Source organism: Saimiri boliviensis, chromosome 19 (genome assembly GCF_048565385.1).
Source record: "Saimiri boliviensis isolate mSaiBol1 chromosome 19, mSaiBol1.pri, whole genome shotgun sequence".
NCBI classification, from domain to species: Eukaryota; Metazoa; Chordata; class Mammalia; order Primates; family Cebidae; genus Saimiri; species Saimiri boliviensis.
This window is the reverse complement of record NC_133467.1, coordinates 33,097,279-33,225,723: the sequence shown is the minus strand read 5'-3', so window position 1 is coordinate 33,225,723 and position 128,445 is coordinate 33,097,279. Positions and strand designations below refer to the sequence as shown.

Sequence of the window (128,445 nt, the reverse complement as noted above, 5' to 3'; positions counted from 1 at the left end):
TTGAACAACAGAAGATAAACTTTTATGCCACTTCTGCTCATCTTCTCCCAGCTCCTTGGAAGGATGATTTCCTGGACTTATCAAACTCCTGCTTAGCTGGGAATAGCCTCCTGCCGTTCAGCTGCTAGCCCCTTGGCTTTGTACTCTGTAAAATGGCGCTCAGCCTCCTCTCCACTCCAGGAAATCCTCTGTGGAACTCAGAATCAGAAACATCTCCCTTTTTGCCAGGCACGCTGATAACAACAGTCAATACCACCAGTACCTGCTCTACCTGCACAGGGCTTATGACCTGGCATGGGAAACAGAAACTGATTACTTAATTAGAAGCGTGTTGAATGTTACCAGTGGAAATAGAGGGTGCTTGAAGGCAGTAACAAGGTGATCTAACTTGTCTGAGAAATTAGAAAGGCTTCTATGGAGAAGTGGTGTTTAGTGTGAGGTCTGAGGGATGAGTAGGACTTAGCTTAGGGGGCGAGGTTGGGGTAGAGCCCCAGGTAGAAAAGAATACTTCAGGCAAGGGACCACATGTGCTGAGACCCTAAACAATGAGAGAAATATGGCCAGTCCCCAGAACTTAGAGAAGCCTGGTGGCGTTGGAGTATAAAGGACAAGAAAGGGAGTGGAGGGCAGCGGGGTTGGGAGGGAAGGCAAACGTTCCCCAGGCAGGCTCTGGGAACCAACGGGAAGGTGCCATATCAGATCCTAAGGGAAATGGGAGCCCCAGTGAGTTGTGTTGTTGTTGTTGTTGTTGTTGTTGTTTGAGACGGAGTTTCGCTCTTGTTACCCAGGCTGGAGTGCAATGGCGCGATCTCGGCTCACCGCAACCTCCGCCTCCTGGGTTCAGGCGATTCTCCTGCCTCAGCCTCCTGAGTAGCTGGGATTACAGGCATGCGCCACCATGCCCAGCTAATTTTTTTGTATTTTTAGTAGAGACGGGGTTTCACCATGTTGACCAGGATGGTCTCGATCTCTCAACCTCATGATCCACCCGCCTCAGCCTCCCAAAGTGCTGGGATTACAGGCTTGAGCCACCACGCCCGGCCCCAGTGAGTTTTAAGCAGAGGAACAATGTGGTGAGATTTGAGCTTGAGGAAAATTACTGGGCCTGGGCTTATGCAGAGGCCTTGCTGGTGTCGAGGCAGGAGAGAATGGAGCAGGGTAGTGACAGTGGCGATGGAAGGAAACAGGCCACTGACCGAATATGAATGGGGATGGAGAGAGTACGTTCTCACAGATGTCTGGTCTCAGCAGGAGGATGGAGGTTGATGCCATTCTCGAAAGAGGATTGCTGAAGGAGTAGCCAGGGTCTGTTGTTCTGTTTTCTGCTTGGAGGACAACATATTCCTCTGAACTTGCTTTTCTCTGGATCTGTTCGCCAAGCCTAGACTAGGGCTTTGCATGAGTAGGACCTGCAGATGGGGACGCATTGAGGCCCAGGGTTAAAGGCTGCTAGGAGAGGGGAACGGCCAGTGCCTGGAAGAAAGGACTTGGTACCAGGAGCTGTTTGCTGGCTGTGTCTTGGAGGCTGGAGTAAGAAGCACTGGGGAGATAGTAAACCAGCATTCTCCATCTGTCCATTTAGGAAATGCCACCTGAGCCAGCAGCCAGACCCTGCCTGGCAGGTACCACGAGGCCTGTTCCCTGGCACAGAAGCCGGAAAGCCAGTGCAAGTAGACAGGACTTCCACTGTCCTGGAGCGTGGTGGTCACAGGTAGGAAGGCACCAAATCAGGTGAAAGGAGTGGGAGTCAGAACATTGGTCCCCAGGCCGGGCATGGTGGCTCACGCCTGTAATCCAAGCACTTTGGAGGCCAAGGTGGGCGGATCACCTGAGGTTGGGAGTTCAAGACCAGCCTGACCAACATGGTGAAACCCCGTCTTTAAAAAAACAAAAAACAAACATTAGTCCACATCCCTGGGCCTGGGGAAGGATCTTAGCTCTGGTTTGTTGAGGGGAAATGGGCCAAGAGTTTCCAGAAGCAGTTCTCAGACACAGAGAATTTACAGAATACCCTATGGGCCCTGATGGAACCCCTTAAAAGGCATCCCCTGAAAATATCGTACTTCAGTATTACAGACAAAGAGTATGACAGTATCATGGGGGCATCAGAGTCAGCAGGAAACTGAGCCCAGAGAGGGAAGCTATCTAACGCCACACTCAGACTCTGACCGAAGATCCTGAGTCTCCATTTCCAGGACACTTTTCTTGATGCCTGCAAGCTGAGTGACTCCTGTTTGGCACTCAAAACATAGGCATTTTTCTGTCTTCCCAACTCTGCTGTCATTATCTGCCTGTCTTTCCCACTGGACGATGAGCTCTTGGACAAGGGGGTGTGCTTTATTCTTCTTTATATCCCAAGTGCTTTGCCCAGTGCCTGGCCTACAGTGAGCTTTTAATACATGTTTGTGGGATGAATAGATGAATGAATGGGTGAACGGACTAATTAATTAATCTCAACCAAAACCCTTCACAAGCCTCTGTTCGGGAGTTACAAGAGTTGGAGTGACATTGTTAAGAGTTGTGCTTTAAGTTAATGGCCTCTCTTAGAGTCAGGGTTAAGTAAGCTTAGCCCTTATATTTCCACTGCTATGAACCTTATTTAACGTCACTCTTCAACTGCTATGATGTTCAGTGGCCTTAATACAACTTCAGGCCATAATCCTAGCTGCAAATTCAGTCTTATCCCTAGCTTGGATGAAAACATAAACCATAACCCTATAAACCAGTTCTGATACGAAATGGATCTAATGATTGGGTGGTTATAGGTCTTCAAGGAAACACTGGCGGAGGTTAAAGATCAAGAGACTCTGGGCTTGGGGGTAGAGTCCTAGAAAACTAAAATCAAGGGTCAAAAGAAGATGAGAGACTTCTCCCTTCTCCTCGGTATCCCTTGCTTCCTGTTCACTTGATTCTCTGATTTCCAGACCCCTACAGAAGTCTAGAGTCACATCGCGGTCAGAGCCGTTTAAGCATCAGGAGTGTCTTTGCCAATAAAAGCCTTTGGAATAAGACTGGGGTGCAGGGGTGGGGAAGATAGAGTTAGTAAGACACGTAGGTGAATCTTGGCCTGAGAGGCCTGAGTTCTAGTCCCTCTGACAGACCATTTTACCACCTCTAAGGAGAATGAACTTCATGCTGTCTCCAGCTCTGCAGCTCCCTGTTTGAGTTATTAATTCATTATTACTTTCTCCATTTTTTCCAAAACGTCCATTTCCCACTGCCCTACCCCCGACACGCAAACCCACTCCCCATCTTAAGGCCTCTGCCCAGAGTCGCTGAACGCTAACGCTGTTCTCCGTTTTTCTAAGCAGGTCTCAACCAGGCTACTCACTGGAAGCAGGGATCTTCCAATTCCCGTGACTCAGGCAATGAGAGATTCATGAAACCTACTAAGAGATAACTGGTGGCCGGGCGCAGTGGCTCACACCTGTAATCCCAGCACTTTGGGAGGCTGAGGCGGGTGGATCACGAGGTCAGGAGATCGAGACCATCCTGGTTAACATGGTGAAACCCCGTCTCTACTAAAAATTAAAAAAAAAAAAAAAAAGTAGCCAGGCATGGTGGTGCATGCCTGTAATCCGAGCTACTCAGGAAGCTGAGGCAGGAGAATTGCCTGAACCCAGGAAGCGGAGGTTGCGGTGAGCCGAGATCGCGCCATTGCACTCCAGCCTGGGTAACAAGAGCGAAACTCTGTCTCAAAAAAAAAAAAAAGAGAGATAACTGGTTCATTTAGCATAAATTGCCCTCCCCTACGCACACACTTCCCTTGCCACACTGGAGCTGGAATATGAAGTAATGGAAAGGAAAGGGCTGCAAATGGTGGCGTGGAATGGAGCCCAGGCACTCGCAGGCAATGCTGACACATGGTAGATACACACACTGCCAGCCTGTCTTTGCCAAGGTCATTCTTTCTAAGCCCCTGCCTCCAAGCAGCTTCAACCCATCCAAAGCATTTCTCCCTAAATATTTTGGATACTTCTCAGTAGACAGTCCTTTATGGTGGCTAGCCCCTAGTCTTTCTCCTTCAACAGCAGCACTGCTACCTTAAGTGTCCTCTGACACCCACGCCCCATCCATGGAGCTTGACCTCCTTGGTCTCCCGGTTTCCCTTCCGTAGGAGGCCTACAATGACCACTTAACCCACTGCTGCCCAGGGTGCCTCATTTCGGTTGCGCTTCTTTTTTTTTTTGAGACGGAGTTTCGCTCTTGTTACCCAGGCTGGAGGGCAATGGCGCGATCTCGGCTCACCGCAACCTCTGCCTCCTGGGTTCAGGCAATTCTCCTGCCTCAGCCTCCTGAGTAGCTGGGATTACAGGCACGCGCCACCATGCCCAGCTAATTTTTGTATTTTTAGTAGAGACAGGGTTTCACCATGTTGACCAGGATGGTCTCGATCTCTTTTTTTTTTTTTTTTTTTTTTTGAGATGGAGTTTCGCTCTTGTTACCCAGGTTGGAGTGCAATGGCGCGATCTCGGCTCACCGCAACCTCCGCCTCCTGGGTTCAGGCAATTCTCCTGCCTCAGCCTCCTGAGTAGCGGGGATTACAGGCACGTGCCACCATGCCCAGCTAGTTTTTTGTATTTTTAGTAGAGACGGGGTTTCACCATGTTGACCAGGATGGTCTCGATCTCTCGACCTCGTGATCCACCCACCTCGGCCTCCCAAAGTGCTGGGATTACAGGCTTGAGCCACCGCGCCCGGACCCAAAAGCTGGGCATCTTAAGAAAAAAGAGCACAAGAGTAATAAACTGGTATAACAGCAGGAAACCTCAAGGCTGACTATCTGGAAGGACTCATGCAGTTACCTGGGCTATGAGATACAAGAGTGGAAAAGGGGTGAAGAGCCCCCTTTGCTGGGAGGAGTTCTGAAGAAGGGGTACATCTCTCACTCACTGCTCTGGGCTATAGTCTGCAGCAGAAGAAGAGACAAGGTGACCTCTGGTGAACCCTTACCCTTGGGGACTCAAGGGTCCTTTCAGGATCAGGATTATTTTCCAGGCTGAGAATAAGGATCTTGGCCTTTCTCTCCTCTGTCTCTGGTAAGCAGCAGGGACACAATCCTCCACCTCTCTAGGGGGAAAAAGGACAATTTATAGAATTGTTCTGCCGTTCTTAGCCCTCATTGAGACAAAGAATTCACTTCTGTCTCTCAAGGTGGCTTCTCCTGCTGATGGTCATAAATTGCCTTCCTGCTCACTCCCTGACCTCTTGATCTTTTTGCTTTTGTGCTCAAAAAATTATTAATATTTCTCTTAACTCCATATATAACCTTTGGCTGTTTCTCTCCTTTTTTCTAGGTGAAGTAGCATCCTCAGGGATTACTTCCTCCGCCTCTGCGCCTGCCTGCTTCTGTCGGGGCAGGCTGTGTGCATGAGGATGAAGACAAATCCACAGGAGGAGGATTCAAAAGATCTCTGTTTGGGGAAGCTCCAAAACTGAAAAATAATCACAGCTAGCATTTACTGAGCATACACTGTATGCCTAGTATTATTCTAAGAGCTGTGTGGATATGAACTCAATCCTCACAACTACCCATAATGTAAGTACTGCTATTATCCCAGTTTTCATAGGAAAAAAACAGGAACTACAGATGTTAACTACATAAAATGTCTAAGGTCACACAGAAAGGAAGGGGCAGAACGTAGATTTAGATCCCTGTCTAGTTTCAGGGCCCATGTGCTTTGCTATCAACTACTCTGTCAGGTACCTCTCTGACAGGGAGGGGCTTACCCAGCTTTTGCTCTGCCCTCAGGGAGCTCCAGACTGGGGAGACATGCATATTCCTTGCCCCTCAAGAATCCCCAAGTTTGACAGGGGAGGCAGGTATCCTGTCCTAGGAAGGTATGTCCAGTCTGATAGAAAAGACAGAAGCTTTATCTTTGGATCATCTGACCGATACTAAGGACTCAGCCCCAGGATGTCTGCAGTTTGATGAGTTATGTTATTAGATTCCAGGAGACTCAGTTAATTTGACTAGACCAAATTGTCAGCGTTAGTGCTAGAGAGATGAGGATGGAGCAAAGTTGGGGCAGCTTAATTGGGGTTGCCCCCAGGAGGGGAGGGTGATATAAGCTTGGCAATAAGCAGAAGAAATGCTAGAAGAGAGAAGCGGGCAGGACTCTTGGTGGTGTGCAGGCTTGCCAAAGACAGTATCTGGAAAGCAGGGATTTGCTTAGCTGAGTAGTTCTCCAGCCTGGCTGTCTACTAGAATCACCTGGGGCTATGTCTGAAAATACTGATGCTTGGACTTCACCCTAGAACAATTCATCTTTAGGGATGAGGGCATGGTACTGGTGTTTTTTTTAAAGCCCTCAGGGCCAGGCACGGTGGCTCACACCTATAATCCCAGCACTTTGGAAAGCCGAGGAGGGTGGATCGCCTGAGGTCAGGAGTTCGAGACCAGCCTGGCCAACATGGTGAAACACTGTCTGTACTAAAAATACAAAAACTAGCCAGGTATGGTGGCATGCGCCTGTAATCCCACCTACTTGGGAGGCTGAGGCAGGAGAATGGCTTGAACCCAGAAGACAGAGGTTACAGTAGGCTGAGATCATGCCACTGCACTCTAGCCTGGGAACAGATCAAAACTCCATCTCAAAAATAAAATAAAATAAGGCCCTCAGGAGATGCTACGCACAGCTGGTGCTGAGGACCAGTTGCTGGGGATGACGTCTATGGGGTCTTAAGCTCTGGGATCTGGGATGCTGGATGGCTTATATGGAAGAGATTCTAATGATGTGAGTTTCCAGTGGATTGAGCTGGTGAGGATTTGAAATTAAAGGAAAGGAAGAAAGAAGACAGCTAAAGGACCAGAGGAGACAGGCCAGATTGTTGCTTTGGCCACTAGTTGAACTAGAGAGACTTGGCTCCTCTGTTTCTAGGGTTTCCAGGTAAAATGGAAGGCCCACAAAACTCCAAAAGCTTTAATAACCCAGTCTTTTCTCATAAAAAAAAATATATATATATAGCTATCAAGCCTGATACCAGACGTGGAGATTAGGCAGGAAGCACTGAGCTGAGAATATTCCCTTCCTTTGATTAAAGACTTTTTAAAAATTGATACTTTCCTAGGCCAAGTGTGGTGGCTTATGCCTGTAATCCCAGAACTCTGGGAGGCCACGAAGGCACACCACTTGAGGTTAGGAGTTGAAGACCAGCCTGGCCAACACGGCAAAAACCCGTCTCTACTGATAATACAAATATTAGCTGGATGTGGTGGCGCATGCCTGTAATGCCAGCTACTGGGGAGGCTGAGTCACGAGAATCACTTGAACCCAGGAGATGGAGGTTGCAGTGAGCCAAGATTGTGCCACTGCACTCCAGTCTGGGTGACAGAATGAGACTCCATCTCAAAAACGAACGAACCCCCCCCCCACACACACACAGACACACACACACACACACACACACACACTACTTTCCTAAGTCAGGGTCAGCCTGGACCTCTTCTCCATGTCCCATCCCGTGGAGTGGAAAGGAGAAAAGCCTGTCTTGCTGACGTGTCCAGAGCACCGGCCTCAGGGCCTTTGCATTTGCTGTTACCATCTGCCTGCTGCATTCTTCCCTCAGATGCCGGAGTAGCTGAACCCTCAATTCCTTCGGGTCTGTGCCCAAATGTGGCTTTAGCAAAACAGCTTTCTCTGACTACCTGTAAGAACAGTAATTCCTTCTCCCTCTCCCTAATCCATATCCTGCTTTATTTGTCTCCCATAGCATTTACCATGACCTAGTGTATTTTATCTTTTTTCTGCCGCCTCTCACTTTCTTCCAGAACATTAAAGGGAAGGACTTTGTCCATTTTTTTTTTCATTATTGTCTCCCCAAAGCCTAGAATGGTGGCTGGAAAATAGCAGCCTGGAGCTGAAGAACTATCTGTGGCATGTATGATTAATGAATGAACAACTGAAAAGCCCTGTTTGTCTGTGAGTTGGTGTCTGCCTGTGTATGTGTGAGATTGCAGTCCTGTTTCTCTGGGCGAGGTATGGCTCTATTCTTAAACCATGTGTTTGCCTGTGCTTTGGAACATGTGAGGAATTCTCTGGGTCTGTGCATCTGGGGCTTCTGCATGTGAGCTTGGATGTTTTCCTGCCTTTCTCTGTCCTCTAGTTGCGTGTGGACCGCAGGCTGGTGTTAGGATCTGTGGAGGAAAAAGGAGCTGTGGCCGCTACACATCAGCAGAGGGCACCAGAGAGCTATGCACCTACTTTCAGGGGGGCAGAAATTAAGAAATCTTCGCGGGGAGTGTTAGAGACCCAGGAATTCTGGTATCTGGGAGGAGGGAGGTGGAGACCTCTTTAGACCAGCACATTACTGTCAACTTGTGCAATTCCTGCAACTCCTCTGTTCATTCCCTAAGGTCCAGACCCTCCGGTATTCCCAGCGCCCTGTGAACAGAAGCATCTGGTTAGGGGTGAGAAGAGGAACTGGTTGCCAAACTGGGCCCTTAAGAAAGTGGAGATCCTTCCTGAATGCTCTTCCTTCCTAGTTCCTCCGTCCCTACCCCAAAAGATCTCAAACTCCAGCGTGCTTAGAGACCCTCTGGTGGCTGTCCTCTCCTCTGGCTTGCATTCAGGGAAGTGAGGCCAGGCCTTGGCCCTTCAAAGCCATCCAGTTGGCTAGCTGCTTCTCCATCGGGATGGGTGGAAGGCTAAGATGAACAAAGGACGGAGTCAAGTGTGTCTCTTCCAGGCTGCTGAGTCCTCCAACGCCTAGCTGTGCTCCACCTTGTCTGGGTGAAGCCAGGGCAGGGTCTCAAGGTAGCTCCAAGGGGCAGCTCCGATTCTCCAGCTCTGGGTTTTGTGGGTAGGGAGAGAGGCAGGTATGCCCCTCCCCTCTCCAAGGTTTCATTAGTCAACTGAGAAATCTTAATTTGGGGAATTTAGGGATTAGACTTTGCGTGTGGGATTTAAAAAGAAAGGTCTTTATGTTTATTTAACTCCCTGCCCCCCCACCCCACCGCTTCTAGACACACACACGGAAACACACACACACACACACACACACACTCCCCATCCTCTGAGCTAGAGGCTGATGTCCCTCAGCCGTGTTCCTCCTCCACTGCTTAGTTCCATCGCCCGCGACCAAGACTGCGTCTATAAATGGGAGGGGGTGGGGTGGACAGGGGTCCCGTTGTGCCTGCTCCAGAGCCCACGACGGTCACGTTGTTCACCCGCTTTGCCTTTGCCCTCAATTCCTTTCTGTCTTTGCTCTCCTTCCATCTCAGTTCCAGCGAGGGGTGTGCGTGTGTGCGCGCGCTTTGGGGGGGAGGGCAGGGGGAGGGCCCGTGAAGGGAGGCGCCGTCGGAGGGAGAGTAGACGTCAGGCGGAGGGAGGGAGGCAGGGAGGCAGGCAGGCAGGGAGGCAGGGGGAGAGAGGGAAGGAAGAGAAGGGGAGAGAAGGGGGTTGCAAAAACCGAAAGAGACCCAGAGAGTTAAAGCTTGAAAGGAGAAATAATTAAAGGGGGAGGGCGACCGGGACGAGAAAAAGGACTGGGAGGAAAGAGAGATAAAGAGAATCGGAGGGCAGGGAAGTGAGTTTGTGCGCGTGAGTGTGCGCGCGCGCGCGTGTGTGTGCAGGGGCGGGCGCGGGCGGGCGGGGGGCGGGCTCCCGGGCTCCCCTCCTCCCCAGCCCGCTCCTCTCGCTCGCTCGCCAACTCCGGGCCCCAGCCGCGGGCGGGCGCACGGCGGGCGGACAGCATGCTGAGCCTCCTCGTCTGGATCCTCACTCTCTCCGATACTTTCTCCCAAGGTAAGGGCCCCCAGCCCGCCCGCGGACGCTTGGCTCCCCGCCGGGGCCCGGGCACTGCGCCCCCGCTGGGGGAGTGCGGGGGTGCCCGGCGGCCCGCGGCCAGCCTCCGGGTCCGGACGCCACGAGGCGGGGGCTCGGTCTGGGCGCAGAGCCCCGGGGGCGGGGGCGCGGAGTAACGGGGGCCTGGGGAGAATGAGTTTTCCGTTGATTTGCCCAAGTTGTTTCCTCTGGCTGCGCGGGAGAACCGAGCCTTGGGGCCGCCTGGGCTGGAGGTCCGAGTGAAGCGGGGAACCGAACGCTTTCTCCCGAGCTTCTGGCAGCCCTGCCGACCCTCGTCCTCTGAGGCCGGGGTTCCGGACGCCCGAGTCCAGGCTAAGGGGAAGGCTGGGAAGAGGGTGGGATTTCGGATTTCGGGCGCGGGGGTGAGCGGAAAGCTGGGTCCCACCTCTCGAAGATGTTGCTGAGGGGATCCCTCTACTCCAGCCCACCCCCTCGGGGGACTGAGTCTGAACCGCGGCTCCAGGCTGCCTGGGGCTGCCCCCTCTAGAGGATGGGAGGGGTGTCTCGGGCCCCTCCTTCTAGAGGAAGGGATTTGGAACCCCTGCCCGCGGAGGCTTTGAGTGGAGAGTGGAGTTCCAAATACAGCTTCAGGCCCGCTTGATACGGAGGGGGGAACTCACCGGGGCGGGGGCGGGGGCGGCGGAGGGAGGGGGCTGACACTCTACTTGGGCTCAGGAAAAGTGTTGATGTCTGGGGTTATTTGGAACTGGCAGGGGAGAGGCTGGGAGGTGAGGGAGGTGGTTGAGAGAGGTGAGGATGTCAGTGTATCCTGGGCAGGGCTGGGGTTGGGGGAGGGAAGAGGGCTGAGGGAACCAAGGGTCCAGAATGCAGCAGGGACTGGGGTCTGTGGGAGTTGGTTCTTGCCTCCCAGGTCTGGTTCTAAGGCAGACTGAATCCTGCTGAACTCCTTCCCTCCCCAAAAATGGAGCTGACACACAGAAATTGACACACAAACACCGTAAAACATTCGCAGACACTGAGACAGACTACTCACCTACTGAGACAGAGACATTCCCGCAAACATCCCCCACACTGAGACAGACACATATACACAAAGACACTGAGACATCTGAGGAAGACAGATTCCTCCCCCAGATCCGTGCACACATTCATCCACCCAAACGTTACAACTACACACAGTACATGTATGCAGGCGTTTACAAGGACAGGCCACACGCTCGCTCAGAAACCAACCCTCCAGCAAACAAAGAAACTTGAACAGACATTCATAAGGGCAGACACCTATGGAGATGTGCAGACTGCAGATGGTGGAGGTGGTCTCTTTTAGGGGGTGTCTGGGAATGGATCTGGGTAGAGCAGCCTCAGGCATTATTGCCCTGCTTTCAGTCCCTTCCTGCGTTTGTAGGTGCGGTGTTATGCTGGACCTTTCCTCTCCTTGCCAAAGGAGCTCCAAAGGCAAAGCTTGGCTGAGTTGGTGGGGGCAGGTCTTGATTCGTCTCTCCCCATAGGGCACCCATGCCAGCCCCCCCAACACACATATGGGAAGGGCACACATCTGTGGTGTGAGCCAAGAGTGGGAGGTGGTGCTGGAGGAAAGGAGGAGGCCTGGCCCTGGGGTTGGCAGGCCAGGCCAGCCACTTGGCAGAAAGTTGGGAAGATGACTGAAGTTCTGACTTTGTTCAGCCAAGCTGCTGGTGACGGGGAGGAAGGGGGGCGGGCCGTGGTGGCGGTGGTAGAGGGGGCCCCGGGGTCGGTATTGGTTTATGTTGGGGGCAAGCTTGTATCTGCCCCTTTCTTGCAGTCCTTGCAGGTCAGCAGCATGGATACAAAGCAGCAGTTAGCAAACAGGAGAGACATGTGGATTGAATCGGGGATAGAAAGAAGTGTGTGCTGTGTGCCTTTCCCTCTGGAGAGGAGTGAGAGGCTAGGGAATGCTGAGCTCCCACCTCCCTGCTCCAACAGGGATGAAAGCAGGACCTGGCGAAAGTATCTAGGGTGGGGGGAGAGGATACCAAAGAAAAGGGTTAGACTAGACAGGAGGGGAGAGAAAGCACTCGTGAGTGTTCGGGGGAAGCTTGGCAAGGGACTGGGGAGGAGGCCAGGAGGGAAGGAGTGGGGGTCTGGGGAGACTGGGACACACACGGGGGTGGAGGGCTTGGCAGGCCCCCTTTCCTCAGCCTCCATCCTCAGAAAGGAGTTCCAGGTCAGGGACTGGGGCAGTGGGAGAGGGAACGGAGAGGGGCGCTACATCAGGGAGGAGGGATGGGGGCTGGGAAGTGGGGATGGGGGAAGTAGGTGTCAGGAAGAGGCCATAGAATTGGGGGGGGGCGAGCAGAGAGGCGAGGGGAAGGGGAGACTCAGCCTAGGCTGAGAAATAAAAATTGCATTTTAAAGAATTTCAATGGGCTTCATCAATCTTCATTTTTCACTAAATAATTTTCTGTATCTTATCTAAATGAAAACCATTATCCTTCCCCCCGTTTCCATCATGTGCCGGCTCCACAGACTGATTGCGCCGAAAATTGAAATATTTATTCATTTTCTGGGAGATTTTCTCGCTCCCTAGTCTCGGGGAGGAGAAATTGAAAAAGAAAGATTATAGCTAATCAGAGCAATGTGGGATGACAGGCCGGCTCGGGGCGGGAGCTGCCTCCAGAGGGGGGATGGATGTGGGGGCAGGAGAAAAATAAGCCCAGCCAGTCCCCAAAGCTACCCCCGCCGACCCCCCCCGCCCCCACTTTCCTGTCATAGCTTTTGAGGGGGGTAAAGGGTAAAGGGAAGAGGCCCAAGGGCCTCCTAAATTCCCAGGATTCAACTCCCGGAGTGCAGCTGAATCCCGGCAGAGAACAGCGGAACAGTGGGTCTGGAGAGTGGCTGGGCACCCCCCTCCGGGGGCAACACACAGACACATACGTACGCTTCAGATGTCCCACTTCTGCCCAGAGCAGGGCACTGAGATGGGGGAAGAAGCAGGGGAGACACGGCAGAAACCAGGACACTGGGTTCCTCTCCTTGACCTTGACTGGACTCCGCTTTCTGACTTGTACTCACTTAGACCCAACGGGAGGGTGTGAACCTAGGACCCGGAGCCTCAGCCCTGGGCCCCAGAGCACCCGGAGGAGGCGTCCAGGCCTTCTGGCCCCTGCGCCTTCCCACAGCTGAGTGGTTGGTTGTTCTGGCTCTGCCTTGGGTGCCCCAGGGAGATGAGAGTAAGCCCCACCTCTTCCCCAGCCCTACTCCTCTAGGACCTCTTTACGTCCTTGCAGGGACTAAGTCTTAATTTCTGGTCTGGCACAGTGCTAAGCATGTGGTAAGTGCCCCTTAAAAACCTTATCAATTGATTGTGCTGCGGTGCTGGAAAGAGGCAGCATTCAGTGGCGATTAAATCACAGACTCGCATCCAGCCCTCACCTCCAGCACTTGGTAGTCATAAGCTTGAGCAAGTCATGTGTCTTCTCTGTGCCTTGGCATGCTCTTCCAGAAGTGAGAATAGAAGTCATACCTCCTCAGGTTGTGGTGGCACTTGAATATGTTAATCCACGTAAGGTGCATGGAACAGCATCAGGCACAGCGAGAAGTGCTCAGTTGCAATCTTGACTTTGAGGTGAGACAGACAGGCATTCGAGTTGTCTGTGTTTTTTCTTCTCTTTATGATTCGGCTGTGTGTGTGTGTGTGTGTGTGTGTGTGTGTGTGTGTGTGTGTGTGTATGTGTGTATGCGCGCGCGCTTGGTCCTGGGCTTCAATAACCCTCTTCTTTGTATCTCTCCTGGAAAGAACTGGGTTGTAGCCGACCCTGAAGGAGAAACTGATCCCCTCCTTGAAGATCTCAGAAAAGATCTGGGGAAGGGATCTGAGGAGAGAGAACAACAGTGGAGGAGGTTGGCATTCGAATGAGAAGCAACCAGAGCTCTTGTGTGAAACACGGAGGGACCCTAGCCCCGAGGTAGCAGCATTTCGGAGTCTGAAAATAATATGGATCATTTATTGAGCCCTGTGTTAATTACTTCATATGCATTATTTAATTTAATCCGTGCTACAACCCCCTGAGATTGGCTCTGTAATTAACCCCATTTCATGGATGAGAAACTGAGATTTATTTATTTATTTATTTATTTTTGGATAGGGTCTTGCTCTGCCGCCCAGGCTAGAGTGCACTGGTGTGATTGTGGCTCACTGCAACCTCCTTCTTGGCGCAAGCCATCCTCCTACCTCAGCCTCCTAAATAGCTGGGACCACACACACCTAGCTGATTTTTTTTTTTTTCTTTTGGAGAGATGGGTCTTGGTATGTTGCACAGGCTAGTCTCAAACTCCAGGACTCAAGTGCTCCTTCCACCTCGGCCTCCCAAAGTGCTGGGATTAAAGGTGTGAGCTACTGTAGCTCGCCAAGAAACTGAGCTGTAGATACATTAAGTATCTCTTTAGGATACCCAGCTGATCCCAAAGCCTGTACCCTTCTCCTTTGCCAGATCCTACACGCTAGCAGAGACTGATGCTGGGCTGGGACCGGAATTTCCCTGGTCCATAGCAGAATGAGAACTAGGAAGAAAAGGGAGTATTAAATAAAGGTAAACTCGCTCACTTTTTTTTTTTTTTTTTTTTTGAGACGGAGTTTCGCTCTTGTTACCCAGGCTGGAGTGCAATGGCATGATCTCGGCTCACCGCAACCTCCACCTTCTAGGTTCAGGCGATTCTCCTGTCTCAGCCTCCTGAGTAGCTGGGATTACAAGCACGCACCACCATGCCCAGCTAATTTTTTGTATTTTTAGTAGAGACGGGGTTTCACCTTGTTGACCAAGATGGTCTCGATCTCTTGACCTTGTGATCCACCCGCCTCAGCCTCCCAAAGTGCTGGGATTACAGGCTTGAGCCACTGCGCCTGGCTACTCGCTCACATTTTAAAAGCAATCTTTTATTCTGAGATTCTGTCCTACATCTGTTGGTGTTGAATTGTTTTTCTTTGATATGATAAATCTAGCAAATGACTTTTTTCAAGGACTTGGCAAATAAAAAGGTTTATTTCTTTTTATTTTTATTTTTTAAAGATGGGGTTTCACCATGATGGCCAGGCTGGTCTTGAACTCCTGCACTGAGGTGATCCACCCACCTCGGCCTCCCAAAGTGCTAGGATTATAGGTGTGAGCCACCGCGCCCGGCCAAAAAGTTTTATTTCTAATATTAAACACAAATTTAATCTAATATTAAACTAAGAAATTGGGGAATTACTCTTTTTCCATGCAAGACTGACTCCTGAAGAGGCCCAGAGCCATACAGAGGCAAGAGAAGCACTGAGAGGGGGTCTGGGGGAAGAATCCTGGGGCCAGGGTTTCCCCAAGTGTCAGCTTCCAAATTTGTCTGGTCCCTAGGTAGGCTGATAGAATTGGAGCCTAGGGCCTTTGCTGGCTCCTTCCAACTTGCCTGGGGAAGTTTTTAACCCTCCTTCTCAGCCTGTGCTCTGGGGAACTGCCTGACCTAGGGTGGTGAAAGTGATTGTAGGAGGTCAACTCCATACCAAAGCATCAAAATAACCTTTTATTGAATTCCTACTGTGTGCTTTTCAGGCTAATGTTACTCCCATTTTATAGATAAAGAAACCACAGTTGGGAGTTTTAAGTAATTTGCTTTAGGGCACACCTGGGGCGTTAGATTCCAGATTCAAACTCTCTTTTGTCTCACTACAAAGCCCCTTGAGTGTCCTTCAACCTGCCCAGAAGAGCCACACCCTCTCTCTCTTAGAGTTAAGGCAGCTGTGGAAGGACAGGAGGAGAGGCTGGGCCTTTTTTCCTTTCCTGGTGCCTCACTCAGCTCAGCCCTCTCCCCCAGTTCTCAGCCCAGAAATGCCAAGGCCATATCTATCTCCCTGCCTTGCTTTGATGATCATTTGTGAAGCACAAATTAGATGTCAGGATGCATGTTTTAATCAGTTGGGCTGGGAGCAGTAAATACTGCCTCTTGTCAGAAGGAGGTATGGAAAGCCTCAATCCCACTGGCCGCAGTGGCTCTTACCTGTAATCCCAGTACTTTGGGAGGCTGAAGCAGGCGGATCACCTGAGGTCCACAGTTCGAGACCAGCCTGGCCAACATGGTGAAACCCTGACCGTACTAGTAATACAAAGAAATAGCTGGATGTGGTGGCGCATGCCTGTAATCCCAGCTTCTCGGAGGCTGAAGCAGGAGAATGGCTTGAGCCTGAGAGGCGGAGGTTGCAGCAACCTGAGATCACGCCATTGCACTCCAGCCTGGGAGACAGACACCATCTCAAAAAAAAAAAAAAAAAAAGAGAGAGAGAGAAAAAAGCCTCAATCCTTTTCCTCCCACCATTAGAGTCTTTTATCTTTGTATCTGTATGGGGCTTGGCAATTTTAGCAACTTTTTACAACATTTGATAGAGAGATACAATCATCTTACCATGTAGGCAGGATAGTTATTTCTCTGTTTAATAGATGAGAAAACAGAGACCTAAAGAAATTAAATAAATTGCAAAGGGGTGGCAGTTGTTCTGGAGGGAGGGGATGGGGACAAATTCCTTAATCTCCACAATTTCTGGGAGATGTTTCCATCTGAGGCTAGAGAATTATCTCTTCATTCGTCCAGAGGTGAGAAAGCTGTGCCCCTTCCCGACCTACCAGTTCCTGTCTGGTTCCTTCCCAGGGCCTCTGGGCCGGTGTACTTGGCAGTCTCCTGGAGGGTGCTTTGACCTGGAAAAGGATGGGGTGTAGGGGTGGCTAGTCAGCGGTAGAGGAGAAAGAGGCTGTCATGTCCTTGATCCTCAAATGTGAAACCAGGGAGCAGGAAGAGGCAGTTTCAGAAATCAGGAAGAATAATGGGCTCTCTCAGTGCGAGGGAGAAAGCCATTCACTTCTGTGATGGGCTATTTTGTATTTTGCATATATTAGTAACTAATGTAATACTGACAGTAATTGTCGAAGTTAGGTGTTATCCCCATTTTACAGATGGGCAAACAGGGATCCAAAGAAGTTAAGCAGATGGTCCAAGATGATCCAGCTAGTAAGAGACAGAGCCAGGACTAGAACCCAAACAGGAAGGTTGGGGTGGGGGCTGAGGATAATTCCCAGAAGGAAGACTGCACATCTACCTAGTCCACATTACTGCGGCATGCAAGCGTGTAAATGCGATCTCACTGTATGCATAGGCATATATATTCACACATGCCTTCACTTGCAGCTATCCATGCAACCACTTCTTCTTCCCATACACATCAGGACAGCTGTCTCTCACCTTTACGCCAGTCCTTTCGGTCACCGGAGCACGAGTGTGCAACAGAACTCCATTCTTGTGGGTCAGTTTTCTTCTAGCAATAGCAGCCCTCTGAGTCTTCAAAGGCACTGCTTTTCGCCTTGCCTCGCATGCTCCTCTCTGATAGGTGCCACGCACTGTGAGTTTTGAAAGTTGAGAAAGAAGCTTGGGGTTCCTCATTCTGTAACACTGATCCCTCTCCATTCTGTAGCTCCACCTCTTACACCTTCCCACCCCTGATTGTGACAATGCAAACCTGATTAAGCTCTTGGAGCATCCAGGATAAAAGCTGCTCCGGCTCCCAGACACCACTGAAGATGACATTTTCCTTTCGTCTTCCTGTCCCTCTCGTTCTTCCTCTATCAGCTGACTCCAAGCTCCCAGCTTGTCCTTCTCTCATTGTTTAATTTATTCAGCCACTTTTATTAACCTCTGTTGTCTCCAGGGGCCGCAGTCCTCATCCTTCTCTGCCCTCCTTGAGCCCATTGAACAAACTAGGGATCGTATTTAAATAAATGAGCCTTGCAGCCAGCCAACCTCCTCAGGATTAAGGGTCTTAAATCCAGGGGTAGAAATCTCCAGAACTCTCTAGCAAATTCCATTAGTTTCCCAGGAGAGAATGCTGCTGCTACATCATTCCTTTTGCGGTCTGGCTCTGGAAGGTGATGGGAGACTCACCCAGAATGCTGTGGGGCTTGGGTTTTGAGGCAGGGAATGGATAACAGGAACCCAAGTGTCTGCAGGTGTACTCGGCGCCCAGCAGAATTATCCCAGGAGGCTGTCCCATTCTAGGCCGGCTTCGAAATCTACTAGGTATTGGATGCCTTTTCTCTCTGCCCCCTCTGAGGCAGTCTGAGGCATATATCCTCACTGGAAGATGTGTGAGAAGAGGAAGGACTTTTGGTTCCTTCCTTTAGTGAAAGAGAATTGTGTGCTTACTGTGTGCAAGGCTCCAGTGTTGCAAAGTGAATAATGTACTATTTCCCTGCCCTTGAGGATCTCACTTTGTGATTTGGGTGCAAATTACTTAATCTCAGTAGGCCTCACTTTCCTCTTTCACCAGATGGGGAGAATTATTATTATTATTATTATTTTTTTTTTTTTTTTTTGAGACGGAGTTTGGCTCTTGTTACCCAGGCTGGAGTGCAATGGCGCGATCTCGGCTCACTGCAACCTCCGCCTCCTGGGTTCGGGCAATTCTCCTGCCTCAGCCTCCTGAGTAGCTGGGATTACAGGCACGCGCCACCATGCCCAGCTAATGTTTTGTATTTTTAGTAGAGACGGGGTTTCACCATGTTGACCAGGATGGTCTTGATCTCTTGACCTCGTGATCCACCCACCTCGGCCTCCCAAAGTGCTGGGATTACAGGCTTGAGCCCCCACGCCCGGCCGAGAATTATTATTTTTTAATCATCAACCGTACATTACTATATGCAAAACACACTGGTAGGCATTGTATGGACTAAAAAATATGACAGCACGTAGCACATGGTCTTTCCCTTCTAAGAAACTAAGATATACGTACAAGAAGACTGCTGGTGGTGCAAGGCGTGGAGTCATTGGTGCTGAGGTAGCAGTGTGCAGGTCAGAGCTGGAGAGTCCAGAGAAGGGAGTTTGCTGGTGGGCAGAAGTGACCAGGAAGGGCTCCATGGAGGAGGTGGGCCCAAGGGAGGACAGGACATGGATGTGGCAGGAAGAGGGAGAGCATTACCAGACCTGCTGGACTTCCTACACCAAGATGTTGCTGCTGGGATGTGTGGGGGACACTGAGGCCATTTGGACTGAGGATTTGGGTTGGTTGGGAAGAAATAGATGAGATGATCCGGAACGGTAGATTGGGGACAGACCGGAGGAGGCGTGCTAGAGCCAGGCCAAAGGCTTCTTACAAAGTAGGCCCCGTAACAACTAGGGAGCCATGGATTTCTGTTTTTTATTTTATTTATTTATTTATTTTTGAGACGGAGTCTCGCTGTGTCGCCCAGGCTGGAGTGCAGAGGTGCGATCTCAGCTCACTGCAACCTCCGCTTCCTGGGTTCAAGCGATTCTCCTGCCTCAGCCTCCCTAGTAGATGGAACTACAGGCACCCGCCACCACACCCAGCTAATTTTTGTATTTTTAGTAGAGATGGGTTTCCCCATATTGGCCAGGCTGCTCTCGAACTTCTGACCTTGTGATCCACCTGCCTCGGCCTCCCAAAGGGCTGGGATTACAGGGGTGGGCCACTGCACTTGGCCAGGATTTCTGTTATTTATTTATTTATTTATTTATTTATTTATTTAGAGACGGAGTTTCGCTCTTGTTACCCAGGCTGGAGTGCAATGGCACGATCTCGGCTCACCGCAACCTCTGCCTCCTGGGTTCAGGCAATTCTCCTGCCTCAGCCTCTTAAGTAGCTGGGATTACAGGCACGTGCCACCATGCCCAGCTAATTTTTTGTATTTTTTTTTAGTAGAGACAGGGTTTCACCATGTTGACCAGGATGGTCTCGATCTTTTGACCTTGTGATCCACCCTCCTCGGCCTCCCAAAGTGCTGGGATTACAGGCTTGAGCCACCGCGCCCGGCATTATTTATTTATTTATTTACTTTTAAAGACAGGGTTTCACCATGTTGGTTAGGCTGCTTTTGAACTTCCAACCTCAGGTGATCCACCCGCCTTGGCCTCCGAAGTGCTTGGATTACAGGCGTGAGCCACCACGCCCGGCCTAGGATTTCTGTTTTTTTAAGCAGGCAAAGGATGTGTTTAAAACATATGTACTCCCCATTTCATTTCTCACCAAAGCCTCCCCTCTTCTTAAACACCACGTCTACTGGAGATGCTATAGAAATTTGTAACCTCTCCAATTAAAAACATGAAAAAAACCCCAGATAACCAAGGTTTGGCCAGGCAGAAGTGAACAGAAAATCTTAGAGAAATATCAGTTCTGCCTTGGGATGTCTCAGATCTGTGGCTTAAGCTCCAGAGACTTTGGGAGAATGAGGAAATCTTTTTCTCTGAGAATCCTTCAGTGTAAGATAAAGATGCCTGGAGGCAGAGTTCAATGGCTCTGCAGCCTGACTCTGAGACCAGCTCTCTGTTACCTGTCCCCACCAGGCTTGGGCCATGTCTACACTGCCCAGAGTCAAGGGGAGCCCTCTGCTTCCATCAGAGGGCCGGCCCATCCGGTTCGGCTCCCTTCAGGGTCAGTTCTGGGCCATTTCCATTGGTCGGTGTGGCTTTAGATACATGTGCATTTAGAAGCGGAGCCTAAAGATTGTTAAAGCTTCTGCTAGGAAGCGAGCTTTGGTTTTTCATATGGAATCCTTGGAAGAGGGTCCCACCAGGGGGGTGAGAGGATGTGTTCAACTTTCAAATGTGTTGTTTTTTTAAATGCCTGTGCTGGGCCAAGGCCTGGGGTTGGAAAGGTAGCTGAGCTTTTAGTCCCTGTTCTTGAAGCACTCTCAGTATGGTGTGGGAGATGGATGTATAAACACATATTGACAATTTTATAAGATAAAGGTTGAGAGAGAGGTATGTGAAACATGCTGAAGCCTAACTGTCCAGTGAGGGGGAGCGGAACAGGGAGCCGGGAGGGGGAGGGGGCCACAGATGTGAGTCTCGGGGGCTGCGGAGCCTCTGGAATGCGGTGCCTCGAGATATCCAGGCTCTGGACAATCCCCGATTGTACCCCCTGCTCCGGATGGAAGGAGCCGAGGAATCCAAAGGAGTGAGCCCTGGTCCCTCCCAAGGATTATGATTTCCAGGAACAAAGGCAGTTTATATAAAGCACACTTCCCCCAAATCAAATCTCCCAGCCTCTTGGAGAGTCCAGTTCTGTACTCTCCACCCCCCACTCCCACCCAATAAGGCTGTTTCTAAATTAACTTTGTCCTTGTAATCAGCTTAGCTGAGTTTTTATTATTATTATTATTATTTTTCCTCCTCCTTCCTGAATTCTCCCAGGAACAGCCCGGGGCCCTGCTCGCTCCATTACCCAGCATCGTCAGGCCATGAGGTGCTTTTAACTGCTTCTTCCCATTCCATTCGCTTAACTGGGAGGTTATTAAAAGGAAAGGAGCAGAGGTGGGCAGACAGGGCAGAGAAAGAGAGAACACAGCAGAGAGTGAAGGCGTTTCAAAGGAGCAGAAACCCAGGGCTAGGCAGGCTGGCAGAATGCAGCCTCTGAGAGAAGTCGAAGTTTTCATCCTGACTCCCGAGTCATCCAGAAGGACATTTCATCTAGACAGTGGGTCTCCTGGGTTTGAATCCAAAACCCTGGGCAATTGACTTGCTCCTCTTTGTCTCAGTCCTCCCTACCGCTCCCCTCTCTCCCTGGAAATCTATCAGCTTGACCTCACTGTGAGGGATGGGGGACTCCCAGAGGTCCCACACTCGCCTCATTGCGCGACCCTCCCCACACACACTCTGGCTGCGCTGCCAGCACCAGAACCCTCCAGCATTCACCCCCGGGGCAGCTACATTCTGGATGACGTTGTATCTCAGACTGCCGTGCCTATCACACCGCACACATCTGGGAAGTCTCCCTTCATCAGGCAGTGGGTGAAGTGAGAATGCAAACTCACTTCAATGTCAGTTTGAGCCAAATATAATTAGAAAGGAAAATCTCTGACTTTGCAGGAAAAAAAAAAATCAAATGCATTGCAAAGCCAAGTTGAAATGACTTCTGGATTATCTGCACCGCTGCCGCTCTCCATTTATGCAGAAAATCGAGAGGGGAACCTGTAAAGCCTGTGCCTAGGGGATTTAGTTCCTGCACATTGCCTTCGGTTTCATGCCAGGGTCGTGTTTTAAGACTGACCTCTTTCTTTTCTTTTTTTTTTCTTTCTTTTTTTTTTTTTTTTTTTTTGAGACGGAGTTTGGCTCTTGTTACCCAGGCTGGAGTGCAATGGCGCGATCTCGGCTCACCGCAACCTCCGCCTCCCGGGTTCAGGCAATTCTCCTGCCTCAGCCTCCTCAGTAGCTGGGATTACAGGCACGCGCCACCATGCCCAGCTAATGTTTTGTATTTTTAGTAGAGACGGGGTTTCACCGTGTTGACCAGGATGGTCTCGATCTCTTGACCTCGTGATCCACCCGCCTTGGCCTCCCAAAGTGCTGGGATTACAGGCTTGAGCCACCGCGCCCGGCCAAGACTGGCCTCTTTCAACACAACCTGGTTCCTGTAATTGGGATGTACCTAGAGTGCCCTGGGACCTCCTGACCAGGGGGCCTATGGCAGAGTCAGCCTCTTTGCCAGAGGGGCTTCTCCTTTGTGATCATGACAGAGTCATTTACCTGGAGCCTCAGTTTTCTCATCTATAAAATGTAAATGATTATATCTACCTCCTCGGATTCTTGTGAGGATTGAATGAGAGAATCAATATTGAGGAACAGTATCTGGAATACAATAGGTACTCAATAAATTAAAGTTTTTATTAATATGGCACAGTCCTTGCTTTTTACAGTTCAGTCCAAGGCAGATCTGGAGAAAACAGGCAATAGAAATGAGACATGAACAAAGAGGCCAAATACAGATCAGTCTGTTCACAGGGCCAAGGAGGGTGACCAGTGAGGTAGCTAACCCCTGAGCTCTGTTCTCTGGGGTTCTGTGCAGTGGGAGCTTTGGGAGGAGGCAGCACAGTATAATGGAAAGCACCCTGGTTTAGAATGAGGTCTGTGTCTTGGGTCTGGAAATTAAATGGCCTTTTTCCCTTTGTGAGTCTCAGTTTCCTCATCTGTAAAACGGAGTGATAGCACCCACTTTACCCTTTGTAAGTCCTGGAAAAGCACTATCAGGACAGTGTACAGTGAGCTCAACTATCATTTTCAACCCTGTCTTTCAGCCAGGTGTGGTGGCTCACTCCTGTAATCCCAGCACTTTGGGAGGCTGAGGCAGGCGGATCACTTTACATCAGGTGTTTGAGACCAGCCTGGCCAACATGGTGAAACCCCATCTTAACTAAAAATACAAAAATTCGCTGGACATGGTGATGTGTGCCTATAGTCCCAGCTACTCTGGAGGCTGAGGTGGGAGGATCACTTAAACCCAGGAGCAGAGGTTGCAGTGAGCGGAGATCACACCACTGCACTCCAGCCTGGGCCACAGAGCAAGACTCTGTCTCAAAAATAAATGAATAAATAAATGCTTTCTTTCCAGATTTCAACCCAGTATGTTAGAGCAATGATTCTCAAACTTTAACCTGCTTACGAAACATCTGGGGATCTTGTTAAAATGCAGATTCTGATTCACAAATCTGGGGTCAGATGGAAGTTCTTTCTATATTTGCACCAAGCTTTTGGGTGATGCTGATGCTTCCTGTCCTAAGACCCCACCTGGAGGTGTTAGAGGATGCTTTCCTTGGGGAAGTAGATCTTCAATGTTCGAATGAGAATCAAGAGGAAATAGAATTCATTTACCTGCATTCACTTTTCAGCCAGCTTAGTTGTATAACAGCCCTGATGGATCATTGATTCAGGAACATTGATATGTTCTTTTTCGGGAAGCAGGTTGGGGGACAGGAGAGTGCACAGGGTTGCCAGTGTGCCCATCCTGAGCTCCAAGATCGACCTGTCCAAGCTCCTCCTCCCTGCCACCTCACAAGCTCCCTGCTTCCCCACCCCACCTTGCCAAGTCTTCATTCAGGCTGCCAGCTGCGGAGTTGAAAAGCAACCTGCTGGTGCCCTGGTGGAAGCTCATCCGTGCTGGAACCGGTCATTTCCACCTTTTTTTTTTTTTTTAATGAAAAAAGTCCTCGTAATTCATCTCTCAATGGGAGATGCCAGGGAAAGCATTTTGACAGAGCTTCTGGCTGGGGCCTTGACCCTGTTGGCTTTGGCTTAAAAACTGGGTCATGAGCAAGTTGTGTGATTTGGGAAGGAAGGAAGGTCATAGACTTAACTGGGTACATGATTTGGGGGAGCCATGGGGAACCGTCTCTGGGCAGGTCAGCACCTCACACCCACACAGACCTTGTGATCGTTCAGCCCTCATGGTGAGCAAACGCACTCTCCCTCCTTTCTCTGTGTGCAGAACCCCAGGCTGTGAAAGGAGATTCACAGGCCAGAGGAGAGACTGCCTGCCTTCAGGATTCCCTTGGTTCTGTGGGAGAAGCCTGGTCCTTGCATGCAGGGAATCCTGTCTACTGGGGCAAACAGGAACTCCCATTAATTTTCCTTCACCTTCTCCTCTCCCCCGGAACATCAACACACATTCAGCCATCAGCAAGTGTGAATGAGAACACAGGCAAAGTAGGGATGGGGTGGGACCAATGTTCTTGGAATGCAGAACCTGAGGTCAGGAAGTTCCTTAAGAACCTCAAAGTGGACTCTCAAACTGTCTCTCTTTAGGTTGGACTGATTTGAACCAACCCAGAGACATCAGTGTTTGTCCGTTTTCTGAAGAGAAAGGAATTTCATTAGTACTCTCTGCTCACTCACTTTCATTTCAAATACTCCCTGGCAAGCAGGCAGTTCTTCTTTGTGTCTAACCTGAACCTTTACTTCTCCTGCATGGAAATTGTCTAATTAGGTGTTGTGACTGAATACATCTCCAGTCTTCTCTGTGTCTGGGTAAATAACATTTTCCCCAATAGGTTTATTTTCTTGTACTTCAGGGCAAAGCTCCTTGTAATAGAGAAGCAAGCCCAGAGAGGTCGTAGGCAAGACTGCCTCCTGGGCCCCATGTGAGCCCAAGCAGCTTATCTTGTTAGGGGTCAGATTTGCTTTCCAGCAAACCACCAAGGCTGTCCTCCCACAGTACCCCCAGCCAGGGCCAGGAGAACAGTGTTCACGAGAACCTGGCTGAGTCACCATGCCCTTACCTGTCTGGTTCCCCTTCTCAGCTGCTCAGAGCAGGAGGGGCTAGAGGGCTCTGGTGTCCTTCCCATCATTTCTAGCTGATGGCCTGAGGGCCCCTCCTCCTCTCTCAATGGGAGCCAGGCTGAGAGCTGGCATCTGCTGCTGAAGCCAGCATGTAGGAAAGTGGGCCTGCCCCACAGCCAGGGCCAGTTTTAGCTTAGGAGCAGGAATATTTTCCTCTTGGAATCACTCAGAAGTGTCCTTAGCCCCGCCTTGCCAGAATGGATCCCAAGAGATAGCAGTGTACGCAGAGAGAGGAGGGGATGAGTTTGTGTGATGGGGTGCCTGCCTTTGGGGATCTCCTAATCTGATGAGGGAGTGTGGGCATTGTCCTGGCATACTGGATCGTATAAGTGCAAACTCAGCTGTAAACTTGAACTTGAGGCTGGAGACTTGGTTTCTCTTACCAGCTGGCTAATTATAATGGGGGGACATGAGTTCCCATATCCCCCAGTGTATAAACACCTATAAAGATCATTTAAATAAGGGAAGCTTTTGGACCCTGTTATGCATCTGCACAGGAGAGGATAGAAAGAGACACTGCAGCTGGGTCAGCAGCAAGGGACAGTTCCTCAGAAGGGGTGGGGGGAAGAGGCAAGGGGGAACGTGGAACCAGGTGGAAGGAGGACTCCGGCTGGAGCCCATGAGAGAGGTGAAGACGATTCTTGTAGGAGGTCTCATAGAAAGGGTTAGGGGGGCAGAAGGAGGTCACCCAGCAAGGACTATGTGGGCCGGAGGGGCCGGAGGCTGAGACCTGCGGTATAGCCTTGTCAAGGGTGGTTCCTGCAGCTTTCACACATGCACAGGCAGGAGAGGACTGGGGTGCAATGTAAGTCCTCTGAAGAGGAGCCCGTGTGTCTGCAGGGAGAGTGCAGCGTGGGCAGCCTGTCCTGGAGTTACACCGGGCTCCAGCTTGAAGCCTGTCTGTGGGGCAGCCCGGGTTTGCTCGAGGGTAGTGCACCCTTCAAGGATAGGAGGCTGGGACAGCCGTGGCCGGAGTCCTGGCAGTGCAGCTCACCCGAGGCTGGCCGTCCACCGGCTGTCCCTGTGCCCTGGCTTCTCCCCACCCTGGCCGGATGCTCCCTGCTCCTTCCCTGTCTGTTGGTCTGTCACTCGGCAGGAGTGAAGTGCGCCCTGCTCCTGAAGCATTTGGAGCTTGATAATTTGTGGATTATAGCTAACTCTCGATAAAGATTCCCCTAATTGCTTGGCTCACCTCAGGTTCTATCATCAAAGCAAAGCCGGGAGGCCCCCCTCTCGCCCTCCTTTTCTTTTTATTATCTCTTAATTAATCATTCTGGCTTTCACACTTAGCAGATAATTACAGTCTCCTGGGCACGCAGCTCATTTTCATAACCTCCTGCTCCAAGCCGGCAGCTAGGGGGTGGGGAGGAAAAGGGAGAGAAGGGGAGAGTGGGAAGAGATACGCTGGAGGGAGAAAGGGACACTTGGGGTGGTGAGGCAGCACGGGAGCCAGGACCCCTGGGCTGCCCAGGGGACTCTGCCAGAGGGCAGGAGGCTGTGTCCCCTGGGAGGCCTCACCTGGTCTGCAACGCTGGCTGCCGGCACAGCCTTTATCCCCTGAGCTCCCTTGGCCTGCCCCAGGGGTACAGCAGGAGGTGTGTATAGGTTGGTGTCCAGAAAGCTTAGTGAAGGGCAGGAGATGGTCCCCAGTGAAGTTCAGTCGAGAAGGGCTGTGATGAGGAAAGGATGGGCAGAGCTGCCATCAAAACAGGCCCCGGAGACTGGCCGGGGGACTTTTCTGTTTTGGGCGAGCAGGACGCTTATCCTGAGCGGGTGGAAATGACCAGGGAGTGATCACTCAGTAGGATGATCAGACGAAGAGGGGAAGGCCTCACCTTTACTCAGTACCACGTGGGAGCCGTGCCAAGCGTCTCACAGTGTGCTCGTCACGCCCGTTTTAGAGATGAAGAAAACTGGAGAGCCAGTCATTTGTCCAAGTCACAACAAAGTCAGTCCAGGTCTGTCTGGTTAGTGGTAAAGGTCATGTTCTTTCCACCCAGTGGCCCGGTCTCCATGGGGTCAAGCACAGGACAGGACGTAATGGAAAAAGGGAGGGAGGAGACACCATTCCTGCTGGGCCTTCCCCTCTGGACCCAGTGGACGGTCAGCTCTGCTGTCACCTCTAGGCTTTCCTTGGGCTTTCACCCCAGAGATAAACAGAAAGGACACCTGTCCACAGGATGAATGGAGAGGCCCAAGAGACAGAAACCTTTGTCTGTGAGTTAGACACAGAGTTGGAACCGGGGACCCTAAGCTCTAGTGTGCCTCATGTCTGTCCCTCATTCCTGTTCCTCAGCAGTTCTTTGTGGCCCGAGCTTCTTCAGGTCCCCGAGAAGGGGATGAGGGATGTGGAAAAGTCCTTTCCCTGGGCGCACTGAATTTTCATTTATGACCCTAGTCCAGTGTGCTTGGATTTTAGAATTAAATGAAGTGGATCCTACTTCTTTGCCATTAACTAGCAGTTAGACCCTAGAATATAAACTCTGAGTTTCAATTTCTTCATTGGTAAATGGAAATCTTGAAAAGATTGGTGACAATATATGCAAAACAGAGCCTTTGACCCATGATGGGTGCTTCACAAATGGTGGCTGTTATTACTGCTACCATTATTACCGCCATACGTGAAAGCATCTAGCTTAGGAGAGAGCACATAAAGCAAATAAGTTTCTTAAAAAGTTGGTGAGGGCCGGGCATGGTGGCTCACACCTAATTTAATCCCAGCACTTTGGGAGGCCAAGGCGGGCAGATCACGAGATCAGGAGATCAAGACCATTCTGGCTAACACGGTCAAACTCTGTCTCTACTGAAAATACAAAAATTAGCTGGGCATGGTGGCTTGTGCCTGTAAACCCAACTACTTAGGAGGCTGAGGCAGGAGAATTGCTTGAATCAGGGAGTCAGAGGTTGCAGTGAGTGAAGATCAACTGCATTCCAGCCTGGCAACAGAGTGAGACTCCATCTCAAACAAACAAACAAACAAAAAAGGTGAGGGAGGGAGGGTCCTTTTGTTCTACTTCCTTGAAAAGTGGGGGAGGGCACAAAATTTCTACCTTGTGCTGCTTCTGGGGTGTGCTATTGAGAAAAGTCATGACAGCCTGTGCCGGTACAATTCTTTCCACAAATAATTGTCAGTTCAAGCTGGGGCTGCCTCTGGCTCCAAGCTCATTGGCACCAAGCTCCAAGAAAAGCCAATCTTGCCTCTGCGGCCTTCCAGACCTTGGACTGCCCACCTCAAGCCTGTGTGCCAATGGGTTAAACATATCGAGTGTCACATGGCTTGCAACTTCTGACTCAGCTTCTGGTTTCCTGGGCGTTACAATAGGAACATCTATATTCAGGAGGCAGTATGGAAAGAGCACTGGGTTGTATTTTAGGTCTGGATGTGGATTTTAGCCCCAGTTGTGCCTCTACTGGAGTGACCTTACTCAGTGACCTGGGCCTGTTTGCTTATAAAATGAGGTTAATCTCCAAGATTCTTTCTGGCTGCACAGTTTCCAACTCTTTGCTATTCAATGGGAGTTCATGAAAAGGACTGGCTCTTCCCAAGTGAGGTTCTGGATCTCTCTGATTTGGTTTGTGAGCCAAGGCCAGTGGTACTGATTTCAGAGGGCCAGAGCACAGGTATCCCAGGAGCAGCGTTTGCTCAGGAACTAGGGTGGAAGCAAACATATCCAAGGAGAGCAGGAGTCACCAACACACACACACACACACACACACACACACACACACACACACACTATCTCTCTCTCTCTCTCTCTCTCTCTCTGTCCTGAGAAAGTCCTAGCCTGCCCTGGAAGGTGGGAACCTGGACCAAGGGTCTGGCTGCTTGTGTGTGCATGTTGATAAGAGTTTCTCCCTGAAGAAACATGCTCTGGCTTTGCCCTGGACTTTAGCTTTGGTCTATGAAAAGGTTTTGCAGAATCTTGTGGGAACATAAACATTCGGCAGACTTCTTTCCCTGAAAGCTATTTCTTCTCTTTTTCTGGGAACTTTTGCCAGCAAGATCAAGGGCCCTCCACCCTTCCCTCCTCCCTCCCCTTTGCCTGAGACACCCAACCCCCTTTCTCCTCCTCTCCAAAATGAAAACAAAGTTAACTGGTGTGTACTGGGAATCATTTCAGAACAAACTGGGCCAGAAGAAAGGAGTAAAGCAAACAGATAGCTCTCCCAAGATGAGAAATTATAAGAAGTGAAAGGGAGAGAGAGAGAGAGAGAGAGAAAAAAAATAAGCCAATGGCATCAGTGGTGAAAAGTGAATTCCAGACATTTAAAATTCTTTTGGTTTTAATCATCTCAGAGGCTGACCAGAGCTGAGCTGTGGGGGAAGGGAAAAAATGAAAACCAGGGCCTTCTACGCGGAGCGGGCTGGAATCTCAGACTGTCTGCAAAGACATCCAGCCTTCCTGTGCAAGCTGCTCACTCTTCACAGCTCAGGCCTCATGACCTCCTGTGTGTGACCTCAGAAGGGTCACATCCCCCAGAGAGCCCATCCTGACTAAGCCTCTCTTTTTATCTCACTTTACTCTCAGTTTTCAAGCACTGACCTTTCGGTTTTCCAAGCGGATCGCCAGGCTCTGGATTCTGTTTTGTTAAAAGCAAAACGAACAGATGACAAACCACAGCCTGTTTCATAATCATGCCTCGGTCCCCTGCCTGAGGGTTGGACCCTCAGAGAAGCCCCAAGACCTTTTCCTCATCTATAAAATGGGCTGAAGAGCTGTGCCCAGCCTTAAAGAGCCTCCAGAAGGAACGGGGATCTGGGAGGAGCCTGGCGCTGGTCCCCTCCCACCCTGTGCCATCTCTACTGGTCACTTCAGGAGTCTCTCAAGGCTGCCCTTGTAGGAGGGGGTGGACGTATTTCACTGAGGTCTAGGGAACATATGGGGCCTTCTTGTCCGCTTTCTCAGGGGTAGGGCTGGTTGGCAGTGGGTGAAGCTCCTGGACACAGGTGGCTGGGAGATGGGATGAGGGATTCCAAGCTCTTTCCTTCCCTGGGCCGGGGTGGGTTTTAAGGTGAATGAGGGAACCAGTAGAGACAGGGTTTCACCATGTTGGCCAGGCTGCTCTCGAACTCCTGACCTCGAGATCCACCTGCCTCGGCCTCCCAAAGTGTTGGGATTACGGGCGTGAGCCACCGCACCTGGCGCCCACTTCACCTGTTTGTAGAAGATCAGTGGCTTTTGCTTCATGGAATGATGATAAAGATTGCATTAAATAACGTCCGTAGAATGTGTGGCTTGGTACCCAAGACGCTGTGAGCCAGTGGTATATGTTAGCTCTTACTGTTAAATCCTAATCTCGTTTTGGAGTGGTGTAATAAAAACAGTCCTGGATTTGTTATCAGAGACCTGAGTTCACATTCCATCTTCCTTTACCACTTTCTGCATGACCCTGTGCAAGTCTGTTTCCCTAACACTTTATAACATGGAATTCATGAGTCCTGGGATTCATAAGGCTGGGATTCTTGGGGTCTTCCTCAGAAGGGGAGGTGCGTTCTCCTCCTTCTGGTGCTTTGCCCCTCACCGGGAGTTGTGAATATAAGTTAATGTAAAGTCTATGGGGGCCAAGGCCTTTGTCTCAGCCTCCATTATCCCCCTGGTGCATGGGCACTCAGGAAATGTGAGATAAATCATGGTTATTGTAAGATACTAATCTATGAACAAAGAAGCCGAGGCCCAGAATGGGGAAATGACTTGCTTCGGCTGGACACAGCTGACCCTTTGCTGTGGGGGCTGCTCTGTGCATTGGAGGGGGCTTAGCTGCATTTCGTTCTCCACTCACTGGAAGCCACTAGCACCCCAGTTTCCGGGTGTGACAATTTAAAATGTCTTCAGACACTTCCAGATGTCACCTGGGAAGTAAAATTGCCTCAAGTGAGAACCGGCGAGCTAACCAGAGGAAAAGCTAGAACCGGAAATCAAGTCTTCTGACTCCCCTCCCGTAGCTTTTCCTAAAATGCCACAGGGTTGTCCACTTCTCCCGTTGTCCCCTACCCCATAACAGTAAGAGAGAGAGAGAGGTGTGTGTTGTCGAGGACAGAGTATTTTGTCCTCTAGCCCATTTCAGACATAACTAATTTCCACATAACCTGTCTGTCCAGGGTTGGGGACTAAGGAAGGAGGCAGGTGGCAAAGAGAGTCACCTGGGCAGTCCACTAAGCGAGTGGACGGAGGCCCTGACTTCCCCCAGAAGCATCTCATGTTCGTGGTGAGGACTGCTGGATGACCTGCCACTTCATCACCCTGAGCAGATAAAAGCAGACTCCTCGCGATGCCAGACAGAACTGTTGGAGGTGCCTGCGGCTGGCTCCCCATTTCTCCTCACCTTTCATACTCCCATCCCCCACAGTAGCTCTGAGAGGACCTAGGGCACCGTGGAGTACAGTTTGAAAATTACAGATTTAGCCGGGCGCGGTGGCTCAAGCCTGTAATCCCAGCACTTTGGGAGGCCGAGGCGGGTGGATCACGAGGTCAAGAGATCGAGACCAGCCTGGTCAACATGGTGAAACCCCGTCTCTACTAAAAATACAAAAAACTAGCTGGGCATGGTGGCGTGTGCCTGTAATCCCAGCTACTCAGGAGGCTGAGGCAGGAGAATTGCCTGAACCCAGGAGGCAGAGGTTGCGGTGAGCCGAGATCGTGCCATTGCACTCCAGCCTGGGTTAACAAGAGCGAAACTCCGTCTCAAAAAAAAAAAAAAAAGAAAGAAAATTACAGATTTATTCCAACCCTTGAACATTACAAATGAAAACCCAGACTCAGAGGGGAAGTGACCGGCTGTCCCATAGCGCTGACCAGAACTGCGAGCTCCACGTTAGCCTCTGCCCTTGCTCCTCAACCAGCACGCACACCTCCCCTCCGGCGACTGGAGAACGACCACTTCACCTAGGCTGTCTCCGCAGACCTCCCTGCCTCCCCCTCCCATTCCCCACTGCACAGATCAAAAAGTCCTTTCTGGGCTGGGGGTGGGGGTGGTGACTTAAGGAGCTTACTGTCCATTAATTGCTGGAGGAAGGTGGTGGTCCCTGGAGGATTTCAGGTGACACTGCTCCTGGGACTGTCAGCAGACCCCCCCCCCCATCTTCCCCAGAGATACCCTTATTTTTCAACCTCTGCCCCTATCCCTCCTAAGGGGCCTATTCTTGCTGTCATGGCAACCAGGGGATTAGGACCAGCTTGGAAGCCCAAAGATACGGGAGAGGGCTTAGTAAGAAGGCAGGTGGAAGGAGGAAATGAGAGAATGAGGTGACGATAAAAAAGCAGAGCTGGGTGGGGGAAGTGGAGGGCAATGAAGAAGGTGAAGGGAAGGGGGAGATGAGAGGGAGACCTCATCGAGAGTAAGAGAGAAAAAGGAGGGAGGAGGGGGAGGGAGGAGAGAGAGAGAGAAACCTCAACTTTTATTTAAAATCAGAGAGCAGTTGTAAGCCTGGAGTTGTTGCCATGGCAACAGCAAAGAAAAGGAGATAGAGAGCTTGTGAAGCCGTGAAAACCCAATAGGGGTAAATGTTTAAAGCCAGGAACAAAAACCATTCAGAGATAATTAAGTAACCGGCTGCAGGTTCCACACTCCTGCCCATTGTCCAGGACTCGGCCTGAGATTCCAGCCTCCTTCCCCCTCTCGCCTTCTCCCACCCTTTACTCCCTTCCCCTCACTCACAAGGATTTCAGAGCAGCAGTCAGGGAACACGCGACCCTCCCTGTGATCTTTCCTTTAGCGAGGGACTGACCTGCTTACTCTGGTCCCAGCTCCTCCGACCAACGCTGGGCGAGTTCTCTCTCCTTCACTCTTAAGAAAAATAGAGTCTTTATGGAGGGGTCGGGGGAAGGAGGCTTTGGTCAGATACATGGAAGAACTTCTTGACGCTGAGTTACTAGATGGATAACTAAGTTGTGGACTTCTTCCTTCCTTGGATGCGACAGGCAAGGCCCACCTCTGTGTGAACTGCGGCCCTCCAAGTCTCTGAATTGCTGAGATTCTTGGGGTCTTCCTCAGAAGGGGAGGTGCGTTCTCCTCCTTCCAGTGCTTTCCTGGGGCTACTTAACTATCTTTAATGCTACCACTAATTCCTTTTTGAATGCTTCTTAGGATTTTTCCAGCAGGCTTAATCTTCCCAAGCCTCAGGATGGCCAAAAGCTAAGCTGATATTTGGGAGGGTTAGGTGTACTCTCAAGAACTTTTTGTTATGCCAGAGTCCTTTTTTTCTTTTTGAAACGAGTTTCATAAAGTCATCTTACTCCTACCCCAGACATCACAACAGCTGGCTGGCCCCTCACCTCATCTCCTTAGGGAAATAATCTGTTGAGTCCTGCCATACCTTCAGTGTCTCCTAAGAAACTGTGAATATCAGAGGGGGCTGTGATGTCCTTTTCTTCCTCTCATCTCCCGTGCAGTTCTGAGCTGGGGGCCAAAATAGCTCAGTAAGAAGAGTCCTGGTTTGCACCTGCGGTACTCACACACTTCTGCCCACTGTTATCACCCACCTCCAGTCTGTTCCCGCATTTACTCTCAATTTTATCCTCCGACTAAGCCAGACCACTGGAGAGTTGCGAACCAAGACGGAAAGGTTTTGGCCCCTTGAAGAATTGCTTGTACTGAACTGAGCATTTGGTGCTGTGCCACCAGCCTGCACTGAGGAATGCTTTAAGAACAGCCCGGGGAGACTCCTTATTGCATTTATGGTAGGAATGTTCTCCAGGACATGGTTCAACACATCGCAGTGTCCTTTTATGAGGATCCATGGGAGAAAGTTTCACAGCGACTTTACCTAAGCCTCTCGTTCATTTTATTTTACGGATACTGTAAATTGTGTCATGAATTTCGAATTTTTCCTCTTTGCAATGGTTGCATGGAAGCTCAGGGCTAAACCTTGTACTTCATCTGATGAAACGCTTAGGATCTTTTTTTTTTTTTTTCTGAGACAAAGTCTCACTCTGTCACCAGGCTGGAGTACAGTGGTATGATCTGGGCTCACTGCAACCTCCGCCTCCCAGGTTCAAGCGATTCTCCTGCTTCAGCCTCTAGATGGGACTGCAGGCGCGCACCACCATGCCCAGCTAATTTTTGTATTTTTAGTAGAGACGGTTTCACCATGTTGGCCAGGATGGTCTCGATCTCTGTACCTCATGATCCACCCGCCTTGGCCTCCCAAAGTGCTGGGATTACAGGCGTGAGCCACCGCGCCAGGCCTGAGACGCTTAGGATCTTATGGCATATGTTTAGTATATTAGTTTTATCCCAACCTCAATTTATTTCTCTCCTGTTTTTAGTCTCTTTCCCTGCTTTCCTAATCACCACCATTCCCATCCCATTGTCCAGTTTCTTGTCTTATTTTTAGTCTCATTGACTGAACCTATGTATGCTGCTTCAGATTTTCTGCGGAACAAGTAAACTAATTGAGTTAAGATCTATAAAACATACAGCACAGTGCCTGACAAAAGCAAGCAAAGAAAATGTCAACTACTATTTTAAGTAAATAAATAATACAAATTGTTTCTAATCTTTATTTTAGAGATGTTGTAAATACAGACCAGAGACTGCAGAAAGCTAGCCAGATCAAAGGCCGCCAATTAAAGGCAATAAATATAGTTAACTCCCAGTTGACCCAAAAGAAGGAAGAGCCTTGACATGAGTAACACCCAGCCACTGATTTTTTTTAATCTTTTTTTTTTTTTAACTTTGGAATACATCTTGGTGATAATAATGATGATAAATAATCAGATTTGCCTCGCTTGTTAGAGTTGACTTGGTCTGCTATTTAAATGAGTTTCTAATTCCCTGCTCACACCAGACTGACAACCGAAACATTCTGGGTGGCAAAGGGAATCAGCTTGCCTGGGATTAAGATTTTTCCATGGATAATCTCCAAAGTGAGGAACCTATGTGTGAGTAATTGAGAGCTGACAGCATTTCGTCGGATCAGTTTTGCCTAGTCAGACAGGGAGAGAACTAAGCCCAGGAAAGACAATAGGCTAAGCCTAGAGGAGGCTGACAGAGTGTGACTTCTTTCTATTTCTCAGCCTCGCTTGCACAGTCAGCCCTAGCTCAGGTGAGGCTGGCCTGAGTTCTTTGTCTCTTTCTTATTTGCTCATTTCCACCAACCTTTCATTTGGTCCAAGGGTAAAAAGAAAAAGAGGAAAAAATCATCATTTGCCCATTTCCAGCCAACCTTTTATTTGGTCCAAGGGTAAAAAGAAAAAGAAGGCCGGGTGCGGTGGTGGTTCAAACCTATAATCCCAGCACTTTGGGAGGCTGAGGCGGGTGGATCATGAGGTCAAGAGATCGAGACCATCCTGGTCAACATGGTGAAACCCCGTCTCAACTAAAAAATACAAAAATTAGCTGAGTATGCCGGCGCGCGCCTGTAGTCCCAGCTACTCGGGAAGCTGAGGCAGGAGAATTGCTTGAACCCAGGAGGTGGAGGTTGTGGTGGGCCGAGATCGAGCCATTGCACTCCAGCCTGGGCAACAAGAACAAAACTCCGTCTGAAAAAAAAAAAGAAAAGAAAAGAAAAAAATCGCAATGACATCTCTGTTTTGCTCAACCCCGCCTTCACTGAGCATTTACTATACGCTAGGCACTGTCAGGTCCCTGCGAGCTCCCTTTCCTGCTGAGGATGGGTTCCAGCTGAGACGCTGCTCAGCGCAAGCAGCCCAGGAAATGGGCACCCCCCACCCCGCCCCGCAAGTGCCCCTCACTTTCCTCCTTCCTGCTTCCTCCTGTGTTTCTCAAGGACCCTCTTCCTCTCACTCTTCTCTGTTGTTCCTTCAAAGTCTTTCCAGCCCTTCTTCGTTTTCTCTCCTACCCTCTTTACTGCTCTCTCCTTTTTAAGGTCCTTCTTTTCCTTTTACATTTTCAAGACCTTTCTCTTTCTTTCTATTAAAAGAAATGTTTGCCGGTGCGGTGGCTCACGCCTGTAATCCCAGCACTTTGGGAGACCGAGGCGGGGTGGATCACCTGAGGTCAGGAGTTTGAGACCAGCCTGGCCAATATGGTAAACCTGTCTCTACTCAAAATACACAGATTAGCTGGGCATGGTGGTGTGTGTCTGTAGTCCCAGCTACTTGGGAACCTGAGGCAGGAGAATTGCTTGAACCCAGGAGGAGGAGGTTGCAGTGAGCCGAGATCGCACCACTACACTCCAGCCTGGGCAGCAGAGTGAGACTCCATCTCAGAAAACAAAAAATAATAAAAAATAAATTTCTGAGAAAGAAAATAGTTTTTTTTTTTCCTATTTTTGTTTTTGTTCTTTAAAAAAAAAAAAAAAAAAAAAAAAAAAACTTCTTTCCTAATTACTTACAAGGAAAAAAAAGAAGGCAGCCTCCCATTCAATCTTTCAGTTCTTTTGCCTAGAAGACAAAAGATCCTTCAGAATTAGAGAGGAAGAGGGGAAAAGAAAAAAAAAAAGATTCCAGTTAAAAATCTTAAAAATCTTCATCAGGGTCAAAAACCTGACAGAAAAGCTTTGTTTGAAGGGAATGTGAAGGGGGAGGAGGCGGGGACTGGCAACCAGCAACTCTCAACCTCAAAAGGCAAATATCTTGAGAGTTGAAGGAAATCTGGAGATAGTGAACACTCCCATTGAAGTAGTGGAATAGCTTTGATTTCCTTTTTAACGGGAGAGTCTTGTCCTTTTGAGGCCAGTGGAATATGCTGAGAGGAAGAATTGGTGGGGGGTGGAAAGCATGGGGAAGCAGGAAACTGCCATTTAAATTTCCCCCTGGGTCAGAATTGTCAGGAGTTAGGATGACTGCAAAGAAGGCTTAGGCCTGGCCAGGCGCAGTGGCTCAAGCCTGTAATCCCAGCACTTTGGGAGGTTGAGGCAGGTGGATCACGAGGTCAAGAGATCGAGACCATCCTGGTCAACATGGTGAAACCCCGTCTCTACTAAAAATACAAAAAAAAAAAAAAAAAAAATTAGCTGGGCATGGTGGCACGTGCCTGTAATCCCAGCTACTCAGGAAGCTGAGGCAGGAGAATTGCCTGAACCCAGGAGGCGGAGGTTGCCGTGAGCCGAGATCGCGCCATTGCACTCCAGCCTAGGTAACAAGAGCAAAACTCCGTCTCAAAAAAAACAAAAAACAACAACAACAACAAAAAGAAGGCCTAGGCCTGAAGCCTCAGGCCGGGTGCACCACAGGTCCCTGCCTAGTACTTGCCAGAAAGGGAGCCAAGCAGAGAGTAGGCAGAGTCAGGATGCAGGGGGAGGGCCGTGATACAGAGAGCTGGTGATGGGGAAGATGGTGAAGCCCCAGGAGAGACCCGTGGGCAGGTAGGAGGCAGCTGGCAGCATGGCCCTGGAGCCAGGAGGCATCAGAGGGTGAGATGGTGCCAACCTGGGAATGCAGTGTGGTGTGTAGGGAAGCAAGGTTCCAACTGGTCAGCTCCTCTAAGGACTTTAAGCAGAAAAGACTCAGATATGTCCCTTGATTGGAGGAAGGGTGAAAGCAAAAAGTATCATGGGCCATTATTGAAAGGGTGTCAAGAACGAAACTGCTAGAATGAGGAAGCAAACATAAAGCTGGTCATCCAGACAAGGGGCAACCCTGGAAAAAGAAGGGAAGGGTGAGGAGGGGCAGGACCCACCACTCATTAGGCCTCCTTCCCCGGGGGTCCTCTGACAGAGGGTCACTGGGCCAGTGCGAGAACTATCTGTGGCAAGTGTTTAAATCCCAGGCTGCTTTTTGACCCAGCACCTGCTATCCAGCCATCGACTGATGTGCCACGAGAGAAGATGAACCAATTTTATCATTAGCCTGAACAAAACATAATTAGGAGGAGAAATTTGCTTCTGCTGTTGTGTTTGCTGCAGCAAAAAAGTTACATAACGCTTATTCGGATGACTTGGGAACACTGTCCCTATTTCTGTTCCCATGTCCCGGACTTGAACCAAGTAAATAGAGGCCCAGAGCCTCTACTCTGCTTTCTAGAAGTTCCCAAGACAGACATGCGCTCAAGGAGCAGATCTAAGACCGTCAGCCTACAGCAGAGAGGGACCAAGCGCACACATCGAATAAGCTGGTGAATTGTCATGATGGACAAGTAGACAAAGGGGAGCAAAGGGAGAAGGGGCGAGAGAGAGGAGCAGACTGGAGGGGAGGGCATAAAGAGCCGAGGCAGAGCTCGACTGACTCCTGTGATGTTAGAGGAAGGGAAGGTGGGAAAAAAAAAGGCATTGAATTAGTCTCAGACAATTTCAGAAGGACAAGATGGATTCTGGAAGGAATCAACTCTGTTACGTCCTGTACTAGTATTACTAAACTTGGGCAGGGGAACGGATTTGGAGCATTTTGGCAGACACTCTGGGTGATTCAGAGGGGGAGGTGGGAGGGCGTGGCTGTTGGGGTGACTCTATGGGGGTTGCATTTGGGCTGAATGTTAAGGCCACAGACACATCCCAGGCTGAGCTCCATGCTGGACCCCTTAGACTGAGGCTTTCACTCAGGGCACTTAACTTGGGTGGAGGGAGGCAGGAGTGGAAACTCCAGGCCTAATTGCTAGGTCTCTCTCAGCTCTTCCAGGGAGCATGGGGCAGGAAATTCCTCAAATTCCAGGCTTGTAGGATCATTGCTGAGCTTAACCGCAGAGCGAAAGAAAGGCAGGCGAGGCAGAGAGCTGCCTTCTCTCCATCTTTTTTTCCCTTGCAATTTTAAAGCTGCAGCAAATTAGAAGGGTTTGGAGGGGCTGGTGGCTATGAGAAAGGCCCCAAACATAGCACCTTCCCCCAACCCTGATAAAGAAAGTCCCAAGTCTGGGAATCCCAGAGAAATTAACTCTGAATTGAGCAAGTTTGAAGTCAAAAATAGACTGCTGTGGCCTGGGATAAGCATCTTTCCCAGGGTGAATTTTTTTTTAGCTCTTCTGAGTAGCTAGTGGAAAGGAGCTTGGTTTAGGAGAACCTGAGAAAGAATCGACTGTCTTGCTGAAATAAATGATGGCTGTGCAGAGAGCACATCAGAAGGGGTCTTGGGAAGCATTTCCTTTAGCTCTGAGGGTGAAACCAGTCAGGTCTCTCCCTTTCTGAGCTCCCCTCCCAGAGCAACTGGTCAGGATATCCCGGTCATCACCTCCGGGAAGATGGTGCTCCCTGGACAGCCCATACATTTTGTCACTTCCATACTGCTCCATCAGTCACAACAACCCCACTTCCCACCCTCTACTCTCTGACATCTGGAATTGCCTTCAAGATGCACCCCATGCCACTCTCTTAAGGTAGTCTTCTCAACTCCCCCCAAAGAATGAACTGTCCTTTCTTTGGGGCTTCCAAAGGAAATTGCTTTGAAATTCCAAAAGATTATCTATTCTGTTTTAATCCTAGTGGGTTATTTAGCTCCTGCACTAGACTATAATGCTACTTGTGGATAGGGACTGTGACCTGTTTATATCTGTAACTTCCATCTCTTACCTCTTTTCCCCAGCATATAGCAGAGTGACTGCCACACAGTAAATCCATCCCCCCACCAAAAAAAAAAAAAAAAAAAAAAAAAAAAAGCTGTTGAGTGAATATCCCAGTTATTTGAGTGTGGATTATCCACTTGGTAGATCCCTATAATTAATGTTTAATTCAAAGTCTAATATCTCTTCCAGCTCAGCTCCTCGTACTATCACTTAATATGTGCTCAGAGAATGCAAACACTTTTTTAAATATTATCTTCAGTACAACTTAATTAGGTGCTGCTAAAAATTCATTATTATGCTTTCCAAAGCCAAAAAGAAATGACTTTTGCATCATCCACTCCACTGCTCTTCCTCAATGGTGTGGATAACTGAGACATAAACATTTTCATCGTAATCGGTGACGGGACCACCTTAAAGGGCAGCGGGATTTATTGGGTCCCAGGAGGAAGAGGTAGTGGCCCACATCCTGCGTAATTCTTTCTTCAGTTGCTAAGCTCCTTGGATTTGCACAGAGCACTTAGAGCTGATGGTCCCACCCTCAGCAGCGACCTAACACTGGCCAGTGCGGGCTGGCATTAAGGAAGTATCTCCACCAAAACCTCAAAAATTCACAGTCAAAAATGCTGTATCTGTATCCTAGGGCTCTTAAGTTTTTTCTTGATGAAATTCTAAAATCCTTTTAGTTGTTCTTCAGACCTATTTGTGCCTCTTTGGTTATCAGGATTCTTTTCTGGTGACCAGGAGAGATTCTTTCACTGCGCTATCCTGCAGATTCTCCACCAAAAAAAAGCAGAACTCAGCTGGCTGCATGATGCCAAAACGACTCCTTGCTTTGGCTAATTCAGCCAAGTGGTGAAAGTATTATGGTGTTATGGAAGGAGCCCTGTTCGAGGCATCACCCTCATCTTAGTTTCATTCCTGATCCTGCTACGAATGAGCTGTGTGGCTTTGAACAGGTTGCTTAACCTCTCTGGGTTTTGGTAATCATAACCCCTAATGTGGAAGTTGGGCTAGGGAAAAGCAGAGGCTCTTTTTAGTTATAACTCCGTGTACATCTGTAATTGAGGTTAAGAAGAAATGTGCATACACATGACTTTTGACTGAGTACTGTTTACTTTCTATAACAGTTTACAGGATATATATAAAGTCATATTTTCAGCCTCCCTCCCTTTCCTGGGGAAGACTGAATGGGCCCTAGAGGCTCTGTGGGTGTGGCAGCTGTGGTGGGTTTTACAAAAGGGGTTTTTCTTGGTCCCTTCTGTGCACTGGTAAGATTTCAGAAGAAAATCGTGCCTGTACTTATCAGGAGAAACCTAAGCAGCTGCAGAGAAATGTAAGGTAACCTGAGGTGTTAAGTACTGAAGGGACAGGAAATAATACTGGGTGCGGTTATGGATGGTGCTAGTTTGGCCAGGCTTCCTTAAAGAGGTAAATCTGGAGCAGGGCTCAGCAGGAGGAGACAGGGCATGGATTGCACTGGGGAGAAAGAAATCCATTCCAGGTGTGTGGGTGGGTGCGGTTGGGGTGGGGCTTGGTGGGTAGTTATTAAAGCCTTATGCACCTGGATTCTTAGTAGGCAGCTATTGTGGCTTCTGGAGAAGTGGGTCAACATAAGGAAGTTTGAGAGGCTGCATTCTGATTTCTGGGCACATAAAAGTGGGGGAGGCATGAAGCAAGGAGGATGCTCAAAGGGCCATTATCATCCAGATGAGACCAGAGGGATGTAAAGGATAAGAGCATGAAAAATATCCCGAGAAAGAGAATGTCAGAATTATTTCTACTGGGGCGTTTAACTGGTGCGAGACACCTACTATGTTCTGGGATGCCAGTTCCGGAAAGGACCTTAGAGGTGCTCTGTTCAATGAATTATGAAACCGAAGATCAGAGAAGGGATGCGAACTGCCCAGGACCACCCAGCGGATTCGGACAGAGGCTGGTCTAGAAGCCCTGATTCCTGACTCCCACTCCACTGTTCTTTCCGCTACGGCTAAAAACCACCCATATTCTTTGACTTCACTTTCCCTATTGAATTTATATCTAGTGCCAAAGGGGCACCACTGGGTACACCCAGGACCCTTGCTATAGATGTGCTTCCCATCGTGGTTAACAGGAATTGCCCCAGATCCTTTGCCAGCCGCCGAAATCCAGGCCCTGAGATTTAAACTCCCCAAACAGCCTCCAGAACAGATTGCATAATAACTTAATCGGAAGGGCGGGAGAGAGAGGGTCCAAGTGTTCAGGCAAGTTCCGCTCTGCCAGCTCCTCGCCACGTCTGCCTCTGCAGACCTCCTGCGAGAGTGCCAGGCCCTAGCCCGTTTCCATCCGCCTCCTCCCGCACTCTCCTACCTGCGGATACTCAGCGTTAGTGCAAATGAAGAGAGACTGGGATTAGGTCCAGGAGCAACCAGTGGCCCCCCCACCCCGATGATGTTAGGGTCCACGGGTGTCTTCTGAAGTTCTTTTTGGAGCCCTATGTGGCCCCTTTTCTCTCCTCTGCACAGGTTTCGCCTGCAGCCATGAAGCCGGCCAAACGAATGTGAAGGCCATGGCTTGGAAGGTCACGTCTTTTACTCTGGGCCTTAGAAAGGGCAAAAAGTGCCAGTTGTGTTCCTAGGCATCATTCCAGGTCCCCTTTTCCTTTGGGAGTGGTGGAGAATGGCAGGTAGAGAGCTGCCCCCACCCCCATCCCCCCGTGGACTGGGCCATGCCTTATCATCCTTGTCTACGAAAAACCTCCTTCACCCTCTTATTGATGCTGAGGGCTCTGTAGTTTTAGACAGTCAATAGCATGTTTTCATTTCAGCTAGTTTCAATTCAGCAAGCATTTACTGAGTGCCAGGCACTGTTCGGTGCTGAGGAAACAGAGAAGAATACAAGATGGTTACTTGCCTTCCAGTTAAGAAAATTTTCACTTAAGAACAATAATACCAGTCTCAAATATAGCACGCAGACGGACTACAAGGGAAAGTATTTTGAAGTAGCGAATAAGAGGCATAATTACAGGAGTCCCTCCGTCAGACGGGACCATCAATTCTCCATTCTCTCTTTAAAAGACAGCCTGGTACCAGGGAAAGAGCACAAGAAGAGGGATCAGGAGATTTGCGTGTCTTCTCCCAGCCTTGCCATTAATACTCTAGGTGCACTGGGTAAATCATTTCACTGCTCTAACATTCAGTGTCCTAACTCTAAATTGAGATGGGATTAAATAATTTCTTCGATCTCTTCCAGCTTTAAGATGGAGTGAATCCAGGGCAGCTTCCTGAAAGAAGTGCAATTTCAGGAACCGTTTGGAAAGTGGGAAGGAAACATTAAATCATTGTGTTGCAAAAGGTGTCGTGTTGTCAGATATCTTAGTAAAATGAAGAATTGAAGATAGGACTGTGCGGCAGTGGAAGGGGATGGAAGAGACACAGGGTTTTGTGTTTTCTTTCTTTTTTTTTTTTTTTTAAAACGGAGTCTTGGTCTGTTGCCCAGGCTGTAGTGCAGTGGTGCGATCTCTGCTCACTGCAACCTCCGCTTCCCGGATTCCCGAGATTTTTCTGCCTCCCTAGTAGCTGGGACTATAGGTGTGTGCCACCACACCTGGCTAATTTTTGCATCTTTAGTAGAGAGGGGTTTTCACCATGTTGACCAGGATGGTCTCCAACTCTTGACCTCAGGTGATGCATCTGCCTCAGCCTCCCAAAGTGGCTGGGATTGCAGGCGTGAGCCACCATCCCTGGCCGAGACACAGGATTTTGAACAGGCATTGTGAACAGATAGTGTAGGAAGTGGCAGACCGGGAGGATGAGGGTGGGAAGGTCCTTGGACCCAGCTGTAGAAGGTCATACCTGAAAACGTAATGGCTTATAGAGGAGAACTTGAAACAGACCTGGCAAAGGGGATCCTGGTGTTTTCCCTCTGTCCCTTCCCCAACCCAGTTCCCCAGGATCCACCCTGACCTCAAAATTGAAGGCAGCTCAGCCCAGAGGCATTTTTAGAAGAACGGGTTAGGGTGTGACAAAACCAAATTAAGTAACTCCTCAGAAGTCGGGACTTCTTACCCTAAACTGAGGAAAACAGACCAAAAAAAGGGATCCTCCCTTCCGATTTCCTCAGCCACGGCTGTGGGCAGCCCAGGTGTGTGGCCAGCAAACACCCTGTCACCGAGGGACCCATAGACACTCCTACACAAAGCCTGTCCCTTTGTAGCTGCCTCCTCTGGGTGGAGAAAGCCTCTTCGCTTTTCTTCTGACTCTGCAAACTGACCTGTCACCGGGTGTCACCTTCTGGACTAACGCGCCGATTGAAGGCAGGGGAGCACTTGGGATGAGAAAAGTCAGATGTGTCCTCCCCATGGTCCCCCGTTCTCTCTTCCCACCAGGAAAGGGAAAGAATGCATGCCCAGATTTCTTTCTGGGTGGCAAAGACACGGAGTGGGAGAACCACAGGCCCTGGTAGGCAAAGGAATGAAGAGGAACGGAGTAGGAAAAGGGGACAGAGAGGCCAGGCGTGGTGGCTCACGCCTGTAATCCAAGCACTTTGGAGGCCAAGGTGGGCGGATCACCTGAGGTCAGGAGTTCAAGACCAGCCTGACCCAACACGGTGAAACCCCGTCTTAAAAAAAAAGAAAAGAAAAGAAAAAAAGAAAAGGGAACAGAGAAAACTTGGGGACATGACAGAGAAAAGAGAGCTGGAACACACAGCAGAGGCCAGAGTGAAGTGAAGGAGCAGGACTGAGGAGGGACAAAGGCTCAGGGTGCCCCAGGGAGAAGGCCGGCCAGAGGCAGGATCTGAGAAAGGAAATGAAGGAGAGAGGTGGTGGGGGCGGGGACTGCCGAAAAGTGGTCTAGAGAGGGAGGAGGAAGGAAAGTCCAGAAGGAAGCACAGCCAGAAAGAGAAGAGGGGACAAACAGCAAGACCAGGCCAGGCGGGAAGAGATGCAGCTGAGAGCAGCACCGAAGAGGAGAAGCAGAGGCCAGAGGGTGAGACGATGGGAGAGGGAATGGGAGCAAAGGCGATGGAGAGGAGAGGGCAAGCAGAAGAGGCAGAACCCGGGGAGGGAGCTGCAGAAGAGGCAGCGTGGCTGGTTTAATGAGCCGCTCGCTCTTCTCTCCCACTGCCCAGGAGAGGCGGAGGCTAATTATGCCTTCATCCTCCCCAGGCAGGAGGAGGTCAGGAGGTCTGAAGAAATGCCCTCCCGCAGCAGAAGGGCTGGGGGAAGGAGGGTGGAGGGAGTGGGGGCTGGGGCAGGAGTAAGTAGGAGTGCTGAGCTGGCTGGGCACCAGATGGGGCCCCTGTCCTGGTTCCTGCGGGCCTCTCTTACTGCCAGCCCTGGTGGGGTGGCGGGAGGGGGCACACCTATTTGACTTGGCACTCTGGCACTGCCTTCCTCTTAGCTAAGTCATAAGAAGGCCAAAGGCTGAGTGAGAAGCAGAGAAGGAGCTGCAGGCTGGGGTTTCTCCTCCCTGGCACCTCCATGGGGCCTTTTTCTCTGCCCCGTATTTCTGTCTGGTACTGACGCTTTCCCTCTGAACTTCAGAGGCACAGAAAGCAAACCAGGGGAAGATGAAACTCCAGCCTCTGGTCGACCTGGCTTCTTCTCTGTTCCTGTCCTGCTGGGTAATGTGGGGAAGCTAGGTCTAGTGTATCTTCACTGTAGACCTCTTGTCTGGGCTCATTGACTGAGCATCCTCTAGGCCCGGTGGAGAACACCCCACTGTGAACCTCATGGGAACATGCAGGAGATGGGGACGGTGTACTTAGAGAAATACAGGGGAATGGGACGCTATGTGGAAAAGTGGAAACAGCATGGGTTTGGAAGGAGACACACTTGGTTACCGTCCCAGCTCTGTCACTTACTAGGTCTTGGGCAAATGTCCAATCACCAGTTGCAATATTAACTAACCAACGGCCAGACACCCTTGTGGGTGATAGTTCTTCATTTGATCTTCACAATGATCCTATGAGGCAGGAATTTTATCATCCCTATTTTACAGAACAGGAGTCAGAGTTACAGAGAAGTAACTTGTGCAATCTCACAGCTAAGATGCGACAGAGCCGCTGGGGTTGGAGTCAGACAGTCGGTCCTGAAGACCATGCTCCAAAATCTCCATGCTCCAAAGCGGAAGGAAAGAAAGCAAGCCCTTTTTCCTCTGCTCTGCAGCCCCCACACCCCACAATAGTAAACACAGAAGACTTCTGTGTCCAAATGTGTGAGGTTTTCCCTGTACTTGAAGCAAGCAGTCAGTCCTCTAGCGGACATGGGCTGGGCGTCCTTCAATTTGACCCTGACACTGTCTACCTAGAGGTAGCCTCAGATCCCCCAGGTGGAGAGCTCAGTCCCGCAGGATCGTCACCCACTTCCAATGTCAGTCGCAAGCTCCCCGCGATTTTACCTGTGCTTCTGACTGACTGGCTATAAATGGGTGTTCCCAAGACCTCATCCTGGGGTTTTATTACTTTTCTCTAGTGGCTCACAGAGGTAGGAAACATGTTTACTAGTTTATTATCAAAGGATAGTAGAAAGGATATGGATTTTTTTCTCTTATTTATTTTATTTTATTTCTTTATTTAAGATGGGGTTTCACCATATTGGTCAGGCTGGTCTCAATCTCCTGACCTCAGGTGATCCGCCCGCCTCAGCCTGCCAAAGAGCTGGGATTACAGGCGTGAGCCACCGCGCTCGGCTGAAAGGATATGGAGAAAGACATGCACAGAGCAAGGCACATGGGAAGGATCATGGAGCTTCCATGCCTTCTGCAGACATGCTACCCTCCAGGAACCTCCATGTATTCAGCTACCTGGAAGATCTCAGAATCTTGTCCTTTTGGGGCTTATGAAGGCTTCATTACATAGGCATGATTGATTAAACCATTGCTTATTGGTGATCAGTTTAGCCTTCAGCCCCTCTTCTCTCCCTAGAGGCTGGATTATGGAGCTGAAGGTCCCAACCCTCTAATCCTGCCTTGGTTTGTCTGGTGAAAGCCTCCCATCCTGAAGCTACCCAGGGGCTGCCAGCCACCAATCAGTTCATTAGCATACAAAAAGACACTTATCGCTTGGGAGATTCCAAGGACTTTAGGAGTGCCTGCCAAGAGCCAGGACCAAATGTCTATTTCGCCAAGGCTTTCTCAGAAAGACACAGGTGTGTGGGGAAAATCAGATCAGCTGAAAGCACTGGGTGCATAGCAGGTCCTACATGTTTGTGTTCTCTCAAAGTAAAGCAGTAGATGTTAAATTACCTTGTGAGTAGCATAGCCAGTAAGCTCCCAGCAAGGACAAATAACTTCTTATTAGGGTGCCTGGAGAAGGATTGACGTCAACTTCAGGAAGAATTAGTAGGATTTCAGTCTTAGGGATAGTGCAGGGGCAGCCCCGGGGAAGGAATGATAATCTAGAGACCGCTTCAAAAAAGACCCACACACCTATTTCCCCATTACACTTCCCTGCAGGTTTTAATAGTGTTGTTTCTCATCACAGCCCCACCCCCACCCCATACAACTCCTCCCTCACTCTCCCACCCTACCATGTCCCTGAGGTAGGGCCTGCTCATGCCTGCCCCCAGGCTTGGAACATGCTACTATCTCTGCCTGAATGTCCTTTCTCTCTCCACAACTAACCCTGACCTTCACCTCCTGCAAAAGCAGCTGCAGTGGTCTGCAGGAACTGTGACTTTATTAGCCTTGTCTGCCTGCTCAGGGCCTGATGGACACCTGGGTTCTCAGGGTGTACCGTTGCATAGTAATTTGCACTAGTTGGTCCGTCACTTGAACAAGACCTCCCTAATGTTGGGGAGTGTTTAGCTGTGTGATGTGTCCCATCCGGAATGACTAGAGAAGGGTTAATGCAACTTAAATGAAATTTAGGGAGAATTTGGGCTGCTGCTTTCTTCTTCTGTTGTTCCCAAAGCTGGATGCAAATTCTGCTTTTTTTTTTTTTTTTTTTTTTGAGACGGAGTTTTGCTCTTGTTACCCAGGCTGGAGTGCAATGGCGCGATCTCAGCTCACCGCAACCTCCGCCTCCTGGGTTCAAGCAATTCTCCTGCCACAGCCTCCTGAGTAGCTAGGATTACAGGCACGTGCCACCATGCCCAGCTAATTTTTTGTATTTTTAGTAGAGACGGGGTTTCACCATGTTGACCAGGATGGTCTCGATCTGTCGACCTCGTGATCCACCCGCCTCGGCCTCCCAAAGTGCTGGGATTACAGGCTTGAGCCACCGCGCCCGGCTGCAAATTCTGCTTTTAATTGTAGCAACTAGCTTTTGCAAGGATCTCTGGAGTATTCATTCCATTTTCGATACTGTACTAGGCCTTATGCGAGGCATAGGGGCTATAGTTTCCACTGAGGATGGAAAGCCCAGGAGACATTTTCCTGGTGATAAGCCCTGGGATGCTTCCACATCTTAAGGGTTTGCTCAGTTGTTATTTTTGCATTTATTTTTTTCTACCTCTTAACTCATGTAACTGAAAATTACACAGTACTTTTCAGTTTACTAGGGATTCACAGTCTTTTTATTTAATTTTCACTACAGTCTTGTGAAGTAGGTATTATGATGCCCATTTTATAGGTGCACAAGCTAATAACTGAGAAGCTAATTCTCTTGCTCTGAATCTAGGTAGTACCAGATACAGTCAGGATGCAGAACTTGACCTTTCTTCAGATATTAATGTATATTCCACTGCACAACACTGTCTGGTGAAAATTACCCTACCTAGAGGGCTCATAGCCCTTTAAGTTAGAATAAATGACCTTTATCTTTGTGGTCATCTGCTCAAACCTTTATTAAACACATAATTGCTTCTGGCTCAGTGTGGATGTAGTATAAAGAGATACGTGTGGTCCAGCCCCTGCCCTCTGGGGCCTGCAGTCTGAGCCAGAGGCACTGACATGGATAAACCTGTACAGGGCATGTACAGCAGAATGAAAACAATAACCCGTCGTGAATCAACGGCGAAGTATTTACAAGACTGTGCAAGGCAAGGGTAGGCGCATTTCCAGAGGAGGACAGAAGGAACAACTCTTGCCAAGGTGCCAGGGCAGATCTCCACAGTGCCAGACCACAGAGTGCATCTTCAATGGCTGCCCTAATTCTCCCTGTTGCTATAACAAAAACGTGTGTGTGTGTGCATGCACACGTGCACCTGTGTGTGCGGACATGAACGTATGTGCATATATGCACATATGTATAATTTTTAAACACTATTCTTCAGGCTGCCAGTGCACAATTGGATTGGTTAGAAGGTGAACAGTTATGGTAGTCTTATATTTAGATAATGATGGAGACACTTGTAGCCCTCCTGCAGCAGTATAGTGAAATTTATTCTCCTCCAGTGTACATCAAGTTTATCTCTGAACACTGAGCTTTTATGAGATGGAATGAGCACATGTAATATAGGAGAGAGAGAGAGAAGCAAATAGCAACTCCGAAATCAGAGAGATACGAACTTTAATCCTCAACCTGCTAATGTTCAGTCACAATTGTGACATTGCACAATTTCTCTGAGCTTGCTGAGCCTCAGTGGCCTCTCATTCAATTGGGAAAATTATCTGTACCTTGCAGGGCAGTTCAGAGAATTAAATGAGGTGGTATAAGTGAAGCACTCGATAACCGATGGCTTAATGTATTTTTGTTAAATTTTTAATTTTGTATTTTTAGTAGGTAATGTACATAGTACAAAATATAAAAACTACAAAAGAATGAATAGTGACAATAACTCTCTCTCCCATCGTTCTCTTCAAGTCACCATTTCTCTTAACCTTAAGTATTTTAGTCCTTACAAAATCCCTATGTATAAAGCAGGGCAGGTTTGTGTTTTTTTTTTTTTTTTTTTTTTTTCCTTTTTTCTTTTTGAGATGGAGTTTCGCTCTTGTTACCCAGGCTGGAGTGCAATGGCGCAATCTCGGCTCATCGCAACCTCCGCCTCCTAGGTTCAGGCAATTCTCCTGCCTCAGCCTCCTGAGTTGCTGGGACTACAGGCACGCGCCACCATGCCCAGCTAATTTTTTTGTATTTTTAGTAGAGACGGGGTTTCACCATGTTGACCAGGATGGTCTTGATCTCTTGACTTCGTGATCCACCTGCCTCGGCCTCCCAAAGTGCTGGGATTACAGGCTTGAGCCACCGCACCCGGCTCCAGGGCAGGGTTTTTGATTTTTATTTCTTAGGTATGGAAATTGAAGCCCAGAGAGATTAAATGGTTACCTAAAGTTACCCACATGAGAGTGGTGGGCCTAGAGCCCACGTCTTCCCATTAGTACCCCAGCTTGTTGTATTTCCTGTTTCACACTAGAAGATATGGTCAGAGATGGATTCCAGGCTGCTGAATCTTGTGACTTTGGGACCATAGGCTCTTTTGAGAATCTTAGGAAAGTTAGGGATGCTTTCTTTCTCACCCTAACATACACACACCATTCAGACTTGCATGTGTTTTAGATGGTTTCTCAACCACTAGAAGTTCGAAAGTCTAAACCATCCTAATGCCTTTGTGTCTTCACCAGGGTTTTAGCTCTGTGGGACTTCTCTGGAGAGCAGTGGCGTGTGCCCAGTGACCTGTCAACCACATCTGCTCCCCAGGGTTCTGGAGTCAGGGGACCCTGGAGTTGTGGGCTGGAAAACACGTATCTCTTTATACTACATCCACACTGAGCGAGATGCAATTATGTGTTTGATAAAGGTTTGAGCAGATGACCATGAAGATAAAGGTCATTTATTGTAACTTAAAGGGGCCTTGAGCCCTCTAGATAGGATAATAGCCCACGGTTCTGGAGTCAGAAGATGTGGGTTCTACTCAGGCCATGGCATGTCTTAGTTTTGTGACCTTGAGTGCGTCCCTCAATTTCTCTGAGCTTCGTTTGCTTTGTCTGTTAAATGGGGTTGGTATTCTCTGTCCTCAGGAGCTGTGGACTAACATTTATAAAGTCATTTTGCAAACCGTGAAATTACAAATAAATCTAAGATATTATTTTCCCCTGCAAGACCTGGAGCGGGTGAAAAAAACCAGAAAGAAGTCTCGTACGTGGAATTTCATCCAGTAGCTGGAGTACCTGCCCTACATGGTAGAGGCTGTCCAGCCATGCACCCCCTTTCTGGATTTGGTACCCAGAGTCAAGCTCCCCAGGACTAGGCATGAGTGCTGATTCATGTTGCATTGAGCATCCCATCATCCAACCTCAGCTCCATCTGCTTGTCCTGGTCTAAAGTGGGTGATAATCCCATTGTTAAGACATGTCTCATTAAGAATTCTCTAAGATGGGGCCAACAAACAGCCCAGTAGCATCAAGGCTGCTGCTTGGGAAAGAGCCCCCCGCCCCCATTCATTAATGATTATGGGAGGTTTTATTCCCCCCAACAAAAGTGTTAATTAGACATCGTTCGGAACAGGGATATTACACAAATGAATTAAACTCAAACCAATCAACAAACCAGCTCTGTGCTTCAGGTCCCCTGAACGAGAAGGGAACTGAAGGCTGTAATGGGAAACAAATGGTAGGATGTCTTCCCTAATATCAAATAATAAGTAGGAAGGCGGCCTGCGCTTCTAGCCCTCCTCTGTCTTCTTATTCCTTTCTTTCTTCCCTCCCCTCCCCTCCCCTCCACACACACACACACACACACACACACCACACACGTGCAGACACACATACGCACTACCATGAGGCTTGGAGAGTTAGGGTTCCATTCTTGTGACTGAAACTGGCTGGGACTGCCCTGTGGTACTTCTCAGGTGTCCTCTAGGCTCAGAGACCGAGTGGGATGGAAGGTAGTCAGTTCCAATCCCTCTCCATCACTCACCACCCTCCTCATCAGAGAATAGTGTGTGTAATGCTGAGGAGTTCACAGGGATGCAGTCGGTACTCAAGTGTTGAGTCTCAATGGCTGGGCGACTTTTGGAAGCATTCTGTGCTCTGGCAGCAAATTCCTGAGGCTGACTGTCCCCTGTGGGGAGAGTGGGAAGAACCGGAGGGAAAAGAGTTTTAGTGCTCGTCTTTGGAGGCATCCCAGTTGCTCAGGGATAGATCATAAACGATGGAAAAGTCTTCTGAACATGGACAAATGAAGCCAGTGCAGTGGCTCACACCTATAATCCCAGAACTTTGGGAGGCAGGAGAAGTGCTTGAACCCACAAATTGGAGACTAGCCTGGGCCACGTGACGGGAAACCATCTCTACAAAACAGAAGAAAAATTAGCCAGGTGTGGTGGTGCACACCCTTAGCCCCGGCTACTTGGGAGGCTAAGGTGGAGGGATTGCTTGAGCCTAGGTGACTGAGGCTACAGCTACGATCGCACAACTGCACTCCAGCCTGGGCAACAGAGCCAGATTCTGCAAGTGAGAAAAAGAAAAAAAAAAAATCATGTAAATGAGAACAAGATAGGGCAAAATTAAGTATTAAGAACTTGATGTATGGCTGTATGGCAGGGTTGAGAAGTCAGGGGCGAGGATTCTCATCACTTCCACCAGCCTGGAAGATGCTAGAGAGGATGAGGAGGAGCTGGGCCTGTCTGGCCGAAGCAGGAAGTTCGGGCTTGGGAGCCGGGAGAGGAGGTTGGGGTAATGAGAGGTTGGCTGTGGGTGGACTCCCTGAGGGCGAGACTGACGTTCCCCTATCGTCTCATTCCTGGGAACACAGTAGGTGCTTGAATGCATGTATAAAATTGGCTTCTATGCAAATGGGCTGTAAGGGCACTTGTGACTGGGATTAGTAGGAGTCAGAAGGTAATTGAAGCCAGAATTTTAAAACCTATTTTTCTTGGGAACAGGATGCAGAGGGTGGAAGTGTGGAAAAGGAAGTCCGTTCAGAGGCCTCCCTGCAGGTCGGAGAATAGATGAGCTGTCGATATTGCTTCCTTTAACTGCCTATCAGTGTGTCCGCAGGCGTAAGAACTGCCCCCCGACCTCCCACCTTCACTGCTTGCCCCCTGGGCTCCTTAAAAATCATCCCCAGACTGGGATGGGGGATCCCACTTTTCTATTTTCTTTTTTTTTTTTTTTTTTTTTTTAAGATGGAATCCTGCTGTGTCACCCAGGCTAGAGTGCAGTGGCATGATCTGACCAGCCTGGCTAACATGGTGAAACCCTGTCTCTACTAAAAACCCAAAAATTAGCCAGGCGTGGTGGTGCGCGCCTGTAATCCCAGCTACTCGGGAGGCTGAGGCAGGAGAATTACTTGAACCTAGGAGGCGGAGGTTGCAGTGAGCTAAGACTGTGCCAATGCACTCCAGTCTAGGAGACAAAGTGAGACTCCATCGGAAAAAAAAAAGAAAATGAAGTTTTTCTTCATCCTTCTCCTCTTTGATTTTAGATGCCTCAGTTTCCCATAGATTCCCCTTTCCCAATTTTCATTATATTTTATATCCAAGTACTTGGCATTCTTTATATCTCTGGAACCCGAGCTTCAGTAGGATTCTGGGCATGACCAAAATTGAAGGGCATTGTTTTCTAGTCTCTGTTATCCAGTTACCTGGACCTTTTACTTTGTCATGTGACCTAGTGAAAGAGAGTATGTATTAGGAGTCAGATGTGGCTTCAAGTTCATAATCTCTCGCCAGCTGTGAGATTTTGGGAAACTCAGGAAACTCACATTCAGCTTCCCAGGACTGAGTTCTTGTGTGGCTGAAAAAGTTAATATAAAAGTGATCTGTGAATTGTAAGCTGTTCATCAAACATACGGGAGTATTATTTCTTGCTAATTCCGTCTTGGCACAGTTAGTTAGGCAGTAGGGGTTAAGGGACAGGAGATCTAGTGATCTAGAACTTTGGCAGCTAGGATAGCCATACTTTTGGATAATGTGGGGCCATCTAGTTATTACTGAAAATCACACATTTATTTCTCATGCTACCAGATATAAAGGTGTATTATGTTTTCATTAAAGAAATTTAGGCCGGGCGCGGTGGCTCAAGCCTGTAATCCCAGCACTTTGGGAGGCCGAGGCGGGTGGATCACGAGATCAAGAGATCGAGACCAACCTGGTCAACATGGTGGAACCCCGTCTCTACTAAAAATACAAAAAATTAGCTGGGCATGGTGGCGCATGCCTATAATCCCAGCTACTCAGGAGGCTGAGGCAGGAGAATTGCCTGAACCCAGGAGGCGGAGGTTGCGGTGAGCCGAGATCGCACCATTGCACTCCAGCCTGGGTAACAAGAGCGAAACTCCGTCTCAAAAAAAAAAAAAAAAAAAAAAAAAGAAAAGAAAAAAGAAATTTAGGCACGCTAGAAAAACAAACATTTAAATTCCCTCTCTGTTTTTTGTCTAACGAAGATCTATACTGAAATGGTTGTGTGTGTGTGTGTTTGTGTATTTATTTTTTCCATTGTTCTGTTTTTCTTACTTCCTTTTCTTCCACCTCTTTGGGCATACATTTTATCTTGGAATCTGGGAATTGAAGCAGGAACTGGTAGGAGCCATTCCCCTTGGCCCCTGGCTAGGTAGCTGTTCAGGCTCCCTCTCTGCCTCTTTTAAGAGATCAATTACTTACCATCCCTCAGTTTCTTTTATCTTTTGGAAGGAAACCTGTTTAGAACAGCCCCCTTGGGACTAGGGCCCTGGGCAATGAATGTAGTAAAGAAGTGAGATCCAGATGCTATATGCTGATGTACAGTTGCAACTGTACTCAGGAGGCTGACAGCAAGGACTGCAGAGAGCTTTTCCCACATCTCTGGCATCTTTCATCCGTCAGCAGAGGGTCCAGGGTATGAGGATAATGGCAAGACCCTGCCCTGAACAGTAGAAGAGTAGATACAGAGAAAGGAGAGAAATCAAGGGGGAGTCAATTAATATATTACGAGCGCTTACTCTGCATGAGACACTGCTAGATATTCTATTTACTGTTGACCCATTTAATTTAATTCTTACAGAGCCCTGTTAAATAAGAATGACTAACCCTGTGTTCTAGACGGGATGTTAAGGTTCAGAAAACGGAAGGTGGAGCTGGGATTCAAACCCAGGACTGTCTGACCCCTAACAGTCCACGATCTGCCAGGGCTTCAGAGAACCACTCCAATGGAGACAGGCCATGCCCCTGCTACATGGAGACCATGTGGCTAATAACAGTAATTGAAGGCTTGGGTGGTTTTAGCCACAGTCCATGTCCTAGTAGCAGTAGTGTCAATAATTTGGGAGGAATAAACCTCTGCCCCTTAGAAAGGCATTTTACCTCCCCAAAGTCTCAGAAACCTACAGAGTCCTACAGAACTACACAGAGCCAGGGGATCTGGTATTTCCAGGGGTGGATTTATGTATTGACAAGAGTTTACCGTCAGCCTTCAATTCTCAACAACTGCAGAGAACTATAGTGTGGACAGATACTTTCCTAAACCGACAGTCAAAATCCAGGGATACTGAGGATAACTAAAAGTGTTGTGGTTGGTTTGTGTTTTGATACAGACGGGACCCGGACCTTGATATCGCAATGCATATAGACTACGGTGCAAATGGCGCCCCCTGGAGCACAGAATCAGAGTACAGAATTTCCATTTACTCATTTATTTTCTTATTACTATTCCACACTTATTTTCTGCTTGTAACTTATTCAGATAAATACTGCCATGAACTTGCAGTACCAAGTGGACAGATCAGCTGGTGGCGTTGGCCGTGGTAGATAGTTTAGCTAGTTTAGGTGGTTTAGTGAGCTAAACTAAGGTGGAGAATGTGCAGCATTTTTGGCAGACTGGATCATAAGGGGATATACTTGATGCTTCAGTTAATAGAAGGCAGTCCACTGTGTAACCTGTATTTACAAACGGGGAAAGGATATGGAGAATGAGAGCAATCCAGGACTGCTCCTGGACCTTTCCAGGTTTTGGCAGGACCTGCAAGGAGAGCAGCAAGGTTCATGGAGGAGGATGGTGTAAGTTCTCTTGAAACAGTCACAATCTGGGAAAGAGAGGCAGCTTGATAGAGCAGGTAGACATCCCTTGGACCGCGGTGCTTGGTGCAGGCTTGATCAGTGCTGATGTCGCTGGTGCTGATGTCCTCCAGTCTACCCGAAGGGCTTGGGCTGGATTATACCTGAGGCCTCCTGATGCTTATGGCTTTCATATTTTCTGGCTTGAAGTGGGAGAAAGAGAGGGCAGTTTGGGGTGGACAGGAGGCTGTCTGGAGAAGAAAGACCGGAAGAGCAGACCGATGAGGGCCGTCAGACAGAAGTGAGGATGGCTGATGGCTGGGCTGTGGGCTTTAATCTGCCGGAGTAGCCTTGGTCAGCAGGTCTGCAGAGGGAGTCTTGGACTCTGATGGAGCCTGGGGAGGGGCAGTCTCAGCGGGGCCCTTCAAAGCCTCCCATGTCTCCTTTGGTTCTCTTACGGTAAAGAAATCCCAGAGGCTGCCGTGGGTCCATGGGTGTCATGCAGCTGTGGGTCCAGATTTGGAGTCCTGGACACCTGGGTTCAAGTCCCACTGTTGCCTCGACTAGCACTGGACCTTGGCCTAGTTGCTTCATCCCTCTAGGCTTGTTGAAAGGGGTCAACCGGCCGGGCACAGTGGCTCTCACCTGTAATTCCAGCACTTTGGGAGGTCGAGGCGGTGGGATCACGAGGTCAGGAGTTCGAGACCAGCCTGGCAAATATGGTGAAACCCTGTCTCTACTAAAAATACAAAAGTTAGCTGGGCATGGTGGCACATGCCTGTAGTCCCAGCTGCTCAGGAGGCTGAGGCAGGAGAATGGCTTGAACATGGGAGGCAGAGGTTGCAGTGAGCCGAGATTGCACCACTGCACTCCAGCCTGAGTAACAGAGTAAGACTTCGTCTCAAAAAAAAAAAAAAAAAAAAAAAAAGAAGAGGGTCAGTCACACCTGCTTCTCAGGGTGTCGTGAGCATTAAGTGAATCAATGTCTATAAAACAGTTAGTAGAGTGCCTGGCTTATATACACGTTCAATAAATGACCGTTATTTTAATTACTATTAGCTATCAATTCCTTCCAAACCCTGTTTATAGCTCCTTTCTCCAGGATGTGTCCTCTGATTAGGTTCACAGGACTCCAGTTGCTCTTACACACTGCACCCGGGCTCTTGCAGCCTCACTTTGGGGTCCCCAGGTAGCTGTTGTCCTGAGTGTCCTAAGAATGTGGTCTTCAGGGTGGGGGTCTGTCTCCTTGTCTCCGCAGATCTTGCCTCATGGCCCATTGCAGATTCTGGCCCGCAGGGCGCTGGGCTGAGCCCAGGGTGCCTGACGGATGGACTTCCTGAGACTCATACCTATTTCCTCCTCAGGAATCAATCCCAGGCCCAATGTCAGCTAGACACGGGGCAGGACCAGCCTGCCAGCGGCTCAGTGGCTCTCGCTAAGTTAGGATCTGGCTCTGGGCCCACAAACCTTCCTGGGAAGCTCGTCTCAGGCCTGCCACCTGTCTGCCTCGCTGATGAGGGAGGGAGGTCAGCTATTTCTTCCCGCTGGAGAGAGAGAGGTCCTTGTGGTGACTCCATCCATTCTCCCCATGTGTGAGCTGAGTCCTGTGCATTCATCCGTCTAGTTCTCAACTCAGCAAATGTTTACTGAGGCTTCCACTCTGTGCCCTGCACTGCCCTGGTCCCTGAGGGCCCAGTAGGGGTCGCTGTAAGGAGACTGTGCCTTCATAGCTGGAGGGGGTCAGTCAGCAGTGGGGGCAGTGGGCAGAGGACAATAGCAAGTAAACAGGAACATATGGACTATGAATGAGTGCTATGACATTAAAGATGAAACAGACTGGCATGAAAAAAACTGATGTCTTCCAGTCCTTTTACAGCTGTCTCTTCCTCTTTTTTTTTTTTTTTTTTTGGAGGCAGAGTCTCATTATGTTGTCTGGGCTGGTCTTCAACTCCTGGCCTCAAGCAATTCTTGTCTTTGCCCCCCACCCCATGCCCCTTGCAAAAAAAGCACTGAGATTACAGGTGTGATCCAATGTGCCCAGCCATTGTCTGTTCCTCTTTTAAGGAAAGCTGCCTCGTGTATAGAAGGAGAGATTATTCTTAGCCCTGAGAGATCTCACAAACTGAAGACGGAACACAAATAGGGTCCCAAAGGGTCTGGGGAAAAATTCTGTGTCATGTCAGAGAAACAGTAGACTTGCACACTAGGGCCTTGGTTTCATTCACGGCTATAATTTCAGAATCCAGAATGGTGGTACGTAGTAGGTCTTCAATAAATATTGATTGGCTCCAGAGGGCTAAACTAGGATGAATGGTTGTGAACATTACAGCAAGGCAGAGTTCCACAGACGATAAAGAACACCTTTTTAATAGCTGTCGCTGTCAGCAGATAGAAAGGGCTGCTTCAGGAGGCAGTGAGCCCTGCAGCCCAGGAGGGTTCAGGAAGAGCCAGGCTGACCGCATGCTGGGCACGCTGGACCGGAGACTTCCGACTGAGAGGGCGGTTGGACAAGGTGACCGCCGTTGTCCTTTCTAACACAAAAGACTCTGCCATTTCCCTTCCCAGGCCCAGCCTGCCTGATTTTGCATCATAAACGCCTGGACTTTGCTGACAATGCCTGCGTCTTGCTTGCCATAGAATGGTCTGCGAAGAGGCGCCCTGAGTGCTCAGCAGTGAAAGGGAAAATCACTTGGAAAGATACTTCCCTTTATTGACCCTGCAGCTCTGTCCTCATTTTATTTTTCTGTATCAAATTGCCAACAGTAAAATTGCTGGATGCACGGCATGTGTTGTTTGCTTCCTTTATGGCCCCTCGTTCCCACCAGTTGGCCAGTGGAGAAAACAATTAGTGGTATTGGCTCGAGTCTCAGGCTGGAGGACACGAAAGCAGCAAGGGCTGAGTGGGATGTGAGAGCTGGGCAAGCTGGGGTGACCAGAGGGCCGGGATGCGTCCCACCCCCCAGCCCTCACCTGTTCATCAAGCCAGCTGTTCCCCAGCCAGGCCAATTGTTCTTGAACCCGCTATCCTGTAGGGACGACCTCTTTGCCTGGGCACAGCTCTGTCCTTTTCCTCCCCACTCCTTCATGTCTCCTGCCGGGCCTGCGATGTCAACACAGTCTGGTCAGGTATTGTCTGTTTCTAGACCTTCTTTCCAAATGGCCTAGATGTTTCTACCTGTGTTGCCGTATCGGTCTCAGGGGGAGGTCCCAGAAGGCAGAGAGCATGTCTGTCTTGTTCTTTGTAGGGAACTGCTCTTGTCACCTCTGGGCGTTGTTGTTATGTTTTTTGGTTTGTTTTGATGTGTTTGGCTTTTTGTTTTTTGGCAACCGTGCCATCTCCTTGTGGGCTGTTGATCTGCTTATAAAGCAGAGCTCCAAAGAGAGGAGGCAGTTGATCACAAGGGGTTCTCCAGCAGAGAACATGAGACTGGGCCTCCCTTGAGTATTTTTCCTCTGGATAAATTGTTGCTTTCCTTCATTATTGCTCACGTCTAGGGGGATAACATAATCCTCAGTTTGTTCATTCGTTCATTCATTCATTCACTCATTCACTCATGCATTCACTCACTTGCTTGTTTAATTGACCACAGTTATTGAGGCCCTTGCATAAGACCATTCCTGGGCTTGACCCCCAGGATGTAGATATAAGTAAGAACCAGCCTCTGACCGTATATCTAACAGGGGAAACAGACATGTAGACCGAGAAATGCCGTAAAGCATAGCGAGCAAGTCCTATAAGAGAGGTCAGAGACATGGAAAAGAAAAAGCTGGGACTTTAGAGTCAGACAGACCACGGATGAAATTCCGACCCCAGCTGTTATTGCTTTTGTACCTACTCCAGCAAAGGTTTGATGGAAAGATAACACCTATCTTCCAAGACTGGTGTGAGGGAGAATTAAATTAGATATTACATAGTCAACACTCTATAAATATGGATTCTTCCTCTCCATCGTCTAGGAGAATATAAAAAGAGTTACTCACTTCGCCTAGGCAAGTTAGGAGGGCTTCACAATGGAGGTGGTTTTTGAACTTGATTTTATAACGCAGAGAACAGTTTTCTTTCTTTTTTTTCTTTTTTTTTTTTGTGGAGAACAGAGTCTCGCTATATTGCCCAGGCAGGTCTTGAACTCCTGGGCTCAAGCTATCCTCCTGCCTCTGCCTCCCTAAGAGCTGGGATTATAGGTGTGAGCCACAGCGCCCAGCCAGAGAACGGTTTTCTAGGTGAAAATGGAGGGGGAAAGCATTTCAGAAAATGGGAACAGGCATTTCCTTAATATCAACTCTAGTAAGGAAAAGGCTGATCTGTTCAGGGCTGGAGATGTGCTAAGGTGGTATTTGGCGGGGATGCTGAGGTTAAGGTGGAAAGAAAGTTGGGAACCTGGTTGTGAAGGGCTTTGGGTATCCAGCTGAGGATTTTGAATTTTGTTGTCAACAACAAGGATATAATGGAGGTTTTTAAGCAGTAAGTGATGTGAATTGTTTTGTGTTTTAGGATAACTCTGGGAGGGGGCCAGGGCTTGTGTGGAAGTAGAAGTAGAACAGAGGAGGGAGAGCAGGTAAATCTGTGTCCAGAAGAGACTACAAGCTGTCATGCAACAACTATTTATTGAGCAGCTATTATGTGCCAGGTGCTCCACTGGGCATTTGGAATACAAAGATGAATTGAATAGGATCCCTGGGGTAGACAGATAAATAGAGAACACGATAAACTGTGGGAAGAGTTGTGCTAGAGGGAAGAACAGGTCCTGTAGAGGCCGTAGGAAGGGTCAGCTAATAAAAGATGCTGTGGACTCATTCATCCACATAGGTGCGCATACATCTCACAACTCCCGTGTGCCACTCACAGACAACTTCATAAGGTGGTCCTTGAAATTATCCAGGACGGAAAGAATACATATTTGAAGTAAGGGAGAGACAATTCAGGAGAGAAAGCATTTAATTCAAAAACGTATTCTGGAGTTGGAATTGACCATCAATTTGAGATAAGGATTAAGGGAGAGGAAGGGATCCAGGCTCCTAACATTCCCTCTGAAGGTGCTGAGGCTTGAGTGTCTAAGGGGAAAGGAAAACCAGCAGAGCAGCTAATGGGCATGACTGGAAACCTGAGGGACCCCTGCCCTCTGAGCGTCACTTCTCCTTGTCTTAGAATCTAACCCAGAGGGGATGACTTCTCTCTACCCTCCGCTGGGCTTTCCCACCTCTCCAGATTCCTCTCTTAGTCCTTTCCCAGAACCAGGTTCAAATCTCAGCTCCCTTACCTATTATGTGCATGACGGTGAATAAGTCTCCCTCTGGTTTGTGGGGTGGTGGAATGGGGGTGCTTTGCACCCCGTAAAACCCTAGGCCGATGCTAGAACTGTAACTATCGTCATTGCAGGCAGCAGGCTGGCTTGGGTGGAGCGGAAGGGCATGGATTTGGTGAGCTAGAGATGGCGAGGAGGGTTAGGTAGCTGGTCTGGTTCAGAGATTCTGAGGAAGGAGGTGAGAGGAACAAAGTAGACCTCAGACGTTCAAGGGCCGTCACAGGAACTCAGAGAACTTGCTCCGAGAACGTTGTTAGGTTGCTCCGAGCACTTTCAAAGCTCCTGATGTCAGAGGAGGCTTGGAGGGCGGGACAGGAGAGGAAGGGAGCTCCTTCAACACCAGAGTGAGGCAGGCACAGGGCTGTGAGTGGCTGCGTGGTATGGGCCTTCTCCACAACACGAGTGTGTGTGTGTGTGTGTGTGTGTGTGTGTGTGTGTGTGTGTGTGTTTGACTCAGACTGGTAACTAAATAAGGTTTCCAGGTGAATGTGCAGGTAAGGGGGGCCCAGCCTAGATGCTCAGGGCCTCCTCTTGCTTCAGTTTTCATTGGGAGACAGCTAAAATATTTGGAAGGAATCTTTAACATGAGCCCAGAAGTATTTGCTTCTTTGGCTACGCTATTACCTCATTCTCTGTCACCTGAGCCTCAGTTTCCACGTGCGTAATATGGGATACCAGTCCCTCCCTTGTAGAGCTACTATGAGATGAGGTGAGATTATGGAAGCAGAGTTCCACGCTGCCTTAACACTAGCCAGGGTTTACTGAGTGTCAGGCGCCGGTCCATGTACCTTACAGATGCATATTTCCTCATTAAAATCTTCACCACAACCTGAGGTAGGTACAACGATTCCCCAGTTTCGTAGATGAGAAAATGGATGCATAGACTGACTGCTCTGGTCTGCGCTCTAGACCACCCGCGGCACTCTCCTGGTGTTACTAGCTGTGCCTTGTAAGTTAGGATTGTCCTTCATCATGGTGGGGGGGAGCGCTCCGACACCTCCCGAGAGGGAGCAGTGATGGAGAGTCGGAGAAGCTGCGTGCAGAATGGACCGTGAGCTCCACACTGTGAGAGGCTACGGGTGGGAAAAGAGAGTGGATGGAAAGCTCCTGAAAACTGAAAATGGTGACGTAAGCATGGGATATTGTTGTGCGGCCTGCACCTCATTCCCCCACTATGGAAAGAGTAGAGTAAGAATGCTGACTCCAGGCCACCCCTCCTCCATTCCTGCTCAGATGTGCTCAGCCCTCGCAGCTGCACGCCTCCCTTCCCCCAACCTGTGGCCTCCACCCCAGGCGGGATCAGATATGGCCTTTGTCTTTCTGCCTGGCTGCTCCCTTTCAGGGATAAAGGCCTCTGTGTCTGGGAACACTGATAGTTCGGGGGAGCTTGAGGGACAGCTTTGGGAAGTCAGACAGGACTCCCAAAATAAACGCCTTTCCTCTCCACCCAGTGGCCGCAGCTCCCCATTACCCTCCCCTAACTGGGCACCCCATTACCATGAGTTCTGGGGGCTGTGGAGAAGGCCTCTGCTTTCTTGGGTCCCTGCTTAGGGGAAAGGGGGAAACAGGAGAAAAATGTGCCTTCCTGGAGAGGCACTGGGGGCGGGGGGTGGCGGGGGTGGGCTGTGCCATGCATGGCAGGGAGCTGTGAACAGCAGCGTCGTGGTGAGGCCCCCTCTCCGCTCTCTCCATGTGTTCCCACCAAGACCAGCCATGGTCTCAGCAGTGCCAAGAGGCAGTGGGGGTTCCTGACTACCCATTCCTGGTTGGGAGGTGGCAGTTTCCATGAAGACGTCATGTACTTCCTGCCAGGGGAAGACAGGTACTAACTATTCCCTTGCTTAAATTAAGGTAAGCTGAGAATCATGGTGTGGAGGAGAAAAAGACTAATGCAATTTTATGTCATTTTATTATCAAAATTATTACTAATGGCTACTGTTCACATGGCGTTTACTGTAGCTAAACAATTTACATTCTTTAGTTCATCTAATCTTTACAGTCATGTTTTATAGATGAAGAAACTGAGGCCCAGAGTGGTTACTTCACTTATCTCTGGTGACATTACCATTGAGGCAATGCCACAGTGAGATGAGGGTCAGGCCCTTTGTAAAACCCTAGGCTGATGCTAGGACATTAATGCCAAAAAGACCCCATGTTGAAACCCTGTTTTTCCAGCTTCACCTTGCTAATTACTAGCTTTGTGACATTAGGCAAATTATTTAATTACTCTTAGCCTCCACATTTCCATCTGTAAAATGGGGTTAATAATACGATTATCTTCTTTTTTTTTTTTTTTTTTTTTGAGGCAGAATCTTGTTCTGTTGCCAGGCACGTGCCATCATGCCCAGCTAATTTTTTGTATTTTTAGTAGAGACAGAGTTTCACCATGTTGACCAGGATGGTCTCGATCTCTTGACCTCGTGATCCACCCGCCTCGGCCTCCCAAAGTGCTGGGATTACAGGCTTGAGCCACCGCGCCCGGCCAACCAGCTAATTTTTGTGTTTTTAGTAGAGACAGGGTTTCACCATGTTGGCCAGGATGGTCTCGATTTCTTGACCTCGTGATCTGCCCGCCTCAGCCTCCCAAAGTGCTGGGATTACAGGCGTGAGCCACCGTGCCCTGCCGAATAATAAGATATGTTAATGGCGGATGTTGAGGATTCAGTGAGGCAATCCACATAAAAGAACGAGCTCGGTGTTTTGGACATTCACTCATTCATTTAGATGTTAACTAGATGCCAGCCGCATGCCGGGGACTGTGCTGCATGCTAGATATGCAAAGGTGAGCAGCTGGACATGGCCCCTGCCTTTGTGAACACAGCAATCTCTGCAAGCCATGGTGGGTGTCAGATATAAGAAGCATTACGTAAAAGGCAGCTATAAAAAGGTGGCAGAAGGTGAGCCTTCTTCTCTCCACCTCTAAGGCCAGGTGGGGCTTAATACAAAGTCCCGCATCTCGAAGGGGACAGTCATGTGTACTGACTGAGGGGTCCATGCCCAGAGAGTGCTTCCCTCCTCCCTGGACATTCACTTGAATGAGAAGTGGACAAACTGGACTTCCCTAATGGAGGACAGTGGTGAAGCTTCCAGAAATTATAACAGATTCATTTATTTCTTCACCATTTTTAAAGCATTAGGCATTTTCTGTTTGTTTTGAGACAGTGTGGCCCTGTCACCCAGACTGGAGTGCAGTGGCACAATCTCGGCTCACTGCAACCTCTGCCTCTTGGGTTCAAGGGATTCTCATGCCTCAGCCTCCTGAGTAGATGGGATTACAGGTGTGTGCCATCATACCTGGCTAATTTTTGCATTTTTAGTAGAGGTGGGGCTTAGGCATGTTGCCCAGGCTGGTCTCGAACTCCTGGTCTCAAGTGATCTGCCCGGCTTGGCCTCCCAAAGCTCCAGGAATTTTTCTGAGTGCTGAGGATACAGCAATTAACAAGATGAGAAAAGAAAATTTCTACTGTCATGGACCTTTTATGGCTTCTGTCAGAGATAGAGACAATAAGCAAATTAATTAATAGGTATAATATCAGTTAGTTGGATCTTGATAAAATGGAAAATAATAAAGCAAAGGAAGGAGAATCCAGAGGCTGGTGGGCAGTGGTCCAATTTTAAGTAGTGCAGTTGGGAAAGAACTCACTCAGAAGGTGATAATCAAGAAAAGGTGTGAAGGAGTTCGAGGAGTAGGCACGTTAAGGGGAAGAAGCTTTCCAGGCCGAAGGAAGAGTAGATGCAGAGGTCCTGAGGGGCAAATACACCTGGTGTGTGTGGGGATGAGCCAGCGTGGGTGGAGGGAGGTGAGCAGGGAAACCGGCGATGGAAGTGAGGGGCGTGCCTGCACGTGTGCACAGATCACGAGGGGCTACGATACTGCCGTGTGATTCTAAAGGTAACTCCCAGACTATACAGGTTAGGTAAGGGCACAGTCTCCAACAACAGCTCCCTGTTTCAGATGTCAGCCTCAAATTTGGGAGTCCCCAGGCCACCTGCACTTCCGACCAACTGGCTACAAATTCAGTGGTTCCCACAACCCCTTTGGGTTCAATAATTTGACAGAATGACTCTCAGAACTCAGGAAAGTGCTGTACTTTTACAGTTTTATTATGCAGGATATGAATCTGAATGAACCAAATGAAGAGATCCACAGGACGAGCTGTGCGAGGGTCCCAGGCATGGCGCTTCCTTGCTGTCTCCCTGCGGAATCAAGACGTTTCACCCTCTCTGCACATCGGTGTGTGCACCACCCAGGAAGTTCCGTGACTCTAGGTGTCCAGAGTTTTCACTGTAGTTTTATTATCAAATCTTTTGACCCTATGATTGAATTCAGTCTCCAACCTTCCTCTCCTCTGGAAGCTGGTGTCGTTCGTGGCTCAGTGCCCTAACCTTCTAGTCACATGGTTGATCTTTCTAGCATCCTCAGCCCCAATCCAGAGTCACCTCATTAGCATAAACCCAAGTGCGCAATGAATAACAAAGACATTCTTATCACCTGGGATGTTTCCACGGGTTTAGAACCTCTGTCCCAGGAATCTGGACCGAGGCCAGAAAAATTCTTCATTATAGGACCAGAGCCCTGAAGGAACCCTAGGACCTGGGCTTTTACTTGGAATGAAATCGGTTCGGAAGTCACTGGTGGATTTTGAGCACAGGAGTGACATGGTATAATTCATGTCTTAACAGAATTGCTTTGGCTACTATGTCAAGAGTAGATTGTGTGAGGAAAGGGCAGGAGCAGAGAGACCCGTCAGGTGCTACTGCAGTCATCCAGACACAAGATGATGACTTGGGCACCGTTGGCGCACCTAGAGGCCACAAAGAGTGGTCCGTTTCTGGGATTATTTGGAAGTTAGAACCAGCGGGACTTCCTTATGGATTGGATGGAGGGTGAGAGGGAAAGATAAGTCAAGGATGACATTGAGGCTTTGTCTTGTGGACTGGAGGAATGAAGCTGGCTTTGACTGAGAAGACCAGGTTTGGAGGTGGAAGATCAGGAGCTCAGTTTTGGACACATAGGTATGAGAGGCCAATGAGACACCGAGTAGGGGTGTCCGGTGAGCAGTTTGCGTGATGCCGCTACAGCTGGAGGGCAAGGTCTGAGCTGGGATAGAACATGGAGGTAGAGATGATGTTTGAAGCTGGGCGACAGGTTGAATTCACCAAGGGAGCGAACTGAGAGGGAGGAGAGGGCCAGGCAGGACCCTTCAGCAGGACAGGGAGGAGCAACTATCAAAGGAGGCTGTGGAGCAGGCAGGGGAGTGGGAGGAAAACCGAAAGACTGTGGGGTCCTGCAAGACCAGGTGGGGAAGGTCTTTGAGGGGGAAAGATCATCTGTAACAAGTGCTGCTGATCCATTAAGCAAGATGAGGATGAAGATGAGGGCCGATGCTGGATTTAGCAACTTGTAGGTCATTGGTAACTCAGCACTGAAAGTTCCAGCGTGAGTTCATGAGTGAATGGGAGGGGAAGGATTGTGTGCACCACTACACTTCAGTACTTCTGCTCTAAAGGAGAGCAGAGCGTGGAGCGGGTGGCTGGGTATAGGGTCAACAGAGGGATTTTAAGAGAAGAGAAAATGCAGCACCTTTGTATGCAGATGCCTGTGGAAACAGCAGTTCGAGAAACGAGGGGCGTTTGGTCATGAGAAGAAGATACTCCAGGGATGTGTCATAACTTTCCTCACGTGCTTAAAGGGCTGTCGTATGGAAGAGAATTAGATTCATTTTATGTGACTCCAGAGAGAAGGACTAGGACCAATGGTTACAAGCGACAAAGAGGAGGATTGTAGACAGCCTAACTAAGAATTTCGTGCATCCATTTATTTGCTCATTTGGGAAGTCAGTGCTGAATGCCTGCCGCACGTCTGGCACTGGCCTGGGCACCGGGGGTCGTCATGATGAAGATTCAGCCCTTTCTGGCTAATGGAAGAGCGCAACACAGACAAACAATGGTTGTGCCCCGTGGAAAGTGCTGACAAAGCCCCCCTGTCTGACTGGGGTGGGGAATGGGGGTTCAGGGGAAGGTCAGGCTGGGTGGAGAAGCCATCATTGTTGGCTGAGGATATTCCATCTTCTGATAACCGAGAGCCTATTTGGCCTGAATAAATGAGGCTTAAAAAGGCACTTGAACCTCAGTTATCAGGTACATTTTCTGGATGGCTAGGCCATGTAGATACAGCCTTCATAAAAATGATGTCTGATAGATGGGTGGTGCTTTATCATGTACAGAAAACTTCTAATCCTCCCAGCAGCCTGCCAGGATCATTCCGGTGTCCCCGTTTTATAGCTGGGTTAACCGAGGCTCAGAGCAGCGAGCCTTGCCTAAGGTCACATCATTATGATAAAGATGGAGCTGGGGGCCAGAACCAGGTTCAAGAGTCCCTGGTCCAGTGAACACACCCTCCCAGAGCTGTGAAATGCTGAGGATAATTCACCTTTTCCCTTCTCTGACCCTTTCACAAAAGTACTTTGGGGCCAGGATTTGGGTCTCAGCTGAAACATTTCCTAACTCATGCCCCTTCCCCTGAATTCTTGGAGCTTTCCCCAGTCTGCTTTCTGCAAGAGAATCTACTCTGATGAAGCCAGACGCTTTCCTGGCCTCTGCCTGGGGCTTTCTTCCCTGCTCTTTCACTTTGGTTCCAACCCTTCTCTTTGAATCTTACATCACATTCTCTTACTTTAGAAAGATCTCTGGGGCCGGGCGTGGTGGCTCAAGCCTGTAATCCCAGCACTTTGGGAGGCCGAGGCAGGCGGATCACGAGGTCGGGAGTTCGAGATCAGCCTGGCCAACATGGTGAAACGCTGTCTCTACTAAAAATACAAAAATTAGCTAGGCATGGTGTCATGGTGGTGCATGCCTGTAATTTGAGCTACTTGGGAGGTTAGGGCCAGAGAATCGCTTGAACCAGGGAGTTGGAGGTTGCAGTGAGCCGAGATCGCACTACTGCACTCCAACCTGGCAATAGAGTGAGACTCCGCCTCAAAAAAAAAAGAAAGAAAGAAAGAAAGAAAGAAAGAGGCCGGACGCGGTGGCTCAAGCCTGTAATCCCAGCACTTTGGGAGGCCAAGGTGGGTGGATCACGAGGTCAAGAGATCGAGACCATCCTGGTCAACATGGTGAAACCCCGTCTTTACTAAAAATACAAAAAACTAGCTGGGCATGGTGGTGTGTGCCTGTAATCCCAGCTACTCAGGAGGCTGAGGAGAATTGCCTGAGCCCAGGAGGCGGAGGTTGCGGTGAGCCGAGATCGTGCCATTGCACTCCAGCCTGGGTAACAAGAGTGAAACTCCGTCTCAAAAAAAAAAAAGAAGAAAGAAAGAAAGAAAAGAGAGATCCCTGGACTTCAAGAGTGGTCTAAAATGATGGGATTCTTCAGATTTCCTAGGCCAGCAGTCCTTGGGTTCTTCTGATGTTGGTGAGATCTATTGCTCCAAAAAATTAGGAGAGTTAGATGTCTAAATGCTGTAAATAAGGAGGGAAGGAAGAAGGACAGGGCAAGAATAATAGTGATCATTAAAATTTAATGTCAGGCTTACTACCTATGAAGAAATTTTTACGTTATCTCCATTTTACAAATGAGGAAACTGAGGCACAGAGAGCTAAAGCAGGTTGCTCCAGGTTGAGTAGCAGAGCTGGTTACCGCGTGGCCATGCCTAGCTGCTGTGCCCCAGGGCTTCCCTTAAGAAGGAAAGGAGGGGAGAAACAAGACTAGGAAAGGCTTTTTTTCAGCACAGTTGTTTTGAGCCAGCAGTGTGCTGAAGCTGTGGGGGGAAGAAATAGATCTAGTCCTTGCCCACAGTGAACTCGCAGCTACAGAATTACAGAGCATCAAAGTTGGAAGAGACTGTGGAGATGTCATCCAAATTGGGACACGGGGAGGTGAAGTGAAACACCTAAGAAGGAAAAGGGAACACATGCTTTTGCACACGTACAAAAATAGCATAAACCATACAAGTCCGCGGTTCAAGGCAGGCCATTAACAACTGAAGTTGAGCACCTGTTACAGAAAATACACGTCTGGGTGCTGCTGCAGGAGTGAAGTCAAGTCCTTGCCCTCCAGCGGAGGGGAACCTGCAAGAGGAGGAAATAGGATGACGTCGACTAGAGAGTGTAAAGTATTTAAGGTGTTTGAAAAATAACGAGCAGTTCAATTTGGTAGGAGTTGAGCTCACTTACCGCAGAGAGGTGAAAGGTAAGGTGGAGATGCTACGGGAGGTAATGCAAACTGAGCTCAGCGAGTCCAGAGAAGCAGTGAGGTAGGGTTTATCTGGAAAGGTTTTCTGGAAGAAGGGGGCATTTGGGTTGCACTAAAGAGGAAAAACTTGCATTTGCAGCTATGGAGACAGAACGAACAGTATTTGTAGAAGGAGGTGGTGTGGGAAGTAGGAAAAAAAAGGGAATTAACTTTTGGATTCAGTTCAATTCCGCAGATGTAAGTTGAGCGTCTACCAAGAGCCGTTCATGTTTGATCGTATAAAAATGAATTAAAAACATAGTGCCTGTCTTCAAGGAGCTTATGATTGAGGACCTCAGAGAGTTAGAGGAGGATGCACAAGTACTATGGGAATTCAGGCGGGGCCCTTGGCTCAGAGTGAGGGTTTAAGGAAGGTTCTGGGGCTGTAAGCTGGATCCGTGTCTTGGAGGATGGAGAGGCGTGAGCCAAGTGACGGGAACGTGGGAGCGTCCTGAGGTGGAGCACCGAGATCGTGGTTTGACGCGTGCAGACACCTCTGATAGTCGGGGATTCCTAGAAGGTAAAGTGCGTGTGGAGCGAGCAAGAGAGGATGCTGAACAGGTCACTAGCGGCCAGACTGAGCAGGCTCTAACCGAACTTGAACTTCATCTGAAGTCAATGGAGAGCCTTTGAAGGGTTTTCCACAGGGCAGTATTGTCATTCAATTTATGTTTCAGAAAGATTATTCTTGCAATTGTGTTGGGAATGGATTTAAGGGGACCAGGCTGGTGACGGGAACCAGTTAGAAGGTTATTGCAGTACTCCAGGGCAGTGAGGACCAAGACCTCAAGCAAAGTGGTAGGGAGGCGAGGAAGGCATAGAATTCGAATTTCTTCAGGAGGGATATTCGGTGGTACCTGCTGTGAGGTAAAAGAAGTAAGTCTGGGATGAGCTCCAGGTTTAAATGAGGGTAGGGAGGTACCAGGGTTGGTAGGCAGAAGGACCGGAGAATGCAGCTGAAGATACCCACATCACGGCAGCTATGGCCCCTCAGTGAATTTGGGAGGGTCATCAGAGGCAGAGTCCACAAGTTTTGTGGACTGAGCTGGTCTTCAGGCGATGGTGAGCAATTCCTGGAAATCCCTGGATGGGGACCAAGGACTTGGCAGTTTTTCAGGTTTAAAGTGAAAAATCAGCGTCTGGAAGTGGAGACTGGAGGAGAGAGGGGTGTGTGTGCACATACGTGTGAGATGTCATTGGAGATTACAACATTTGGCCAGGAATTTCTGGGTTCCAGGGACTACTGCGCTTCGGAGAACACAGACTCAATGCAATTCTCCCCATCCCAGAGTTCTGCAAGGGATCAGGGAAATTTCCTTGACTCTTTGATTTAATCCAATCCTCTTATTTCACAGATGAAATATCTGAGACCCAGAGAGGTGAAGTAAATCCCCTGAGGTCACACAGGTGGTCAACAGTAGAGCCAGAAGCATAACTCCGGTCTCTCTGGACTTCTAATCAGGTGCTGTTTTCACTTCCACCTTTTCTCCTCAGTTCCCATTCATGGTAAACATCCCTGGAACACTGAACATTGGAAATTTCCTTGACCCCTTGCAGAACGGTGGGATGGAGGGAATTGGATTCTGCCCATTAAAGTCAGAAACCACTCGTTTAAGGGACCGCTGGGTACTGCAGCACAGTGTGTTCAGTGTTCCAGGGACCTTTACCGTGGACGGAAACTGAGGAAGAAAGTGGGGAGTGGAGATGGCACCCGATTAGAAGTCCAGAGGGACCACAGAGTTATGCTTCTGGCTTTATTACCGACCAGCTGTGTGACCTCAGGGTATTCATGTCGTCTCGCTGGGCCTCAGGTATTTCATCTGTGAAATAAGAAAATTGGATAAAATCATCTCATGTGGATTTCTTCCAGGTCTAAAATTTCATCATTCTGAAGAATGCAGTCAGATATTTGCTCTAAGATTAGTCTGTTTGAACCTTCACTGGTCGTGCTATCTATACTTTACCAAAATCCTACTTTTTCTGGGTTCTTTTTTTTTTTAATTTTTTTTTTTAAGTCGGGGTTTCACTGTGTTGGTCAGGCTGGTCTTGAACTCCCAACCTCAGGTGATCCGCCCACCTTGGCCTCCAAAGTGCTTGGATTACAGGCATGAGCCACCATGCCTGGCCATTTAAGAGCAGGAAGTTTTCTTCATGTCTACCTTCCCTTTCTCCTGCTTCAGCATGTACCTTACTGGGGGGAAAAGACGTCTGTCCACTGTTGCTCAGAACGAAGGTCCCCCCTCATACTTCAGTGCTGGCTCCAGTGAATCAACTGGTCTGGTGGTGAGCGTGGTGCATGGATGCCGAGAAGCAGGTGGGCAGCCCAGTGTAGATGCAAGGTTTTCTCACACTCAGTCCGTACTCGCTGCCTTCCCCTGTCCCCTTTCCTCTGTGCCTGTGGTTAGGCTATTCCCTGGAAGATCTTCCTTTTCTTCCTGTGGTCTTTCCTGGAGCAAGGGGACATACAAGAACCCTGACTCCCGGCTCCTACTTCCAGCTCTATCATCTATAATGATGGATGATAGAGCTCGGGTCTCTGGACTCAAGTCATTATTATTAGTGGTTCATGGTCATGCAATGGATACGTATAGATGACAGAAGTGGCATCATTGAAATAATAACAGTGGCTAATATTTTTAAATGCTTGCTATGTATATATATATATCTCATTTCGTCAACACAACCAGTAACCAGCATGTAGCCGCATCAACAGCAACACTAGAGCAACGATCACTCTATTTAACTTCTTGTTTCCTCCTTTCTGCGGAGACATAGTGAATGGATATCTGCTCTCTTCTCCCTTCCACTCTGTTCCTTCCTCCAAATTACTCTCTCTTGCTTACTCTTTCCCTGGGAAAAATGCAAGAGTCATTTTTCTAAAATCTTCTCTTCAATGAGTCCCCATCATCTATAGGATGAAGTTCATACTCCTTGGAATGACCTTGGATGGCCACCAGGCCACTTGCCATTGACTTCTGCCTTCTTCTCTTCTCCAGGAAGGGAGAAAGGTGTGTTGTCAATGCCTTCACCGGCTCTCTGGTTACCCAAACTGAAAATGACCCCCCTCTCTCTCAGCTTCCACATTCTCCTAACCATTAAATCCTGTTGATTGTACCCCTTCATTTATTTCATACCTATTCCATTTCTCTTTATCTACTGTCTTTGTTTTATATCCTTATAATTTTTCTCCAGGAGCTATACGGCAGCTCCCTGCTGTACCTAACCCTCCTTCCAACTACTGGCAGAGCCTTCTGCCCAGTCGCTTCTCCTAACTGTGATAAAATCCAAACTCATGATCCAGTATGTAATACTGTACATGATCTGGTCCCAACCTACCTCCCTCGTCCCATCTCTCTTCCCTCTCTTCTCTTGAACTCTAGCTAATCAGAACCACCTGCTGCATACGCAGCAGTCCACAAACATCCATGCCCCTGAGCCCTCGAGAACATTTATCTTCTGCCTGAAGGAACTGCCCCGCTCCCAGCTAACCCACCCAACATCCCCTTTATTGGCTTAGTGAACACCTATCATATTTCAAACCTTAGTCTAAGTGATAGCTCCTCTCTGAAGCCTGCCTGACCACTAGGCTTCCTTCCTTTTATCATTGCACCTTGTATTAGTCCATTTTGTGTTGCTGTAAGGGAATACTGGAGGCTGGATAATTTATAAAGAAAAGAGATTTATTTGGCTCACGGCTCTGCAGGCTGTACAAGCGTGGCACCAATATCCGCTCGGTTTCTGGTGAGGCCTCAGGAAGCTTTTACGCATGGCTGACGGAGGAGCTGTTGTGTCACATGGCGAGAGAGGCAGCAAGAGAGAGAGGAGGAGGTGCCAGGCTCCTTTAAACAACCGACTCATGTGTAAACTAACAGAGAGAACTCACTCATTATCCTGGGAAGGGCACCAGGTCATTCATGAGAGATCCACCTGCATTACCCAAACGCCTCCCACGAGGCCCGCCTCCAGCATTACCAATCACATTTCCACATGAGATTTGGAGGGCACCAACTTCCAAACCATATCACACCTAGACAGGCTGGCTGTCTTGCCTGGTTGGGGCTCTAGGAAGAGGAGGAGCACCCAACACCTGCCCCAGCTGTGTGCCTACGGCCTTCACCCTCAGCCACCCCTCTCCTGTACCTGGTCACACGTCACTGCTGTCACATTTGGCTCTAACAACACGTCCACTGCATGCTGTGTTGATGGGCGTAAGTCTGTACCCACCTGTACGTTCCCTGAGAGCAGGAGGCATGTGGGATTCTACTTCCTGCCTCCGTCCCCCAGCACAGCACCTGACACACGGTAGGGTAAAGGTGCATTACATATTGAGTGGATAAATGAATGAATGACACTCGAGACCTGGCACAATCTGGTCAGAGTCTAGCTGCCCTTTCTTATCTTTCATAAACAATAAAAATGCAACATCTTAAGGTTGCCATGCACAAGTAGTTTGCAAGTGTATTTAAGGAGATTATCACTTTTAATCCTTACAACCCTGCCCTTCCGCAAATACCCAGTGACTCAGCCACACCAGACTCTTCCCCAGACACACCATAGGCTTCTCTGCCCATGTCCTTTCTGTTCTTTGTGCCCAGAGTCCCTTTACTCCCATATTTTCTGGTTTGAGGTTTAATTTTGCCCCTTACAAAGGCCCTTCTCAGATGCACCCTCTCCTCCTTTCCCATTGTTGAAATTGATCGTTTTTCTCCTAAACGCTAAAGCTGATAGTTGACCTGAGCCTCCTATTTAGCTGAAGCTAAATATGATTTAAGATACATTTCTCAGGGACAAGGCTATGCCTTAAATAATAGAAATTTAATATAAATTTCTCCTGGACAAGGCTGTGCCTTATTAATCCCCTTATCCTATGGGGCTCAACATAAACTCTGGCACATGGTAGGTCCCTAATACTTGTTTGCTAGTTAGAATAGAATGGAATTGAACGGAATCAATAGTTTAGGTTTCAGAGTTCTTCCCGTTTTTGCTGGAAACAGACCAGAAGGAATCGAGCAAGTGGTGGGGATGGGTTGAGACTGACGGTGGGTGAGGGCAGGACCAGAGAGGGGAGCCTGCTTAACCGTGACGGGATCTCCTTCATAGAAGTTACATAAACAGGATTTCTTGCCAACAAGTTGCCTGTGGATATTTATGGAAGCATCCTTGTTACTATTATTTAATTTTTTATTATCCCAACAGCACGCTGAGCTTTGAGCAATGTGCTGATGGCCAACCTACGCCTGTGCCAAGAACTTGTCAGGACATTTTCTCAAAATGGTTCTCCAGGCCCCCCTCCCTGTCCTCAGAGAACTCGCAGCACCTTGAGAGTTGGAAGGCATCTTCCATGTCGTCTGTCTGGCCATTCACTTTACAGACAGGGAAACAGGGCCTGCAGCCGGGTGGCCCACCTGAGGTCCCCCTGGCAGTAAGTGGCAGAGCTGGACTTCAGATTCAGTTCCGATCTCCAGCTGATACGCTTTCTGCTGCTCTCTCTACTAAAACCTGCCCTTACCAAATTGTCATTAGCATTCCTCATATTCTATCTTCCTCAGTTCTGTTCAATTCAACAAATATTTATTTTTTCGAGTACCTACTCCTGCAGAGAAACCTGTGCTGGGGGATATTGAAACAGTAGAAGGATGGGGAAGATGGATGTTCCTGCTCTTGACAAGTTTACTACCTACACCGTGGGTGGAGGTGGGAGGTGACTGGGTGTGCGCTTTTATTGAGCACGAGACCAAGCATCTTCAGACTCGTTTCTTTGGGCTTTCTCGCTTCCACCTTTTTTGGACTATCCACCATGAATCACTGTTTCTCCATGGAGGAAACCGGGACTCAGAGAGGCTGCACTGGCCCCTGATTGACACTGAGTACCTGCCCTTGCGACTCTGCTGCCTGCCTTCCCCGCTGAACGAATGAGAACAAAGAAGACTGGGGTTGCCTATTCTTGGCCCACCTGAAGAAGATGGGAGCACAGAAAGAGATGAAACCAAGGAAGGGGAGGCGGCCATCTGGAGCCCCTGGAGCCTGACATTCGCTGTCATCACCAACAGCGGTTTGCACCTTGCCAGCTCCACTCTCTTTGGTACCTCTAGCCCCCTCCACCTCCTTCTGGAAGAAACAGAGGTTAAGTCCTTTACTTTTGCTACCCTCATTGAGCTGAGGATTCAAGAAAGATAAGCTGGCAGGTCTAGGGGACCTGAATGTGGGGTATCTTTGTGGAGAAACAGGAGATTTATGTGTCAGTAGCCTCAGTTTCCCCAGCCTCATGGGCAAGAGCCGCAGCCCCCCTTCTTGCGCCCTGGCCGTCCAAGGGCCATCTCGGGAATGCCAACACGTCATTAATTTGTGTGCCTTGCAAATGCTTTATTGGCATCTCGTGGTGTTGAAAGTCATGTAATTATGAGCAGAATTTATATGTTGCCAGGGCTGCCTGGGCGCCCTCCCTGCATCTCCTTCCAGGCACTGCAAATATTGAAGGCTGGCTTAGAAAAGAATCAAACCCACCCGCCTTGATATCTATGCACCCTGTAGCTAAGGTTTTAATTGAAAATCGGTTCATCTGGTCCCCATGCCTAATTACAAGGTGCCTGTACTGCCAGTGGAGCATATGGATAGGAGCCCAGCACCCTCTAGGATGGCCGGGGGTTAGGGTCCCACATGGGGATGGCAGTGACTTTGGCAGCTTTACCTCTTCCGCATCTACTGCCTGAGGCCTTCTGATTTCTTAGCCATGAGCAGGCACTGGTGTTTGCTGGGAGGACTCTCCCTCAGCCCCGGCCCCCTCCCTCTCTGGCTGGTGCTTCTGCAGTGAGGACAGGATGCAGCTCACTGCCTGCTTCCTCCCTTCTGCCCTGCCAGGGATATGCTCCTCCCCCCCTCCCATCCTGCCCCCTCCTTTCAGCCCAAATGGGCAAAACCAGCCCCTGTTTGTCAACACCATTCTCTTTCACACCTCTGGGCCTGCCTGGAGACCCCTCACCCCCTTCCAGGGCGCTCCTTCCCGCTCCTGCTTTGTACCCCTCTCTCCCGAGAAGCCCCTGCAGTGCTGACGACAGATCATCTGCCCTTGTGTCCCTCTCCCAAGGACTTGCCTTTCCCATCAGGCTGGAGCGTCCACCACCACCTGCAATTCCTCCTCACAGGGCAGGACGAGGTTCTGCACCTGGGGAGTGATCAGCAGGGGTCTAGGGGTGAGGGAGCCGGCCAAAGAGCCCCTGAGGGCTGATGGTCGTGACCTGGAGAGGCAGGGGTCAGGCTGGCTGTCTTGCCTGGACAGGGCTCTAGGAAGAAGAGGAGCAGCCAGCACCTGCCCCAGGTGTGTGCCTGTGGCCTTCACCCTCAGCCACCCCTCCCTTGGCCCTGGTCACATGTCACTGCTGTCACATTTGGCTCTAACAATAATTCCCTTGCTGGAGAGCAGGAGGAAGAATTCATTTTCCAGCTCCAGCCGGGCGACTGTGAAATATGATTTCTAAAGTGTTAATAACGCATCACGTTTAGATAGCACTTTACATCTTCCAGAGCAGCTGGCTGGGCGGGGGTGATGGCAGCCTGGGCTTGGGGCTGTGGGACTGACTTCTGGGTTTCATTTCTGAACTTCTCATGTGGAATATGTGCCTACTCCTCGGTGCCTTAGTTTCTCCTTCTAAAACAGGAAGGAATCATTCAGTCTTGGCCTTGTGCCAGGATATGGAGGCTCCATATCCTGGCATCTTTGCCACGCCCATCTCCTTCTTCCAAACCTTCATTTATTTTTTTGTCTTCTAGAAATACCCCAGCATTCCTTCCTTCATTCAGTCATCAAACCCTAATTAAGTGCCTGTCGTGTGCCAGGACCTGAGATGCAGGGATGCCATGGCTTTGGGGACTCTCGGGAGTGGATGGGATAGAGGCGAGAGTCCTGTGCCCCTAGCACTGTGGCCTAAAGTGAAGGGAGCTGAGGGTTGACACCTCCACTCGGCTTTATTTGGGGTGTGGGGACATGTAGAATGGCCTCTGCAGGATACCAGAGCTTCCGGTAAATACCAGCCAGCTCTTTCTGTTATCCCAGAAAGGAAGCCCTGCCTTGTCTTTGGTGGTCTGCTCAAAGCCACTAACCCTTTAGGGACCTCGACTTCCTAAGATCTGGAATCTTCTCAGTCCCCTCTCCTGTGCCTTCACTTGTGTGCAAGATAAGTACTCCTGTCTTTTAATTTCTCTCCAGGGCTTTTCACAGACCTAGAATATTCCTCTCTATTCATGCCACTGAGCCCTTTCCCACCATCACCTGAAGGCTTGGGAGCTATGTCTCCATTAGTCAGTTCATATCCATAGCCACTGCTTCCAGGAAGGCCTCCTAGGATGATCTGAGGGAAAGAGAAGATATGTAATAGTTTTATGGGGTCACCCCAGGTTTCCCCATTGCTCCCACTCAAAAGACAGTTGCCCTTGAAATGCCAGAGTACCCAGGTGCTGCACTCTTTGCAGCAGGTGGTCCCCTGAAAAGCATATGGAAATTCTGTTTTTGTAGGTAAAATCATATTAATTTCCAGAAGACCTGGATTTCTAGTTTCCAGCAGTCCTGCTTTTGCCACCAACTGTCTGCAGTGTCTTTGGACCTCAAGTGTCCTCATCTGAAAATGAGGCTATTGAAAAGGTGGTCACCAGGGGCTTTCTCTAGCCTTCCTGGATGACGCTCCTACTTCAAACAATTCTTTGGTGAATTACTAGGTAAAGAGAAGAAGCCCTTTGATAAGCATGTAATTGCCTTCCAGTTGATTGATTTCACAGGGTGAGTTGGGCGCTTGTGGTTTTCTGCAGGGGCAGCTTGGCTCTGCTCAGTAATGTCCTCATAGATTGCTTGTGTCTTTGGCCGAGTCTGTGAACTGCGGGTCTGGCCCAGAGTGGAAGCTCCCAGAGGGCCAGGCCTCGGGTTCTGTAATTCTGTTTGCACTTTGTCCTACACCACCAGCTGGATGCTGACGCAAAGCTGTGTGGCACCTGGGATGAAGAAGACACTTCCTCCCTGCCCTCAGCCCCTCTGACTCCGTTCACTTCCTAGGAAGACAATTCCTCACCAAGTTTTCCCAACGGGTTGCGCTGCTGCTGCTGCTCAGCTGACACCATAGCTGACGAGTTATTAAAAATCCTTCATTATTATTCTGCGCTGTCTCTCTCCCTCCTCCCTCCCTGCCCTGCCCCAGGCTTCCAAAGCCCATGGCTGTCACTGAGAAATGCCTGAAGGCCCCTAGCCAAGAGCTGAGGCAAGCTTTTCTATCCTCTCCCTCAAAGTGGCCCCCACGGATGTTGGCAGCCAGCCAGCGGCAATGGGTCTCACCCAGGGCAGGGGATCCTGGCACCTGAGTTCCCGACCCTGCTTTCCGCAGGTCTCCAGGAGCCAGTGCAGGTACTATGAGGCTCAAAGGTCTTTATATCAAGAAATAGTTGGAAGCCAGAGAGAGATTTTTAGTCCCTCAGGGATCTTGGTTAGGGAGACATCTCTTAGGTATGCACGTTGCAGACGGCATCTGGGACCCGACGCTTCATCCCCTGGGGAGAGAGTGACAGGCCAACTCCATCATCCCGTTCCTGAGCTGGGGGTCCAAACCCAGCTCATCCATCACCCGTCCTAATAATCAGATTTGGCTGTGGCAAGAACAGAACAGAACACTCAGCTCCTCTCCCAGACGCCGCCGCCGACAGGTCCTGAGAGACGTGGAGGGCCTTGCTCTTTGGAGAGGCAGAGAGGGAGGGGTGGGACCCCGAGGGAGACATCCCTGCCCCTGAGCTGTGGGGCAGACTGGAAGGGTCTTCAGAGCAGCTCCACACCGTTCACAGCACCCTCCTCACTGCGTGTTTCTATGGGCACGCCATAGCGCACTCCTGCGCCCTGGGTCTGAGCAAGGGACCCCAGGGTCAGGGCTGTGGGTGGGAAGATGCGTCGGTTCTGCCTTCCAAACTGGAGTCCTTTCACTTACTCCCTGTCAGATTTCTTTCTATGGGAACTGGCCTCTTCACATCTCACTCATTCTTATGGCTGTCTAAAGCATCAAGTCCCTTTGTCCGGAGCCTCACAGCCTTGGCCCAGCCCTCAAACCCATGTTCACTCCCAATTGCTAGCACCCAGTCCCTGGGACAAGAATAGGACCGGAGGGGAGAACGCTCTGGGCGTCTGGGTTAGAGGCAAGGGTAAGCGTCCACGACTGACCTGAGGATTCAGGGGCCAACATGTCCACTTTGGCTTGGCCTCCAGGTTGAGTTGACATCTTTTGCTTGTCTCTACCTTCATTTGCCTAGATGAATTCTGAGGACTGCCATCTATCCAGAAGATGGGGGCAGAAAAAATCCTGGGATTTGAGTTAGGTGAAGTCAGAGTGGGGTTAGGAAAGTGGCCTTTAGGATTAGTGTGGGGAATACACAGAGCGGGGGTGTGGGATTGACGAGTGCTCAGTATGAGCATCAGGGTAGGCAGGGGTCGGGGGTCAGGCTTTCCTTTCCCATCCCTACCCAGACCCTCATCAGCCTCCCCTGTGAGCCTGTCTCAGCTTTTCTACTCACCCCAAGTTCTGTGGATCTGGGGGCACCTAACTCTGCTCACTTGTCTCGCTGTCCTGTGTCAGTATATCTCAGCCTCAGAACCGCCCTCGATGCCAGAGGAGGAGCCAGAAGCAGGTGACTGATGAAGTTACCCAATAAAGCTTCACGCAAAACCGCCTAGAGAGGAGCTGGATTCAGCTGTGGCAAAAAGGATACTCCACGTCCAGGTGTAGGAGAGACCTTCAGAGAGCAGCCTGCCTCTTCCTCACACTCTTTCACTCCGTCTCTGATCTTCCTTTCCCTTTCAGATCTTCCTGTGTTGCCCACCCCCAAGGAATGGAGAGGTGATCTCTCATCCCTCCACCTCTGTTGTCCCTGGTGTCTGCAGTAACCTAATGATTTCTCATTTAGTTGTTCAGGGCTGGATGCAGAAAGGCGCCTTTTGATTGCTTCTGACACCTATCTCACAACAAATTTAGCACCTCGTTTCCTGGACGAGGCAATATTCCCCCTCGATTATCTCCCAGCAAGAAGGACAGGGTGCCATGCATTCCAAGGAGCAGCCTTTGCTTCCTGATATCAGAATCAATCAAGCTCACAGTCCTCCGATGGATGGATGAATGGATGGATGGATGAGTGGGGGATTAGGTTCTCAGGGGAGCACAGGAGAGCTCCAAGAACAAGAAAGGGGCAGAGGACAGAGCAGGGCACAGGGAATCCTCTGGAAGCCCAGCCCTCAGTGGGTTTATGGGCAGAATTCTCTGAAATGGAAGGTGGGGACAGGAGCAGCTTAATCTCTACTCAGGTAGTTCTGAAACTTCCTTCCCAAACCACTTCTGAAATGTGGGTATTTCATCCAGCCACCTCCTAAACTCTGGGCGAGGAGACAGCCCTGGAGTCATGTTACTTCACCCTGGAACAAGATGAGAGCAGAAGAAACACTTCCCTGCTTCAAGCCCCCACTCCAACATTCCTCAACACCTAGTATTGCATGGAAACGACTCTTCCTGCAAAATAACTTGCTCCTGGCTGGGATGCCAGGAAGAGGAGGAATTCTAGGGATCTGCCCCATATGACTGATGAGGAGAGATGAAAAGAAATTTCTCCAGCCCAAGAGGCAAGTAGAGGCAGTTGGAGGGATGGGTTGGGAGTCTCCTCAGAAGGGGGTTAAGGGAGGAGGAAGGCGCAGTGGAGGGGAAGGGCAGATTGAAATGGGAGACCAGGGAACTTCTGCAGGACATGGGAAAGGGATCAAAGGAGGAGAGAAAGAGAGTGATAAGAACTCAGCTGCAGACAGAAGAGTCCCACGCATGAAGACAGAAGTGTGAGGGCCTTAAGCTGTGTGGGGCAATGGTGGAAGGAAGGAGGGTGGGAATGGGTACAAATGGCTCATCCTGGTGACTACAGACAGGGAGATTGAGAAGGAGGGGCAAAGATCAGAGACCCCCAGAATGTGAGCTGTGAGGGAGGACAGAAGTCATCAGCACCCCGCCCAGGAATGCAGGATGCAGACCCCTGCTGGGAAAGGCGCAGGAGGAGCAGAAAGGAGAGGGGAGGGGCTGATCACTAGGAGGGGTGGCAGATGGTCGCTGTCGTTAAACGGATTCCAGTAAGTCCAGGAAGCCGTAGACAGCACAGACAAGCATGGGTAAGCAGTGGGAGAAGGGACTTGGAGGAAGGAGCTTACACAGAAACCTCACACCAACCTGTGTTTACGTATAATCTGAACGTATTCCTACTTCAACCCTGACCCCAAACAGTAACCCCGAACCCAACCTCCACCTCAACACTAATTCCAACCCAAACCTAATCCTAGCAGTGACTGTAACCAAATCCTAACTAGAACATGAGCTCTTGAAGAGAGCATCTCAAGTCCCCTCTGAGCCAGGTACAGCGTAAGTGATCAATAAATGCTTATCGAATAATGAGAACATAATAAGCCAAACCTTAGCTCTATCCTTAAGAGTAATCTCTGCTTCAATCCTGACCGCCCCCCACCCCTGCCTACCCCAATGCTCATACTGAGCACTAGTTAATCCCACACCCCCACTCTGTGTATTCCCCATCCTAATCCTAAAGACCACTTTCCTAACCCCAGTCTCATTTCACCTAACTAAAATCCCAGTTTTTTTTCTGTCCCCACCTTCTGGATAGATGGGGGATCTCAGTTAGAATTCATCTAGGCAAACCAAGGTAGAGACAAACAAAAGATGTCAACTCAACTTGGAGGCCAAGCAAAAGAGGCTTGAGTAGTCTAGGAAGACTGCCTGGAGGAAGGGGATTTGAAGGTTGCATACCAGGCTGTGGATGGATGTAGGTCTGCTGGGAGATGGTGGAGTGGCTGGCATGTGGACAAGTAGGTTACTCTTCCTGCTAAATACTTGCCTCCTTAATGGAAATGAGGCCACAGAGCTGCCCTGGTGTTCATATACTTTGGGGTCTCAGGAACAATCATCAGTGTGCATGCCCTAAAGAGAAAGTCTTTCCATGTGCCCACACCACAGACTTGCAATTGGTCACCAACACCATGTCCCCCACCAATAACCTGTAAATTTCTGAGAGGGTAAAATGAGTGGTTTCAGCTTCCCTGGACTCCTCTGCTCTTGGGCCATTTGTTTTCCGCCTGACAAGGAAACTGAGTCAGGCACAGCAGGGAAGAACAAGAGCCCCAGCCTCATCAACCTTGAAGTTCTACCTCTGAGTGCTCCCTCCTCTATGCAAGCCTCTGTATATTGAATGCTGCCATATTGAGACCTGCTCCTAAAGCTCTTAATTATGGAGCCTCCACTCCAGGCTTCCTCAGCTCCCCGCAGCAAATTAACACTCTGTGCCCCTTGCACGTGGAGAGCGAACCGAGTTAGATGGATCGATTCAGCAGCCGGTTGGAACTGCTTTTACTTTATGCAGAATTGATCCAGATGACCCCAACCTGGGGATTCTAGGAGCGTCTTTGCAGGAAATCTTTTTAATGGAGATTAATTGGAAATCCCTAGCATGTCCTGCTTACGTTCAGAAAGTGCCTCATTCTCCCTTCTGGTGACTATATACCAACACTAGTATGTTGACGTGTGCTAACACGTGCACGCTTACCTAGACAGGTGAATGCAAACAAGGACACATGTGTCCCCCCTTGCACACAGATGCAAAACACACTCCCATCACCATCGCAGTCTCATCCTTTCTGATTCATCCGGAGCCCATCCCCAGCCCTTGTCAGGCTGACACACACGGCCCTGTGCAGCTCAAATGTGCCACAGATTCCACTTTGGTCTTCCTGAATCTGGGCCTCTTTCTTTGTCTTATGTCCATTCTCTCAATAGCCCAGAAGTTTCTGGAGGGCAGAGACTAAGAAATGTTCAGAAAGAGAAGGTGGTTAGATTTTGAAATATGTCTGATCATGGTTCCAATTTATTTATGCCTGAAACCCAGCTACTTCCAACTGCTCGCCGGACTTTTATGTTTCTGTGTCTTGGCTCATGCTATTCCCTTTGTTTGAAATACTCTTCCCCCAGTTCTCTGGCTGTTGAAATATTTCTTGTCTTCAAGGCTTAATGCCATTCTTGCCGATAAATGTGTATTTATTGAATACCTACTCTGTGCCAAGCAAGGCCACCCATGTTGAACCTACTAGGTTATAGTAGGGGACCAGAACTATAAAAGCCTAACAATATGAGTCACGGCCCAAGGGAAGACCAGTTTGGAAGTCAGATATGAAAAAAAATTCATTGTTTTTGTTCATTCAACAAACATCAATTAAGATATTCACTCCACAATCGTCTATTAAGGCTGTAAGCTCCTGAGTGGAGTAAGACCTCCATGTCCATGCCCTCGGGAGTATTCAGATTGCATGGGTTCCCACGTCATTGTCCCCACCAAGCTGGCCCTGCTTTCATCTTATCAGCATTGGCAACTACTGCATGACACTGGTGGAGTTTTTCAGCACTTAATTTATTGTTAACTCTTTAATGTCCCCCGATAGGATGTGAGAGCTGGAGACTTCCCATTTTCCAGCTTGCCCATCCCATCAAGCACACTGCCTGGCTTCCAGGAGAGCTGTGCTCAACACACCAGCCAGGCTGACTGCTTCCAGGATCCTAAAAGGCTTTGCTTTCCTAACTTCACACTGCTGTCTATGCCCTCTGCCTTCCCAGGACATTTTGCTCTCCCTTCTCTTGCTGCTTACCAAGAAAACTCCTACCCATCCCTCAGAGCTTGTCATAGAAATCACTTCCTACAGGATTTCTTCCTGCACCTCAGATAGTTTCCTCCATGTTGCCCCTTGATGGCTGCCTTCACACCGTATGGACTTGGTGCTTGGGTATGTCTACTGGATCTTAAGCTGGACAATGGCAAGACTAGGTCTGTCATGTTCACCTTTGTATTCCGGGGCCCCGGACAGTGGGCCCTGTCCTGGGATGAGGCTGCATATGGTGATGTGAACGTGTAGGCATTCAGTAAGTATTTATTACATGAACAAGTGTCTAATGAATTGAGTTTATTTTCTCTGGAGGGTGGTATTTTATACATTCATCCTTAACTCAGTAACCAAACAATAAGAATTTATTAATAACCAAATAATAAGCATTTATTGAGCACCTGTGGTGTGTGTGAATGACGCATGACTAAGATTACATTTATTGCCTCAAGAAGTTTGCCATCTAGTCATCTGGAAAAGAAGCCAGAATAAAAAAAAGTATAGCTGCAGACTGAACTCCAGGTCTGAATCCACGTGATTATGTCCAAGTCTCGTTACCGTCTCTCCGACATCTTACGGTTAACTGCCGTGGCGAAAAGGTTTTATGTATACCTTTGACTTCCATCCTAGACTGTTTTTTGGCCTGTTCTTTACCCTTCAGATGGTCCTGTTTAAAGAATTCCTTCCTCTAAACTTTGAGTCCACCCTAATTGACCTGTTACAAATTAATTACTTGGGTTTAAGTTCAAAGTCAGAAGAAAATATATGGTGTGTAAATAGAATCCTAAAGCACCAGAATTGAAAGGAGTTCTAAATATTGCCTAGAGCCCTCCAGAGCATTTCTGCCTGGTGGCCATCCAGCCTTATCTTGAATACCTCTAGTGATGGGAAGCCACTGCTACGTGCTATTAGAAAGTTCTTACGTGAATAACAGTATCTATTCCTTGGGATCTACGGCTGTTCATGTTTATCCTAGGGCTTGTATGGAAGGCGCAGTGATGGGGTCTGGGGACACCAGTGACATGGGCATGTCTAGCGTCTGCCAACCCAGCCTTTCTTAGAGGCACTAGTGTGGATCCAGGGAGAATCGATGTCTAGAGCAGTCATCAGAGCCCCGCACTGTCCCGTATTAGTTGTTCACCTCGCTCATAGACTCAGATAGTCTATCTGGAAATTCTGGAGAAATCTACAGAGTTTTCTATGATGACGGGTTCCAGCCTCTGGAAGGAGAATAATGTCTATCACCTAAACCTGCTGACGGTTTTGTTTTTTTTTTTTTAATTATTTTGAGGTGGAAAAGAGGGGCAAGAGGCGGAGTGGGAGGTGAGAGGGCGTCGAAATGCAATAAAACTTGTTAAAATTAGAAACAGAACTGTCCTTTAGAGTGCTTGCCGGGTATCAGAAGACCTGAATTTACTTCTGGTTCTTTTGGTTTCAGGGTCAAGGAGAGAACGCCCTTGACTGTTTGTTGCTCAGCCCTTTGTGGATTTCTGAGTTGAGGCTGTTTATTCCAGAGACTGTTCCTAAAAATGCCAGGAGACCTGGAGAGAGGGTCTGGGAACAGCCTGCATTTATTCCTGGGCTTCCAGCCTGTTGCAGGGACCCAGGTACCATCCTGGCTCCTCTCAGACTGGGCTTCGAAGCTCTGTTTGTTACAGTGGTAACTAAGAATGTTGAAGCAAGCCATGGAGGTTTTCAGAGCAGAACTTCCACTTACCTTCATTCTGGAGCCTGTAGGGAGGTGTCATGCCCAGAGGGATGGCTTTTATGTAAAAGAAGGGAATGGGGTTAGACCCCAGGAAAAATTTTGTGCCTGCCCAGGAAAAGGCAGGATCGCAGGAGATGAAACTGCTGATTGAGCTCCCTTCTTTTTTTTTTTTTTTTTAAAGACGGGGTTTCACCATGTTGGTCAGGCTGGTCTTGAACTCCTGACCTCAGGTGATCTGCCCCCCACCCCCTTGGCCTCCAAAGAGTTTGGATTACAGACGTGAGTCACCACGCTCTGCCTGACCTCCCTTCTAAGACGGCAAGGTTCCGGACGGAGCCCCTTGAGGACGCCTGTGGGAGGGAGGTGAGCTGTGAGCTGTGTTTGTGGGGAGACACAAAGACCCTGCCCTCTGTTGCCTTGTGTGTTACCTCAGCTATAGCCCACCTCATTCTCTTCTCTCCCTCCTTGGCTAATCCTTTCAAAACGTCCTTCCATTTCCCAAGGACTTCACTCCTTTTCTTTGATCTAGAAGCTCAAGACCTTCAGATGAGGCCCGAGGGTGGGAACTGCAGCCGGGATTTCTGCCTGCGGAGCCCCGCTGCCCCGGCCGCCCGCCCCTCCCCTCAGCCTTCTCCAGTTGCCTCTCTCTCACTCCTCTGTCCTGATCTTCGATCTTCTTTTCCTCTCCCAGACAGTCTCCTCACCTTTCTTTTTCTTGATTCTCACTTCTCATTTGTGATACATTTTCCCAGCATTCTCCTCCATAATTCCTCTCTCCCCCACCTTGTTTTTGTTCCTTCTTTCAGTGAAGGAGGGTTTCCAGGAAGAGCCTCTTCTTGCCCCACCATCAGTGCAGGAAGAGTAGGTTTTGGGGTGTACCTGCTTCTAGAGAGGGGCCCTCTGTCATTGTGAGGCTAGTGCCAAAGCCACCGGGAATTTGGAGACGTGCCCATCCCATGGACCGCCTTCCCTCACGGACCCTCAGCTCCTTCAAAATAAAGCATGTTGGAGGGGTGAGCGTCAAGGCCTTTCCCACCCACCTCTCACCGTCATTCTAATTCAGTTCTCTTGTCTTCCCCCTGCCTGTCTCTGTCCTGTCCCGTTTCCTTCATACCGTGGTGTCCTCTGGGCACCTTTCTTCCTCACCCGACCTTAAAACAATCTTTAACAGCCCCTTGCCCACTTTTCCCACAGCCGGCTTTCTCTCCGATCTCCGTTGCGCTCCGTTTCTGCCTGCGACTCTTTTCTTCCCACCTTTTTCCTCTTCTGAGTCCACCTTTGCACATCGGAGCATCTTCTTCAGCGTCCTGCGTCTCGCTTTCCTTCCCTCCCACCGTGCGGACCCCGGGGATTGCTGGCAAGTCCAGCCTTGGGCCCTGCCTCCCTGTGCTCCTGTAGGTCCGGGAGGCAGGTGCAGGGCCTGGGCGGGGAGGACAGAGGCTGCCCCCCCCTTCCTCCCTTCCCACCCCAGCTCCCGGCGCCTTCCTCTGTCTCCTGCAGCCTTCTCGGGCCCTGGCCTAGTTTCTGCTCAGCCGCCTCCTTCCCTCTTTGTCTTTTGCCCTCCTTCCTCTTAGCTTCCTATCTGAACTAAGTCCCTGCCTGCCACCTGCCTTCTGTCTCCCCCCACCTTCCTTCTCTTGCCCACTAAAGCCAGATTGAAATTCAGGTTTTCAGCAGAACCATCCACCGGCCCTGCCACCCACTTTCTGCTCCCGCCTATCGGGAGCACCTGCTGTAGCCAGCACAGTTAGGCTCCCCGTGCCATTGTCCTTCCCATAAAACATACTCAGGGGCCCCTGCCAGGGCACATTTGCACAGAGCTGGCCTACTAGGCCTGGCCCAGGTGCCCGGAGCTGGAGGTTGAAACGGGGCAGGTGGGAGTGTTTCCAGCCACCACTGCCAGCCTTTTCCATGTAGAGCTCAGAGTCCTGTGAGCGGGGTCTGGGCTGGCAGGTCACTTCAGGGACCCCGGCCTGCCCAACCTTTATCCTCCATGCACCACCATGAGCCTGTTGGCAGGGATGTGAGAAACTCTGATGGGAGTTTCTGATGGGAAAAGAAAGGACAGCCTCTCTTCTCCTATGCTGGATACCTCATCTGAGTCCTCAGCTTCGGTCTTAGTAACACAGACCCACCGACCTCCCTCCACATCCCTGCAGGACTAGGGAAGAAACCGCTCCAGGGTGGCAATGCCAGGGTGGGCCCAGGTACACCACTTTCTCCCAGCAGCCTGGTGCTGAGTGCTTAAGTGTCCTCAGGTTTGATTGAGGCCCCAGGAGAGCAGGAGGCAGGGGTGCAATCTGAGCACACTGGAGATGGGGAGGCCCATGGGGGCCAAGTGAATCTTCTCCTTCCGTTCACAGGCTAAGGGGTCTGAGGCCCAGGTAAGTGAAATGACCTCTCCAAGTCATACAGCAAGTTGGTGGCAGAACCAGGACCAGACAAGCCCACACCTCCTCACTTCTGGCTTGGAGTTCTCCTGCCTCTTCCTGGCAGGGCCGTGCTGGGCTGATCCCCCTTGTGTTTTTCAGGGCTCTGTTCCTGCCTTTTTGGGTGACTAATCCACAGGCTCAGAACAGTAAACCTTCTTGCCTTGCCGCCATGAGCGCCAGCCACCCGCTGCAGCTGGCCTCTGCGGTCTGCTCAGATGCAAGGAAACCAGGCCAGACGCTGGCCACTTGTAAAATCCCATCTGGTCCCTGGAAAGATTCCCCTACGGCTGTCCCTACCATACCCCCAGCCTTAGAGATGGACATCAGGGTGGCGGTGGCCAAGCCGCTTGGAGTGAGGGAGAGATTGATTCTTCTGCCCATGGCTTTGGCTTCCCGGGTTGAGAAAGGACCAGAAGTGGGAAGGCGGTAAAGGTGGATTCAGTCTGGGCATTTGAGGCTCCTACTGTTGACTGTCTTTTTCACTGCAAACTGTGAAATGAAGCCAGAGCGCTTTGGTGGGCAGAGACAGGAAGTGATAATAGTCCTTAAATGTTTGGAAACTTGTCTTTGGGGACTGCCATTTGTCATTTCCCACTCTTTGCCTGATGCCCCTGTCACCTGACATCTACGCATAGTCAGTCCTCTGAGATTATCCACTGAGAGCAAGGTCATGGAGTTTTCTGACCCCCGATGCCTCACCTGTCAAAGCAGGGAGTTAAGAGTCTCTAAAGTCAGTCATATCAAAGTTTGACATTTTAGGATTCTGGGCCGGGCTGTATAAAAGGCAAAATCAACAGACCCAGACCCCTCATCCATAGTAGCTGGGCAGGCGCAGAGCTTTTTCCCGGGGAGCCCCTGCCTGCCTCCGTGGCCCTGGCCAGATTTCTTTGTGTCTGTCCTCAGCCTGCCCAGCCGCAGCCCAGCACTCCCCTCCTTTCCTCCTTCCTCCTTCCTCCTTGCCTTCTCTCCTCTGTCAGAAGCGCCAATCTCTCCCTTTCCTCTCTCCTTCCCCCTTCGAAGGCCCAGCCTAGAGAATTGAAATCCTCTTTTCTCTGAGAGAACCCAATGTAAGGGGACCTCTCTGGCTGTTATATTTTTCATAGAGAAGAAGGGAATGACTGGGTGGGGGGGGGTTGTGAACGGAATTCTGCAGAGGCGGGGGGAGCCAAGATGTGAGCGCAGAGGAGGGAGAGTGGAGTGTGGAGAGATTTAGTTCCATCTGAAAGCTGTCGGTGCAAATCAAAGACTTCCCTTTGAACCAGCAGCACGATCTGGAGTGGAGAGCATGGGGACTGCTCTGGCCCAGGGGGTTCATTACTGCTCGTTTGATAAATCCGGGGAGACAGGGCCTGTCCTCCACCACCCCCCTCCTCTGCCGCCTGGCTCCCTGGCATCTCATGCGCTTGGCCCCATTCCCTCTCTGGTTCCGGGCTGGCCTGGCAGCCTGGGCTCTGGGAACATGACCATCAGGGCACGTGTGCAGAGACACAGGAGCAGACGGGCATCCATGGGTGCAGGGACAAGTACTTGAATGTGGGAAGGATGTGTGTGCTCATGTGCTTGCTGGTAAATGTATGTGCTTGTGTGTTATGGTGCCTGTGTCCCTGTAAGAAGTAGGTGGTGTGTGTGTGTGTGTGTGTGTGTGTGTGTGTGTGTGCGTGAATCTAGGCATTTCCGCCCCTCTAGGATAGATTTAGAGGTCACTTCCTAGTTCTTCATCAAAAATGGGATTCGACCTCATTGTCCTCCCAGGCCTTTGCAAGGGCAGGAAGTGTGTTCACACAGAGACTGGCCTGGCTCTGCAGACCAGTGCTATGATGAGGCTGGAGCAGGGAGCTGGAGAACAAGGTTAGTCGCCGCAGGAAGGTCAGTGTTAAGAGGGAGAGAATGCTCCAGGTGAGGGGACAGTATTAAGGGGAGGTAGAGGCCGGGCGCGGTGGCTCACGCCTGTAATCCCAGCACTTTGGGAGGCTGAGGTGGGTGGATCACGAGGTCAAGAGATCGAGACCATCCTGGTCAACATGGTGAAACCCCGTCTCTACTAAAAATACAAAAAATTAGCTGGGCATGGTGGCACGTGCCTGTAATCCCAGCTACTCAGGAGGCTGAGGCAGGAGAATTGCCTGAACTCAGGAGGAGGAGGTTGCTGTGAGCCGAGATCCTGCCATTGCACTCCAGCCTGGGTAACAAGAGCAAAACTCCGTCTCAAAAAAGAAAAAAGGCTGGGGGGAGGTAGAGAGGCCCCTGCGGACAGGTTTGCACAGTGGCCTGAGCTGGGAGGTTCCAAGAAAAGACAGCAGTGGCCGGGCTGCTAAGATGGCATTCCAAGGGAGCCAGTGGTCTGGCTCCTTGCTGTGCTCTCTGTCCGATACCTACCAGCTGTGTGACTAGATGGAAGTTTCTTAACGTCCCTGAGCCTTAGTTTTCTTATGAAGGATAGTCATTGTGCCTGCCTCATTGGATTGTTGTATATAGAAGCAGCAGGCGATCAGTCCGCTGCACAGAACAGCGACTGGCCCTTTATAAGCAGGGGCTGCTTCTGCTCGTGGCCACTGGTGGCCTGAAGGCTGGTGCTTCATGAATCACTGAAACCTCTCTGGATGCTGTTGACAGGTGTTCCAGCCTTGGGTACCACTCTTCCCTTCATGTAGAGACCCCTACACCAAATCTTCTGTGTTGTGGCAGCATGTGGGGCAACTCCTGTGTGGTTGTAGAGTGCTGGCCAGCCCGACCTGAGGAGTGCAGCCTCTCAGGGGATAAACAGAGTTAAGATGGGAGTCTAAGCTGAAGGCTGGAAAGCAGGAATGGGAGATGGCCAGAACTCAGGTCACTGATAGTTCTCTTCTAAGTAGAGGTCATGAATCTAGTCTATTTAGGAGAGACTTCCTGGATTTCCCTGTAGCAGAAAATATCTGCGTTCACGTCCCATCTCTGCCACGTAACAGCTGTACCTGAAGCACCCTGAGCCTTGTCTCCCTTTTCTGTAAAATGGAGATAATAATAGTGGATTCTGATACAGAAACAATGCCTGCAGGGCATCGCCTCGGTGCCTGGCACATACTTGGCATCTCGTAATTGGGAGTGTTTATTATTAAGGAACATTGCTGGGATTGAAGGGACAAGGAAGGTAAATCAAAGCCTCTCTGTTATCCAGGGGCTCCCAGGAGAGTAGGGGAGACAGAAACAGACACACGGGTAATTTTTGGTCCAAGGCAGGCTGTGATGAAGTGTTATAATCAGAGGCCCCAGTGATGCAGCAGGAGAATAGGGAGGGGGTGATTCCCAGTCTGAGGCTAGAGGAGCTTTGTGTTATGGGGTGCGGGTGGTGAAGGTTGTGGGCTGACCTGAAAGGAAGGATGTCTGAGAGAGAGGCAGAGGGGAAGCTAGTGGGCGATTGGCGTTCTGTCGCCTCTCACCTCTCCTCATCTGGGGAAGAGGCGCAGAGCTGCCACGCCCAATCCCCTATTGCTCTCCTAACTTCTCCCCAGAGTCCCTCTGCGCTCCGCTCATCCATCAAGGCTCTGATCTCCTCCTCCTATCCAGGCTATTCACCTCCCTGCAAACCTCGGCTGGGCCTCCTGGTAATCTCTTTCCCGGTGAGAAAAATGGAGTGTCCAACACTACGGCAGGAGATGGGGTGCCACCAGGGCCCCCACTCCCCTCCCGCCTCTGTCTTCCTCCTGGTCTCCATCTCTGCCTCCTTCCTCCCTGCTTTGCCTTGGGTCTCTATTACTCTGTGGGTGTCTTTGTCTCACTGGCTCCTCCTGGTGCTTCTCTCTCTGGATCCCTGGCGGTCTGACCTGCATCTTTTCCACCCTGGGCTCTTTCCCACAGAGCTCGCCTCTTCCCTTCCCTTCTCACTCTAGTCTCCGTTCCCTCCTCGCTCTGCCTCTGTCTCTGTGTGGGTGTCTGTCTTTGTCTTACTTCTCAGCGTCATCTGTGCCTCTGTCAGCCTTCTCCTGGGTACCGTGTGGGTGCGTGTGAGTGTGCGTGCCCTGGCACACACGTGTGCTGCTCGATTTTTCTCTGCCTGTCTTCACAATGACTGCTTAAGAGCTCACCACAGCTGTGATGATGTCTGAAGGCAGGGAGGGAGCAAGATCAAAGCAGGTGGGAATACACTTGAAACATACGCGCAGACTTTCACTGGCTGGCCCCAGACTGGAGCTGCCAGGATTTGACCCGGCAGTGGGAGGCTGGTCTTGTTTTCACTTTATGTCTGTGGTCAGGACCTTCCTGGTTCCACTCCCACCTGGCTCCCCGAGGTCACCTCCCCACCCCCCTGCATAGAGCAGTTTTTTTGTGTTTCTGTTTGGCACTGGTTTTATTTCCTGGAAGTGGACGCAGGGGTAGGAACAGGATTGAAATGTCACCCCTAGTCCAGGGCAGGCTCTGCTCTGCGGCATGGATGGTGGAAGGCCAGGCAACCAAGCCTGAGATGTAGAATGTGCACACAGATGTGTGCCTAGGCCACTTGTACTGGGTTCTTGGTGACTTCTTGACATTCAAGTTCAAACCAATACCTCACCCCCTTTTACACTGTAATGCTACTGGGTCCCCTCTCCCCTTCCTGCTGACTGAGCAGCCGTGCCCTGTCCCAGGCCTGCACCTCACTGCTCATTTTCTTTTTTCTTTTCTTTTTTGAGACAGAGTCTCACTCTGTCGCTCAGGCTGGAGTACAGTGGTGCGATCTCCAGCAACCTCCGACTCCCAGATTCAAGCAATTCTCTACCTCAGCCTCCCAAGTGGGCTGGGATTACAGGCACCCACCACCACGCTCGGCTGATTTTTGTATTTTTAGTAGGGACGGGGTTTCACCATCTTGGCCAGGCTGGTCTTGAACTCCTGACCTCGTGATCCACCCGCCTCTGCCTCCCAAAGTGCTGGGATTACAGGCGTTCGCCACCGCGCCCCGCGCCTCACTGCTCGCTTTCTAAGCTTTCTCCTCTGCTCTCCCACATCCCTCCATATGTCAGCACCGACCAGAGCCTGTTTCCCTTGCCCTTCCCCTCCTCTGCTCCAGGTTCTCCGTTTTCAGCGAGCTTCCCAGGACAGACTCCCAAGTTCTGCCCCAACATTGCTCCTCCTCTCGCTGGGAGGAAGGTGCTGTCCCCTTTACCCGCCCAGCCTGTCTCTGTCTCCATGGAAGTCTGTGAGCCTCCCCTCAGGGCAGGGGCATGCGCTGGCTCCTTTTCTGGATGGAGATTTCACAGGCAGGACTGTGGACTTGGATTTACTCACTCCCACTCCCTCAGTCAACAGACATATTCGGAACACCTGTGGTGTGTCGGGCAGCAGGCCCTGCACCAGGTGATGGGTTTGATGATGAGTGACATGGTCCAGACTCCTGGAGTTGCCCCTGGGGCCCAGCAGGGACGGGGTGGCCAGTGCAGTGTGGACCCTACTACGGCAGAGGTGAGATGTGAGTAGGAAGACCTTGAGGGAATGCACAAAAGTCATGGGAGACTTCCCGGAGGACGTGACTGTTTGAATCCCAAGGGAATGGGGGGGAGCAGTGTCCTCCCCAGGGAAAGGCCTATGCAAGGGCATGAAGAGGTGACAAAGGCTTAGTGTATACAGATCAGAGAGAACAGGACTTGGTGAGGGCAGACTTGGGGCGTCCCCATAGTCATAAGCCAGGTTGGCATAACCCAGGGACATCTGAACTCTATTTGGGATTCTGTGTTGACTGCAGGGGCTGTGTTGGGACCAGAAAACATTGCCTGTGGCTTTTGTAGGCTCAGGATCTAGGCTGCCTTTCCATTGAATTGAATGCCTGACTCTCTGCAGGGTTTTTACTTCCATCCCCCTGTGTCTGGACTGAATTGCTTCAACCAGGCCTAAATCAAGAGGAAACTTCAAAACTCCCAGGAAGGCAGACACCACCTTCTTTGTCATGTTCCTGCTCAGGTTTCCCGTTGTCCCTCTAATTGTCTAACTGCTCAGGAGAAATAATGATCATAGCTGCCATTTACTGTGTACAGGCAAGAGACTAAACCAAGCATAGCATACACCTCATCTCATTTGACGGTGACAGCCATCCAGAAACATACATTAACATTCCCTAGTTTACCAGGGAGGTAAATGAAGCCTAGCAAGTAACTTGGCCAAGGTCACTGGGTGAGGAAGCCACATAGGCAATATATAAACCATAGTCTGTCTCCTAAACCTATGCTGTTAGTATTTGAGTGCAGAGGGACCTAGCGGTCCTTAGTCCAGGCTTGTCATTGTATAGATGAGCAAGTGGGGGCCCGGATGAGAGACTGACAGGCCCAAGGTCACACCACTCCTCACCTCTCTGCAAGACCCTCATCTCCTGATTCTCACTTCAAGTGCTGCCCATCTCCAGCTGCATCTCCATTCCAAGTGGACAAGGGCCAGCTGCTCACTGTCCTTGAGAGCCTTCAGCAAGAGACCAGGGTGTCCAGGCTTCATGCAAGAAAGCTATGCATATAAATTCCACCTCTGAGCCAGGGCTCACCAGCAACCCCACTCTTAAGCCCTTGACTTGGGCTCCGGGGGCCATGGGAAGGAGAAACGTGAGTGTGGAGAGTTTGCGGCATGTAGCTGCACTAGAGAAATGCGCAAGGATATGAATAAATTTGAATAATAATGAGGGCAATGCTTGAATTAATAATGTTGGCTGCTCACCTGACCCACCCCTCCGCCAGGATCTCAGCACCTGCCACCCTAATCTCTCAAAAGGGATTATCCTTTAGAAAACATGAATGAGAGGTCAGGTCAGCAGAGTTGGGGAGTCACTCATGGAGTATGAGAAAGGGACCCTGTTTCTAACTTCCTGGCCCCTGCAGAGCCAAAGAGCTAAATTTGCACACTGAATCAAGAGTAAAGAGGCTGCCTCATGCCAGCTCCCATTCTGGTTATCAGTCCACGCTGGGCCCCCGGCCACTGCTTTTTCAGTCTTCTTTGTGTGTGACAACCAATGTGGGTGGATGTCGGATGTTCAGGGAGATTCAGATGGAGGAGAGAGCTTGGCCCCCGGCCTTAGAGGAGAGGTTCCCATTCTCCTGGAACACATAGGGCAAACGCCCTCACCTACCTGCTGCCCTCTGCCATGTGACAAACAAAATCATGGGCATAATCCCAGATAGTTTGAGAGAGGAATCCCTGTACACAGTGATGACAGCGGGGCCGAGTGATGTGACCGGTTATATTTGCCCGAGGGGCTGAGGAATCGGGCTAGGAGGGTTTCCTGGAAGAGGGAAATGTAGAGCAGGGTTGGGAAGCAAAGGAGACATGGGGCTGGGGAAGGAAAAGGAAGGGAGGAGACAAGGCTGGGATCCCACTTCTGTGGGGACTTAGAGGGAGATCCCGGAGTGGCGAGGGGTGGGTTAGGTCTGCTTACACGCAGCAGTGATGGTGGGTCAGAGGAATTTTAGAAAGCTGTGTTAGAAAAAGGTCGGATTTGGGGATTGTGGCTTCTGCAGATTCATAAGCTGGGGAGGGAAAGAAGAAGGAGGCGGCCGTGACTTTTGGGGAGAGCTGACTTCAGTTAGCTGGCGTGACAGGTTGGGAGCATGGCAAGGAAGCCCCAGACCTCTCCTTTGCCATCCTCCAGCCACTCGCTTGCCCCCCTCCTCCTTTCCCCACAGCCCCATAGCTCACAGAGCTCTGCAAGGAGCCTAGGCCTGCCCCGCCACTGGGGCCGACCAGTGCTGGTTGGAGCTGGTGGGTGGGAGTGCTGGGGGAGAAAAACCCGCAATGCAATTCCCTGCTCCATTTAGGCTCCACAATTAAAGGCAATTACTCTGCAGTTCTCTAATCAAATGCTCCCGGCCGAGCTGCCAGCCGGGCAGCCATGTGTAGCTCCCACAGCCGGAGGGAGAGTGGAACAAAGTCACGTGGTCTCTCAGCTCCCACGGTGAGGGAGGGTGGGTGTGTGCAGGTGTGTTCGTGTGTACACACTCCTGCCCCCTTGCACCTGGGAGCAAAGGATAAACACCGAAAAGGGCACATGTGCCAAGAAGTGGGTTCAGAGCTACTTTGTTCTGGATATACTTCCCACCCGGGAAGCTTCTGTACACACGTGTACATGCTGGCGCCATAGAATCTACCGTGAAGTATTCATGGAGGAACTGTATCCGGCGTAGCTGCACGCGTGTGTTGGTTCACATTGGCTCGCATCAGCTCACATAACACGTCTAAGCAGGAGTCATTAATGTGGGGGTGGGGTGGGGTGGGGCAGGGGGTAGTAGAGGAACAGCCAGAACCTGGATGCAGGGGCTCAGGTTCTTATCCCAGCTCTGCCATTAACTTGCCCTTGAGTAAGTTACTGTCCTCCTTGGACCTCAGGGTCCTCCTCTGTAAACGGAGGAGGACTAGACCCATTTCTAAGGGATTTTATATAACAGTGCCCCATTTTCTGTGATTGCTGAGCGCTTCAGCTCCTGAAACCCATTCCCATGGGCCTTGGAGGGAAGAAGGAATAAAGGGCGAGGCTATGGCATCTTGGAACGAAGCGTTGAGACCGAAGGAGGGCAGGGACCGGAGAGTTCCCATCCTCAGCCAGAGGCTCCCTCCCTCCTTCTGTGTGGGGACCGGGACCCCTTAGAGAAGCCCCTCTCCTTACTCATCTTACCCAGTGCCAGCTTTGGCTTTGCAGGGACCCAGACCCGCTTCAGCCAGGAGCCGGCCGACCAGACAGTGGTGGCTGGACAGCGGGCCGTGCTCCCCTGCGTGCTGCTCAACTACTCTGGAATTGTGCAATGGACCAAGGACGGGCTGGCCCTGGGCATGGGCCAGGGCCTCAAAGGTGAGTGCCTGGCTACCCAACGCCCAAACTGTCCCGTCTTCTCCCCCATTCCCCACTTCCAGCATAGACTCCTGGACGCACCATCCCCTAGTTACCTCAGCACCCTCCTCTCCGCTCCCGAGCCCTGTCTCTACGGCTCTCCCGCCCTGCAGCCCTGCCTTTCCTCCCACCGTGGACTGGCTTGAGGAGGGCATCGCGAAGCCGGAGAGGCCCCGGAAACCAAGAGACCTTTACATCAGAGAGCTTCAGGCAGACACAGACCCCGTGAGGGGCGCCGCAGGCAGGCAGCCGTCTAGCAGGCAGTGCTGGGAGACTCCCGAGTCTGCAGCAAGGGTAGGAGAGGGCACAGGCAACTTCTGAGACCCGCAAGTGTCTCATGCCGGCCTGACTCGGTGCCAACCCCTCTCCTCCCTGCTGCCCAGGCGATGTCTGCTCAGAGGCCAAAAACTCATTTTAATATCAGCCTGAGCACTCGTTTATTTATTCATTCAACAAGCCTTTATTAAGCACTGGCTATGTAGCCGGTGCTGAAGCAAACATAATGAGTCAGTCAAACACACACACAAAACCAACCTCTTATATTCTAAAGAAAGTAGGCCGGGCGCGGTGGCTCAAACCTGTAATCCCAGCACTTTGGGAGGCCGAGGCGGGTGGATCACGAGGTCAAGAGATCGAGACCATCCTGGTCAACATGGTGAAACCCCGTCTCTACTAAAAATACTAAAAATTAGCTGGGCATGGTGGCACGTGCCTGTAATCCCAGCTACTCAGGAGGCTGAGGCAGGGGAATTGCCTGAACCCAGGAGGCGGAGGTTGCGGTGAGCCGAGATCGCGCCATTGCACTCCAGCCTGGGCAACAAGAGCGAAACTCCGTCTCAAAAAAAAAAAAAAAAAAAAAAAGAAAGTAAAGAGACCTTTGGAAAGGCTGCCCAGCAGAGTGGACACCTGGGTTCTAGTCCTGCCTCCACCACCTGCAGGCTCCGGCTGGGTGACCTTAGGAAAGCCACTTCACCTCTCTGGGCCTTGGTTTACTGATGTGTGAAACAGGCTTAGTCCTTGCAGGCCTCTCTGCCTTAGAAGTGCAGTTCTGAGTTTTTTTTTTTTTTTTTTTTGAGACGGAGTTTCGCTCTTGTCACCCAGGCTGGAGTGCAATGGCGCGATCTCGGCTCACCGCAACCTCCGCCTCCTGGGTTCAGGCAATTCTCCTGCCTCAGCCTCCTGAGTAGCTGGGATTACAGGCACGCGCCACCATGCCCAGCTAATGTTTTGTATTTTTAGTAGAGACGGGGTTTCACCATGTTGACCAGGTTGGTCTCGATCTCTTGACCTTGTGATCCACCCGCCTCGGCCTCCCAAAGTGCTGGGATTACAGGCTTGAGCCACCGCGCCCGGCCGCAGTTGTGAGTTTTGAACCAAATGGGAGAAGATATTTGTGAAAACATTTTAGCTGTAAAGCACTATAACGATATAAATATGGGTGTGGGGGTGGGCTGTATGTTTTTATTCTTCTTATTGTTGAGGGAGCTGAGATAATGTGCTGTGAGTTCCATGTGTTAGTACAGGTAGGGAAAATTTGTCTGTGTAGAGCCATCCATATAAGGGAAAGAGATGAATCTGCTGGATCTATTGATGATAGAAAGAGAAAGAAACTGGGAGAGAGAGTGAGATCAATAGATATGGAGTGAGAAGAATCGATAGCCTCTGGATAGAGGGAGATCACGGGAAGGAGCGGATGTGGGAACGTGGCGGGAGGGCTGGGAAGCAGAAGGAGGTGGGGGAGCCTGGAGGAAGGAGGGCAGAGCCCACTGCCTCAGCCACTGCGTCTGCGGGAAACCAGGACTCTGGTTTAGGGGCTCCTCCAGGGAGCTGGCGGGCCCCTGCCTCATCCTTCTTCCCTGGGCCTGCCTCAGGCTTCCCTCTGCCTTCTGAGTCCCGCAGAGGTGCTCCAGTGAGCTCGTCTGTGCCGCGATGGCCTCTATTTCCTGGCGCCCACACACTGGCTCTCCCTCTCTCCCTGTCTCCTTTGCTCCCTGCTGTGTGCCTTTTTCTCTCCTTTCTCTCCTATTGGTATGAGAGGCATTTGTCTGCAAACAGCCTCAGAGATTTCACCTGCTCACCTCCCAGCTTCAGCCGCGCTCCTGTCTGTTCCTCCGGCTGGATGGCTCCCAGACTCGCCATGGGGCGTCGTGGCATCAGGCGTCTGTGTCTGGGGCCTCACCTGCTCACCTGCCAGTGGGTTCCCAGGAGAGGGCAGAGGAAGGCGTGCTGGCATGGGATGGCTGAAGATGCGTCCTTGTTTCAAGGTTGGGCCTCACTCTTCCTGTTTCTGCAGCCTGGCCACGGTACCGGGTCGTGGGCTCCGCAGACGCGGGACAGTACAACCTGGAGATCACAGACGCTGAGCTCTCTGACGACGCCTCTTACGAATGCCAGGCAACGGAGGCCGCCCTGCGCTCCCGGCGGGCCAAGCTCACCGTGCTCAGTAAGGACCCCGGCGCCCTTCAGTACTCCCAGGCCCCGTCTCTCTGTGTCCTGGCGGTCTCTCCCACTTTCCAGTTCGCGCTTTAATTTCCCCAGCTTCTCCCTCTCTGTGGCTGGCCTCATCCCTGCCCTAATGCTCAAGTCCAGGTAGAGGAAAGGAAAGCAGGCAGGCGGGAGAGGTGGGGTGCTGCGGGACGTGGGCTGTGTGAGTGCCTCGGCCACTCAAGGACGGGGCCTTCTGCCTTTTAGAAGCAAGCCTGTCCCCACAGGAGCAGGGAAGTGTGGGGTGATGGAGACCCGGGCCCTCCTTCCCCAGCTGTCCTGGCTGGCAGGCTTGTTGCTGAGGGGACCTCTGTCTCCCCTCGACTTTCCTCTCAGCTGCGTCAAAGGGCCCCTGTGCCCCTCCTCCACCGCACCCCAGCCTTACACAGCCCTGCTTCCCCTCAGCTGCCTTCTTTCTTCCCTCAGCACTCACCCTGCCTCTGATTCACCTGGGGGCCTCCTCCAGGAACAGGGGAATAGGACTGGAAGGAATGGGCCTGGAGGCCGGGAACAGGGGTAGGGGTGGGAGGCTAGGATCTTGCTGTGTCTGGATGGCTGCTGGCTCTTGGAAGTCCTGCGCCCAGGCAGCCACCCACTGGGGGACCAAGCAGATGTCCCTCTGTGGTAACCCCTGAGGCCATTTGCATAATGAGGAGACTCTCTCCTGCAGCAGTGCCACAGAACCAGAACGAGGCCAGCTTCAGCACACCCCTCACCCCCCTGCCCACCTGGCCCCCGGCCTCTCCCCAGGCCTCACTCTTGCAGTGCCTCTGAAGCCACCACTTGTCTCAATGGGCCTCTGACTCTGTTGCGCTTTCTATCTTTGGCTGGGACTCTGTCCGTCTGGGACTCTTTCTTCCCTAGTTTCATCGACACTGTCCCTTTTTTTGGCCTCCGTTTGATACGTTTTGCCCCCCTTTCTTTTCCTTCCCCTTAACTTGAAATCACTGAGTTTGTGGGAGCCCCCCAGATGGGTGGGAGAAAGGAGAGACGAGCTGAGATGAGGGAGACTGGGCACAAGGAAGGTTTTCTGTTCTTCGTTTGGTTGATTGGTTGGTTCTTTTGAGACACAGAGTCTCTGTCACCCAGGCTGGAGTGCAGTGGCACGATCTGGGCTCACTGCAATCTCCGCCTCCCGGGTTCAAGCGATTCTTATGCCTCAGCCTCCTGAGTGGCTGGGATTACAGGTGCCCGCCACCATGCTTGGGTACTTTTAGTATTTTTTAGTGGAGACAGGGTTTCACCATGTTGACCAGGCTGGTCTTGAACTCCTGAGCTCAGGTGATCCACCGACCTTGGCCTCCCAAAGTTCTGGGATCACAGGTGTGAGCCACCGCACCCAGCCTGTTCTGTTTTGTTTTTGTCTGTTTTTGCAGGGAGGGAGGTGAGAACATGACAAGCCCTCAGAGTGTGGTGGGAAGAGGGAGTCCTAGACTGCCAGAGGTTAGGAGACCTGGGCACCTTGGCCATTTTGGCATCATGATCCTAAAGAGGTGACAACCTCTGGGCATGAGTTTTCTCATCAGTAACATGGCATAATGACACCAGACTTTTCTTAGCAACTGCTGCTTTGCTGCACGGGGACTTGTAAACTGTGAAGGTCTGGGTGAATGTGAGGTGTCAGAATCAGTGAGGACTGGAGGGACCCCACAGCCGATTTCATTGGATGTAAAGGCCCTGAGGGACCAGGAGTCAAGGCTGTTGGATGATTTGCCTTTCCTCTCTAGGACTAAAATGGGAAGAATTAGCAAGGAGCAGGAATGAGGTTAGACAGCAAAAATGAGAGGGTGAGCATGAATGCCAAGACATCATCTTCCTTCCCTCACCGAAGCGTGTCAGCCCCAAGCTCAGCCAAGCGTTCCACGGAACCATGAGACTCTTAGGAAACCTCCTTCCATCTTTTTTCCTCCCTAACGCTCTCTCTCTTAGACCCTGGAAGGTGCTACTGCTGCCCTGGAAAACTCCCATCCTAATGAGTGGGCCTCGATACTCTTCTCTGTCCTACCTTATCACAGAGACAGAGAGAGGAAGAAAGGCGAACTAAGCCACTAAGTGTTGCTGTAGCAATGTCTTACAATGGCACCCAGGGGCTTGGGTCACTCAAGGAGGAACCTGGAAAAGGAGATTATCAGTGGGAACCCTAGATGGAAGAGGGCCTTGCTGAAAACCTAGCAGGCCAGTGAGGGAGAGCGACATAGCAGGGGAGCCCACTGGGTACTGAAGGTATGGTCCTCGCTGGCCTGCCTGGGTGATTCGGACGGAGGAGAGAACAGGGAGAGCCCCAGGAGCAACTTTCAGCTGAAAGGTTAGTCCAGCTGCTCTTCTCCCCTCACTCTCTCCTCTCCTTGTCTTTTCTCTTAAATTCTGAAATACTCTACCACCTGCAGCACACGGAGGCAACAAGAAGACATGACACTTCCCGCACCCCTTCCTATATACCTGCTTACCTACAGCCTTTGCTTACAGCAACTGAGGGACCCAGAGACTAGGCAGGGCAGAAATGAGGAGCGGGCCATGCCCGATGCCTGGTACCCGCCTCCCTGCATTGCTGTCAGCCTCACAGACTCCCCTTCTCCCCAGCCATGCTCCGTAGTGGCCCTCCAGCTCCCCAGAGCAGCCTTCTTCACAGAATGGCCTCTGTCATTCTTCCTTAAGGTAGGACTTTGACAGTATGCCTCCCATTCCCCTACAGATGCAGACACAACATAGATACACAGACCTCCAAAACCACGGTGATGAGCGTGGCTTCCGGGTCAGGCAAGCCTGGTCCACCTTCCAGCTCTGCCCTCTAACTCACTGTCCTGTCTCTGAGCACATCTGCTTATCCTCGTCAAGCCTCCGTTCCTTATCTGTAAATTGGGGTTAATGATATTTACCACGAAAGGATTAATGAATATACTTTGTGGTAGGGATTAAATGAAGTCATATACAGGAGGCGCTTCGGCTGGCACAAGATGAACGTTCAGCGGGTGGTAGAAATGACTATTGTTGATCCCACCACCATTGACAGTTGGCTGCACCTTCTGCATTTTGCTTTGCCTCCACAATAACAACTCTGGGGAGTAGGTGTCCATGTTATTTTTGAAGTTTAATAAACAAGCAAGGCCGGGCGCGGTGGCTCAAGCCTGTAATCCCAGCACTTTGGGAGGCTGAGGCGGGGGGATCACGAGGTCAAGAGATCGAGACCATCCTGGTCAACATGGTAAAACCCCGTCTCTACTAAAAATACAAAAAAATTAGCTGGGCATGGTGGCGCGTGCCTATAATCCCAGCGACTCAGGAGGCTGAGGCAGGAGAATTGCCTGAACCCAGGAGGCGGAGGTTGCAGTGAGCCGAGATTGCGCCATTGCTCTCCAGCCTGGGTAACAAGAAAGAAACTTCATCTCAAAAAAATAATAATAAATAAAAATTTAAAAAAATGAGGAAACTGAGGCCTCGTTTGATCATAGACTTGGGCACATGAGCATATTGTATACACATCATAAAAACTTGCTCATACACACAGGCACACACAGACTCATGCCCTCTAATGGCTGGCTCAGCAGGTGCCTTAACAGCTTTATTGTCATTTGCCCCAGAGCTGAAGGGCAGGATGAGCTCATGGAGGATGGGCAAAGAGTTTGGAAAATTCTAGAGAAAGGTGGACTGCTGGCAAAGGTGACAAATAGGTAGTCTTTGTGTGAACAAAGCGGAAGGGGGCATTATCAGGGCAGAGGAAGCTGATGCCTTCCCCTTTGTTCGCACGCCTGGGCACGCACCTGAGCGTGGCGTCTCCTCGGGGCTCTGCCCATCCAGGATCTTCCTCCTGGGGGTGGCAGCAACATGTGGCCTTAGAGGGGCCCCGAGAAAACCAGGAGGCCCTGAGCAGCAGCTCTTTGTTCGTTTCTCTCCACCTTTCTCTACTTTTCAAGCTTCTCCCGATCCCCATCCCTACACCTGCCCCCACCTGGCATTGGAACCAGATATACCACAGAACAAGGAGGAGGAGCCAGGGATTCAGAGGGTGATTGGCTGGGCAGGAGGTGGAGCCACCGCTCCGCTCGTCCAGGCAGCAAGGTGAATACATTCCATACCTCACACATGCCCTGCACATTTTAGTCTGTGTACGTATCTCATCTGGCCTTCACGAGGCTCCAGTGAGTACACATTGCTATGTCTTGGTTTCTTCTCTGATGAAGAAGCTGAAACTCAGAGACTTTAGGAACTCATCTGAGATCACAAGGCAGGTAAACAAAAGGTGCCAGGATTTGAAACCAGGCAGCCTGGTTTTATTTTTATTATTTTTATTCTTCTCTCACTATACCACTAGGCATATGTGAGTTGAACAGAATGCTAAGACAGGTTGTGAGTAGTTTCTTTCTACTGGAAACCCAGCATGGAGACCTTCATTGTGTCAATTCTAGGACAGCCCTGGCCACCACTGGGCACCGTGGGTCTCCCTGGGTCCCTTCTCGAGTGTTCCATCTGGACCCTCCTCTGAGTCTTTCTTGTCTTTCTCAGAAAGAGGCAAACAAAATCTTTTATTGGTGGGACACGCTGGCTCATGCTTGTAATCCCAGCACTTTGAGAGGCTGACGTAGGAGGACTGCTTGAGCCCAGGAGTTTCAGACCAGCCTGCGCATCATAGAGAAACCCCTTCTCTACAAAAAATAAAAATTAGCAGGGCATGATGGTGTGTGCCTGTAGTTTCTGAAATTTGAGAGGCTGAGGTGGGAGGACTGCTTAAACCTAGGAGTTCCTTTCTCATTTCTGGTTGATGAACGCTGGGTGGACCAAAAAAAATTATAATCAAAATCTTTCTGCCTTTATTTCATCAGCATCCATTCATTAGTTCAGCAGATATCCCTGAGCACCTGTGATCATCCAAGCTCTGGGCTAGACATTGAAGGGTTGATAGTATAACAGAAGCAGCCCCTACCCTCAGGGAACTTACAGTCTGGTTCACCTTAGAAGCCTATGGAGACAGGGCAGGGAGAGCCCCCGTTATTTGCTAGCATCAGACATCGGTCAATTCAATTCTGTGAACATTTAGCAAGAGCCGACTTTGGTCACATTCTAGGCACTGGTGACCATATGAATATTAGTGAGACAGGGTTGCTGTTTTTCCAGGGATAACAGTTTTGGTTGGGGCAGGGATAGATACTGTTAGAAGTGAACCAAATGCAAGGCAGATGGCTAAGAGCTCTGAGTGACTGGTGGGGGCCTCCACGGTGTGGGTGGGCTGCGGCATGGAAAGCCTTGTGCATCCGCTGGGATTTGAACAGGATGGGAAACACTTCAACAGAAGCTGTGGGAAAAGGGCATGCCATATGGAAAGCAGGGCATTGCAGGTCTTGGCTTGAGGACCCTGAACAGGAGGCTGAAATGCTTGGAACTGATGCCCTAGACAGTTGCAGCCATTGAAGGTGTTTGAGCAGGGGAGTGGCACATTCTTAGCTGTGCTATAGGGAAGAAAGCCTGCTAGCAGTGTGATATGGAGCTTACTGGAATAGGCTGGCCCATCTGGCAGCACCAGGGCAGAGGAGCAGACAGGAGGGAGGATGCCAGGAGTCCTGTGGAGGTGGTCACCTTTCCGAGCCAGACTCCCAAGGATGTGAGCTGTACTTAGAGCCTGAGATAGCCCAGCCCTTTACCTAAGTTTGAGGCTTCCATCTGTAGCTCTGAGCAAAAGTAGGGGTATGCAGCTCATGCCTGTAATACCAGCACTTTGGGAGGCTGAGGCAGGTGGATAACCTGAGAGGTCAGGAGTTTGAGATCAGCCTGGCCAACGTGGTGAAACCCCTACTCTCTCCTAAAAACACAAAAATTAGCCAGGCGCAGTGGCTCAAGCCTGTAATCCCAGCACTTTGGGAGGCCGAGGCGGGTGGATCACGAGGTCAAGAGATTGAGACCGTCCTGGTCAACATGGTGAAACCCCGTCTCTACTAAAAATAAAAAACATTAGCTGGGCATGGTGGCGTGTGCCTGTAATCCCAGCTACTCAGGAGGCTGAGGCAGGAGAATTGCCTGAACCCAGGAGGCGGAGGTTGCGGTGAGCCGAGGTCGCGCCATTGCACTCCAGCCTGGGTAACAAGAGTGAAACTCTGTCTCAAAAAGAAAAAAGAAAAAAAAAATACAAAAATTAGCCGGGAGAGGTGGTGGGCACCTATAATCCCAGCTACTTGGGAGGCTGAGGCAGGGGAATCGCTTGAATCCAGAAGACGGAGGTTGCAGTGAGCTGAGATTGTGCCACTGCACTGCAGCAGGGCCACAGAGCAAGACTCCGTCTCAAAAACAAAAACAAAAACAAACAAAAATAGTAAGGGCATGTAGTACTGGAAACTATTACAGGCCAGGAAAGAAAAACAGACAAGGACTGGGAAAGATGTGTAAGCTGAGAATCCAGGTGAAGCCACTGCAAGAGCAGTGGAGACGGTGGTTGTAGGTTAGGGCGGGGTGGTCCTGCCTACCTAGGGCGCACCTGCTGGTGGAAGGATGCTTCCAGAGCCAGGAGTTTTGGTCGTCAGGGAAGTGTTAGCCACGCCCTGCGCTGACTTTGCTCTGCTTTCTCCCACAGTCCCCCCAGAGGACACCCGGATTGACGGAGGCCCTGTGATTCTACTGCAGGCAGGCACCCCCCACAACCTCACATGCCGGGCCTTCAATGCGAAGCCTGCTGCCACCATCATCTGGTTCCGGGACGGGACGCAGCAGGAGGGCGCTGTGGCCAGCACGGTGAGCTCCGGCCAGCTCCCCCAGCTCCTCCTGGGCCTCGCCCAGCTCACCTCTCCTTTCCCGCAGGGGTTTGACCACAGACTCAGGGGCACACAGACATGAGAGGGGTCCTAGAGGTCATCTGGTTCAACCCTCTCATTCTACAGTTGGGAAAATTGAAACTCAGAGAAGAGAAATGAATTCCCAGGTTTACCGTGCCATTCAGTAGCTGAGCGGAGACTAATAGAAATAAGTTGCCATGAATTAACCACCTACTGTGTGCTAGACACGGTGTATGCTAAGCACTTTATGGACAGTCTCTCTTAATCTTCGCAGGAGTCCCATAAAGAAGGCATTATTTCCAACTTACCAAAGAGGAAACTGGTGCTCAGAGAGGTTGAGTGACTTGTCCAAGGTCACACAGCTGGGAAGCAGCAGAGCTGGGGTTTGTACCTGGGTCTGACTGTGCTTTCTCTCCACTGATTACTTCTGCCTCTTTCCTTCAGCATCTGGTTGTCAGATTATTCCAGTCATCCTAACAAAGAGGCTGGGGAAGCAGGGATCCTTGTATAGATGAGGAAGCCGTGAAAGATATCAAGTGACTTGCCCAGGATGACATAGCAGAGTGGACAGTACCGCTGAAATTCCAATCCAGATTTCCTGTCTGGGGTCATCCTGCCAACCATGGGTAAACATATGTGGATTCAGCCCTTTGCTGGTGCTGCAGGAGCACTTCTCAGTGTGGGGAGAGATGTTCCCACATTCCTCAGCATGCAGCTCCAGGGATACCTGGATTCTGGCTTCAGTTCTGCCCTGAGCACACTGTGTAACCTTGGACAATTCCCTTCAGTTTTCTCTGGCCTTAGTTTCTCATTTGACAAATGATCATTTGGCCTCAGTGGTACTTAACCTTTTCACAACCAAAAACTGTTCTTTTTCATCATCAGGGCTACATGTTCTTCGATATTTTGGCAACAAAACAAGTTGGTTTGTTAACGTCCGTTTGTCATCCACCCCATTTTTCATATTCATTAAAGACAGTGAAGCTTCCGGGCTGCACGAGGCAGCCAGTGATCCCGCGCTGGCCCTGAACCGTCCCTGTCCAGCAGCAAAGCAGCATGCATGGTGGTCCAGCCACAGGGAAGTGTTAGCCACACCTTCCTTGGATTAATAATATGGCTTACCTCAGGCCGTTTGCAATATGGGAAACAGCTCATGTGACCCTATTTAAGGACCTTTGCCTATCACTGAGCAAGTGTGAGAACCTCAAGCCTGAGTCCCTTCCCTGCCCTCAAGGAGTGTACAGTTTAGCAGAAGAAACCTAACCCTGAAACACTCACACATGGGGCCTACGAGCAAGGCTGGATGTGCCTAGAGCTGTGAGCAGGACACAGTTCCTGTAAGGGCATAAATTCACTGTGGGAGACAGTCCTTGGGGCTGGGCTGGCTGAGGAAGGCTTTCCAGAAGAGAAGGGATTTGTGCTGGGCCCACAAGAGTGAACTCTAATGTGAATTGTCGACTTTAGTAATAGTATGTTCGTTTTGGTCCATCAGCTGTAACAGACATCACTCTAACACAAGGTGTTAGTAATGGGAAAAACACTAAGGTCGGGGAGGAGATATATGGAAACTCCCTGTACTTTCTGCTCAATTTTTCGGTAAACTTCGCTCCAAAAGATAGTCTATGATCTGGACATAGTGGCACACTCCTGTAGTCGCAGCTGCTGAGAAGGCTTAGGCAAGAGACTCTCTTGATTCTAGATGTTGGAGGCCAGCCTGGGCAACATAGCAAGACCCTTAAAATATATAATTTTTCATTAAAAAGAATGAATTGTCTATTGCTTAAACACACACACACACCGAAAAGAGGTTGTGGGAGTGAAGGGGGGTGAGCTTTAAGTTAAAGTACCCCTCCTCTAGCCCAAGCCCATCTCTGAGTCAGGTCGCCTTAAGAGCAGAGGAGGGGGCTTTTGGTGTGACCATGTCTCCCACCCTTGTCATGTCCCAGGAGTTGCTGAAGGATGGAAAGAGGGAGACCACTGTGAGCCAGCTGCTCATTAACCCCACAGACCTAGACATTGGGCGTGTCTTCACCTGCCGAAGCATGAACGAGGCCATCCCCAATGGCAGAGAGACTTCCATTGAGCTGGACGTGCACCGTGAGTGGCGTGGGGGGAGCAGTCTGGAGCCAGGGGGATTGGAGGAGAATGTAGCCAGCCTTTTGAGAAGTACAAACTAAGAGTCTCCCTGTGGTCTCCGGGACAGACGCTCGCCTTCTTCACATCTTTCATTCCCTGGATTAAACCGTGGGGACTAAAGACTGGTAGAGAGCATTGGCTGTGGAGTCAGGCCGTCCCCAGGTCTAAACCAGCCTGTTATTAGTCAATGATTTACGCCCTCTGGGCCTCAGTTTCCAATTCTGTGTACTGTATATTGCAAAAAATAAAATACTGGCCTACAGTCGCTTATTCAAACTAAAAGTGATTTGGTGACAAAGCCCGAACCAAGGCTCTTCATAGTCTTTAATTCAGTCTTAAGTTTCACTGCAGATGGATTCATATGTGTGGCTATGGGATGTGACTCAGGCGCTGCTGGGGATCTTACACAGTAAACGCCTGGGCACAGCGTTGCTTTTCTACATTTGAAACATTCTGAATTCTGAAATGCGTCTAGTCCCAAGGGTTTCAGATAAGGGATTGTGGACCTGGACCTGCCTCCTGGGGTTGTGAGCATTAAATGAGATGTAGCAGGAGAGCATCTAGCATGGAGTATTCTTACCTGGTAGGTGTGTCATAAATTATCTCTGCCCAGGGAGCCATGGAGGTGTGGGCAGCAACTGGAGATGCCCACACCCCATCCCTTTTAGGGAGCCAAGCAAGCCCACACTGACGCCTAGTGGCCACAGCGGGTCATTAGTCCATTGCCTTATTTGTCCCTTTGGTGCCTTCCTTGGTCACCCTAGCGTGCCCCTAGAGGCTCTGTGTGGAAAAGGAGAGAAAGAGCCTGTTTACTGGAGCTGGTTCACTGCAACCTCAAATTCCCAGATGCCCCCCAGAGTGATCAGGTCTGAGTGTATGTGTTAGGGAGGGAAAAAGAAACTCAAGGGACAGAAAAGACCCTGACTCTCTGTTCTCGACTTTGCAGACCCTCCTACAGTGACCCTGTCCATCGAGCCACAGACGGTGCAGGAGGGTGAGCGTGTCGTCTTTACCTGCCAGGCCACGGCCAACCCTGAGATCTTGGGCTACAGGTGAGGGGGTCAGAGGCTGGGAGCACTCTGGGGAGTGATACGGAAGAGGTCGGGGCTGGAGCCTGTACTGGGGAGGCCAGTGTTGTGGGTGTAGTCGGGAGGGTGTGAGCCCTGATCCCACCTCTGTGTTGCCTCCTTCCCCCAGGTGGGCCAAAGGAGGTTTCTTGATTGAAGATGCCCATGAGAGTCGCTATGAGACAAATGTGGATTATTCCTTTTTCACGGAACCTGTGTCTTGTGAGGTTCACAACAAAGTGGGGAGCACCAATGTCAGCACTTTAGTAAATGTCCACTGTGAGTAGCTGGGCGGGCAGGGATGGGGACAGAGAGCAGGGGCCACCGAAGGGCCTGGGGCAGAGTCAGGGATGCCTCCTCCAGGGAGGTATCGGGACAGGAGGAGGAAGATTGATTGGCATTAACTCCATGAGCTTGAGACTCTTAACAGGTGGCTTCTTTCTCCCTCACAGTTGCCCCCCGGATTGTAGTTGACCCCAAACCCACGACCACAGACATTGGCTCTGATGTGACCCTCACCTGTGTCTGGGTTGGGAATCCCCCCCTCACTCTCACCTGGACCAAAAAGGACTCAAACATGGTAAGACTCTTAACTGCCTATTCTGAATGCTGGGGGGAAGGGGCGTGGCCACAGATGGGGGCCGAGGAGTCGGGGGGGCTGCAGCGTTACCTTTCAGATTACACTTGGGCTATTTCTAGGGTCTTGGGATTTGGAGGAGAGACACAGTGCTTATGGTTATCCCCACCTCTTCTCACAGGACAGCTGCCAGTTCAGAAGCACTGGGGGACAGACCCAGCTGTGCATGGGAAGCAGGGTGGGATGGGAGGAAGGAGGGCCTGGGGCGGGCCTGCTGCAGTGGCAAAGGTCTGGTAAATAACGCCCACAGGGCGGTGGGGAAGCTGAGGCGATTCGCTAGAGAAGGCTGGAGTGGTCTTTAGCTCCTCAGAGACCCCCGTTAGATCATGTGGACCAGAACTGCAGGAAGAGGAATCTCAGAGTAAAATGTCCTACCGCACCTGGCAAGGAAAATACTAGAACAAATCATCAGAAGAGGCTAATCCTAAAATGATCGCAGCCTCCACCTGCCCTCTCTGGCCTCCACCCCATCCCTGCCCACTCTTGCAGAGCTATAGGTGTACCTACGTGCCAACCTTTGTAGTCAGGGCATGGACCAAATGGACTCGGGAACCCCGTTTCCCTTCTGGGAATTCACTTGTGGCCCTTCCTGCTTTCTTTTCAATGCCTCTGATGTGGGGCCCTCATGGACCTAGGGGCCCAGGCCTCCTGGCTCCCCACCCGAGGCTGCTCTCTCTGCCCAGGTCCTGAGTAACAGCAACCAGCTGCTGCTGAAGTCGGTGACTCAAGCAGACGCTGGCACCTACACCTGCCGGGCCATCGTGCCTCGAATCGGAGTGGCCGAGCGGGAGGTGCCGCTGTATGTGAACGGTGAGTGAGTGGCCGGAGAGGCAGCCGGGCCTGGGTGGGCCGGCACTGCGGCTTCTAACTGGCTCTGACTCGTGGCTTCTTGCCCGCAGGGCCCCCCATCATCTCCAGTGAGGCGGTGCAGTACGCCGTGAGGGGTGACGGTGGCAAGGTGGAGTGTTTCATTGGCAGCACACCACCCCCAGACCGCATAGTAAGTGCCGGGCCCGCCTGCGGGCAGCCCAAGTCCTGCTTCTTTGCCCAGGCCCGGCCTCCTCTGGCCTCTGCTGGTTTCGCTCCTTCAATGTCCCCGTCCCGTTTCCATCCTTGAGTCTTCTGCCTTCTGTCCCTCTGTCCCTTTACTTGCTCAAACCCCACCTCCTCCCTTACTTGTTATGTGTCCCTGGGCAAATTACGTAGTGTTTTGAAACTCAGTTTTCTCATCTATTAAACGGGCAATAACTCCTACCTAACGGGGTTGCTGGGAGAATCATGGCAGCAACAGGTGTGAGACGCCTAGGCCAGCTCTCAGTTCGTGCTAGCTCCCCCACTCTCCCCCTCTTCTCCCCCCCCCCCCCGTCTGCCCCGTCATGGACCTCCTGCTCTTTTCCTTGCCCCCGCCCACTTCCCTGTCTCCTCCTCCCCCGGCTTCTCCCTCTTCCTTCCTCCCCATCAGTTCTCCCGCCTGCCTGGCCCACTCTTCTCTCCCTCCCGCCTTCCTCCCACCAGCCCCTTTGCTTTACCACTCTCCTCCCTCCTGTCTCCTCTCCCCTACACCATGAGCCATTAATTCCTTCCGTGACCATTAACTGTCAAACCCCTCATCACATTTAATGACCATTTGGCTAACTCCAGGGCTGCCCAGGGACACTTCATTACCACGGCCGCCCGGGCAGCAGGCGGCTGGACTCCCGGGGGGCTTTCCTTGCAGATCTAGGAGGATTGATCCCTGGAAAGGAGCCAGTTCTCAGCTGCTCCCCCTCCCCTAGGCTCCACTCTGAGGAAGGGGCCACACAGGGGAATGGCCCGGCTGAGGGGTCAGGGATGGAGGGGTCCGGGGATACCCCATTGTGGGTTCTGCCTGTTATGAGTCTGTGGATCAGTCTCCAGTGCCAGCCAGGCAGATCGTGTGTGTTGGTTCAAGATACGCCTAAAGATTGAGTTGCACTAAATTAGAATCAGACTGGGCGCAGTGGCTCACTCCTGTAATCCCAGCACTTTGGGAGGCCGAGGAGGGTGGATCACCTGAGGTCAGGAGACCAGCCTGATCAGCATGGAGAAACCTCATCTCTACTAAAAATACAAAATTAGCCGGACATGGTGGTACATGCCTGTAATACTCGGGAGGCTGAGCCAGGAGAAGAGCTTGAACTTGGGAGGCAGAGGTTGTGGTGAGCCGAGATTGTGCCATTGCACTCGGCCTGGGCAACAAAAGCGAAACTCTGTCTCAAAAAAAAAAAAAAAAAAAAGAGAATCACAGACTATCAGAGATGGAAGAAACCTTGAGCATTGTCTAGCCCTAGCCTGGTTCTGTCAATGTCTACATGAAGAAAATGAGGCCTAGAGAGGGACAGGGAGGCCACACGGGGGCTTGATGGGGAGAAGAGCCCAGCGTTCTTGAGGACCAGTGCAGAACTTTTTCTGCATCTGGGGTTCCCAGTGTTGGTTCATTGGGTCAGCTTCATCCACATCACACGCGATCATTATGAAAATAGAGATTCTCCTCCCTGGAGATTCCTATTTAGGACATAGTCCCAAGAATTTATATTTGAAAGCATCTTCCTAGGGAAATCTGATGTCAGCCGTGTTTGAGAGCCACCGCTCCCCTCTTGAGTGCAGAGTCAGTGTCGAGGGTGTGGGGCAGTAGGTGTGACTTAGGTTTGTTACGGGGAGGTGTTAGGCTGGGCTTGGGGGGCACACATGGTACATAGGGGTGAGGGTGCCTTGAGGGTGGATCAGCGGGCACGTGGGCATGGGCTTCTGCCACCTACCCCTTTCTTAACTCCTTCCTGCCCTCTCCACCGCAGGCATGGGCATGGAAGGAGAACTTCTTGGAGATGGGGACCCTGGAACGCTATACAGTGGAGAGGACCAACTCGGGCAGTGGGGTGCTATCCACGCTCACCATCAACAATGTCATGGAGGCTGACTTTCAGACCCACTATAACTGCACTGCCTGGAACAGCTTCGGGCCGGGCACAGCCATCATCCAGCTGGAAGAGCGAGGTGACTGGCAGTGCTGCCTGCCAACTGGGGTGCAAGGCAGCCTGAGGATTCTGCTCCCTCTTTTCTCCAGGGGCGGGGCTCAGCTGCTTCCCCTCCCTTGAGCTCTGCTCTGAGGGAGGGAAGACGCAGGGGATGTCCCGACTGGGAGGTCAGGAGTGAAGGGGTTTGGGCTGCTCCCCTCTGGTTCCTGCCTATTCTAAGAGTCTGTGCATCAGTTTCCAGAGGGATCTTAACTCCAGAGGGAAAGAACTCTTTAGGGCCTCCCCACCAGAACCTGGCCTCCATGCTCAACTGGGGAAATTCCCTCACTTTATTGAAGTTTACTGAGCATTTGCTATGTGCTGGGCTCTGCCCTGGGGGCTGCAGGAAGTGCTGTGAACAAGACACAGTCCCTGACCTCAAGAAACTTTCAGTGTAGTGGAAGGACTTACAGAGTGGTAGCAAATGAATTCAAATGGAGAAGAATCAAATGAACTGTAAACGGGAATAACACTGCCTATCTCACTGGCTTGTGAGGATGAAGTGAGAGAATATTTACAAAATACCAGGCATATAATAGGTGTTCAGTAAGTATGGGCCCCCCTACCTCTTCAAGAATTGTTACTCTGCTAACAGAGAAGTGTTCTCTCCTTTAAGGCATTTCTCACATGATAAAAGAGGTATTCCTTTGACTTTTGGAAGCTCCCATGTCCCAGGAGGAGACTAGCATTTTTTCGTTTTTTGAGAACTAACCATTTGACATAGAAGATGGGGAACCCCATGGAAAATGACAGCGTCCCATCAGTTCAGTCTTAACTGGGGATGCCAGCAGGGCGTTGGGGCGGAGAAGAATGGAGTCGATACGGTAATGTGGGGCTCCACAGGGAAGGGTCTCAGAAGGGAAGAGCTCTAAGCAGGATCTGGATTCAGCCAGGACTGCTAGGAAGAGAGAGAAGGCTGGAGGCAGGATTCCTGAGTTCCTCCTCGGCTCTGGGAAGCAGAGGAAACCAGGAAAACTCTTAGAGCCCTGAGGAGATAGTGCAAATGGGGCAGTCACATGGTATTATGGATGGGAAGGTGGTCAAAGAGCATGTGTGGCAGACTGGAGAGTTTGGACACAGCCAACCTCAAACAAGAGCAAGGAGCCAAGCCTCAGGCATGTGGGCTGAAGGACAGGGATAGACAGACAACCATGGCCAGGGGCACACTCCCGCCCCAGCTGCAGGGATGAGACTTGTCTGTGATCTCCACTCTGATGGAACTGGAGCACAGACAGAATCCGACCACAATGCAGACCTTCCTCTCAAACCCAACCTTGACTTAAACCTAACGCTGTCCCCAGGCTCAATCAAAAAGCCCTGTACACAAGCCAGGGTTGCCTCTGTAGCTGTGGCCTAGCCTTCAGCCAGTACTGAGCTTAGCTCCCAGTATAACTCCAGCCTCACCCCTCCACCTTTCCTTCCCCATTGAAAGAGGTGTTACCTGTGGGCATCATAGCTGGAGCCACCATCGGTGCCGGCATCCTGCTCATCTTCTTCTTCATCGCCTTGGTATTCTTCCTCTACCGGCGCCGCAAAGGCAGTGAGTATGGGCCCTGTGCAGCCCACAGCCTCCCCCGGCCCTTCTGGGGCCACGACAGGCAGTGCTCGGGATGGATGGAGGGGTTGGCTGTTGAGCTCCAGCTCAGAGGGAGCCAGAAGCAGCCACTGCAGAGGCCAGCAGGAAGCACTTGGTCCAGGCCGCCTCTCCCATCCCAGGTCGCAAGGATGTGACCCTGAGGAAGCTGGATATCAAGGTGGAGACAGTGAACCGAGAGCCACTCACCATGCATTCTGACCGGGAAGATGACACCGCCAGCGTCTCCACAGCGACCCGGGTCATGAAGGCCATCTACTCGGTGAGGGTCCTGCTCCTCCCCGGCCTCCTGCCCTCTCCACCCTCTGAGGACCAGCTCCATCCCAGCTGTAATTTCCACTGTCATTCTTCCTTCCTCCGCTGGCCTTCCCGGGTCCTGCCACACATACTCTCCCGCATGCACACACCCCCAGGGTGGTTTCCTCCAGCAGAGGATAGGCAGGTGGCGTCCTCCAAAGACTTCCTTTGCCTCGTCTTTTCCCCCCCAGACTGTGAAAGTTGGAAACCCCCAGAGGCTTTCTGGTCCATCTGCCTCATTGCCGAGATGAGGAAACAGCCCTGGAGAGGGGCAGTGACATTTACAAGGTCACATTACACATCAGCAGCAACACTAGTGCTCGAACCCAGGTCTCTGGCCTCTTCTGCCATGTCCCAGAGCCTCTGCTCAGAGGACCCAGAGCTCAAGTCTGCCTTTGCCTTCAGACCCCTCCCGTGAGCAGGTGGCCTCTGAGTGTGGGGAGGGGTTGGTGAGAGGCGGCAAGAGTGGGTGACGCCCCACTCCTGCTGCTCCGCAGTCCTTTAAGGATGACGTGGATCTGAAGCAGGACCTGCGCTGTGACACCATCGACACCCGGGAGGAGTATGAGATGAAGGTGCGGAAAGGGGAAGGGCCAGGGCACCAGGGCCAGTGGACGGTGGGTCTCCGAGGGCCCGCAGCGGGGAGGCGAGGACAGACTTGGGGAGCAGTGGTTGGGAGGGTTTTTGAAGGAGCAGAGGAGGTGGAATACTAGATGGGGACATGGGGAGAGCAGGAGGAGGCGGCTCAGAAGGCCGTGGAGAGACTTAATCACCACCCGAGAGGGCACACTGCCTCCATCCTCTTCTCTCGTTGCCCCCAGGACCCCACCAATGGCTACTACAACGTGCGTGCCCACGAAGACCGCCCGTCTTCCAGGGCAGTGCTCTATGCTGACTACCGTGCCCCTGGCCCTGCCCGCTTCGACGGCCGCCCCTCATCCCGTCTCTCCCACTCCAGCGGCTATGCCCAGCTCAACACCTACAGCCGGGCCCCTGCCTCTGACTACGGCCCTGAGCCCACACCCCCTGGCCCTGCGGCCCCCGCTGGCACCGACACAACCAGCCAGCTGTCCTACGAGAACTATGAGAAGTTCAACTCCCATCCCTTCCCTGGGGCAGCTGGGTACCCCACCTACCGACTGGGCTACCCCCAGGCCCCACCCTCTGGCCTGGAGCGGACCCCATATGAGGCGTACGATCCCATTGGCAAGTACGCCACAGCCACTCGATTCTCCTACACCTCCCAGCACTCGGACTACGGCCAGCGATTCCAGCAGCGCATGCAGACTCACGTGTAGGGGCCAGAGCCTGGCTGGGGCATCTCTGCGGGGCAGAGGAGAAGGCTTTCACAGCTGTTCCCTGATATTCAGGGGCATTGCTCATTGCTCCCTTCTCGGACCAGCCTTCCTCCTCCCACCGTGGCAGGTGGGGAGCAGGTCTCCCAGAAACACCCCGTCCCGAGGATGGTGCTCTGTGCATGCCCCAGCCTCCTGGGCCTGCCCTTCCCTCTTCTTCGGGAGGATGTGTCTCTTCTGACCTGCACTCTTGCCTGGCCCCAGAATGGGGACAGGGAAAGTGAAGGTTGGGAAGAGCAGAGGGGGCACTTTTTAGCATTCCCTTTCTATCCCACCCCTCTGATCTCCTGTAAGTGGAAATGGGGGTACCCAGGGGTGGGCAGACTTTGGCCTAGGGACATGAAGTATGGGAGGGGGTGGCGGTGGCACAGACGGGTGGAAACAGGAGAGGCTGGCCAGTCCCTCTGTTGTCGGCACTCGTGCCCTGGGGGCATCTCTCCTTCCTCAGGGTACTGCAGAAGGGAGCTTGGATTTATTTTCGCTCTTGTCTACAGAACAGCCCTGGCACTGCATTCAAATCCAGCCTTCATTCAGCTGGGATCAAAATGCCAGTCACCTTGGCTGCCCACTGTGGACATCTGTCTGTCAGCATGCAGAGGGATCCAGGAATCCCCGGCAGCACTGCCCGCTTTCCTTCTCCTATGTGGGGCCAGCCAGCTAAGTCAGGGTCCCGGTGGGGAAAGAAAGATAAGGACCACATCCTGATGGACCAGAGACCACTGTGTGCCACACAGCAGCGTCCAGAACCAACACTAGAGGGAGCCACCCAAGCCTCTTCCCCCGCCACCTGCCCCACTTCCTGGCTTTAACTCTTGAGCTGGTTTAGGGAGTGGTGAGGTAGGGGTGGGGGTGCTGTAGGAGGAAACGGAAAAACAATGAAAACCTCATTTGGAAAGAAAAGCTGTAGGGATTCCCCCACCTAAATACAAGTCCCAGTGGAAAGAAAAGGTGGTACCTATTCTTCTCCACGGGGTTCCTAACACCTTCCATTACTCTCAGCCTCCAAGCACTTTGAATCCATTTTATACATTCAGGTTGCCAGACCTGTTACCGGTGAGCTAGGATAGGGTTAGGGAGGGGCCTGGCCCTTAGGCTCTGCTTTCCTACCCTAGGGCTCATCAGTTGGTTGGAGGCCACCTTCCAGGGGGCTTGAGAGACAGGTTTTGGTTTTTTAAGTGTCTTTTTTTTTTTTTTTTTCTTGGACCAATCAGATTCCTTCTTCCACTTTCAGTGCCTTGAGTGTCAAGCTTTGGATGACCGACCCTATGTGGGCGGCTGTGCAGGGAGTGGATACTTGTGAGCCTCGGACACACTGTTAAGTGTTACAGTGTTAGGGGAGAGATGGGTGAGGGGACCTGGAGAGGTAAGGGGCCTGGAAATGCCCCTGACAGAGAACTTGTGCTGACCGGGAGAAGGTGGCGCGGAAGGGCACCAGACATTCCACGGGCCATTTCTCCTCCATGTGCACGCACATCCAACACACACCTTCCATGTGACCGCTTCTCAGCTGCCACCTTCTGACCAAAGAGAACAGGCGCTCCAAGGAGAACCTGTACCCCTGCCCCAGCCTCACCTTCCGAGGAAGCAGTGTCTGGAGTCGGCCTTTTCCCGCCTCCCCAACTGCATGTCCAGCCCAGTGGGAGGCAGGGCCTCTGGTGCAATTCCCAAAGCGTTCCTTGCCCTTTCTCCATGGTCACCATTCATAACTCATGTTCGCTTTAATGGGTTACACGCTCATCAGCCACAGGCCATTACCACCCTTACGGATGGGTCTGGGGAGTGACATTTCTGGCCAGCCCCTTGCTAGTATGGAACAGGTAGTACCCAGGAAGCAAGTCGCTCTAGTTCTAACCTCACAGGAAGCCTCTGCATTCTCCTTCATTTCAGCAGAGAAAATCCCTGTGAAGTGGGCCCTACCTTGGGCATTTACAGGCTGCCAGCTGTGTTCCACCCCTGCAAGCTGACACCCTTCAGTAGAGTCCTTTTATGAGAGCTCAGTGAGAAGGTCTGTCAAGAAATGCAGATTCCCCTACAGACAAGTTCATGCAAATTTCTATTTTCACAAAACCCAAAAGCTATGGGTAACCCACAGACTTAAAGTCTAAAGATGGTGGCGTTTTAAACATGAATATTCAAAAAAAATCATTTTTGTTTTGAGTTTGGCTAGATTCTTTTTTTTTTTTTTTTTTTTTTTTTGAGATGGAGTTCCACTCTTGTTACCCAGGCTGGAGTGCAATGGCGCGATCTCGGCTCACCGCAACCTCCGCCTCCCGGGTTCAAGCAATTCTCCTGCCTCAGCCTCCTGAGTAGCTGGGACTACAGGCACGTGCCACCACGCCCAGCTAATTTTTTGTACTTTTAGTAGAGACGAGGTTTCACCATGTTGACCAGGATGGTCTCGATCTCTTGACCTCGTGATCCACCCGCCTCGGCCTCCCAAAGTGCTGGGATTACAGGCTTGAGCCACCGCGCCCGGCCGGCTAGATTCTTTTATATATCCATTTTTGGCTTAAGTGTTATTTTCATTCTACTGAAATGATGGAGAGACAGGCTTATGGTCACTAGGTAATTGAGCTAAAGGTGCAGGGAGAATTGTTGAGAAAGGCAGCCTAGTTTTCAAAAGCCTGACAGAGCCTCTTCACTGTTCTGTGCTCCTTAACACATCAACTGGAGCCTCTTGGGTGTCAGGCAAGCACCCTGGAAGGCACAGGGAAGTATCAGGTAGTCTCTGCCCTCTGTCACTTGCATGCTGGTAGCTATCAGAATCTGAACCGGAACCTGCCTGGCGGGCCCAGTGGAATAGCTTTTCTGGGGAGTGGAAGGTATCCTTGATCTCAGAGCTTTGCTGTCAAATCCTGGAGTCCTGCAGCATGGCAATGCCTCAGTAGTTGCTGATCCCGATCACATTTATTTGACGGCTTGTTTTAGTGGGAAGAGCAAGGAGATCCAGGACCCAGACCCAAAGCTGCGAAAGTTAGATCTCGGCCTAACTCTGTTCATTGCCCCCAGTTTTTCTGGCCTGCAAAATGAGCGGGGAGGGTTGTACACACCTAAAACTGTTCTGTTTTTGCTATGCCCATGGGGTGGAGGGGTAAGGGTGGGACTGCCCATTGCTGGCAAGAAGCCGGGAGCAGTAGCAAGCATGGTGAGGGCTGGGGAGCTGGTCAGGGTGGGGGTTCTCTCCTATTCAAAGATGCTTTCACCATGGACTTCATTATCTTGTCAGAAGTGTTGTGAATTAGTTTCCACCAGGGACCCCTTTATCCCAAACAGCAACATAAAACGCACCCTAAGCCTCAGAGTAAAGTTGATGTGGGGTTATCCTTTGGCCATTGGGTCATCTGTGCTGGTCCCCACTCATTTCTGATGGGTTTTTAAAGATGTCTTTTGCCAGGTCAGGCCATAGTGAGTTTCCTGTACTATGTGCCTAGGTTTCAGGCACTGCTTCTGTAGGGGAAATGTGAGCAGCCTTTCTCCACGCCGATACTTGGCAGCATTCCTCTGGGCCAGGGTCAGCTCATTCCTCTACCGAACAGGTGAAGCCTGCAGTCCAAGGTGCCTGGAGCCAGAGGTCAGGGAGTAAGCGCAGCTGCCCACTCTGAGAAGCAGTAGCTTGCAGGGGGAGCCGGGAAAAGGAAAAGGGGTACAACGGTGTTGGCATACATTCTGGATCTTGAAGGGGATCTTGTGCTGTTGGCTGAGCCACGGTCGCTCCCCTCGTGAAGGGCCCACCCTATATCCTAAATTCTGGATCCTTCAAACTCCAGCCACAGTTTGCATGAAGCAAAAAGCCTAATAAGTGAGAAAGAAAAGAGGCCAGGGATGGGAGCAGTGCTGTGCTCTCCTAAATGAATGGAAACAGTATGAGCACCCTGTCTTCAGGCAGCATGCTCTCTCCTTATCCCAGCAGGGTGACTATCCCCTTAACTCGGAGGGGAGCTTTATCTGCTTTCAAAACGGAGCACGGAGCACGTCGCGCTGGAGTTTCTTGCCCTTGTGCCCTCTCGTTAACCTGTCAGGAGCCACAGTCCCAGGCTCTGTAAAGCGGAATCGGTTTCTCAGTAAACTTGGCCCATGTTCACAGTAATGTTCAGCCATTTGGGGTTGAAGAAAACGGCGTTAAAGCCAAGACCCCGATTGGAGCGAACTGTCTTGTTCCTTGCTGCGGGGAAGCTTCTGTCCCCGCGGCTAAACTCGTTCCTCCCCAGGCACCCTGGCCTCAAAATCCTGGCTTCCCCACCAAGGCAGTGCTGTCTGACCTGAGCCAGGCTGCCGCTTGGTGCCTCTACAGGCCACTGTGCCTGTTGAGAATCACTGAAAAGGAGCAGTGAGCTCCTGACCCTGGTGAGGCCATAATGAACACTGAAGTGCACAGACCAAGGGATGTAATTGAAAGGCAATTTATATTTGTGTGAAGACGCTATAAAATTAGCATTCCCATTCCCTTCTCGGCCTCCTCCTATCCCCACTATGGTATTTCACCTCCTCTCCTCAAGGCCAGACTTCGTGAAAGGCGTTGGCTCACGTTCCTCGGTGGTGCAGGCGCTTACCTCCGGGCTGGTGGAGAGGACTGAGAGAGGTGTGGTTTGGTAGGTAGCGGGTGGGTGCGGGAGGTAGAGGGGAATCCCATTTTCTTGATCACTGTGAGGGAGCTCCAGGCCCTGTCCCTGGAGAAATAATTGCTGCGCAGAAGTCACAGGCCATACTGGGCAGTTCTGGTACAAAACCTGCCCTTAAAAAATAATAACAATAATAATAATAACCCCATTTGCATAGAACTGTCACTCATTCCTGCCAGTCTGCTGTCCCTACGCTGGTTTTTTGCTGGCCCCAACCACTGGCCTTGTTGAGTACTGATGGGCCCTGGGCTCTTCTGTTTGCTTCTGGAGCTCTTCAGACGCTGCTCCCCCGAGAATACTCTAACTCTGGGGAGGGAGCGGTCACATTCCCAATCTGATAGAAGTCCACACAATCTTGTTAGCAACAGTGACCCAGAAAATTTTGCTGCGTCCAATTTCACCAGAAGAGGCCCAGGTCTCCCTGTGGTCACATTTTCTACCCAGCCATTCTTGGGATTACAACCTCCGTTTCTAGCTCCAGTTGAATTTTCTCCACCCACACCCCAGAAATAAATGGATCCATGATGATAATTAAGAGAAGAGAAAAAAGATATTTTTGTTAGGACAAACCATCGTAGATTTTTAGCAATGTGTATCTGTGTGTCCCCCACACCTTTTCCTATTCTGCCTTCTTTCCCTCCTTTTTTTTTAAATATTATGTACTATATTTTTAGCCTCAAACACACTATATATTATATATATTTAATTTTTTATATATATAAATACAAATGTTTTAAAAAGTACCATGTTTTGTGTTATTCAATGCATTACCAGGTAGTGACTTAAAAGCCCACCTGGCTTTGGGTGATAGTCCTGGTTTGGGGTAAAAACCAGGTTTGGATTGAGATTGCAGAAACAATGGTTGTGTCACCTCCAGGCTGTGGGGCGCATTCTCTAGTTTGCTACTTGTGCAGAAGCCTGAGGCCAGTTACGGCAGTTCAGGGACAAACAGCTAGAGGCTCCTGCGTTTGGAACACAGCATCCAAATGTTATGTGCCAGATCCCATTATGGGAATGGGAAATGGGGAGACTTTTGAATCTGAGATGGAGATCCCAAAGGAATTGGGGCAGGCAGGTGTGTGAGAATGGCTGGTTTTGTTTATTTAAAATGCTGTGGTTTGGGTAAAAAGCAAAGTTACCAGGTCTCCAACTTCTCGAACCTGTAGTGAAGCAGAATGAGAAAAACAGATGCTGCGGCAATGCACACACACAGAGGCCATCCTGCTGAGAAATCCTAAATTCCCTGAGTTGAGTTCCCAAGGGTTTCACTTTGCTCGTTTCTCAGGAGTGTTTGCAGATACCCAAAATTGCTTCCAGATAATGTTTTTGTTTTATTTTGTTTTGGAGTTTTGTTTTATTGTAGAGACAGGGTCTCACTGTGTTGCCCAGGCTGGTCTCGAACTCCTGGGCTCAAGTAATCCATCCACTTCGGCCTCTGGAGTCGCTGGGATTACAGAAGTGATCCACTGCGCTTGGCCTAGATAATGTTTTTTAAGCTATAAATCATTAGAGAAGGCCGGGCGCAGTGGCTCATGCCTGTAATCCTAGCACTTTGGGAGGCCGAGGTGGGTGGATCACCTGAGGTCAGGAGTTCAAGACCAGCCTGGCCATCATGGTGAAACCCCATCTTAGAAAAAAAAAAAAATCATTAGAGAAATGGGGTTTATTGTTTTCCTCATCCAGTTACCACCCAAGCAAACTCAAGACAGTTTACAGTAGCCTTTTTTGTAGGCAAGGGGCACTCAACGTAGGAAGATAGGATGTAAGCTGAAAAATACTTTAGAAATAATGCAAGGGGGTAGAACTCACAGCACTGGAGCTGCAGCTGAGGGAGGGTGCAAGGTGCCATGGGGCCTGGGGTTTGCAGGCGTGTAGCCAGGACCAAGAACCTCTAGGTAGCCCCAGGTGAATCCAACCTGGATGACAATGAGAGACCAAGGTGCAGGGTAAATTTGGAGGCTGCGGTGGGCACGGTGGCTCACGCCTGTAATCCCAGCACTTTGGGAGGCCGAGGCAGGCAGATCACGAGGTCAGGAGATCAAGACCATTCTGGCTAACATGGTGAAACCCCGTTTCTACTAAAAACACAAAAGTTAGCTGGGTGTGGTGGCGTGTACCTATAGTCCCAGCTACTTGGGAGGCTGAGGCAGGAGAATTGCTTGAACTCAGGAGGCGGAGGTTGCAGTGAGCCAAGAGTGTGCCACTGCACTCCAGCCTGGAGCCTGGTGACAAAGTGAGACTCTGTCTCAAAAAAAAAAAAAAAAAAAAGAAAAGAAAAAAGAAAAAATTTGGAGGCTGCATTGAGGTAAGTTGCACTGGCATAGGTAAAAATGGCACTGACAGAATACAGAAGCAAACAGAAAATAGTAGGGAAAAATGAAAAAACCAGGAAAGGAAGCAAAGCTCTGCCAATGTGAAGGCACAGGTGAATACTATTAGGCCAAGTGGTTTTGGGTGGGGCGCTTCCTGTGTTATGTGTCCACTTGGGATACATTTATTCATCTGTGTGTCCCCAGAGCCCAGCACAGTGCCAGCAGGTTCTTTGGGACAAGTCTGTATAGGGCACTACATAAGGCTCCAAAGACTTAAACTTACTCTCAGCCTTACAAGAAAGGCCACAGGACCTTGTCCCTGTGTATTAAGCCTCTTCCTGCAATGAGAGCCCCAGCCCCTCTAAGTCACCTCCAGCCTGAGGATAAGTAATAATGACAAGACCCCTTTATCATTTGGCTCTGCCGAGTTTTAAATGCCACCATCTCATTTGGAGGCTTTTGCTTCACCACAGGAGCTATTGGCTTAGACATAAACATGCCCCTGTCTGCCTTCCACACCAACGTGTGAGTTCAAATTTCTCCATGAGATGACCCTACATGGTTCAACCCTCCCTTCCACTTACCCTACATTTCAACACGGTTAAATGGAATTATGCCTTATGTGTGATATGCCCCTGCCCTTTCCTCCCTCTGTGCTTTGGTACAAGCTCTTTTCTCTGCCTGGAGTTCCCATGTCCCTTCACTTTCCCCTTGCTAAGTTTTACTTATCTTCAGGGCCCAGCCCCAAAAGCTATCTCCTCCAGGAAGCCTTGCCTGACTCATTACTCACCTTCTCTTCCTCCTGGGAAGTCCCGTGGGTTAGCTATTATCTCGCTGATCTCATCTCATTTATAGCCTTCTGCTTTGATAACAGGATTTTGTATATGACACATTAGCACTTTCCTCCTCAAAGAAGGTCACTTAAAGGCAGAGAGCATGTATCATTTATTTCAGTATCCATCATCCAGCAGAGTGCATGTAGTTTCTCAGCATGTGCTGGAGGAATGCAGGTATGGAGGGAAGAAAAGAGGGAGGAGAAGCAAACCCATAAACACAATGCATAAAAGGAATTTAACCTAGAGGAATTCGTGCTTGATGAAGTAGTGCAGCATGGTGATTAAAAGCATGGACGTTCACGTCAGTCTACCAAGCCAACAGACACGGCCAGTACTTACTCTTATTAAATTCTCCCTTTCTGAGTTCCCTGGCTGTTAGACAAGGCCACGCTGACTATAAACAGAAGTGGCATGTCACTTCCAGACCAAAGCATTTAATTGCTAGTGTGAGACCCTCCAGCCTTGTCTTCCTCTGCCCAAGTGACAGGAGCCCATTTATTCCAAATGGTATGGCTTTGTAATCGTGGAAACTGTCTGCCTGTGTCCCGGAGTGACTATGTGAAGCAGAGCTCTTTAGCTAACCCATGGTGAATATGCAGTTTGAGGGAGAAGTGAATCTTTGTTAAGATACTGAAATTTTGTGATTGGTTGTTACTGCAACACGGTATATCCTATCCTGATTAGTAGAGACAGTGCTAAAATCCTGCCTTCACCATTTGCTCCTTGGGTAAGTTACTTTACCTCTTTGCATCTGTCTTTTCTCCTCTGTGAAGCAGACTAGCAATAGATACTATCCCATAGAAAATGCTTAGCAGAGTTCCTAGCAAGTGAATACCCAGTAAAGGTTAGCTTTTGTTAGCCTAGAGAAAGGGGAGCAGTGGGCATCTGTCCCTTTCCCTCCTTTGCCTCTTCCTTAGAGACATCAAGAAAGATGTCTACATTTGCCCAAGCTTATGGAAACAGCAAGGACTTTGGAATGAGAAGATTTAGCTTAAAATCCCAGCAAAGCCTCTCGTAACTGCAATGCATGGCAGGTCAGCACACCTTTTTGAGCTACCATTTCTTTATCTTTAAAATGTTGTAAACACTCCATGAGATGAGATAGACAAAACTCTTTTGTAAGCTGCTAAATGCTATTCAAATGTTGAGTTGATTACTCTGGTCTATTAACTCTCTGAAGCATCTCACCCCTGCCCCCGCCCCACTCTCTGTGGCACCCTGTGCCACACACCTCGCTGTCGCAAACACAACATGAACGCTGCTCTAGCAGTGACCTGATATTAGGAGAATGTGCCCATCCAGCTGGGCGTGATAGAGCCCATCTTGGCAGCCCCCAGGGTTCTAAAACCAAAAAAACCAGCTCTTTGTAAAGCAGGAACCTGGGGAAGGAGAAAGATCACTTCATTCGCACTCACTTTCCCATTTCCTTTACTCACTGTAATTAGCTACACAGAGGCAACCTCCCGGGGAGAGCAGAGCCACCAGCTCCCAGAATGGAACCAGGGAGCTTTGTCTTTCTGTTCCTCTCCACATAATACTGCTCTCTTGGTGGTCGCTATGCAAACACATCCTGCATTCATTTGCAACCTGGGAAATATTTCATATTTTGAGGATCAGATTAATGTTCCACCTCCCCAAAAGAGACACTGGTTGGGACTTCTGTTCAAACAGTATCCTGTCAGCTCTCCTATGGAAGGATCTGGCTCCCAGAGTCACGGGACCACCTGAGGGATGACCAAAACCTTGCTTTTCTCAGAGCATCTATGATCTCCTCACTAAAATAGATGCTTCACAGTGAATAATAGAATCTCAAAAATTGAAGGCACCTCTGGGGTCATCTGGCCCTATTACGGACCCAAAGGAGAAGCCCCAATTCAGTTTCAGAGACAAACGGGCTTGGCTTCAAGACCATTAGGGGACCATAAAGCCAGGTGACTCTTTATGGGGTCTGGACTTTGGGATCTGACTGATTCCCCCAAGCTTCTGCAGCCACCAACTCTGTGCCTTCGGGGAAATCATTTGCCTTCTCTGGGCCTCGGTTTTCTCATCCATAAAAATCTTTCATTCATGCAAAAGATATTTAATGAACATTTTCCATGTGTCTGAAACTATACCAAAACCTGGAGATACAGCAGGAAACAAAACAATGTCCCTGCTTTCACGGAACTGTGTACCTAAAAGGAAGAAGCTGAGGCAAAATTTAATACACAAGAAGAATTTATTTAGGCCAAGTGTGAGGATGGCAACCCGGGAGCATAGACTCAAATTACCCTGAATACACACTCCAGTTAGCAGCACTTACAAGTGGATTTTTAAAGGCAGAAAAAAAAAAAAAAAAAGGCAGAGGGTGGTGGGACAGGGAGTGGACTGCTATAAAGTTGTCAGGAATTCTTCTTGGTTTACAGAAATAACATTGGCTATACATTGTTAAACTATAGGGTATGGGTTACAGTGTCCTGTGTGGCATTATTAGGTTAATTTATAGCCACTTGTGGCAAAAGTAAGCAGTTTCAAGCGACGAATACATAGTTCAGAGGGAGGAATGAGGCGTGATTGTGATCTCTTTTAATTTCTCTCTGGGTCTGATCATTAAAAGGACTTGCATTCCTCAAATGACAGTTACTCTCTGTTCTCAGAACTTACACTGCAATGATGGGAGATAGATGATGAACAAACAAATGCATGTCAGAGAGGAGTCAGGAGGGACACAGGGCTGGGTAGAGTGGGTTACTGGGAAGAGAGATGTGCTATTTATGTTGGATGCTCAAAGATAGTGTCCAGAATAAAAGGACAGATAGGCTGGGCTTATACCCTGGGAAAGAATATACTAGTCTGAGGGAACAGCAGCTGCAAAGACCCTGAGGCAGAAATCAGTTAGAGTCAAGGGCCAGCAAGGATTGTGGCTGGGGCAGCAGTATGAGCAGGGTAGGGCGGTGAGAAATCCCGAGAAGGGTGAGCTGGAGCAGAGCCTGTGCAGACGGCAGGCCGTCGAGAGGGCTTTGGAAATCACTGTGAGATGAGAGGACGTGGTAAATCAAGCCATATGAACTGTTTCTGTAGGTCAAAAATGGGTGAACAGCAGCCGTTTTATATGGTTCAACCTAATACATGTAAACGTACAGTACTGTTGATCCATGATTACCACCTTTAAAACACAAGCCTCTCTATTATGTTGGCAGGATTAATTGAAAGGCATGTCTTCCTCCTATTGAGGCTGAGCAGGCCTCTTTATTATTTTTTCCCAATGGCTGTAGCTCTGCCTTCAGGACAGTGCTGTCTGGGGAGTCTGCCACCTCGCGCTCCCTCTCCAAGCCGTTCTTTTGATATTGAAATGTAGTTGTCATGATGTCGTGTCTCTTCTAAGAGGTTTCTTTTCTCAGTTAAATATTTCCGATTCTTCAAAACCTTTCGCTTAGGATACATTTTCGGATTCTTCCTTCTTCCCGTTGTGCTAACCCTTTCTTCTGGGTGAGTTCTGAACACACGTTAAGAAATTCAGCATCTTCCACTTCACCCTACTAGTCTGAGGGAGAGTTCCCCATCTGAACCCATTAAGATTCTCTATGTTCCTTCGCCTCCTATTCTTCAGTAAATATAGACACTGAATTCTGGCTTTTGCGCAGGAAAGAGTGGTGTTCCCTTCACCACCCAAAGATCCTGATACCCATCCCCTCCTCCACTGAAGTTGGAAATGGTACCAGATTCTCAGGCAGAAATCCCAGGGAGATGAAATAAGAGGAGTTCCCAGATCCAGCAGTTCAGCTATGGCCATGCCAGACACTACAACCTATATTCTCCGGAGATGTCCCAAAACTTAATGTGCTCTATACAGTGGGCCTACTTATAATTTAAGAAAAAAATTTTTTTGGAGACAGAGTCTCGCTCTTTCACCAGGTGCCAGGCTGGAGTGCAACGGCACGATCTCGGCTCACTGCAACCTCCGCCTCCCAGGTTCAAGCAATTCTCCTGCCTCAGCCTCCCGAGTAGCTGGGACTACAGGCGCGCGCCACGACACTCAGCTAATTTTTGTATTTTTAGTAGAGACGGGGTTTCACCATGTTAGCCAGGATGGTCTCGATCTCTTGACCTCGTAATCCACCTGCCTCGGCCTCCCAAAGTGCTGGGATTACAGGCGTGAGCCACCATGCCCGGCTACTTACAATTTTTTTTAACAACATGGGTAGCATCACAATAACCCAGATCCTTTCTACTTTCAGAATCTAGATCTGTTTTCTTTTTGGTGTTTGAATCAAAACATGAGTTCTAGTCTAAACTCCACTTATTAGCCATTTGACTTTGGACAAGTTACTGGAACTTTCTGAGTCTTAGCTTTCTAATCCATAAAATGAGAATAAATGCCACTACCACACTAGCAGAAGGAGGACCTAGCACAGTCGGGTACTGAGCATGTATCCCAAAGCTACCATTGTACAAGGCCTCCATTGCTATCCCCAAGTCCAAGGGTTCCTCAGCTTTTCCTTGACTCCTGCAGTGGCTAAGTGGTCTCTGCTTCTAGCTTTTGTGCCCCAGGGGTCTGTTCACAGCGGGGCATTGGTAGCAATCCCCTACCTATTCTTAGTTTCATTATCAATACTAAAAATCATTAGATTTGGTCTTAGTTGGTTTGATCCTGCTATAAAAAAGTACCAGAAGCTGGGTGTCTTATAAACAATACAAATTATTTCTCACGGTTCTGGAGGCTGCAAAGTCCAAGACAATGATGGCAGCATCAGTGTCTGCTGAGGGCCCGTTTCCTAGTTCATAGAGGGCACCTTCTTGCTGTGTTCTCACATGGTAGAGGGGACATGCAGCACTATATTAGGGCCTCTTATAAGAGCACTAATCCTACCCATGAGGGCTCCAACCTCATGACCTAATCACCTCCCAAAAGTCCTCTCCTAATACCATCACCTTGCAGGTTAGGACTTCAACATAGAAACTTTGGGGGGACACTAAACCATAGAAGACTTTAACAACAATAAAATACAACCTTTTTGTATGACAACAGAGTAATCC

General features: G+C 50.2%; 1 protein-coding gene and 1 pseudogene across 2 annotated transcripts; both read left to right on the top strand.

The window, feature by feature from the left end:
• The first annotated feature begins 9,599 nt into the window (after nucleotides 1–9,599).
• KIRREL1 (kirre like nephrin family adhesion molecule 1) lies at nucleotides 9,600–115,605 on the top strand. 2 transcript variants are annotated; one of them, XM_039460194.2, is made up of 15 exons: nucleotides 9,600–9,746; nucleotides 96,117–96,266; nucleotides 98,599–98,748; nucleotides 105,346–105,503; nucleotides 107,491–107,641; nucleotides 108,627–108,732; nucleotides 108,878–109,026; nucleotides 109,200–109,327; nucleotides 110,068–110,194; nucleotides 110,284–110,384; nucleotides 112,198–112,396; nucleotides 113,849–113,956; nucleotides 114,133–114,272; nucleotides 114,805–114,882; nucleotides 115,129–115,605. In XM_039460194.2, the coding sequence occupies exons 1-15, from the start codon at nucleotides 9,695–9,697 to the stop codon at nucleotides 115,603–115,605; spliced, it is 2,274 nt and encodes a 757-aa protein (XP_039316128.1). In that variant the 5' UTR covers nucleotides 9,600–9,694. The 2 variants fall into 2 exon arrangements, with proteins under 2 accessions (XP_039316128.1, XP_039316127.1); XM_039460193.2 differs by having other exon boundaries at nucleotides 9,605–9,746; nucleotides 110,020–110,194.
• Nucleotides 115,606–117,003: 1,398 nt separating this feature from the next.
• On the top strand, nucleotides 117,004–117,626 carry LOC101044447 (uncharacterized; annotated as a pseudogene).
• Nucleotides 117,627–128,445: the final 10,819 nt, after the last annotated feature.

What these genes read in the sequence shown, in the direction of transcription:
- KIRREL1 (XM_039460193.2), top strand. Translation starts at nt 9,695, where the DNA reads ATGCTGAGCCTCCTCGTCTGGATCCTCACTCTCTCCGATACTTTCTCC. An exon ending in CATTGAGCTGGACGTGCACC is followed by an intron (nt 107,642 to 108,626) that starts GTGAGTGGCGTG and finishes TCGACTTTGCAG; the next exon opens with ACCCTCCTACAGTGACCCTG. An exon ending in CCTGAGATCTTGGGCTACAG is followed by an intron (nt 108,733 to 108,877) that starts GTGAGGGGGTCA and finishes TCCTTCCCCCAG; the next exon opens with GTGGGCCAAAGGAGGTTTCT.